The sequence below is a fragment of the Heptranchias perlo genome, chromosome 9 (genome assembly GCF_035084215.1).
Source record: "Heptranchias perlo isolate sHepPer1 chromosome 9, sHepPer1.hap1, whole genome shotgun sequence".
NCBI lineage: Eukaryota > Metazoa > Chordata > Chondrichthyes > Hexanchiformes > Hexanchidae > Heptranchias > Heptranchias perlo.
The window spans coordinates 21,979,274-22,099,700 of NC_090333.1; the positions used below are offsets into that span (position 1 = coordinate 21,979,274).

Genomic DNA, 120,427 nt, shown 5'->3' on the forward strand with positions numbered 1-120,427 from the left:
GTGGTAAACTCCAAAGATTCATCTGGTTCCTTGGCATATATTCGTGAGATGCCGCAAACTCTTGTTTGTGTGGAGGATATAACCAACACAGACTGGTTGGGGTTGAATGGCCTGTTTCCATGTTGTAATTCTATGCAGTGTTACTTGCTGCAGAATAAAGCCTCAGCTCATTTTGACCTTCACCAACTAAGGTTACTTGCATGATGTTATAACAGTGACATCACAGTAGATTGAGCCACAGACAGAGGGGGAGCTGCATCAAAAAAAAATACAGCATTTGACTTGAAAGATGTCAAAATGTAGGCAATGGAAAATAGCTCAGTACATGGGACGGAGGTGCGCAATATGTAAAGTAATGCTGCACTGAGCTACAAGGATCCTTCCGTTGACCAAGCCGCTCCTGACCTGAGGGAGGTAAGGATAAAATTCTGCCCCTCAGAATCATGGCGTCGATGGGTCTGACTAGGCCGGGCCGGGGCGGGGCGGAACAACCAGTTCCTTACACTATTACAGTCACCCGACCAACAAGAGCTCGGCGACAGCGGTCTGAGCACAAATCTAACGGCGTTTCTGCGTGAACCCAGAACGGCCTCTAACAACACGACCCCGGCCTGACATTCAGTGCCCCCTCCTCCTCCCACTGTTGCTAGGGGTGACATCTTCCGCTCGGGGGTGAAAGGTCAGAGTCGGGGTCGGGGGGGGGAGGTGCTGCTGGGTCTTTCGGAGCGGGAGGCGGGGAGATTGTAAATAATCCGGCGGGGACGGGGGGGGGGGGACCTGGGACAGGAGTGTGGGGAGGTCCGAGCCGAGCGCTCCGCGACCTTGAGTGGGGAGGGAGGCGGCCAGTCGCTCGCTCGTCTGCCTTTGGTGAGAGGGGAATGTGCATAGAGAGGAGGTGAGGAGCCTGACTAGCCGGCGGCCTACCCGGTGCTCCAGAGTCCCCGGGGCTGGGGCTGGGGCTTGGGGGGGGGGGGGGGGCTTGGGGGGGGGGGGGGGGGGCTTGGGGGGGGGGGCTTGGGGGGGGGGGGGGGGGGCTTGGGGGGCTGGGGCTTGGGGGGGGGGGGCTTGGGCTGGGGCTTGGGGGGGGGGGGCTGGGGGGCTGGGGCTTGGGGGGGGGGGGGGGCTTGGGGGGCTGGGGCTTGGGGGGGGGGGGGGCTTGGGGGGCTGGGGCTTGGGGGGGGGGGGCTGGGGCTGGGGCTTGGGGGGGGGGGCTGGGGCTGGGGCTTGGGGGGGGGGGCTGGGGCTGGGGCTTGGGGGGGGGGGGCTGGGGCTGGGGCTTGGGGGGGGGGGGCTGGGGCTGGGGCTTGGGGGGGGGGGGCTGGGGCTGGGGCTTGGGGGGGGGGGGCTGGGGCTGGGGCTTGGGGGGGGCTGAGCAACGGTTCAATCGGCAGATGTAAAATCAGCTCCAGGATCCCGTCCAGCGACGAGAAATAACCGGGAAAAAACCCCCTCCCCCCAATCTACACGGAATGGCCTCACTTGTGCCGAATAACGGCGGTAGAGCAGAAGCGTAGATTGCAGCCCTAAAGCCCCGGTCCTGAGTGATGATGATCGGAGCATTGTTACGGCACTTGCATCAGCAATGAGTTATTTCTGAGCACCGCTCCTCCAGCCGCGTCCTTCACTATTGCTGTCATCTAACGCGTCTCTTGTCTGCTTGTTGGGTCTTCTCACCTTGTGGGAGGAAATTAAGATCGTAGCTGCTTGTTTGGGGGGGGGGGGCTCCTGCAGTTCAGTGTTGCTGTTATTATCATTGTTTTTGTTTTCTTCTTGCCCCCTCCCCTCCATCTTCTGTTGGTTGGTAGAGAAACGTACACTGGTAGCGTGCACTAGTCGATTAACGTTTGCTGACTTGATCTCTTGTCTAATTGTGTACACTTTTTAGGGGTTGCCGATTTCACCACCTTTTACTTTCTGCGGGGGAAGATTTTAAACACGCGTTTAATTTTTTTTTTAAATGGAGCAACATAAACAAGTTCGAGTTCTGTACCTAAATGATTTGGACAAGCTTGAAAGAACACTTTTTCGACTCAAACAAGGTTGGTGTTTATTTAATCTGCACTGCTCTTCTGTACACATCTGTTGCAAGTTCAAATAGTTGCAATAAAGAAGTGCCGGAATCAGCAGTATATGTGGGATAAAGTGCATTTTGACCAGCCTTTAATACGACCATATGCTGTAAGAAAGGTTGTTTCAAAGTTTGTGTACAGAGTTGGTTACTTTCTGGTTATACTGTAATTTTGACTTTTTTGACATCTGCATTTAAAACTTTTGAACATATGTGTGTGAGCAGATGTATGTTTTCTTTTGGCAAATTTTAGATGACATATAACTGGTAGTTGGCCTCAATCTAATTTGGGAGCAGTATCTATGACCAGTAGTAAAGCTGCTGTCACAGAATTTCACTATCATATCAAATAGTGTACTTATAATATCTTGAGTGCTGTTGAATGTTTTTTTAAGTTGCTTTTAGCAAAAGCTGCTGTATTCTATTGTCCCTGCATGTTATATGTTACAGTAATTCTTCCTTCCTGCAATACCCACTGTGTTGAAATCAAGATTTTATTGAATCTAATTCTATCCCAAGATCTTGAAATTGCAGAAATTATTTTCCTGCTACAATCTACATGATTTTTAAATGCTAAGCTTGGCTATTGTCAATCACCACTTACTGTCTTCTCTCCCCATGCTCTTGGTGGTGTGCTGCACTATGGAGCTTACCCTTCATTTAGGTTTCTCGATACAGTAAATTACTGTTCTACATGTGATCTCTTGAGCTGGAAATTATATGCTTTTAATGTATGGTTGTCTATACGGCTACTAAACTTTTCAGTGGTATCATTTGATACACTGTAACCCAAAATGTAATTGTGATATTTGCTGTAAGTACTTATTTGTGTTTGTATGTTGATCACAATTACTAGCAGTTCCCATTTTATTACGTATTCTGTATGGATGAGACATTTGAAATATGAATAATAAGGCAATGATATAAATCATAAGACCATTTAATAATTGTTTTGTATTAGCATTTGTTTTTCAGTTGGGGCGATCAAGAATAAAATGCTTTATTAAAATATGCTTTTAATTGCCATGGTATTGTAACTACTCCAGTGTTCATTTTTTTCCATAAAAGATTAGAGAATTTCCTGCAGCGTTGCACATGGGCTGACAGGCTGGAATATTTGTAGGGGAGCAGGTCTGGGTTGAAGGTGCAGGCTAGGGCTGGCGGTGAGGTTAGTCTGTGGGTTGAAGTGTGGAAGCTGGCATGGTGTGGAGTTAAGGCTGCTTGTGTTTGTGAGGACAGTAAGTGGTGATTGACAGAAGCCAAGCTTAGTGTTTCAAAAATCATGTGGTGTGGGATTTTGGTTCAGGTGGGGCCAGACTTGGTGAGGCTGGGTTCTGAGTCAGGATTGAGGGGCACTAGATGTGGGCTGTCTGCCTTGGGTGGAGATTTTAAAGTAGGAGGAGATCGTGACTGAGGCCAAGCTGTGAGTCTGATGGGATTAGGCATAGTTTCTAATGGAGGATGTATGGCAGGGGTGAAGTTAAGTTCTAGCAAGTGTGAGACGAGGATGGCATGTAGGAATGCAGGGAACAGATGTTGCAGAGTGGCTTTGAAGGTAAAGGTGTAGGTTGGTGTGGAGGGAAGGTCAAGGTGATTTGGGTTCAGGTTGAGGTGTTGGATTCTAGTAGGTAGGTAGGTGGTATTGGTGCTGTGTGGGTAGAAAATATGGTGTAAAACTGATTTATGACCTAAGCTTTCTGCCACTCCTTAATGATTTTTCAGTGGATTTGGGGCAGGCTGAGATGGAAAGGTGCTCAGGTTTTGCCATGCCCCCAACTCTCAATGTCTCCCCCACCCCTCATTTCCCAGTGCTTGAGATGGTGGCAGAGGGCACACTGGCCCATATATGGGTGGGTGTATGCCAATGATATGCAAATTGGGGAACTGCATCCTCTGATGTGTGTCCTGCAAGTGCATTCTTTGAACGCAGGAGTTACCGGTTAAGCCCAGGCATCCGGCGTTATTTTAGTGGTTGTGGTGGCCCTAGATTTTTTTTCCAGAATCTGTGCCTGTGCATGTGTTCAGAGAGCATGGCTTTTCAGAGGCCAATGAGGAGGCCCCATAATTTGTAGGGTTTTTTAAATTAGTTTTGGCAGGCAGAACATAGGCTGCATCTGCACCTGTGCCAGACCTCAACGGCCTACTGCAGCTAAACTTAGCCCCAATTTTGGCAGATCTCCCTGACGGAGGCTCGGGACCTTGCCGTCTACATTTCAACGACCCTAAGGCAGGATCAGGTGCAGAAGTCCCCCGCCCCCCAGTAGAGCTATGCCCCAATCAACAGTACTTGAAGAAAGGCTAGGGCTTTATATTTCTAGCAGAGAGTTGGTTGGGAGGAAGGTCAGGGGTGTTGAGATGTCATTGTGGGTGTTGGTCAGGGAAGAATTGCTTATGTGTTGAGGCATAGAGGGGTGATGATGTAAACCCCTCTTGCTTCACCCATACGACAAACCAGAGGTACAAGGAGCTTGTGGAGTTTTTTTATTCAGACCATCTATTTAGCTGCCTCTGCTGCTTCCCCCTCTTTCTCTTGCCCATCAAGCCAAACCTCCGCCCGCTGTGGCCCTGAACCCGCCTCTCCAGCTTCTCTCATACTTTCCCCCCTCTATGCCCTCTCCGAGCTCATCTTGTCCATTGAGATCTGTCTCTTGCTCCCGTGACCCCATTCCCGATAAGCTAGCAACCACCCAACTTACCTCCCTGGCATCCATGTTAACTGACATTATAAATTGTCTCCTTCCTTTTTAACGCTGCATTAACCACCTCCACTCCCCGCTCCCCCCCCCCCCCCATCAAAAAAACCCACGCTCGACCCCATAGCCCTTGCAAACTACTATCCCATCTCTAACTTCCCTTTCTTCTCAAGTCCTTGAGTGTGTTGTCACCTCCCACATCCACGCCCATCTTTTTGAATCTTTCCAATCCGCCCTAGCCACAGCCCAAGCCAGAGTCACAAGCGACATTCTCTGTGATTGTGACCATGGTGCATTATCCATCCTCGACCTCTGAGCAGTCTGTGACACAGTCAGCCACGCCATCCTCCTCCATTGTCTGTCCTCCGTTGTTCAGCTCTTGTTTAGTTCCACTCGTACTGATCTGATTGTAGCCAGAGCGTCTCCAGCAATGGCTTCTCTTCTCATTCCCACATCTCTGGCATCTCCCCATCCTTGGCCCGCTCCTACATGCTGCCCTTTGGCAACATCATTCACAGACATGGGATCAGCTTTTGCGTGTACGATGACACCAGCTCTACCCCTCTCATTTCCCCCACTGCTTTTGTGTTGCCAGACTCCTCCTTCAGCATATTCTTCGATGAGCTGTAATTTCCTCCAGCTAAACATTGGGAAGACTGTAGCCATTGTCTTCAGTCCCCCTCCACCCCCCCCCCCCCCAAACTCCATATCCATGCCATCAACCCAATCCCTCTCCCTGATCACTGTCTCAGGCTGAGCCAGTCTGTTTGCAACCTCGGTGCCCTATTTGACTTTGAGCTGAGTTTCCGATCTCCATATCCTCTCCATCACTTCCACCGTAGTAACATTGCTCGTTTCCACCCCTACCCTGCCCATCTGCCACGAAAACCCTTGTCACCTCCGAGGCCCTCCTAGCCAGCCTCTCAATCTCTACCCTCTTCCTTTGTAAACTTCAGCTCATCCAAAACCCTGTTGCCTGTATAATATCCTGCACCAAGTCCTGTTCACCCATCACACCTGTCCTTACTGACCTACGTTAGCTCCTGGTCCCCTGTGTCTCAAACTTAAAATTCTCATCCTCATGTTTAAATCCCTTCATGGTCTTGCCTATTTCTGTAACCTCCACCAGCCCTACAACACCAGAAATCTCTGTTCCTCTGGCATCGTGCAACCCCCTCCTTCACCCCACCATTGTTAGCTGTGCCTTCAGCCACCTAGGCCCAATGCTCTGGAATTATCTCCGTATACCCCTCTGTCTCTCCACCTGCTCTCCTCCTTTAAAACTGTCCTTAAAATGGACCTCTTTGACCAAGCTTTTGGTTACCCCTTCTAATGTCTCCTCCTTTGGCTTGGCAACTATTTTGTGATAACACCTCTGTGAAGCACTGTGGGATGCTTTTCTACGTTACAGGTGCTATATAAATGTAAGTTGTAAATGCATCCAGTATTCACTTACATGGGAGTAAAAAAAAAAGTCAATAAAAGTCTGAAGGGGAAATTCAAATGTTGATTATTGGTGCATTTCTTGTGAGGGGGGCCTACAGAGGAGCATGCTTCTCTAGAAAATGTTGAAGTTGTACATTAAAAATAATGCATAAAAGATTAATTTTAATTATTTTTACACTTCAAATTGATACTTTTTCCTTTTTTTTAACATTAAAATAACATTTGAATTTTCAGTGAACTCAATTAGATCATCATATCCCCAAAATGTTCCTCGGGTCATTATCCGGCATCCAACCCCAGCCCCAGTTCTCTTCCAGACAATTCAGAGACACTGTAGTCTAACACCCCAGCCTTTCACAGAGACACACTCTCCACTTTCCCAGTTTATTCTCGCACTCTTCACGTCCCCCCACTTCTATGTTCAAGCTGATGCTCTTCGCCTCCTCCAACCAAGTTTGCTCTTTTATTTTTTTTTCCACCCTTCCATTTAACCTGGCACTATTTTCTTTTTCCCCCTTCATTCCATGCTGGCATACTCCTTCATCTCTTCCCCTAGTTCTTGCTGGTGCTTTTATTTTTTGCACCATCAGTTAATGTGTCTGCCTTGGCTTAGTAGTAGCACATAATAAAGGAAGTTTTAAATGTGTCAGTGTTTGAGTCAGAAGGTGGTGGGTTTAAGCTCCACAGATTTAAGCAATTGATGTAGACTGCCACTTCAGTGCCGTTCTGAGGGAGTACTGTATTTTTGGAGGTGCTGTTTTTCAAATGAGATGCTAAATTGAGGGTGTAGATGTAAAAGTTCTTATGGAACTATTCAAATGAGTTCTCCCAGTATCCCAGCCAATATTTATCCCTCAATTAACATCACTAAAATAGATTATCTGGTTATTTATTTCATTGTTCTTTGTGGGATCTTACTGCGTGCAAATTGACTGCTGTGTTTCCCTAAATTTCAAGTGACTACACTTCAAAAGTACTTAATTGGTTAAATAATTGGCTGAAGCGCTTAGTACATCCTGAGGTCATGAAAGGCGCTATATAAATGTAAGCTCTTTCTTTCAATCTTCATTTTCCCCTCTTCCCAGAGTGCCACTCCCAAGCTTCTCTTGTTTTCCACTGCTCTCAGCTTCTGTCCCCTTCCCTGTACACTTCACTGCCATCCATTTCCCCCTTTAAAATGAAGGATATTGGATCAAATCAGCAAGTAAACAAATGTGCATACAGGCATACAAACGCAGAAAGGTACTACAGACAGATCTGCAGTATATTTATTCTGCTAAATTTTAGCATATCATTGTGAATAGCAAAACTGTCAGCTTGGTAGCGCTCTTGCCCCTGGGCCAGAAGGCTGAAGTCCAGCTCCAAGACTTGAGCATGTTATCTGCTTGACACTCCACTGCAATCCTACATTTTTATAAGTGCCTTGCAGTGGATAAGCTTTTAAACTGACATCCCCCCAACTGTTTGGTTCAGGTGAATGTTAAAGGTCCAAAGGCACTGTTTGAAAAGCAAGGTGTTTTCCTGATGTCCCGATCACCAGCAAAAAACAGAATAACTGGTTTATCATGTCTTGTTGTTTGTGGGGTCTGACTGTGCACAAAATGGTTGAACTTCGAAGCAATTCAATGTATGTGAGCTGCTTTAAAGTGTTGATGGAAAAACATGATAAGGCGCTATATAAATGTGAGTCTTCAATTCTCCATTCTAGTTAGGATTTACTTTGTTATCTTGAATTTTAAAAAAATTCCTGTCTACTCATTTGATGCATAGCAGCTAAAATTTAATGTACTTTTTCTATGAAGCTTTCAAAGCAATATTTTTGTTTTAAAATTGGTGCAATTTTTACATTCAAGTGTGAGAAGGAGAATAACATAGTCATTCAGCCGATGTGACAGATCAGTTACAACTAAAATAAGATGGGTTACACTTTAATTTTCTTTTCTCGTCTTCAGGATACGAACTGCAGTTTCGCCTTGGTCCATCTTTACAAGGGAAGGATGTCCAAGTGCACACCAACTATCCAGTTGCTACAGAAAGTTTTGACCGCCATCACTTTCAGTTACTGAAGTGGCAGAACACAATAGGAAGAGATGACTCTGATAAATACTGTACAATTGATCTGCAGATATCTGGATCATTTTATTTTTATTTTGGCCTTGGGTGAGCTTAAATGAGGATTTATTTTCCTAAGCTTAAGGAATCAAGTACTCTGTTAAAATGCTTTCACTTTTGCCTCTCCAATTTTCTCTCATGAAGATGCTGAACTATTCTGGGATATGGTTCAAAGGCCATCAGCCACTTTCTGGAATCCTGTCCATTTTTCATGTGTGAATCCAGGCTGTGAGTGATTACAGACTAATTTACTGGAAAGCATCACAGATGAGCCTGATCTGTCCTCATTTGACGTCCACAAGCATGCACTTTCCACCAGGAGTTGCTGGACAGCAAAGGACCAAGAACCCTAGCTAGTTTTCTTGTCCCTTCCCTTGGTTCTTAGGGTCAATTATAACAACCTTACCACCACATCGGTGGAATTCATCTGTCTCAACATATCAAACCTGGGACCTTTGTGGCCTGTGTGGCTCCGCTCTACACGAGGTAGCAAATTTTCCAACTAAACCAGCAAAATCCATTTCTGTTAAGTGAATAGGCAGAGTAAAGTTACAAAATTTTCACTTGAACATCTCTTTTTACCAGCAACTCCCCACTTCTGCCCTGAACTTTGCTAAACACAACTAGATGCAAAATTCTTACTGCTTTTTTTAAATTAGAGCATTTTTAGACCTTTGTTTTCAAATAGGCTGTACGTTTACACCAAAAGTAATTAACTCCCTGAAATGCCTAGGTATGAAATGTTTGGTAACATTAAAGATAGCAGTGCTCGATCGATTTGCTATTTCTCCAAGTTTTTAAAAAAAAATTCCCCTTTCTAACATTGACCTATTCCACTTTTGGGCAGGATATCTCCACAGCCACCAAGTCTTAATATAACCTCTTCTCTTCTTCCCCCACCCCCCCCAAACCCCCTGTGTTTCTGGTAGACTCATTCCCAGGGAGGCTATGGTGTGAATATCATTTGATGTTAACTTTGGTCTCTTGTTTGAAAGTCAAATGCTATAAAAATTAATGCCAATCACTTTTCTGTAAATTTTCTCCTCTTTGGGGAAAAATAATGTTACATTAGGCTCTTTCATGATCTTTCAATTGAGATAACCTAAGTGGGCTCCAGCCAGAAGGTTATTTCACTTTGACTCTCCTTTGAACCCGTTTTCTGCCTATTACCAGTTCTGGTACATGAAGAGCCTTAACCATAGGCCGGGGAAGATGCCCTAAATCCCTGAATCACTCTATCTGCAGTCTTTGTTGTCAGGAAATCGCATTGAGAACTGCAGAGGATAAGAGGAAAAGAGAACAAAAAACATTTTTAATATAATGGAAACCATCACAAAGTAGCTTTAAGTACATGGTCTTCAATATCATTTATGGAATAATTGTAGTGACATGGTGATGTATCCATATGCGTCAATGTCAAATGCGTTTTTCATAAATAGCATTATATTCCAAATAATGTGTGCGACATGAGGTGAATGTGTAATCTGGCGGGAGGGGCGGCGTGGAGAAGGAGGGCATGGAAAGAAAATGCATATTCATTTGACTTTAAGTAGAACACATTTTCACGGTAATTCGAACAAACAATTAACCTTTAAGTTCCAATCTTCAATATATGGCAATGGAGGAAAACGGAATGACTCACTGCATAACTTTTGTGTTTTTTTTAAAAAGTGATCAAAAGCGTGGTGGGGGCTTTATAGTCGTAGATCCTATTCTACGTGTCGGACTTGACAATCAAGTTCTGCCACTGGATTGTGTATGCGCACAGACGTACTTGTCCAAATGTTTGGGACCGTTAAATGAATGGGAAGACCGGCTAAAAGTTTCCAAGCAATCAGGTAATGAAGATCAATGCATGTGCTAATTATAAATCTCTTGAATTGTGAGCTGCTCTCAGTCTCCCCAGTATCACTATACTTGGATGCTGTTAAAACCTGTGCATGTTCTTCAGCCTGTTACTCATTTATTTTAAAATCAGAGGCCTGGTAGTTATTTTTAAACTTGGAGGCCTGTTCTTGGCTGTTCTCTTTCTCCGCCCCTCCCCTCTCCCCTCACTCACTCTGCCCTCCTTCTCCCCTTGACCTGTAATTCTTTTCTATCTTCCACTTTATCCCCTTGCCCCTGACTTCTAACCTTCTGCCTTCTCCCATTAGGCATTAACCTTGCTCTCCCACTTATTTTGATTCACAACCTAACCATTATTTTCTCTGATGCGTAAAAATGTCCCCACTACCAAGCCAAAGTAGTGTGAACATGTTAGAATATTCCGTCACCTACATTTCCAGAACCTAGTGTCCCGTCTCCATTTTAAACAAATCGATAATTTTCCAGAAGTTTACAACTTTATTTTCCCTTTTTATTTTAATGTCTCTTTCCTCCTCTTTGGAATCTCCCAGACATCATGCTGAAAGGAGAGGCAGCTAACCACAGATATCTCTAGTCCCTCCACTAATACAACTTTGTGGCCTGCCCCTACACCAGGTGCTGAAGTTCAACCTAAGGCGGAACTGCCACACTATTATTTGTACCCTGATCATGGTTCTCACCAGACAATCTGGCCTCAATCAGTGACTCTACTTGAGCAAAGTCAGACTACAAATGTCAGCCAACACTATGAATTTGTCACAGTTCATCCTTTTCAAGTATGCCCTACACTATTATACTGTGCTTGATACATTTGCTTAAGAACTTTTGGTATCTGTAAACAATATGAAATTTATAGAAAAGATTTTAGGATTGCTATGACCATCTTGGTAATATAGGTCATCACATAGCCAGAGGACTTGTACAATGTAAAATTGGGAAAGGCTGAGTTCATCCATAACTAATGATGAGTCCCTTGTTCCCTTTCATCCATGCTGTAATCTGAGTAAGAGATAGGGCCTATTATTGCATCCAAAGAAGCTAACACTTGAGAATAGGACAAGTCATATTAGTGGAGAGTCAGTGTTTATTGCTATATGGCCATTTAGATAGACAAGCTATAGAATTACACCTCCTGTAAAAATGATATGGCTGTCATATGATGAAACATTTAACAGTGTCAAATCCTGTTAACGTAGTAACAACAATCTAATAGATTGCTCAGCTGTATGGCATGTCAAGATTCAGCATAGTTTGAAATTGTGAGGTGCTGACAGTCATTATGAAGGAATCAAATGCTAGGGATGCCCTGGTAGATTGGAATTGACCATCAGTAATACAATTGTAGCCAAAATGGGTTCTGAAGAGGGATATCTTGCTGAACCATCCTCCTTGACTTTTTTTTTGAAGAAAGGACATGCCGAGTAACATGTGGAAAGGCCTGTGTGTACTTAACATCCAAAGAGCATTTGACAAAGTTCCAACGAAAAGCTACTATTTAAACTGAAGTGTTGGGGATTCAAGGTAAAATATGGTAGTGGATAAGAAATTGACCGAAGGGTAGGGAGAGGGGCGATGATAAATACTTTGTGGGGGTCCCAGGGATTAATGTTGGGACCCCTACAATTTCTAATTGAACAATTTGGATTCATAAGCTCCCAAATGTCATCCTTTGTCTTTTAGTACTTGGGAATAAATGCCATTCATCCTTGGGGATTTATTTGTTCTGACCTCCTTCAATTCTATTTGAATTATTGCTCTTTAGGAAAGATACGTTGCACAAGTCTTCCCTAATGAATACTTGAAGGAACTAATGATTTAGTATATTAACTGTTATTTTCATCTTCTGTTTTAGCCCCATTAACATCTATTGAGGTTTTCACCTTTTTCTCTAATGATTGTAATAGTACTGAAAGAATTTCTTGTGGTTGTGTTTTGTGTCTGCAAGTATTTAGATTCCTAAAAAAAACTATTTTAGATTCCTAACATGTTTCTGTATATTCCCAGTGGACTGTCACCTTTCTCCTTGCAGGATTTATAGATTGTTTTCCTCCTTATTTTGCTTCTGATTGATTTGTTCATTTACTTAGACTCTCACTTGTTTTGTTTTGTCTACGCTTACTAATCCTATGTATCTATTTATCCTGATTGCTGAGAATTATGCCTTTAAAGGAATTCTATTTTCCCATTGTTGAACAAACACTTCAGTCCCAATCAATTAAGCTATACCCTGATTTCCTTATAAAGCAGGATTTTGTTCCTCACTATACATCATGTGGAAGCTGATCATTTTGTGGTCACCATTTTCTAGGGGTGCCACAGCTTCCATTTCCTGTATCTGGTCGGTTTCAATTATGAAGTTGAGATGTGCACTTTCCCCAATGCACCAGGTCATGAAGCAGTCATTTATTACGTTTACTGACTTAGACTCTGAGCCACTTGCAAATTCTCAAATTATATTTAGTAGATTGGAGTCCCCATTAATATAACCTCCTGTTTTCACATACTCTTATCTATTTGTGGAACAAACTGTTTTTCTACTTCTTATGACCTGGCACTTTGTAACGTACTCCTAATGTTGCAGATGTGTAACCAGAGTAGTTCATTGTGTAGCTTTCCACTTCTTACAGAATGAACTTATTTAAACTGCCAGATGTCCCTGACACACAAGACTACACGGTATCCTTTCCTGTCTATATTTTTCCGTAACACTCTGTACCCTGTATGTTGTTATATGTCACCATCCTCTGTGGTCAGCCATCTTTTTGGTGTTGCTACGACATTGCAAGTTCCCCACTGCCACAACAGCTTCACATTCATGCATCCTACTGCTAACCTTATTTCTGATGCATCTAGCTTTCATCTGTAGATTTGCCACCTGTTTATTCCCCAGACTGGTATCTGTATACGTCTGAGCTTCTGTGTTCTTATCCTCCTTTTGGCTACCTTCCATTTTTTTCGATCAATTAATCAAAATGTAAATCTTTTCCAAGATAATCTATAATGGTCAAGCAAGAAAGTGGATACAGGTGACTTTTTTTAAAAAAGGGAAGATGTATATAAATTGTCCTCCATTCCTGATAATGATATATACAACTTTGGCCAACTTTATAACTTATTGTTCTAATGGAATTTAACACCATAAAACATTTATGTACCAAATAATGGAATGCTAATAGGCAAAGGCAACATCAGTCAAAAAGCATATTTTTTGTAAAATTGACATAAAAGGTTGGAAAGTCCATTACATAGCAGTTTATAGATTTTTTAAAAAAGAAATTACTAAACAACGTGGTTTTGTTTTTATTTTACAATTATGCTGACTGCATAAAATTGCATTTTTCATGACTTATGCAGTACATAGACTCACAGAATCACACAAAACACAGAAACTCCTGCTTGACTTAAAACTACTGTAATAATTTCATTCTTGCATAAGCAGAACAAACACAATCTGGTTTAGTTAACATAACCAGAAACAGCTAGGATTCACACTTTGCAGCATTTCTGTTTCCCGAGAGCATTGGTACACAATATCTGGTGTCCTTCAACTGGACAATCGATAGATCAACTGAAATACTTTTAAAAGACAAATTTGAGGCAGATTAATTATTAGTTTACCTACCTTTACAAACCAAGCAAGATGAGATTTCTAACCTAGCACATTTAGTTACTGTCATCAATAGGATGCTGTTTCAACTCATTTTTTCATGCCTCCTGCAGCTTTCAAAAAATATTATATTAACCCCTGCAAGCTCTTGCTATAAAGTTAGAACAAAGCAAAGATAGTTGAAACTTGTGTGGAACTTTGAGGCAGCTATCAAACATCTTTAATTTAAATTAGATAAGCAAGAAGGAAACCAGATCCCAAACATAATTGATATTAACAGGTCGGTACTGCACTTGCTCTGAAGTATGATTCAAACCATGTGTCCATGTAAGCAGAATTTTGTCACTAAGCTAATAAACAATCTAATATTTCTACTTAAAAACATTTACTGAACTCTTTGGTTAACAAGGTGTTGGCTTCACTCAGTTGAGGGCATTTAGGCCAAAATTTTCACTCCGAGATGGGGAAACCCGGAAGTCCGTACGATTTTGACATGAGGATCTCTTTTATTTTGCTGGTTTCCCACCCGACAGGCCAGCCTGATTCACAGATCGTTGGGGGTGGGGGGAGCCGGAGATCATGTGGGGGGGATGGGTACCGGAGATCGTGGGCAGGGTCGCTGCAGTTAAGCTTGTCGTGCTTGGGATAAGCTCTTCTATTCCTCTGGGCCCACAAGCTGTGCTATAAAGACGCTTACCTGCTGTTTTGGGCCTTCTCGCCTCCTCTCCCGTGGCGTGAAGGAGAAGGCGCGAGAATCCCGGCCCCCGGGGTTAAAAACAAAAAAGCTGTAAAAATGGAGGCCAGCAGCCTCCTTTGAAAGATTTTAGTGACTGACCCGCCTCTTAAGCAGGTTGGTCGCCCCTCGTCCCGCCTCCGTTAAAACTGAAAATGGGCGGGTTTTAGAATTTTAAATTTTTACTGCCCCTCTCCCGGCCCTAACCCACTGTTTTTTCGAGTTAAAATTTAGGCCTTATACTTTAAATCAGAGGTTGTATGTTCAAATCCCAATCCAGCATATAATCTAGGGTGACAGTTCAATGCAGTACAAAGGGAGAGCTGCATTGCCAGATATGCCGTCTTTCGTGTGAGACATTAAATCGAGCCTCCATCTGCCTATTCAGGTGGAACTAGAGGGTCTTATGGCACTTATTCGAAGAAAACTATGGAGCTCTTGGCCAACATTCATCCTTCAATAACAGCACCACCAAAACAAATTAACTAGTCATATCTCCTATGCTGTTTGTGGGACTTGGCTGTCAAGGTTGCCTACAACAACATTGACTACACTTTCAAAAGAAAAGTAATGAATTGAATAGTGCTTCTCCTGCACTATGTGGGAAGTCATGGACACTACCAGTGTCCCTGGCGACCATGTGTGCAGGAAGTGTGTCCAACTGCAGCTATTGGCTAACCGTATTTTGGAGCTGGAGCTGCGGGTGGATTCACTGTGGAGCATCCGCGATGCTGAGACTATCGTGGATAGCACTTTCAGTGAGGTGGTCATACCGCAGGTAAAGATTACGCAGGCAGAAAGGAAATGGGTGACCGCCAGGCAGAGTAAAAGGACTAGGCAGGTAGAGCAGGAGTCCGCTGGAGCCATCTCCCTCTCAAACAGTTATTCTGCTTTAGATACTGTTGGGGGAGATGGCTTATCAGGGGAAAGCAGCAATAGCCAAGTTCGTGGCACCATGGGTGGCTGTACTGCACAGGAGGGGAGGAAGAAGAGTGGCAGGGCTATAGTGATAGGGAATTCAATTGTAAGGGGAACAGATAGGCGTTTCTGTGGCCGCAAACGTGACTCCAGGATGGTATGTTGCCTCCCTGGTGCTAGGGTCAAGGGTGTCACAGAGCGGCTGCAGGGCATTCTGCAGGGTGAGGGTGAACAGCCTGTAGTCGTGGTCCATATTGGTACCAACGACATAGGTAAAAAAAGGGGTGAGGTCCTGCAAGGTGAATTTAAGGAGTTAGGAGATAAATTAAAAAGCAGGACTTCAAAGGTAGTGATCTCAGGATTACTACCAGTGCCACGTGCTAGTGAGTATAGGAACAGGAGAATAGACCGGATGAATGAATGTGTGGCTGCAGGGATGGTGTAGGAGGGAGGGATTTAGATTCCTGGGTCATTGGGACCGGTTCTGGGGAAGGTGGGACGTGTACAAGCGGGACAGGTTACACCCGAGCAGGACCAGGACCAATGTCCTTGCGGGGTTATTTGCTAGTGCTGTTGGGGAAGGTTTAAACTAGAGTAGCAGGGGGATGGGAACCTGAGCGGGGAGTCAGAAGGGAGTAAAGTTGAGAGCAGCAAGAGAGGGGAAGACCCAGGGGAAATTTACAATACAAATAGTACAAACAGTTGTTCAAGAACAAGTGAAAGGGAAAAGTGTAGAGGATATTAAGGGCAACAGATAGGGTGGATAGAGAGAAACTATTTCTGCTGGTTGGAGATTTTAGGAATAGGGGGCACGGTCTAAAAATTAGAGCCAGACCTTTCAGGAGTGAGTTTAGAAAGCATTTCTATACACAAAGGGTGGTAGAAGTTTGGAACTCTCTTCCGCAAATGGCAATTGATACAAGCTCAATTGCTAAATTTAAATCTGAGATAGATAGCTTTTTGGCAACCAAAGGTATTAAGGGATATGGGCCAAAGTCAGGTATATGGAGTTAGATCACAGATCAGACATGATCTTATCAAATGGCGGAGCAGGCATGAGGGGCTGAATGGCCTACTCCTGTTCCTCAGTTCTCATGACGATGAAGCATTTTAGGTTGTCCTGAGGACATGGAAGGTGCTAAATAAATGCAAGTTATTTCTTCGCTGTATAAAGAAAGCCAAATTTATACAATTGAGAAAACATTGTTCAAAAGCAAGTTTAGGTTATAGTTATGAAATTAATATTGCTGATCTAAGTGCTACATTAATTTATTTGAATATATTATAAATGAGTAATAACTTCAATGTTTCTTTTTTAACAGGCTATAATATGATTCATTTTACCCCATTACAAACTCTTGGATTGTCCAGATCATGCTATTCACTAGCTGACCAGTTGGAACTAAACCCTGATTTTTCTCAGCCTGATAAAACTTACAACTGGAATGATGTTGCACGGCTAGTGGAGAAGTTAAAGAAGGAATGGAATGTACTCTGCATTACAGATGTGGTCTACAATCATACAGGTACTGAATTAATGGAAAAATTCTAGCAATATTATAAAATCCACATGTGGGGGGTTGGTGGTCGGAAAGGAAGAACATAAGAAATAGGAGCAGGAGTAGGCCAATCGGCCCCTCGAGCCTGCTCCGCCATTCAATAAGATCATGGCTGATCTGTTAAAGAGAACCAATCTAATAAGATCAGCTACAGGTATGAGTTTTATAAATCAGTTTGCCCCTATATCTATCTCTCTTGTTTTAATATCTTCTAAATGGTACAACTGCCCACATGTAGATGTTACTTTGTTACAGCTGAGAAATAAATGTCAAGCTTACCCATAAAGTCAGCCATTTTATGGTAAAAGGGATCAAAGATGTTTTCCCCCTACACAGACCAGTCACTCTCTGGCCTGGGGCTTGCGTTATGCTGCATTTCCATAGATTGCATTGTGTTCCTGGGCATTGCCTGAGAGGCTTAACCAAGTTGTGGGTTACAGCTCTCAGAATGCACCACTGTATATAACTTTGGGCTAAAACTCACAGAATGCAGCTTTATGCATCTACTGAGTCTTCATTCTTGACAGGGGCACAGGCCTTACAGACAGGAAGCTGGAGCATGCTCTGTGAATGGGCAGCGTTGTTATCAATTAGAAAATAATTATTATAGTGCTTGAAAGATTCATCCCAATTTTCTGATTAGACAGATAAAACATTTTCCTGGATAGGGCCTTCTGATTCAAATCAGATCTAGGAAAAATGTTTTTTTTCTACCATCACAGTTCCTTGTGTTCTTTGTGCTAATAATCTCAAGATCCAGTGATAATGTTAAAGTTCTCTATCCTGCTCCTAGGCTTCCAGTTGTGCTCCATTTCTGGGCCTGGAATATGACCACATAAACAATACAACCTTGTCCCAAATCCTAGGTAACTTGTGAACCATACCATGGGAGATCAGCTAGTGTATTTTGTATGGAGGGAAAGGTTTATAGTGCATGCTGTAGATAATTTCAAGATTGTGAGCAGTCTTACAAAATAAGCCTGTTGAAAATTTACCTTGACGAAGGAGCAAAGCTCCGAAAGCTTGTGATTTCAAATAAAGCTGTTGGACTATAACCTGGTGTTGTGCGACTCCTTACATTTGTCCACCCCAGTCCATCACCGGCATCTCCACATCATTATTTAAATGGAGAGAGATTACAGAACTCTGAGGTACAGAGGGATCTGGGTGACCTAATACATGAATCACAAAAAGTTAGTATGCAGGTACAGCAAGTGATTAGGAAGGCAAATGGAATGTTGTCATTTATTGCAAGGGGAATGGAATATAAAAGTAGAGATGTTTTGCTACAGTTGTACAGGGCATTGGTGAGACCACATCTAGAATACTGTGTGCAGTTTTGGTCTCGTTATTTAAGAAAGGACATAATTGCTTTGGAGGCAGTTCAGCGAAGGTTCACTCGACTGATTCCTGGGATGAGGTGGTTATCTTTTGAGGAAAGGTTGGATAAGTTGGGCCTGTATACACTGGAGTTTAGAAGAATGAGAGGTGATCTTATTGAAACATGTAAGATCCTGAGGGGACTGGAAGGGGTAGATGCTGGGGGCATGTTTCCCCTGTGGGAGAGACTAGAAGTGGGGCCACAGTTTGAAAATAAGGGATTTCCTATTTAAGACGGAGATGAGGTGAAATTTTTTCTCTGAGGGTCGTGAGTCTGTGGAACTCCCTTCCCCAGAGAGTGGTGGAGGCAGGGTCATTGAATATTTTTAAGGCTGAGTTAGATAGATTCCTGATTAACAAGGGAGTCAAAGGTTATAGTAGGTAGACTGGTGTAGCAATGCATAAAGAGTTACTTGACCATATTAAAGAAGAAATGCATGATGGATATTTGACCATGTTAACTCTTTGACTCACATAATGGGGTAGCTACAGCACACACACAGAAAATCACAATTGTGTAATTACATTTAAGCCTTGGTATGTTGATAATTAAGTTAGCTGAGCAGGTGCTTAGTACCGTCTGGCCCTCCTAGCAGATAAGGGTATTGCTGACTATAAAATATAATGAGAATACAGTTTCTTGAGAGGCCATGTGGCCTTGAGACTGACTTCAGCCCTACTGATAACCAGCTCAGGAATGTGGGGAGGATAGTGTGCTCAGGCCTACGTGCCAAAATAGGAATGAGCTATGGACGTCCAGAGGGGGCAGGCTCACTACTTGATTGACCAACTACCTGAACCAATAAAGAATGTACGTGTACGCCCATATTCTACACAGGTGGGCGTACACAATTAACTGTATAAACCTAAGCTGTCTCAATGACTCGAGGAAGTTGTGCCTTCAATCATGGCTTGAGGGCGCACTTCCCTTGTATACAAGTCAATTAAAGTAAAACTTTTCCCTTTGTGATACTGGTCTGAGTGTGTTAGTGCATTGGTATAGTGTTAAGTTTCGACACTGGAAAGTAGGGTTGAGGTCACATTCAGATCAGCCACAGTTTTATCAAATGGCAGAGCAGGCGAGGGATCAAATGGCAGAGCAGGCGAGGGACCGAATGGCCGACTCCTGCTCTTAATTTGTATGTTCGAACGTATGTATATGATTAGGCAGAGTCAACACGGTTTTATGAAAGGGAAATCGTGTTTGACAAATCTGTTAGAGTTTTTTTGAGGGTGTAACTAGTGGGGCGGATAAGGGGGAAACCAATGGATGTAGTATATTTCAATTTTTCAAAAAGGTGCCACACAAGAGGTTGTTACACAAGATTAGGGCTCATGGGATTTTGGGTAAGATATTAGCATGGATTGAAGATTGGTTAACAGACAGAAAACAGAGTAGGAATAAACGGGTCATTTTCAAGTTGGTAGGTTGCAACAAGTGGGGTGCTGCAGGGATCAGAGTTTGGGCCTCAGCTATTTACAATCTATATTAATGACTTGGATGAAGGGACCGAGTGTAATGTATCCAAGTTTGCTGACGATACAAAGCTAGATGGGAAAGTAAACTGAGGAGAATGGAAAGAGTCTGCAAAAGGATATCGACTTTGGTAGCAAAAATTTAAAAAAAACTGCATTTTTAAAAAAATGGTGAGAAACTATTAAATGTTGGTGTTCGGAGGGATTTGGGTGTCCTAGTACACGAAACACAAAGTTAACATGAAATTACAGCAAGCAATTAGAAAAGCAAATGGTATATTGGCCTTTATTGCAAATGGGTTAGAGTATAAGAGTAAGGAAGTCTTGCTGCAACTGTACAGGGCTTTGGTGAGACCTCACCTGGAGTACTGTGTGCAGTTTTGGTCTCCTTACCTAAGGAAGGATATACTTGCCTTAGAGGCGGAGCAACAAAGGTTCACTAGGTTGATTCCTGGGTTGAGGATGAGCGTTGTCCTATGAGGAGAGATTGAGTAGAATGGGCCTATACTCTCTATAGTGTTTAGAAGAATGAGAGGTGATCTGATTGAAACATATAAGATTCGAAGAGGGCTTGACAGGGTCGATGCTGAGAGGATGTTTCCCTTAGCTGGAGAGACTAGCACCAGGTGACAGTCTCAGGATAAGCACATCTGAGCCAAGGCTGACACTTCTACAAGCAATAGATAGTCTTCTACCATAATATCCCAGGCTGCTAAATAACTAACTCACTATTCCTTCACTATCTCACAGCATTATTGTGAAGGGAGAGTGGAAAGTACTAGAAATGTTCAAGCTTTTCTTGAATGACTTGTGATCTCATCCAATCCATATGACCATAAGGGATAGGAGCAGGAGTAGGCCACTTGGCCACTTGAGCCTGCTCCGCCATTCAATGAGATCATGGCTGATCTGATTTTTACCTCAACTCCACTCTCCCACCCTTTCCCCATATCCTTTGACTCCCTTGCTGATCAAAAATTTGTCTAACTCAGCCTTGTACAGCTGAGGAGGCTCCAAAGATTCACGACCCTCTGGGAGAAGAAATTCCTCCTCATTTCCGTCTTAAATGGGCGACCTCTTATTCTGAGACTATGCCCCCTAGTTTTAGATTCCCCCATGAGGGGTAACATCCTCTCAGCATCTACCCTATCGAGTCCCCTCAGAATCTTGTATGTCTTTTTGAATCCTTTTGAATGCCGTAACATATTGATCATTTACAAAGGTATACCCACTTGCAATGTATCTCCTTGAATCTTGTTAAGTCTACTCAACTTTTACAATTCAATTACATTAACTGATTTATTCTGTTTATACTTTCAGCCTGAGATTGTAATTTTTGGTCATTTGAATACAATAAACAATATTATTCAAAAGCAAAATACTGCAGATGCTGGAAATTTGAAATAAAAACAGAAAATGCTGGAAATACTCAGCATATCAGGCAACATCTGTGGAGAAAGAAACAGTTAATGTTTCAGGTCTGACCTTTCGTCAGAACTGAAAGAAGTTGAAGATTTAACAGTTTTTAAGCAAGTACAGAGTCAGGGAAAGTGGGGGAGGAGGAAGGGGAGGAAAGAACAAAAGAGAAGGTCTATGATAGCATGGAGGGCAGGAATGATTAAATGACAAAAGGGATGATGGTGCAAGGCAAGGAGGGTGGTAATGGGACAGGTAAAGAAACAAAAGATGGGTCTAAAGGAGCTATAAATGGCAATAGCAGAACCATTACCAAGACCTGCTGTTCGAAAGAATGGGAGCAGTGGTTATGATCTGAAGTTATTGAAATCAGTGTTGAGACCAGAAGGTTGTAAATCGCTGTTTCACTTGGAAGGAGTCTTTGGGGCCTTGGACGACGGGAAGGGAGGAGGTGAAAGAGCAGGTATTGCATCTCCTGCGCTCGCACAGGAAGGTGCCGTGGGGAGGACCGCAGTTGTTGGGGATGATAGAAGAGTGGACCAGGGTGTCACTGAGGGATCAGTCCCTTTGGAATGCTGAAAAGGGAGGGGAGGGAAAGATTTGTTTGGAGGTGGCGGAAATGGCGGAGGACGATGTGTTGAATGTGGAAGCTGGTGGGGTGGAAGGTGAGGACAAGGGGGACCATATCTTGGTTCTGGGAGGGAGGGAAAGGGGTGAGGGCAGAATTGCAGGAAATGGGATGGACACGGTCGAGGGTGCTAAAACTACAGTAGAGGGGAATCCTTGGTTGAGGAAAAAGGAAGACATGTCAGAAGGACTGGTGAGGAAGGTGGCATCGTCAACAGATGCAACGGAGAAACTGGGAGAAGGGAATAGAGTCCTTACAGGAAGTGAGATGGGAGGAAGTGTAATCAAGGTAGCTGTAGGAGTTGATGGGCTTATAGTAGATATTGGTTGACAGCCTATCCCCAGAAATGGAGAAAGAGAAGTCGAGGAAGGGAAGAGTCGGAGATGGACCATGTGAGGGCGAGGGAAGGGATGAAATTACAAGTAAAATTGATTACATTTTCCAGTTCAGGGCAAAAGCAGGAAACAGCTCCAATACAATCATCAATGTACTGGAAAAAGAGGAGGTGACCTGAGTAGGACTGGAACAAAGAATGTTCCACATGTCCCACAAAAAGGCAGGCATAGCTAGGACTCATATGGGTTCCCATAGCGACACCTTTTATTTGGAGGAAGTGAATGGAGTCAAAGGAGAAGTTGTTCAACATAAGAACAAGTTCAGCCAGGAGGAGGAGGGTGATGGCGGAGGGGACTGGTTGCGTCTCCATTCAAGGAAGAAGTGGAGAGCCCGTAGGCTGTCCTGGTGGGGGATGGAGGTGTAGAGGGACTGGATGTCCATGGTGAAAAGGAGACAGTACGGGCTGGGGAGCTGGAAACTGTTAAAGTGGCGGAGGGCATCAGAAGAATTGCGGATGTAGGTTGGAAGAGACTGGACAAGGAGAAAAAAGGAGTTAAGATAGGAAGAAATAAGTACCGTGGGGCAGGAACAGGCTAAAACGATGGGTCTACTGGGGCAGTCCTGTTTGTTGATCTTGGGTAGGAGGAAGAAGCGGGGTTAGGGGACTATGAAGTTGGAGGTCGTGGGGGGAGGATCGCCAGAGGAGATGAGGTCAGTGACAGTCTGGGAAACTATGACTTGATGTTTGGCGATGGGGTCATGGTCATTGGAGAGTTGGCGTTCAGCCTCTGCAAGGTAGAGGTCTGTTCGCCACACAATAACAGCGCCGCCCTTGTCAGCAGGTTTAATGACGATGTCAGGGTTGGACCTGAGAGAACAGAGTGCTGCAAGTTCAGAGGGAGGTGGGTTAGAGTGAGTGAGGGGAGTAGAGAAATTGAGATGGCCGATGGGAACTGCCAGCGTGACAATGAAGCGATCGAGAGAGTAAGAGGCCAGAGGGAGGGGTCCAGGTGGAACGAGAATTCTGAAGGCGGGAGAAAGGCTCTGATGTGCAGGGAGAAGACTCCTGGCCAAAGTGGGTGCGAAGGCGACAGAAGAAGAGCTCATCATCGTATCAAGCTGGAAATTCATTGGGTGGGGTGGGGGGGGGAGGGGGGGAAGGGGATGAAGCTGCGGCCTTTGCTGAGGACTGATCGTTCGGGGGTCAGAGGGGATAGTGAAAACATAACAAAGGCTGAGATTGGAGGGAGGATGGTGTCAGAGGAAAGTGAAGGGGAAGAAGGATCAGGAGGGGCGTTGGTATCTAAGAAGAGTTGTTAAGCTTGTGGTCCTGAAAGAAAGAAAGAAAGTCTTTTGTTAAAGCGCCGAATGAGGCGAAGGATGAAATGGAACTGCGGACCAGGACAATTCTGAAAAAGTGAGTCGGTGCTACTGAAGAGAGAGGTTGAGAGCGAGTATGTGGCGGCGCATGGCGTTGAGCGTGGATCTCAGGAAGTGGCAAGACCAGTGGTTCGAGGAACGCTGAATGTAATGAAGATATCTGTAATCATGGGTGGATCCAAAACATGAAGGGTAGAATTTAAGTTGGAATAAGTCAGAGCCTGAGACAGTTGCTGAGAAGAGATGTGGCTGTGAAAGCGAGTTTTAGTAGATATCTGATCAAACACTGGAAGGGAAACAGAAAGCGATGAAGCTGAACAAGGTAAAAGAGACAAACGGATGTCCCATCGGAGAGAAGAGCAGAACTTCTTCAAGGCGGGCATTCCTGGAAGAGACGTGGCCGTGAATTAAACACGAAGTGAAAAGCAACATACTGCGGATGCTGGAAATCTGAAATAAAAACAGAAAATGCTTGAAATACTCAGCAAGTCAGGCAGCATCTGTGGAGAAAGATTCAGAGTTAATGTTTCAGATCGATGATTCAGAACTGGAAGAAGTTGAAGATTTAACAGTTTTTAAGCAAGTACAGATCCAGCCAATATTATAATGCTAGGGCTGGTTATTTCTGAGTTAATTTATCACGACTTGAATCATGACAGTTTTTCTTGCTTAAAATTATTTGGAGATTTGTATCACTCTTGCCTGATACAAATCTTTTGGGGTTTTTTGTTTCAGCTCAAGTCTACTCAAAGCCTAGGGTGAGGGAGCTTGAACATTGGAGTAAATAACATCACTATTTAATTTCTGAAATGAACTTGCAAAACAAATGCAACTTTACAGTTGTATTATAAAATGGAACTTCAGACTTTCATTTAATAATTGGATTTGAAGTGGTCTTGCGCAGGAGATAACTTAAAAATGTCAAAGTTGGAATGTCATCTATTTAAAGAGTAATGACTGAGTAGCTGTACACTGGGAGATGTTTCCGACTGCCTATACTTGAGGTGATTGACCTTGTTTTATTTTTGTAAAGGTCAGGGTGTAGCATTAATTTGAGACTCTGCTTTTTAAATGCCAACTTAGAACTGATCTTCAGATGCCCAAGAATAATTTAGTCGTGTAATGATGCAGGTTTTTTCCCAACTGAATTAGTATTCTCAGTAATTCTTGTTTCTTCTAGTGAACTGCACAGCAATCTTTTTTTTAAACTTGATGTTCAAGGAAATATTTTCAGTTTGATTTTTGAGTCTTATGTTTCACTTTCTTGTTAATATAATTGGCCACTGCTAAGATCTGAAAGGTCAATTCATTTGTAATATTGTAAACTTGATGATAAAGATTAGGCAACATTCATACAGTATTCAGCAGTTGCGCTTTAAGAATATAACTTAATTATTTGAGAGCTCTGCCTGGTAGTTAACCTAATATCTTTCTAGTTTGGTCCATCTAAAGATTTTGTAATGTGCATTTTATTTTAAAATTGCTATTAATTATTACATTAAACAAAATAGAATATTTTTGTCATACCCACACCAGAAGGGGAAGGGAAAATATAAAGTCAAAGTAAAATTGGCAGCAAATTGTGTTGTCTTTTTTCTGTAGAAAAGTGAGATATACTGGTCTCCCCTGTAACTTATTCTATAAGTCAGGTGTCTCCTTTTCCCTATAACTGATAAATTTATTAGCCTAAAGTTTCCAAATATGTGTTCACCCTTTTTTTAGATTATGGGGGTATGTTGGCTACTTTCCAGCTGGTAGGAATTTCTCCAAACTTCAGCAAACTTAAAAATTGCATTTGAGTAATTACTTCATGCTTATGGAAGCTGATCCCCCTCAATCAGCTGTCCTGCTTTTTCACAATATAACTCTAAATCTGCATAATGAATTCCCACCATTAAGTATGCAGTTATACAGCCGCTTTATGCTGATACAGAAAGGTTTTAGACACAATGGTAGCAGTATAACTTGAGAGTCAGATCCCCAATCTGACTAATGAACTCACTAATGCCAAAAGGTGTGAGAGCCCCTCCAGAGAGTTTTTGTCATGCTGGTTTGAATCATATAAAGTGTAGTATAAATCTAGTATGATACCAAACCACATTTTAATAGTACTCAGGCCATTAGTTGGAACACCTGGACTCTAGATACTTAATGCTTTTAATGTTAGAGAGTGCAGGGTACCATCTGTGTTATAAATTATCTGCTCTTTGATCTCAGTGCTATCCAAAGTCATTGGTATAACTCAGGTTTACCAATTGCAGGTCACATTCCACAGATACTGTTCAGAATCCAGAAGCTGCAGTATAACTATCGCATTAAAAATACTCATTCGATCGCAATTTCTAGCAATGCAAATCTCCTAAATTGATTGACGTGACCATTAATCTAATCTTCCATATTAAAACCCTTTAACCTGCGCAAACTTCCTGTGTGTAAAACTTTCTGTAACTGTTACACTTTTGCAATTCTACTGTTTTGATTGGCTCAAAGTAAAACAACAGCAAATCACAAATGAAGGGGTAGGGAACATACAAATCAAAAGTCGGTAAAGTGTCTAAAATACTACAAGGACTTCTTTTTAAAACAACTAACCTTGAGTGACCAATTAGCAAAACCTACCAATAAGTATCGGTTTGGCTCACTGGCAGCATTCGCTCAGAGTCGGAAGGCTGTAGATTCAAGCTGCACTGCAGGATTTAAGTACATAATCGTGCATTGCTGAGGGAGTGCGGTATTGTCGGAATGCTGTCTTTCGGATGAGATGGACCATTTCCCTACTAATGCCAATAGCCACCACCACCTGCTGCTAAACGCGCGCACACACACACACACACCCATTAACCCTCCTCACGGCACTGCTAAACATTAAGTACGTAACTCTAATCCGGTACATTTTGCATATCATCTTTCTGTGTACCCCGTTTTAAAAAGGTTAAGGATAAACATTAAATATGTAGATAAAGATATATATATATAATATATATAAAATAAAGGCACCTCATTAGAATAATCAAGCTGCTGATTTACCGTTTTCACACTAGAATGTACAGTTGTTGAATTTAATTCAGAAAACACATTAAAATCATTGAGCACCATTTAATAGAAATAGAATTTGATTGTTGAGTCACTGTAATGTTGGCCGGATATACATCACTCATTACATGACATAACACCCCTATTGTTATAAAACTGCATGTCCTCTGACTCGCCATGGGAGGTCTACAAGTATCCATCTAAAAACGGTACATTCACACGCACCTGGTCAGTCAGGTTGCTTCCTGGTGTCACCCTTGATCGTAGTGTGTATATGTATTTCTATTTCTATTTCTTGGAGCTGATTGGTTCAAATTACAGCATTCATAAAATGCCCATCTCCCCCATTGTGTGCACATTTATGTAACTGGTATGTGAGGGGGAACAAATTTACTTACCTAGTTGCAGTGATCAAGGAAAACCTAACTAACCAGGAAACAAACGCTTGCTTCAATGTTTCTGAACACCTCACTCACAAACGACTTTCCAGCTCCTTTCAGCAAAACTGTGCATCTCTTCTGCCCTCTTCCTCCTGCCCCCCCCCCACCCCTGCCCCACACACCTTTTCAACAATATAACGCAAAACTCAATGTGTCTTTTAAAATACTGACCGGACATCTGCTAGTGTTTTCAAAGATAGAGATCTCTTTGTCATAAGATGAAACCATGCTAATGTGTATCTTAGATACCCAGAAATTTAAATACACAACAAAGTTTTAAAAAAATATTGTGTTGTGAAGGTTCTGTAAAACAAAACTGATCATCCTAAAATTGACATTTGAGGCAGCTAGTTATTCCTTTCCATATTTTAAATCAGCTAAATATGGAGGAAAGTAAACTTGCTGGGCTCAAAATGCTCTTTAAAAATAGTAGTTAGATGTGTTGGAATATCTCAACATGGGGAACAAGTTGTGGTTGAATTCATTTTCTATTTGTAATTGGTAATATCTAGATTAATTTGCAAAACTTTAGAATATCTTGTATGTCATAAAATAGTGCTTATAAGAATTAGGAAAAGTGTATTATGAAAGAAAAGTATAGTTGGTGATGTACACCTTTTTGTCTCCATCTAATTTTTATAAGAAATGGTGAATATTTGGTTGTACTTTTCTCTCTCTCTTCCTCACTAGCTGCTAACAGTAACTGGCTGCAGAAACACCCAGAATGTTCATACAACATTTTAAATTCCCCTCATTTGAGACCTGCCTGGCTTTTAGACCGAGCCTTATACCATTTGTCTTGTGATGTGGCTGAAGGAAAATATGAGGATAGAGGACTGCCTGCTCTTATTGAAAATGAAAAGCATCTAAATGTAAGTACAAGATAATGGGAAAATGTTTCTTTGCTGCACCTTTCTTTTGCTCCTTCACCCCCTTCTCCCATAAAATTTAAAAAAAAATAATTGACCTGAAGCCAGTTAAGAGATTCCATTTACAAAATAAAATTCAACATAAACTTATGCCTCTTTTTCTCTTCAGTTTTCTTTCTTCCTCTTCCAAATATTTTGACTTTTTCTTGCTGGTTCCTCACCCAAATGGCTATTGTTTGTGTGAGCTTCAACAATGTGTGCGGGCAGGCTATTAAATGAGGAGGATGTTGGATTTGATCCTGTTGTCACCTTGCATCCCCCACACACTTCCAGTAGGATGGACTGCATAACAATTTGGGGGGAGGGAGCCCTGGCTGATTTTCTGTTCCCTAACCCAGGAGTGCTGCAGCCAGTTTTAGCATCCTTACCATGGTTGAGATTAGTTAATGCAGCACAGCCTAGGATTAAATTTGGGACCTTCCAGATCCGTGGCTCAGATGAAGATTTTACATCAGAGCCATCAGAAGAACCCTGACATATATTGTTTTTTTTCTTAATTATGTAAATTGAGTGCAGCAGAGAATTTACTTGATTATCAGTGGTTGAATATGTGACATGTTGATTACAGGTTGAGACGGCATGAAAGATGATGGTTAAATTATGAAAAACATTTTATGTAAAGCAGGGGGTTGATTTAAAAATAAACAGTTAGTGTGTATCAGTGTTCACCTTTATATAGTTGTAATATTTGCATATCAGAACATAGGAATATAGGAACAGGAGTAGGCCATTCAGCCCCTCGAGCCTGCTCCGCCATTTGATAAGATCATGGCTGATCTGTGATCTAAATGTAGAGAAGATGTTTCCACTTATGGGGGAGTCCAAAACTAGGGGCCATAAATATAAGAGAGCCACTAATAAATGCAATGAAGAATTCAGGCGAAACTTCTTTACCCAGAGAGTAGTAAGAATGTGAAACTTGCTACCGTATGGAGTAATTGAGGCAAATGGCACAGATGCATTTAAGGGGAAGCTAGATAAGTACATCAAGGAGAAAGGAATAGAAGGATATGCAGATAGGGTGAGATGAAGTAGGGTGGGAGGAGGCTCGTGTGGAGCATAAACACTGGCACAGACCAGTTGGGCGGAATGGCCTGTTTTTGTGCTGTAAATTCTATGTCAGATGATGTAACTATGTTTTATTCTTTTGACAGTCTATTCGCACAATCATGTGGGAGGAAATCTACCCTAAACTGCGGTTATGGGAATTCTTTCAAGTGAATGTTAACAAAGTTGTTGATGACTTCCGGAACATACTCCTACATGGTACACTACAACAAAGATTATTATGTACAGTAAATTGTTTTCTTTTGAGACCTGATTGGATCAGACACCAAGAATGTTTGCACTTATAAGAATTTGCACACATTTTGGTTATTTCACAGGTTTTTTTAAACCTTAAAGTTTATAAAGCTAACAATTGAAAAGACTCTTGTTTCTGTTTAAGGTGAGAAGAAAAAGTGTGACACCAAACAGCCATTTAAGATTATCCAGGACCCTGAATTTAAGAGATTTGGCTGCGTTGTCAATATGAGCATAGCACTGAAAGTGTTTGTACCTCACGGGTAAATTATACAAAATACACTTCTTTAGTAGAAAAATAGTACTGCTCTAGGAGGAAATAGAGTACAGGCCACACCTGTTAAAAGTTGGTTTTTGTTCAAAAAATGTAAAACTATCCACTGGTTTCAATTATGCAGTTTAAATAAACGGCACAGGAGGTTCTCGTTTGCTCTGAAAAAAAATTATTTAGCAGATAATTCAAAATCAGTAACTTCAAATTAAATGTAGATTGTATCGTTCTTTTTCAAATGGAGTGTTAATTACTCCATTCCTGCCCAGGCATTTGCAAATCCTCCGATCCATACGTTTCTCTTGTCAGTAGGATATCGAGCTGCTCTTTTCTTATTATCTGCTGACCTAGTTAAATGGTGTTACTGCCAATTTTCCAAGATTTATATCAAATGCTTATTAAAACTGTATTCCATTCAGCATGTGTGCTGTTATAATTTCATATATGTGTGGTATGTAAAATGTACTTGTTTAATTTTTAAGCCAAATCTCTGAGTATCTTTTAATATGACTTACATTTATGCAAAGAAAGTTTAGTACATAAGATTGAAATGAATAGAATGGTGTATAATGTACGCTCATTGACAATGAGTTTAGATAAATTCAATAAAATCTTTATTTTATATAAACATTTCTCTAAACTCCCACAACATATAATTGATCACATGCTAGTTTCTTCTGTGGTAAATGGTTTAAAAGCAGAAAATACAAAATCAAATTGTAATTGCAAAGATTTTATACTGGATTGCAGGTATTTTTATCTTTCCATCCTCCATTTCATTTTTACACCCATTCCAACAGATTGGACAATAACAAACAAGCTAACCGAACAAGCAAGTTGTAAATTCCAGATGAAATGGAGTTCTATTCCTTTTTAATAACTTGATTTTGTGATTGCTGTAATTCAATTCTTAATGCTAAACATGATCAAATTAATAACCAGTCCCTTATTGTATAAAAAATTTGGCCTGAGATGAGAGATGTTATAATAAATAAAAGGAAAGTTTAAGAGAAGCTGGTTAAGCTAAAGGAGAGCAAGGTGCTAGGACCAAAGTGGATCCATCTGCCCTCTCTGGTGGACGTAAAAGATCCAATAGTACTATTCGAAAAAGAGCAGAAGAGTTCTTTCGGTATCCTGGCCAATATTTATCCCTCAACTAACAGTACTAAAAACATCTAGTCGTTGTCTCGTTGCTGTTCGTAGGACCTTGCTGTGCGCAATTTGGCTGCCGCATTTCCCTACATTCCAATAGTGACTACACTTCAAAGTACTTCATTGGCTGAAAAGCTCTTTGCGATGTCCTGAGGTCATGAAAGGGACTATATAAATGCAAGTTCCCTGTTTACCAAATGTGAGGATTACTCTGGAAATTTTTCATATTTTCTTTTTAAAGTAATAGTCCTGATGAGATAGAAGAATGCTGCAACTGGCTCCGTACAAGATTGGAAGAGTTAAACATGGAACGTTATCAGGAAATGCAATATCATCAGGAGCAGGTAGGTTTTACTTGATTTTTGCCCCTGTCCTGCATCCCCTGTGTGAACTTTAATATATTTTTCAAAACAGCTAATGTGTATTTTTTTATCATCATCAAGCAATTTAATACAGTTATGTACTTTCAGGCTGTGAACTGCACAGTGGGGACTGTAACTTATGAACGCCTGGCAGACCATGGCCCCAAACTTGGACCTGTAACAACAACACATCCTTTAGTAACCAGGTACAGTGAACAGGTCACTAGAAACCACTAAACACAAGCTCATTTAATATGTAAAGTTCTTTTGAAGAATGAGACAATTTTTTCCTATTGGAAAATTTCCATCACTGAAATTGTGGTTCATTACTAGATCTGAACTATAGATGAGCTTGAAAGGTCACTCACTAGCACTGACATTGTACTTAACCTGTGAGTGAGATGCCTGAATGCTCAAATATCTTCTCAAAGGGGACTTAGTACAGTGGGTTGAACATTGGACTTACAATTCTGGAACCTGGGATTAACAGGATAGAAGTTTTTGTCTGCTGGCCATAAAGATTGTACACAAAATGAATTTGGGCCGTCTCCACTCAGTTCCCAATGGGGAGGTCTGCATAAAACTGGCCCAAATGTCAGTAAATGTAACTAATGCCAGAATTTAGTAAGAATAATAAAATGCACTTATATTCTGGCTTGCTGTCAGATGAGCACATTGCATGCTTTGCCTGCTCCAGCAACAGAAAAGTTAGTGAATTTTTATTTTGGAAAGAAATTGGCATCAAATGTTATTAAAGGTGCAGTGTGTTAAGTCCTACATGCAATGCCTGCTTTTATAGATATTCAGTCTGTTCAGATTACTCAAGTGGGGCCTGTTAACTTTAAAAAAAATTATATGCTTTATGTACAGATACTTCACATACGATTTTGGAGAGATGTCTTTGGAGCAGGAGGAGTCACTGATGTATCATCCAGAAAAGGCTGTGTATTTTATGGCCCATAATGGCTGGGTGATGGGTGATGACCCTTTAAGAAACTTTGCTGAGCCAGGTGAATTATTAGTATTTGCATTAGGATGGACAATATTTTCATAGTACTAAAGCAAAAGTATTATGTGGAAAGAAAAAGCAATTGGGGAAATGAGGTAAAAACAAATGGGGAATTTGGGCACGAGGTAAATATGCACAAGGAATGTCATTTGGCCTGTTACATAGGTTTTTCTGGATGCATAAACTAAAAGTGTCCCACAAAGGCACCAAAGGTTTTTGCCTTCAGGACTCTGCTGTGTTGATCACTCTGTGCAGTGAAGAACTGCCAGACACCATTCTTGACTCAGTACGAAGGAGGACTTCTGCACATAGGTCCTAAATTTGCCGTTTACCGGTTTAAACCTGTGTTCCTTTGCCCTACTCTTTCAAGGTCACTTTGCTATCCCTGACTACACATTTTTAAATCATCTCTACATGATAACTGTGCATTGTGTCTTGATTTCTGTTGTATCAAAGTTCTGCTTTAGTTATGAAGGACAAAATGAAATTTTAGCACACTAGCTGTCACAATGCTTTCCACATAAATTTGAAACTCTATTTTTATTGCCTGGGATTGCCAAAGTACTAAAAAAATTGAACTCCCTGAAGCTGCTGAAGAAATTTGCCTTAAGTTGACCAGACCTGCTTCAGTAGATGGTATTTCTGCCTTTGCAGATTATTATTCCTATATAATTAAGGCAGGTTTTCAAATCTTTAAACTTTGTTTTAATAAATAATTGGTTAACTTTAATTTGAATTCATACAGTAATCTAATTGAAGATGGGTAGTCTAAATTAAAAGGCCATCTATTTACCCATCAGCTTAGTCCTGTTTCCGGGAGAAGGTGATTGCTTAAGTAGGACGTGGTATAAAACCTAATTATCCAAATTAGTCTTTATTAATCCATTTTCATTAAGAAATTATTCATGTGAATGAAAATCAGTAAAATGGTTGCTTTTGGAAATGTCATTTTAAAAAAATTGTCACTTCATTGTGTCAGCAATGTTATTAAATCCTGCAGATTTAGTTTAATACATGAACCTCCTGAAGGATATAATGAGATGATGTGATGGACATAGCCTAATGGCCTTTTCCTGTTTCACGTTCTTAAAGTTCTTATATTACATTATCAAGTGATTGCCACTGCAATATTTCTTATGCCATTATCATAAGTTCTGTAATTATTTTCAAGGTGCTTACAAATGGATCTAATTACTATTGGCTTGTCAATTAAATTGAAGCCCACAAAATAAAAGGGGCAGTGGCAACATGGATACAAAATTGGCTAAGTAATAGGAAACAGAGGGTAATGGTGAACGGTTGTTTTTCAGACTGGAGGAAGGTATGCAGCGGTGGTCCCCTGGGGTCAGTACTGGGACCACTGCTTTTCTTGATATATATTAATGACTTGGACTTGGGTGTACAGGGCACAATTTCAAAATTTGCAGATGACATAAAACTTGGAAGTGTAGTGAACAGTGAGGATAGTGATAGACTTCAAGAGGATGTAGACAGGCTGGAATGGGTGGACACACGGCAGATGAAATTTAATGCTGAGAAGTATGAGGTGCTACATTTTGGTAGGAGAGGCTGTATAAACTAAATGGTACAACTCTAAAGGAGGTGCAGGAACAGAGAGACCTGGAGGTATATGTACACAGGTTGTTGAAGGTAGCAGGACAGATTGAGAAAGTGGTTAAGAAAGTATATGGGATCCTGGGCTTTATAAATAGAGGCATAGAGTACAAAAGCGAGGATGTTATGTTGAACCTTTATAAAACACTGGTTCGGCCACAATTGGAGTATTGTGTCCAATCCTGGACATTGCACTTTAGGAAGAATGTGAAGTCCTTAGAGAGGGTGCAGAAAAGATTTACTAGAATGGTTCCAGGGATGAGGGACCTCAGTTACGTGAATAGACTGGAAAAACTGGGATTGTTCTCCTTAGATCAGAGAAGGTTGAGAGGAGATTTGATAGAGGTGTTCAAAATCATGAAGGGTCTAGACAAAGTAAATAAAGAAAAACTGTTCCCACTGGCGGAAGGGTCACGAACCAGAGGACACAAGGTTAAGGTGATTGATAAAAGAACCAAAGGTGACCTGAGGAAAAACTTTTTTAATGCAGCGAGTCGTTAGGATCTGGAATGCCACTGCCTGAAAAGGTGGTGGAAGCAGAGTCAATTGTGGCTTTCAAAAAGGAATTAGATAGATACCTGAAGCAGAAAAATTTGCAGGGCTGCAGGGAAAGAGCAGGCGAGTGGGACTAGCTGGATTGCTCATGCAGAGAGCCGGTGCAGGCCCGATGGTCCGAGTGGCCTCCTTCTGTGCCGTAACCATTCTCTGATTCTACTATATATTTTAACAAATTGTGTTTCATTATCATAGGTTCAAATGTTTACCTAAGAAGAGAATTGATTTGCTGGGGTGACAGTGTTAAACTGCGGTATGGAAAGAAGCCGGAAGACTGCCCTTATCTTTGGGCTCACATGCAGAAGTATACAGAAATAACAGCCAAAATCTTCCATGGGGTGCGGTTAGACAACTGTCATTCAACACCTCTGCGTGTCGCTGAGGTACAGATAAAGCTTTCTCCTGTCCATTAGGTCTTTTTGGAAGTGTTCCAACGTGCATGTTAGGAATAATAGATCTCGTTTAAAGATGTTTCAAGCTTTAATTTAGAATAGAATTTATTTTCAATTGCCAATGTGCACATACCATTGCTGGCCCTGTATTGTATGTCTGTCTTCACTGAGTCCCTTATTAGTCAGGACATGCTCCAGAATTTCCACAAGGTGGCTTTCCAACTCCAAAACTAGCCAATTCTGCACAATCAGAACAATTTCACCTGCATTGTGCTATGATGGCCAATTTATTTGGCTTCTAAGGTTTCTTTAAAGCAAGGGTGTCCAAGCTTTTGTCCTCGTTGGCTGCATAGGTGACTACCATGTTGTGTCCCATAGATGCGCAACATCGACCCTTAGGGGCCACTTATAAAGTTTAAATCCATGTTCTCATTAATTTGCATATATCTGAAGTTGCTGAAACCAATGGATAATGATGTTCCGATTGAGGATTTATCCACCAATGGGACAACAGTGCTTAAAACAGCCTTGTCTTAGGCTCCAGACCCACTAAATAAGGCATATAAATGCACATAGGACAGAGTCTCCGTGGATGTCAATGGTCGGCTTACCATGGCTTGGAGGTTGTACATGGCTTTACAGCCGCAGGTTGGAGCTCCTGCCTTAAAGATTTTTTTTCAATTAAGTAACTGCAGTGACCTGACCAGATTATACAGTACTTTAGTGGTTTCCATTGTACAACTGGGGATTATAATGTACTCTTGATTGACTTACTCAGTTAGATCCACTCATTGTATATCCTATCCAATATTATTCCATTTATTAATTATTGTGTGGGGAAAAAATTAATGTCTTTTCTTTAAAGTTGTCATACAGCAGGTGCAAACATGATGACATTGAAAGCCTTAATTTGGATTAGCAATTTACTGTTGCTGTGCAAAATTTTAATTTAGACGTATAAAAGGAAACTGCTGCGAATATTGACCAGAGCTTAACTGAGATCATCTCAAGTAAATTATCTTATGGCAGAGTAAGCACTAGGCAAGTATTCTCATTCATACTGCAAAAACAAAATATCTGGGAATGAATTTATTAGTTTTCACCCTGATAAATGTGAGCACAATTTGGTTGATGACTTAGCATGCTCACCCTTGTTCAATTTCTGTACTGAAGTAAAACCCTATTCAGGCTAGAGTGTGTGCTGCCATCCATTCAAAAGGTAATTGATTTTGAGAAATTTGCAGGGCTATGGGGAAAGAGCAGGGGAGTGGGAATAATTGGACAATTCTTTCAAAGAATCGGCATAGTCACGAGGGGCCAAATGGTCGCCTTCTGTGCTGTATGATTCTTTTGTCTTAAAGTTAACACTGATTGGAGTTTCCGAGCCTCACTATGTAAGGAAGGCAAATTTAGGAAAGTTTTTAACCATTAATGGAGGATACCATTAAATACCAGTGGAATTGGAACTGTGCATTTTATAATCCAGTTCTCTCTCATTGTCCGGTTTAGTGACCACTGTAAACCAGTTCCGTCATTCGTCCGAGCCAAATTGATCACTGATTTTTGGGAAACTGATCACAATTCTTTGTAACCATTTCATTTTTAAACTGAGATAACAATGATGACACTTCAAACAAACGCTGCTAAAAGAGTAGTATTTCTTTACCACACCTTCAATATTATTGATTTGCAATAACTATGCACCATTTCAAAATTTTAATCACTATTTTTGCCTAAATTTAAAAAAAAATGTTACTAGTGTTAAACTTTCAAAGAGCAGGCATGATGGGCCGCATGATGGGCCAAATGGTGGCCTTCTGTGCTGTATCATTTTATGAAACAGCAAATTAAAGAGAGATTATTTTGTATTTTCCTTGGGTTCCTAATATAGTCATTTGTTTGGCTATGGAGTACTATCTTTAACTTTGGTGTTCATGGTTATAGGAAGCAGTGTTTTTGCAGAAAAGATTATTGAGATATATTATCTGTGGGAGATGCTAGCAGTGGCTAGATCAGTCAGGCCAAATGTATACGTGACAGCAGAGCTCTTCACAGGCAGTGAGTACATTGACAATATCTTTGTCAACTGTGAGGGAATCACCAGTCTCATTTGAGATACTTGAAGAGACCTGACTTCACAAAATGTGACATAACCTTAAAGAACTTGTAACTAAAATTGTTCTTTCTCTCTTTCTTCCCCTAATTCTATTGCTGATTTACAAATTCTTTTACTTTACCTTTTGCATGCGGGATTTATTTAATTTTCCCATTGGTTCTCTTCTAACACTTTGCTTTCCATTTCTCCAACATCCCACTAACGTGGCAAAAATTCTTCTCTTTTCCCATTTTGCTGATTATTTCATTTTTCTGCATGGCTTTCATCTTGATCTCACCTTTTGCCCAGTCTGGGTCTTTGATTTTTGCCTTGCTTCCTATTTCTTTATCCCCTTTCCTTGGCTCTTGCTTTCTCATCTGCAGTATATGCTGGACACTGCCAGAAAAATGCGACCTAATTTGTATGTAGTGGCTGAACTGTTCACCGGAAGTGAGGAGATGGATAATGTCTTTGTGACTAAACTGGGCATAAGTTCCTTAATACGAGGTAGGTATGACAGTTTTCTGAACACAGTGTACTAATACAGTGATGGATTATTATTTTTTTAAGCAATGTGTGCTTGAGGTGTGTAATGCATTTATTAGAGCAACAGGAATCTTTTGAACACTACTGAATGTTCAGTATAATAACTCACATTCTTCCTAAAAGGAGATTTTTGCATTATATATGCATGTCAATTTGCTATTTACAAGATTGTCTCCTGTGGTTTTGCACACAGGGAGTCAAGACAAAGTGAACTATTCAGGTCAAACAGAACTAGAGGGGTACAATTGGACTTAGGTAAGGGTGAAGGTAGGACAGGAGTGAGGAGAGGGAGGAAGGAAGGGTTGGAAGAGAGAGGAGAAAGATACCCGGATGGGGAAGGGACAGGGAGGTGGAAGAGAAGAGGGCCGGGTGAAGTGAGCGACTGGGCCGAGGATCAGGACCCGAACCAAAAAAAACCACCAAGTGGTGTTTGCCGCTGTGGGAGGATAATCTGCAAGGTCAACTGGGTAGAGGGATGCTGGGGATTGGGCCCAGGGTCCCAAAAGACCGAAGTGGTTGCAGCTGCCAGAGGGTGAGGTTGGCATAGGAGTTCTCTGTGGGGTGAAAAATCACAGGGGGGTCTGTAAAGCTGAGGAGAAAGGGTAGCTTGTGGGGTTGCCAAGGAATGAACGGCACAGGGGGCTGTCAGGCCAATGATGTAGAAGTATTCAGAGGCTGGGTGGGGCCACAAGGCTCAGGGAGGACATGAAACCTGAGGAGCTACCGTGAGCATGGAAGGAAACTACTCAAACAGGAGGCTTTAAATGACTTCTACAGCGAGCCAAGTTTTACAAAATTGATTTAAATTTACTGTTACAAATACATAAATGCAAGTTGTTGTTAGCTAGGGAATGGGAAGGAAAGAAAACTCAACAGATGTTGCTCAAGGAAGAGATTTATATAATTGGCTGGATTTTGGATCCCAGGTTAGGGTTAGATGCAGGTGGCAGTTGCGTATATAAGTGGATCCCTGCTCTACTGAAGTGCACATTGGGACTGGTACCAGTCCGATAGAACAAAAACTCTGTTATGTTGTAGCAAATGTATGCAAAGACTGCCCAACAGCCTCGGTCACAATGCCCCGTGGACTTTTCTCATCTGTTTCTCCACCAACTAGCACTTCACTTTTAATCAGGAACATGAAAAAGGTTCCAATGCTCTTTGCCTGCCCATGGAGGAAGTTACTAGCTGGTACAGTAAACAGCTGGTCTTACAATCAAAATGTACTTTACTCACTGGCGCTTTTGTTCAGAATCTAACTTTAAACAGTGCCATGATGTAGAGCATGTTTTCGCTAAGACTGGCTGGTTATTGTTCCAGCTGGTATCTCCCTCCGGAGTCAGGTGGGTAGCAAGGCAGGGCACCATCGTATTGCTGATCACAGTTAAAGCGCTGATGAGTGAGAAGCCTTTGGGAACATGTGTTCAAGGTAGCTGGGTAGCATGTCAAGGACCTCCTAATATATCTGGCAGCTTAGTTTAGTGGGGTTCATTAGGTAGTTTTGAGATGCCTTAACACATTGCCTTGGAGTTAATAATGAGATATTCTGGGTTTGTATATTATGCTAGCTGTGTGGGTGATTTAAGGTGAACCAAAATGAGTTATGAAACCTCAGCTAATTCACTCAACCTTAAAATACATTGGATTCTGTGCATGGACACCCTTGGCTTTCTTTATTTTGGTGTCACTTACCATCAGTAGAGTGGAGAGCTATGGACTATTGATTTCAGTGTTGGGGACGCAATTTAATCAGTGAGTTGGTTTGTATAGTTGCACTAGTATTTCATCCCTCTTCCCCTGACCCCACCCAGCCAAATTTACTAAACCAGATTTAATTTTTGTTTTGGGAACTTTGTTCATTCCATTTGGAACTGCATAAAATTTGTGCATAATGTCTTCCTGTTAAATTAGCCTAATACCAATATTTATAGTTTCCTCCCAATGACTGTACTCTGATTTTCACAGGTTTGCAGTAAATTTCCACTCTAAGATTTAGTGAACCTCATGAAAAGAAGATAATGTGCTCAAATTTTTTTAGAACATTTTTGCGAAACATTTCTCATGTACTGTATAATGATGAAACTTCACACTTTTTATGTGTGTTGTGTACTACAGAGGCAATGAGTGCAGGTGACAGCCATGAGGAAGGGAGGCTGGTTTACCGTTTTGGAGGAGAGCCTGTTGGATCTTTTGCACAGCCATCTCTAAGGCCTCTCGTACCCAGCATTGCTCATGCTTTGTTTATGGATGTTACCCATGATAATGAATCCTTGATTCAGGTACAAAATATCATTAACATTTATCGTTAATGTTTATCAACAAACATTATGTTTGGAAAACAAAAAGTTGTTCTTATAGCTTTCCTGTCCCCAGATTATAAAGAGCTGAATATTTTGTATATTTTGTCCATTAAAACTCCTGTATACTACTAATGTGAGCAAGTGGTATATCTCTCCCATCAGTCACACACATGTTTTATAACACGTGCAGATTAGTATAAAGTAGTATCTGAATGTTTAAATTCCTCTGTTTTAGCTGGTGAATTTAGAAATCTTTAATGTTGTCCATTTTTACCCAATAACTATTTCACTATGCTTCCATATTCCTGTAACTGAGCAGGGCACCTGGACTGCAGGCATCAGCCCTGCTGTCTGACCAGTGTTTATGTGTAATTGTGTGTCTTTTGAAATAATGTGAGTCCTTTAATTTTTCTTCCCCAAAGATGGCATGCATCACTGTTATTAACCATTTAATCTTATATCTGGGTAAGAACTAATGGAGCTCATTAAGTATTGATGAGTTGAGATTGGGGTCAAACTTGCTGTTCTAATATGGCGTTCACTATGTTGCTAAAACTACTAGGACATTCCTTTTAATGTTGGAGAGAATTGCTTTTTAAAAATGCTCAATTTATCTTTTCATTTTAACATGCAAACTACATGTATGAATTTCCACTCAAATCAAAATGCCTATTAATCTTGATTATGCATCATTTCTTTCCTTTGTTTTCACAGCATCGCTCTGCTCAAGATGCTCTTCCAAGTTCAACTATTGTTTCTATGGCATGCTGTGCCTCAGGAAGCACAGTGGGTTATGATCACCTAGTACCCCATCAGGTTTGCTTGAAGGATATTATTTTGTGTAAAATGTTTTGAATATTTGCAGTTTTTAATGTTGCGGTAGAACATTAATTTTCTGTGGTCTTCTGTTAATCAGAACACCCCACAAAAAGCAAAGTGTTCTTCATTCAGTTATTCCTATTATGGGATAATAGCATTGTGGGGAAATAAACAAGTACATATTTTATATCTTTCCAGTAATGGGGCTTATTATCCTTCTTCTATCCTCTTCTCTCCTGAAGTCCAAGGGACACAGACTTGAACATTTATGACGGACAACTAGTTTAGTCATTCATCACCAAGTCTGGTTGGACCACATAAAGCACTATCGGGTCCTGCTATCCTCTGCCAAGACTACTCACTCCCCATGATTATCCTGGAATGCAAAGATAATCCCCGGCTTCTCTTCTCTACCATTCGTCTTCTTAAACCCCTCTCCCCTGCCTCCTCCACCTTCACCTCCAACAAGTGCGAGGAGCTCATGGACTTTTTTATCACTATGATTGAGACCATCTGTTCAGCTGCCTCTTCCCCATCCCTCCCTTCCCCTTGTCCACCAAGCCAAACTTGCCCCAAGGTTTCCCTCCGCCCTAGCCCTGAACTTGTATCTTTCTCTAGTTTCTCTCCTAACTCGCCTCATGCCCTCTCCGAGTTCATCTTGTCCATGAGACCAACCTCCTGCTCTCTCGACCCTATTCCCACTAAATTGCTGACCATGCAACTTCCTTTCCTAGCCCCAGTGCTAGCTGATATTGTAAACAGTTCCTTCTCCTCTGGTACTGCCCACCTTCCTTTCAAATCTGCCATCATCACCCCCATTTTCAAAAATACCCACTCTTGACCTTTTTGTCCTGGCAAACCATCACCCTATCTCCAACTTCCCTTTCCTCTCCAAAGTTCTTGAACATGTTGTTGCCTCCCAAATCCATGCCTATCTTTCCCACAACTCTATGTTTGAACCTCTCCAATCAGGTTTCCGCCCTGTCACAGCATTGAGACGGCCCTTATCAAAGTGACTGGTGCACTATCCCTCCTCATTCTTCTCAACCTGTCTGCAGCCTTTGACACGGTTGACCACACCATCCTCCTCCAACGCCTCTCCGTTGTCCAGCTGAGTTGGGACTGCCCTTGTCTGGTTCCATTCCTATCTCTCCAGTCGTAGCCAGAGAATCTTCCGCAATGGCTTCTCTCCCTGCTTCCACACCGCTACCTCTGGAGTCCCCCAAGGATCCACCCTTGGGCCCCTCCTATTTCTCATCTACATGCTACCCCTCAGCGACATCATCTGAAAACATGACATCGGATTCCACGTGTGCGCTGACGACACCCAGCTGTACCTCACCGCCACCTCCCTCTCGACCCTTCCATTGATTTTTTTTTTCTGATTTGTCTTGCTGCTGCTGTTGAGGTATTCAGATCTTAAAATCCCACTTTGTTGTGTGACTTAGCAATTACTACCTGCCTTCCTCTTTCCTGCCTGATCCCAGCAATATCATCATTAAAGTCCTAAATTAGATTGTGGCATTTAAAATATAATGCACATATTTTGTGTATTTTAAATTGCTTTCGATACTTTCTGGTCAACTGTATCTGTTCTCTACTCTTGTACGTTAATAGATATCTGTGGTTTCAGAAGAGAGGCTGTACCCTAAATATGATTCTAATGCACATCCAGATAATCCAGGAAAGGTCAATCAACAAAGTGGAATCATTGCAGGAAAACATGCAATTAACAGACTTCACCGTGAGCTAGGGGCTAATTTCTTCAATCAGGTATGGAAAAGTCCAATTTTCTGTTCTTTAAATTTAGAAACAGGATTCTAAATCAGATCTCTTCATTATGTGCTTTGAATGAATTAAAAAGCTGTTGCACCAAGTTTTTGAGACCCATATTCAAACGTAGTTGATCTACATTTTAGGTGTATGTGGATCAAGTTGATGAAGACATAGTGGCAGTAACACGACATTGCCCAAGAACCCACCGCTCAGTAGTGGCTGTGTCACGCACTGCATTTAGAGACCCAGCAACATCTTTCTATAAGTCTGATCTACCTTCAATGTGTATCCCAGGTAGTGTTTCTGCTTTTTAAATACATTTTTAAGGTGATGGCTAACGGTATCTTACATGTCTTTAATAATTTAATATTAGTTCTTTGACAGCATGATAACTGGGGCAATTTTTAATCTTCATTTTAAAAGGCAAAAAGGCTTCCTGTCTTTTGAAGAAAAAAGATATATCCTACTTTTATTAAATGAGCTTGGTGCTTTTTTAAAAAAAATGTTTGTGTAATTATTTACTAAATACACAAAGTGAATAATGTTTACAGTAGAATCCATCCCTTTCCCTCATGTAAAATACCTCTTCCTAAGAGGAGATCTTCCTATTTGGGTCTTTGGGCTGGACAGCAGAACCTCGTGTGACCTCTCCAGCCAGCTTGCTGCTAGTATAAATTTGGGTGTGCTTTCAGCAACACCTTAACGTATAGTGGGATTTGGATCTTAAGCTGAAAGTGAAACTTTTTGTGTTGTAGTCCTGCTGGAATTGGCATCTAGGACTAATGTAATGTAATCATGACAGACCTGCTTCATACATCACACAAGGGATATCGAAACTGTTGGAGTAGGGGCCAGATTGATGTTCCACAATTAGTGTAAAGGGCACATATGTTAGTGTTACAAGTTTAAGGTCTTGCTATGGATATTCTGTTAGGTACAACGGTGCCAGTCACTACCGTTAGCAGTCTTGAGTGCTTTACATTTACTGGTATGCCCGTACTGCCCAAAATCTAACTGCAGCGGCTTCTCTTCCTGCTCCCACACAACTTTGTAGTTTTAACTTTGGAGTCCCCCAAGGATCTGTCCTTAGTCCCCTCCTATTTCTCATCTGCATGCTGCCTCTCGGAGCCATCTTCCGAAAACACAATGTCAGATTCCACATGTATGCTGATGACACCCAGCTCTTCCACATCACCACCTGCCTCTTGAATCCTCCACTGATTTTTTTTCTGATTTGTCAGGCTGCTGTCCCAACATCCAGCATTGGATGAGCAGAAATTTCCTCCAACTAAATGTTGGGAAGAACAAAGCCATTGTCTTCAGTCCCCACCACAAACTCCATTCCCTAGCCATCGACTCCATTCACCTCCCTGGGCACTGTGAGGGTGAACCGAACTGATCGCAACCTCAACGTCCTATTTGACCCTGAGCTTCCATACCCTCTCCATCACCAAGACCGCCTAATTCCACCTCCATAATATTGTCTGCCTCAGCTCATCTGCTGAAACCCTCATTCATGCATTTGTAACCTCCAAACACGACTATTCCAATGCTCTCCTAGCCGGCCTCCTATCTTGCACCCTCTGTAAACTTGAGCTCATCCAGAACTCTGCTGCCCATATCCTAACTCTCACCAAGTCCTCTCCCAATACCCCTGTGTTCACTGACCTACATTGGCTCCCACTTTGGCAACACCTCAAATTTAAAATTCTCATCCTCCTTTTCAAATCCCTCCATGACCTCGCCCCTCCCTAATCTCCGTAACCTCCTCCAGGCCTACAACCCTCTGAGATCTCTGCTCTCCTCCAATTCTGGCCTCTTGCGAATCCCTGATTTTCATCGCTCCACCGTTGGTGGTTGTGCCTTCAGCTGCCTAGGCAGGCCCTAAGCTTTGCAATTCCCTCCCTTAATCTCTCCCCCTTTAAGTCACTCCTTAAAACCTACCTCTTTGGCTCGGTGTCAAATTTTGTTAGAAAACGCTGCTGTGAAGCGCCTTGAGATTTTTTTACTACGTTGAAGGTGCTGTATAAATGCAAATTGTTGTTATTTCACTTAAGATGATCTCCACAACTGTTTGTTCTGTTGTGGTATCTGGCATTTCCTCACAAGTAGAACAAGTTGGTTCTTCCACTGTCCCTTGTGGAATATACTTTCACTTGACTTATCTATACCTTCCCCATGTTGATGAGTTATTATTTGGAAACTGTAACTTAATTTTATTAAACATCAATTCACCACCTTTTTGTTTTTGGAGAAAATCAAAATCTAACAATTTTGTTTCCTTCATTTGATGTCAACATAAGAGAAAGTTCAATATTTTCCTGAATAGAACAACAATTTTGAGGTATTCAGATCTTAAAATCCCACTTAGTTGTATTACTTAGAGCCTGATCTGCATATTTAAAGAGGACCTCGCCAGCTTGGTGTAGGTAAATTGCAGGCGGTTCAGGAAAGAAGTGGTTTCTGCCAGGCAGCGGAATTAAAATCAGGATCGATGTAATTCTATGTCATTGATTTATCCATATTGCATTGATCTGTAATCAAAACAAAACATAGTACATTTATAAAGAGAGAAGCAAGAAAGAACCTCCATTTATATAGCACCTTTTCCACCCTCGGTATGTCCCAAAGTGCTTCAAAGCAAATGAAGTACTTCTAAAGTTAATTCACTGTTGTAATGAAGACAAACACAGCATCCAATTTGCATGCAGCAAGGTCCTGCAAACAGCAATGAGATAAATGATCAGATAAACTGTTTTCGGTGGTGTTGATTGAGAGATAAATGTTGGCCACGACACTAGGAGAATTCTCCTACTCTTTAAGTAGTGCCATGGGATCTTTTACATTCACCCGAGGTGGTAGACGGGGTCGGGTCTCGGTTTAATGACTCATCCAAATGACAGCACCTTCAACAGTGCAGCACTGCCTCAGTATTGCACTGAAATAGCAATCTAAATTATGTGCTCACGGGGCTTGAACCTATGATCTTGTGACTCAGAGGTGAGAGTGCTCTCAGTGAGCTCAGGCTGACACCTAATGTTATACTTTCTGATATTATTGTAAAATTTTATTCTCGGCGTCAAAATAATCCTGGCTGTAGCATAATAGTGTACGGTTTGCTCCTAATAAGAATATACCTACTTGTCTTGTACTCATTTTCTTCTTATGTTTTGACTAAATGTACTGAGAAAATTCTATACGAACCACCTTTATTACAGGTAAAATAGAAGAGATTGTGATGGAGGCCAAGACAGTGCAGAGGAAAACCGATCCATACAAAAGAGATGAGCATTACATTAATGGATTGCCTCAATATACGGTGGATATCGAGGAACATCTTCAGGTAAAGAGCACATCCTTTTTTATAGCATTATGTAGATCTATAAATTGTTGTGGCAACGGCAGATCAGAACACTTGTGTTTTTCAGTAAGTTACTAACATAAACAGTATAAGAATGTTTTATGAAAAGCTAATTCCATGTTCATTTTCCAGTTAAATGACAGCAAAATAATTAGAGCAGAGGTAACGTCTAAAGATCGCAGTGACTATGTCTATGAAATTAAGTTTGAAAACTTTCCTCCTGGAAGCATCATTATCTTCAGGTAAGTGACAAATTATGTTTATGCATATTTCAATTAAATTTATGATGAGTTTCTGTAAAGCATTCTATATTTCATAATCATACTCTTTGTAGGGTGAGCCTGGATCCAAATGCCCAGAAATCAGTTGGAATACTCCGCCATCATCTCTCTCAGTTTAATCCTCATTATAAAGCTGGCAGTATACCTGATGAGAATACTTCGACAGTGCTGAGTACTTCATTTGCATCGTAAGTAGCAGATTTTCTTTGGTGCAGTAGTAGTGTAGATGTACATGACTCAATTTCAAAAATTAAAAAAACTCTTTGAAAACACAACTTAGAACATTATTTACCAGAAAGAAAGAAAATAGTTGAACTTGGAAACCATTTTCAGGATAGCTGCAGTTGGCACTTTAAAAATACTATATTATAAATAGGAAAATGATAGAGATAATATAGAACTGGAGTTAAGATGAGGTTCTCCACCTGAAACAATTTTCTGATGCTGACAGATCTGTTTTTGTTTTGGATTTGCCATTTGTTTTTTTTTTTGAACCCTTAAAAATACAATTTCCTGATATTTTGCTCACCGACTATGTGCATATGAGTGTGTCTTTCTCTGTCTCTCTCACTCAGATGTCGCGCTTTAGACAATTTTTAAAAAATAGTTTGTCTACTGCTTTTTCTCAGCTTGGCAAGCTGGCCCCTCTCCAGGGCTTGAGCCATGAATTCAGAGGCAGCTGCCAGTTCCCCTTCGACTTCTGGGTGTGCCTATTTAACATGCAGTTAGGAAGGCAAATGGTATGATAGCCTTTATTGCAAGGGAGTTGGAGTATAAGAATAAGGAGGTCTTGCTGCAATTATATAGGACTCTGGTGAGACCGCACCTGGAGTACTGTGTACAGTTTTGGTCTCCTTACCTAAGGAAGGATAACCTTGCCTTAGAGGGGGTGCAACGAAGGTTCACTAGATTGATTCCTGGGATGAGAGGGTTGTCCTATGAGGAGAGATTGAGTAGAATGGGCCTATATTCTCTGGAGTTCAGAAGAATGAGAGGTGATCTCATTGAAATGTATAAAATTCTTAGAGGGCTTGACAAGGTAGATGCTGAGAGGCTGTTCCCCTGGCTGAGTCTTTGAATATATTCAAGGCTGAGTTGGACAAATTTTTGATCAGCAAGGGAGTCAAAGGATATGGGGAACAGGCGGGAAAATGGAGTTGAGGCCAGAATCAGATCAGCCACGATCTCATTGAATGGCGGAGCAGGCTCAAAGGGCCAACTGGCCTACTCATGCTCCTATCTTTTACATTCTTATGTTCTTATCCCTTATAACGTAGTTTCCCTAGACTTGGAATCATCCCGTTCCTCTTCTCTAAACCTTTTCTAATGCATCAAGTAGCTTCTATTTATATGAGTGTAGCTCAACAATTGTACATTAAAGTTTAACCAATTTAACAGCATTTCTTTGAATGGAGATTACTTCGTTTTTCCTCATAAGCACCAAAGTAAAAGTAAAATGGACCCTCACTTATAGTAGGACTTCAATTCTGCAGGATGTTATAAAATATAATCAGAAATCACATTTCTGCTTTAGAGTTTAGCAGACTGCTTCTGTAGGCCTCAGTGAACTACTGGACCCATACAGCAATGTATTAAGAATCTGGGTTCTTCCCAAAGGGAAGCATATGGTGTATACTTTTATTTAAACAAATATTTACTTAGTCTTTTAGTGTTACATGGCAGTTGTAACTGAGTACTGTTGAGATATATGTATAAGAAAATACAACTACTGATCAAAAGATGTGAATTATGCCTCGTTTTGAAGCCAATGTGCTCTTACTATAATTGCAGTATATTCATGTGTCTCCTGTGATTTTGTTTTTTAAAAACCTACAGCGTTGCTGCCGATCTTACATTGGCTGACCTTAACCTGTTGCTTTACCGATGTGACTTTGAGGAACAGGAGGATGGAGGAGGCTGCTACAGTATTGCAAATTTGGGACCCTTGAAATATGCTGGCTTGCAAGGTACGTGGATCCTTGGTTGCATTTATACAAATAGTCAGACCAATTGTGAATTAATATATGGAAACATTTAAATATTGCATCAGATTTTGTGAAATATTTATTTTATGGTTTTTGGGTTTAGTTTTAAAAATGATGGCAGAGCCATTCATAGATGAGCTGGATTAGAACATTTAAAAACTAGTACTTGCATTTTCAGGAGGGAACTTAATTACAGGGAGGGTTGGTGGTGGTGGTGGTGGGTAATGCCACAGCTGGTAAAATGGACACTTTAAAACTTGGGATACTGGAACTTCCCAGGAGGCTCAGCTGGTTAAGCTCGTGAGTAACTGAGCCATACAGCGCAGGAAGATTCCAGGTTCAATCCCTGGTCATGCTGAGTTGGCTGATCTCAGCCAGGGCAGCAGTTAGAGGTTGTAATTGACTTCGCTGTCCTTACGTTACAGAAGGGAAAATCAGCTAAAGTTTCTGCTCCTGAATGCCGTCTCGCTGCCCAATTTCCACATGTGTGGATGAGGCTGTAAAGTGATGCACCTCACCATTGATTAGCCAACTAAACACTCACTGTTCAGGCTTACACTGAAGAATGATCATTGGGTGAGGTATTAAAGGGCACGTAACGACTGTATTTCAGCAAAGTGTCCATGTCTTGAGACGCAACAGTAGATAATTGGTGGAAAAAGGAAGACAAGATACTGACCTGCTGTAATATCTGTTGGAAACACTGGATGGCACCAGTGAACTGCATTGTGTTCTTCATAGATCAAGTCCCAAACAAATTAAACTTGTACTTTATATCACAACCTTATTATGTCTTAGGAGGTTTACCATAAATCTATATAAAAATAAACTGGCCCTCAAAATTTAATTAATGTTTTCTGGGTGTTATAATTCTCAAGTTCAATCAGTACATCATAGGTTTTTTTGATGCAGTTAAGGAATTACCTTTCTGAAAACCTTTCTATAGCATATGTGACTGAGACTGTTGTGCTTTACTTAGGGTTTGTGTCAGTACTCGCAGATATTAGACCTAGGAATGACCTGGGACATCCTTTCTGTGAAAATTTGAGGGCTGGAGACTGGATGATGGACTACATCAGTAACCGTTTGATTGCACGTGGTGGCACTCTTGCAAAGGTATAAGCTGAAGTGTTGTTTTGTCTATATGTAGTGGCCATGCCTTCAGCCGCTTATGCCCCCCGCTCTGGAATTTCCTTCCTTTTAAAACCCTCCAACTCTCCACCTCCCTTTTCTCCCTTAAAACCATCCTTAAAAAGCACCTCTTTGACTAAACTTTTGGACACCCCTCCTAATATCATCTTTTGCTCGGTATCCATTTTTGTCTAATTATGCCTGCGAAGTGCCTTGTGATGTTTTTCTACACTAAAGGCACTATATAAATGGAAGTTGTTATTAAACAGTAGAAAATAAAAGCTCTTGCATCATTTTAATAAAGTGTGGGCCTTTGTAACTAAATTGTTGGGCATACACTGCAATCCTTCTAAGGACTTAATATTTTTCTCCTAAGGGCCTAGCACTGAATATTGAATTAAAAGTGCAGAAAAACAAGAGCACTTAAGTTCAGGCACTGCTTGTGTCTTTGCAGAAATTCTACTGCAGTGTTCAAAGATTTAATCTGACAGTGTCAGCTGTGGCTCTGTTGTAGGACTCTCATCTCTGAGTCAGAAGGTTATGGGTTGAAGTCCCACTCCAGAGACTTGAGCACATAATCTAGGCTGACACTTGAGGGAGTACTGCACTGTCAGAGGTGCCGTCTTTCGCATGAGATGTTAAACCGAGATGTTAAACCAAGATGTCTGCCCTCCCAGGTGGACATAAAAGATCCCATGGCACTACTTCAAAGAAGAGCAGGGGAGTTCTCCCCAGTGTCATGGCTAGTGTTTATCCCTCAACCCACATCACTGAAAAAAACAGATTATCAGGTCATTATCACCCTGCTGTTTGTGGGACTTTGCTGTGTGCAAATTGGCTGCCATGTTTCCTACATTACAACAGTGACTACACTTCAAAAGTAGTTTTAGCTTTAAAGCGCTTTAGGATGTCCTGAGGTCATGAAAGGCATTATATAAATGCAAGTCTTTTTTTCTCTGATCAGAAAAAAATGTCTTGAACTTGTAAATCAAGGCAATTTTACAATCAAAATTAGAAATTGGATCTCTAATATTTTTTTAAAAAACCTATGTCAATTTAGTGAAAAGTAAAGATTTTAAACCGAGTGATTGATTACATTTTGAGGTAGATCTAAGAATATGTTTTAATGGTTCATTATGTTCTAGAAACCCTTGTGTTATTGTAAGTGCAGATTTCTGTTCGTGGCTTGTGATTAGAAAAAGTAAATCAGCTTTTGAGTAACACTACATATTGTACTAGAAATCGAGCGCACTGTATAATTAATTTCTCTTTTCTACCAGGTTGGTAACTGGTTTGAAGCAATATTTGCTTATCTCAAATGCCTTCCCCGCTACCTTATCCCATGCTACTTCGATGCAATCCTTGTCGGGGCCTACACAACTCTTATGAATATAACATGGGAGCGAATGTCAAGGTGAGTCTGATGTTAAAGCTAGAGCACAAATATATTAATGGGTGAAGTGTTATGATAGAATCTTTTACCCCTAAAACCTGCATAGGAATCTAGCCCAGCTAATGGTCTCTACTAGCCATACTGGATTCAATGATGAGTAATGAACCAGAATTAGTTAACTACTTAGAATTACATAGAATGTACAGCATAGAAACAGGCCATTTGGCCCAACAGGTTCATGCCGGTGTTTATTCTCCACATGAGCTTCCTCCCACCCTTCCTCATCTAACCCCATCAGCATATCCTTCTATTCTTTTCTCCCTCATGTGTTTATCTAGCTTCCCCTTAAATGCATCTATGCTAATTGCCTCAACTACTCCTTGTGGTAGCGAGTTCCACATTCTAACCACTCTCTGGGTAAAGAAGTTTCTCCTGAATTCCCTATTGGATTTATTAGTGACTATCTCATATTTATGGCCCCTAGTTCTGGTCTCTCCCGCAAGTGGAAACAACATCTCTGCGTCTATCCTATCGAACCCTTTCATAATCTTAAGGACCTCTATCAGGTCAACCCTCAGTCTTCTCTTTTATAGAGAAAAGCGCACCAGCCTGTTCAATCTTTCCTGATAGGTATAACCTCTCAGTTCTGGTATCATGCTAGTAAATCATTTTTGCACCTTCTCCTGTGCCTCTATATCTTTTTTATAATATGGAGACCAGAACTGTTCACAGTATTCCAAGGGTGGTCTCACCAAGGTTCTGTACAGTTTAACATAACTTCCTTCCTTTTCAATTCTATCCCTTTAGAAATTAACCTGGTGCTTTGTTTACTTTTTTTTAATGGCCTTATTAACCTGCGTCACTGCGTTTAATGATTTGTATATCTGTACCCCCAGATCGCTCTGCTCCTCTACCCCATTTAGACTCTTATTATCCAAGGGATATGTGGCCTCATTATTCTTCCTACCAAAATATACCACCTCATTCTTATCTATATTGAAATTAATTTGCCAATTACACGCCCATTCTGAAAGTCTTGCTGTATTTTATCGCAGTCCTCCTCTGTATTAACTATAATCCCCAATTTGGTGGTGTTAACAATCTGATAAGAGACATCTTGCCAATAGTGACCATTATATGATTGAGTTTTTGCATTAGGTTTGAGAGGGAAAGTCACAAACCAAGATTTTAAATTAAAGTAAAGCAAACTTTGAAAGGATGAAAAATGAATTGACCACAGTAAATTGGGCTGAACTCTTAATGGGTAAACCTACAGACAAACTGGGAAATATTCAAAAGTTTTTGGTACGATACAAAACCAGCCTCAAAACCTTTTTGGGGAAGAGAGTTCCAGACTTCTACCCTTCCCATGAAGGAGCGCTTCCTGACTTCTTCCCTGAACGACCTAGCTCTAATCTTAAGGTTACGTCCCCCTTGTTCTGGACTTCACCCCCACCAGAGGAAATAGTTTCTCTCTATCTACCCTATAGAAACATAGAAAATAGGAGCAGGAGTAGACCATTCAGCCCTTTGAGTCTGCTCCACCATTCAATATGATCATGGCTGATCCTCTATCTCAGTACCATATTCCCGCTCTTTCCCCATACCCCTTGATGCCTTTCGTGTCTAGAAATCTATATAGCTCCTTCTTAAATATATTCAGTGACTTGGCCTCCACAGCCTCTGTGGTAGAGAATTCCACAGGTTCACCATCCTCTGAGTAAAGATATTTCTCCTCATCTCAGTCCTAGATGTCCTACCCCCGTATCCTGAGACTGTGACCCCTCATTCTGGACCCCCCCAGCCAGGGAAACATCCTTCCTGCATCCAGTCTGTCTAGCCCTGTCAGAATTTTATATGTTTCAATGAGATCCCCTCTCATTCTTCTAAACTCGAGTGAATACAGGCCGAGTCGACCCAATCTCTCCTCATATGACAGTCCTGCCATCCCAAGGATCAGTCTGGTGAACTTTCGCTGCACTCCCTCTATGGCAAGTATATCCTTAGGTAAGGAGACCAAAACGGCACACAATATTCCAGGTGTGGTCTCACCAAGGCCCTGTATAACTGCAGTAAGACATCCTTGCTCCTGTACTCAAATCCTCTTGCAATGAAGGCCAACATACCATTTGCTTTCCTAACTGCTTGCTGCACCTGCATGTTTGCTTTCAGTGACTGGTGTACAAGGCCACCCAGGTCCCTTTGTACATCAACATTCCCCAGTCTATCACCATTTATATAATACTCTGCCTTTCTGTTTTTCCTTCTGAAGTGGATAACTTCACATTTATTCACATTATACTGCATCTGCCATGTATTTGCCCACTCTTGTCTAAATCACCTTGAAGCCTCTTTGCATCCTCCTCACAACTCACGATCCCACCTAGTTTTGTGTCGTCAGCAAACTTGGAAATATTACATTTGGTTCCCTCAGCCAAATCATTGATATATATTGTGAATAGCTGGGGCCCAAGCACTGATCCCTGCGGTACCCCAGTAGTCACTGCCTGCAACCCCGAAAAAGACCCATTTATTCCTACTCTCTGTTTCCTGTCTTTAAACCAATTTTCAATCCATGCCAGTATATTACCACCAATCCCGCGTGCTTTAATTTTGCATACTAACCTCTTATGTGGGACTTTATCAAAGGCCTTCTGAAAATCCAAATAAACCACATCCACTTGTTCTCCCTTATCTATTCTGCCAGTTACATCCTCAAAAAACTCCAGTAGGTTTATCAAACATGATTTCCCTTTCATAAATCCGTGTTGACTTTGTCTAATCCTGTTGCTATTTTCTAAGTGTCGTGTTATCGCATCCTTTAAAATAGATGCTAGCATTTTCCCTACTACTGATATTAGGCTAACCGGTCTGTAGTTTCCTGTTTTCTCTCCCTTTTTTTTAAATAGTGGGGTTACATTTGCCACCCTCCAAACTGCAGGAAATGTTCCATAATCTATACATTGCTATCAAATCCTTTAATCATTTTAAACACCTCAATTCGATCACCACTTAATCTTACTCTAGGGAACATAAGCCTAGTCAATGCAACCTATCCTCATAATTTCACCTTTTAGCCCTGGTATCATTCTAGTAAATCTGTGCTGCACCCCCTCCAAGGCCGATATATCCTTCCTGAGATGCAGTGCCCAGAACTGACTAGAGCTTTACACAACTGTAACATAATATCCAACTCTTAGCCTTTATCTCAAGCGAGCTGGAATATAAACATTCCATTAGCCTTTTTGATTACATTTGTTCTTTAGCAGATTTATGTATATTTGAGGTTTTACTGGGATGATCCAGTTGTTTAGCTGGTTGAGTGTTTGATTACCTGTCATAACTTTGCTGGTTGTTCCTCAAATATACTTAACGTTTTTAATTTTGGGGTGGGGGGGTGCAGAAGGGTAGGATTGATGGGAGTGAACATATTTGCAAGAGGGAAAATTTTGATTATGGTGTCTACTGATTTTATATTTCTTCCTGTAGCTTTGTGCAGAATGGCTCAACATTTGTGAAGCAGCTTGCTATGGGTTCGCTGCAGATGTGTGCAGTGGGAAGATTTCCCGGTCTTCCGCAACTGTCTCCTTCCCTGGAAAATGTTCCATATAGACTGAATTACATTACTGGCGAGAAGGAACAGTGCTGTGTTTCCTTAGCAGCTGGTAAGTGAACGTTGCTTCCCATCAAATTATTTGATTTTAAACTTTTTTGGAGATATAATTGCAGTGTTTTTGCACGAAACTGAAATTCAGGAATTTCAGTAAAACTGAAAACTCCAAACTTCCTTGTTCTTTTATAACTAGCTTCAACAAAAAAAAATCAAATACTGTAAAAGAAGCAAGACTGTATCATGAGAAACAATTTTGTAGATGATCTTAACTTTACAGGATTTGCCTAGTTTTGTATTCTCTATACCAAACTGATTCTGAGCTTTTCAATATGATTTGGTCACTCAGTGTGAAGGGCAAGTATCATTCAGCATTATGACTGTATAGCAGACTTGTAATGAAAACAGTGGGTTCCACTCATGTGCTTTTTGTAGAAATTTACATTGCCCCCTCTTTTATATAACATGCAATATTTGTAATTTACCTGTGAACAGGAAGCCTCTCTGAATGCCCCTGTATAATGTTCTCTTACGATATTTTGCTAAAAAGCTATTGTGCCTTTTTATTTTTCCATTCCATCTCTTCTAATTAGGATTTTCAAATTTCCTATTAAGGGCTGCCACATTTTTCTGCTGGTTTATTCCGCTGTTGGGGTAGAGATACATTCATTTCTCTAAGAGGTCTACTACTGGTTACAGGACGCCAACTAGAGGCCAGGTAAGAAGTGATCCTAGAAATGTCAGCACGGAAGGAGGCTATTCATTCCATCGTCCTGTGCCAGTACTATCTCCACAACGGAACAATTTACACTAAACCCATTTCCTGCTCTTTTCTGTACCTTTTTAATATTTTTCCTTATCATGCCTGTCTCATTTCCTCCTAAATTTTGTTGTTTTCTGAAAATGAGCTGAGATTCCACTTTGCAACCAGGTTACTCCATACTGTTCTTTTTACCAGTACTTGTTGATTGAGTCTGCAAAGGGCAGAGGAGTGATTAAATGTTACTAGAATCTATTAACTAGAATCAATTTTCTGTTGCTCGTGAATTTAGAAAAAGGATCCTAAACTTCTGTAATGTGAAGACAGATCGATAAGATTTTTGGACTTTAAAGAAATCGAGGGATATGGGGATCGGGTGAGAAAGTGGAGTTGATGTCGAAGATCAGCCATGATCTTATTGAATTGCAGAGCAGGCTCGAGGAGCTGTATGGCCTACTCCTGCTCCTATTTCTTATGTTCTTATGAAATGAGTGCTCATATTTATCATTTTGGCCTGATTGCACTTGTACAATTTGTACAACTTATACAACCTAATTCTGAAACCCAAGAAACATGACACATTAAAACAAAAACAGAAAATTCTGGTAACGTTCACCAGGTCAGGCAGCATTTGTCAAGAGAACATTTGAGGTGTAGACCTCGTCGGAACTGGAAGAAATTGTAGATGAGCAGCATTTTTAAAAATTGCACCAAAGAGAGAAACAGATCTTTGGTAAGCATTCCGAGATGAGAGGTGGCAGTGAATTAAACAACATAAACATGACACACTAGTTAAGTGGAAGACATTTTTAAAAAAAAACCTCAGGTTATCTTAGGATGTCTACAATTTGGAAGTAGATTTGACTAAAAGTCTATTTAGCCACCAACAAAGTGATCTGTTGTAGAAACTGAGGAAGCAACCTTGAAGCAAGATACAATAAAAGAAGGGGCCCATTGCCCTGGAGACATAAGAACCGGTGGTAGCAACACTGGATTCTAATTGTCACATGCCTAATCTCTTACCAGAGGTGTATCCATGCAGGATTATTGAGCCATACTATTTAATACTTTGGGTCTCTTTGATTAAAAATGACCCAGTGACAAAACTCCTCCCCGGGTTTGAGATTTCCGTTCGATTTCACAGTAGAGGAATTCCTAAGGATTGCATCTTTTTATACACCGGTTCATGCAAGGAATATCAACCCACCTCCCCTCCCCCCCCCCTCCCCCCCCTCAACTAAACGTGCAATCGTAGTGTAAAATCTCTGTCCCAATATGCCCTGTCTGATGAAGGCTCTCCAAGTCTTACTTTCTCTGTACCTTACACTTCTACTATTTGTCTTTTTTCAGGCAAGCAAATTTACGTTATCAGGTTCTGATGAAAGGTCATCGACCTGAAATGTTAACTTTGTTCCTCCCTCCTCAGATGGTGTCTGATGTGCTGAGTATTTTCCAGCATTTTCTGTGTTTATTTCCGATTTTCAGTATCCACAGTCTGTTGCTTTTTTTTCAATCTGTTATCAGGCTTTATTTATCAAAGCCATTTGGTGTGAGTCCATTGTTTGATCCCAAATTCTTCATTAAACAGGTATCGGAGTTTCGCATGATCCAAGTGCTAAAGACAAGTCAGCCTTGGGTGACCTACATTTGAGACTTCGGATGTTTTGCAATTGTGTTTTGCATTAATGTAAATTTGTCTTAATTTTAAAACAAAAATCTGCAGTGCTGCTATTGTCATTTCAGCTCTCATTATTTAATTTGATTACAGGAATGTAATCCTTGCATTTGCTAGCACTCTACGACATGGCTTAATTCCAAATCTACTTGGTCAAGGAATATGTGCACGATACAATTGTAGAGATGCTGTCTGGTGGTGGCTTCAGTGTATTCAGGATTACTGTAACATAGTTGACAATGGAGTGGAAATTCTCAAATGTCCTGTATCTCGACTGTACCCTACTGACCAGTCTCCAGCTCTTCCTCCAGGCACTAAGGTAACTGTTTAGTTTGTCCCAGTAATTTGCACTAATGTATAACTATGGCACAAGTGACTTTCTTTCTACAGTGACAAATCCTTGTAATTACAAAAGGGTTTTTTTCATCTCAGCTGGTGAGGAATCATTACTTCAGGATTTTTAGTTTACTGTTTTAGATCTTCATCTTTCGTATTCGAATTCAGCTCCAGTAGGAGGAAATGAGCATTAATCAAAGGTCATAACCTTTTTTCTTTCACACAAGATGATGAATGAATAGAACAGTACAAAATCTCTCCCTTTTTCTTTTCTGTTCAGGAGCCTGGGAATAATTACCCATTCAAGAAACTGACTTGTGTGCCTGTGGTGATCTGGTATTTTTTTTATTTTTTTTTATTCGTTCACGGGATGTGGGCGTCGCTGGCAAGGCCGGCATTTATCGCCCATCCCTAATTGCCCTCGAGAAGGTGGTGGTGAGCCGCCTTCTTGAACCGCTGCAGTCCGTGTGGTGACGGTTCTCCCACAGTGCTGTTAGGAAGGGAGTTCCAGGATTTTGACCCAGCGACAATGAAGGAACGGCGATATATTTCCAAGTCGGGATGGTGTGTGACTTGGAGGGGAACGTGCAGGTGGTGTTGTTCCCATGCGCCTGCTGCCCTTGTCCTTCTAGGTGGTAGAGGTCGCGGGTTTGGGAGGTGCTGTCGAAGAAGCCTTGGCGAGTTGCTGCAGTGCATCCTGTGGATGGTGCACACTGCAACCACAGTGCGCCGGTGGTGAAGGGAGTGAATGTTTAGGGTGGTGGATGGGGTGCCAATCAAGCGGGCTGCTTTATCTTGGATGGTGTCGAGCTTCTTGAGTGTTGTTGGAGCTGCACTCATCCAGGCAAGTGGAGAGTATTCCATCACACTCCTGACTTGTGCCTTGCAGATGGTGGAAAGGCTTTGGGGAGTCAGGAGGTGAGTCACTCGCCGCAGAATACCCAGCCTCTGACCTGCTCTCGTAGCCACAGTATTTATATGGCTGGTCCAGTTAAGTTTCTGGTCAATGGTGACCCCCAGGATGTTGATGGTGGGGGATTCGGCGATGGTAATGCCGTTGAATGTCAAGGGGAGGTGGTTAGACTCTCTCTTGTTGGAGATGGTCATTGCCTGGCACTTATCTGGCGCGAATGTTACTTGCCACTTATCAGCCCAAGCCTGGATGTTGTCCAGGTCTTGCTGCATGCAGGCTCGGACTGCTTCATTATCTGAGGGGTTGCGAATGGAACTGAACACTATGCAGTCATCAGCGAACATCCCCATTTCTGACCTTATGATGGAGGGAAGGTCATTGATGAAGCAGCTGAAGATGGTTGGGCCGAGGACACTGCCCTGAGGAACTCCTGCAGCAATGCCCTGGGGCTGAGATGATTGGCCTCCAACAACCACTACCATCTTCCTTTGTGCTAGGTATGACTCCAGCCACTGGAGAGTTTTCCCCCTGATTCCCATTGACTTCAATTTTACTAGGGCTCCTTGGTGCCACACTCGGTCAAATGCTGCCTTGATGTCCAGGGCATTCACTCTCACCTCACCTCTGGAATTCAGCTCTTTTGTCCATGTTTGGACCAAGGCTGTAATGAGGTCTGGAGCTGAGTGGTCCTGGCGGAACCCAAACTGAGCATCGGTGAGCAGGTTATTGGTGAGTAAGTGCCGCTTGATAGCACTGTCGACGACACCTTCCATCACTTTGCTGATGATTGAGAGTAGACTGATGGGGCGGTAATTGGCCGGATTAGATTTGTCCTGCTTTTTGTGGACAGGACATACCTGGGCAATTTTCCACATTGTCGGGTGGATGCCAGTGTTGTAGCTGTACTGGAACAGCTTGGCTAGAGGCGCAGCTAGTTCTGGAGCACAAGTCTTCAGTACGACAGCTGGGATGTTGTCAGGGCCCATAGCCTTTGCTGTATCCAGTGCACTCAGCCGTTTCTTGATATCACGTGGAGTGAATCGAATTGGCCGAAGACTGGCTTCCGTGATGGTGGGGATATCGGGAGGAGGCTGAGATGGATTATCCACTCGGCACTTCTGACTGAAGATGGTTGCAAACGCTTCAGCCTTGTCTTTTGCACTCACGTGCTGGACTCCGCCATCATTGAGAATGGGGATGTTTGCAGAGCCTCCTCCTCCCGTTAGTTGTTTAATTGTCCACCACCATTCACGACTGGATGTGGCAGGACTGCAGAGCTTTGATCTGATCCGTTGGTTGTGGAATCGCTTAGCTCTGTCTATAGCATGTTGCTTCCGCTGTTTAGCATGCATGTAGTCCTGAGTTGTAGCTTCACCAGGTTGGCACCTCATTTTTAGGTACGCCTGGTGCTGCTCCTGGCATGCTCTTCTACACTCCTCATTGAACCAGGGTTGATCCCCTGGCTTGTTGGTAATGGTAGAGTGAGGAATATGCCGGGCCATGAGGTTACAGATTGTGCTGGAATACAATTCTGCTGCTGCTGATGGCCCACAGCGCCTCATGGATGCCCAGTTTTGAGCTGCTAGATCTGTTCTGAATCTATCCCATTTAGCACGGTGGTAGTGCCACACAACACGTTGGATGGTGTCCTCAGTGCGAAGACGGGATTTCATCTCCACGAGGACTGTGCGGTGGTCACTCCTACCAATACTGTCATGGACAGATGCATTTGTGACAGGTAGATTGGTGAGGACGAGGTCAAGTAAGTTTTTCCCTCGTGTTGGTTCGCTCACCACCTGCCGCAGGCCCAGTCTGGCAGCTGTGTCCTTCAGGACTCGGCCAGCTCGGTCAGTAGTGGTGCTGCCGAGCCACTCTTGGTGATGGACATTGAAGTCCCCCACCCAGAGTACATTTTGTGCCCTTGCTACCCTCCGTGCTTCCTCCAAGTGGTGTTCAACATGGAGGAGGACTGATTCATCAGCTGAGGGAGGACGGTAGGTGGTAATCAGCAGGAGGTTTCCTTGCCCATGTTTGACCTGATGCCATGAGATTTCATGGGGTCCAGAGTCAATGTTGAGGACTCCCAGGGCCACTCCCTCCTGACTGTATATCACTGTACCGCCACCTCTGGTGGGTCTGTCCTGCCGGTGGGACAGGACATCCCCAGGGATGGTGATGGAAGAGTCTGGGACGTTGGCTGAAAGATATGATTCCGTGAGTAGGGATGCTTGACTAGTCTGTGGGACAGCTCTCCCAATTTTGGCACAAGTCCCCAGATGTTAGTAAGGAGGACCTTGCAGGGTCGACTGGGCTTGGTGTTTTGCCGTTGTCGTGTCCGGTGCCTAGTGGTCCGATGCCGGGTGGTCCGTCCGGTTTTATTGTTATTATGACTTTTCGTAGCGAGATTTTACAACTGAGTGGCTTGCTGGGCCATTTCAGAGGGCAATTAAGAATCAACCACATTGCTGTGGGTCTGGAGTTACATATCGGCCAGACCGGGTAAGGGCGGCAGGCTTCCTTCCCTAAAGGACATTAGTGAACCAGATGGGTTTTTACGACAATCCGGTAGTTTCATGGCCATCATTACTGATACTAGTATTTTAATTCCAGATTTTTTTATTTAATTAATTGAATTTAATTAATTGAATTTAAATTCGCCAGCTGCCGTGGCGGGATTTGAACTCATGACTCTGGATTTTAGTCCAGGCCTCTGGATTACTAGCCCAGTAACATAACCACTATGCTACCGTACCGTAGCTGTTACTATGAGAAAAGCTTGAATTGTTTGCCTGTTTAATGCCCCTCTCGCTTTCCTTCTCCCCCTACCGAAATCAAAAACATTGAGAAGGAAAGCTTGAAGCCTGAGGCAATCTTTTATTCGGAATAGGAATTTCTGGCTTTCTGTATCCATCAAACAATAAGGGTGGCAAGAACTATTGAATGCTGCATAATGAATAGCATCAATGCTGCACTTAAGGCACTTTTATATCTTTTTGAAAAACTTCAGGTGACGGCAAATGTGTGTTTGTCATCGTCTGAAGTTAAAATATCAAGCAGGAGAGATCCACTTTCCTGCATCTTGCGAGTGGCTTCTGGATTCACCACCTTGGTTCCTTCCTGGTGTGTGATGGACGATGGCACTGAGTAGAAATGTATTTATTTAGCATGTACAGACTCGGTATATGATTCACTATCAGTGATCTGACCAGCAGACCCAATCAGATAATCTTCTGATCCCAGTCAATCGGCCAATAATGAAAATGATAAACCTTCCAGTCAGACTGAGTAGAAATGTAAACGGGCCAGAAACTCCAGAAAGTCAGTATTGCATTGTAACTTAAAAGATCCTTTTGATTTGATGTGGTGCCTGTCAGCCTCAGCTACCTTACAGCTGTGCTAAAGTTCTTGCTTTGAAAGTTTGAACACAAGAAAGTAGTAATTTTTAGGAGCAAGAATACACCATTAGGCCCAACAAGCCTGTCTGATTTTTCACCGATCATGCTTTTTAGTTGTCTTTGTGCTTCTTTTCTGGGTATTGGCATCAGTAATGACCATTATTGTGGATCTTGCTGTAGTCAAGCCTGTCATATGCTGGATCAAGGAAAATGTGTTGCTTAGTTTTACAGGTTGTATTTATGCACACTTGTATTTTTGCTCCTAGAAAGTGTTTGTAGGAATTATTCTCAGAAACAAATGCCGCGAAATAAACATAGACAATGGCGGGAATATTTTAGCCAAGAAAGATTGATTGTGATAGTCTCACTAGTGGGCTGATGATGGGATGCCTTCTTAAACATGCCATTGAGCAAATTCCACTGTAGCCTTTCTGTTTGTGTGTCAGTCTTTCTTTGTCTTGAGACAATGCAATGCAAGAAGTAACAAAATACCCCTTCAATGGAAAGTGCTAGCTCTAAGACCAACTAATGCTCTTGTAATTGTTACTGATTCTAGTAATGGTTCTGGTCTAGGATGAGATCAGGTTTTAAAAAAAAAGGGCAATCTGTATGAGTAAAGTAGGTCCGCATGTTTGTCCCAAAAGTGTAATGGTCTCCTGTTCTGCAATGATATATTTTGATGGGGATTTATTTAATCTGGGGTCAAGAGTAGGAAGTTTAAATAAATAAGGTTTCCTTTCTATGTGGAAGGTTTTAATTTAACATAATGTAATATTTTGTTTTCTATATTTTTCTTTTTCAAAAATAATATTGTAAATATTCCAATACATTTTGGGACATCTTTCTGACCAGGATCAGCCCCTACATGATGTCATTCAGGAGACCATGCAGCGCCATATGGAAGGTGTACAGTACAGAGAAAGAAATGCTGGACCTCATCAGGACCCACACATGAGAGATGAAGGTATTTAAGCTACATCTCCAATGCCTGCACACTACTGTAAGAACATAAGAAATAGGAGTAGGCCATAAGGCCCCTTGAGCCTGCTCTGCCATTCAATAAGATGATGGCTGATCTTCTACCTCAACTCCACTTTCTTCCCATCTCCCTTGATTCCCTTAGTGTCCAAATAACCATCGATCTCAGTCTTGAATATACTCTCCGACTGAGCATCCACAGCCCTCTGGGGTAGAGAATTCCAAAGATTCACAACCCTCTGAGTGAAGAAATTTTTCCTCATCTCAGCCCTAAATGGCCGACCCCTTATCTTGAGACTATGACCTCTAGTTCTAGACTCTCCAGCCAGGGTAAACAGCCTCTCAGCATCTACCTGCATGTTAACTTTCTGTGATTCATGTACAAGGACACCCAAATCCTTCTGATTACCAATATTTCTTAGCCTTTCACCTTTTAAAAAAAATATATTCTGCTTTTATATTCTTCCTAACAAAGTGGATAATTTCACATTTCCCCACACTATACTACATCTGCCACCTTCTCGCCTACTCACTTAACCCGTCTATATCCCTTTGCAGCCTCTTTGTGTTCTCCACACAGCTTACTTTCCCACCTGGCTTTGTAACATCAGCAAATTTGGATACATTACACTCTGTCCCCTCATCTATGTCATTGATATAGATTGTAAACAGCTGAGGCTCAAGCACTGATCCTTTCAGCACCCCACTAGTTACAACCTCCCAACCCGAAAATGACAGGTTTATTCCTACTCTCTGTTTTCTGTCCGTTAACCAATCCTCAGTCCACGCTAATAAATTACCCCGAATCCCATGAGCCCTAATATTTAGTAATAACCTTTTGTGCGGCACCTTATCAAATGCCTTTTGAAAATCCAAATATATTACATCCACTGGTTCCCCCTTACCTACTCTGCTAGTTACACCTTCAAAAAACTCATAGATTTGTCAAACACTATTTCCATTTCGTAAAATCGTGTTGACTCTGCCTAATCATGTTATGATTTTCTAAGTGCCTTGTTACTACATCCTTAATAAGAGAGTCTAGCATTTTCCCTACTTCTGATGTCAGGCTAACTGGCCTGTAGTTCCCTGTTTTCACTCTCCCTCCTTTCTTGAATAGTGGGGTTACATTTGCTACCTTCCAATCCACGGGGACCGTTCTAGAATCTAGGGAATTCTAGGAGATCATAACCAATGCATCCAGTATCTCTGCAGCCACTTTTTTTTTAAAACCCTAGGATGTAGGCCATGAGGTCCAGGGGATTTGTCAGCTTTTAGTTCCATTCATTTCTCCATATAATCATAGAAAGATACGGTACAGAAGGAGGCTATTCGGCCCATCGTGTCCTTGCTGGCCGATAAAGAGCTATCCAGTTTAATCCCACTTTCCAGCACTTGGTCCGTAACCCTGTAGGTTATGGCATTTCAAGCGCACATCCAAGTACTATTTAAATGAGCTGAGGGTTTCTGCCTCTACCACCCTTTCAGGCGGTGAGTTCCAGACCCCACCACCCTCTGAGTGAAAAGATTTCTCCTCATCTCCCCTCAAATCGTTTTACCAATTAATTTAAATCTATGCCCCCTGGACACAGACCCCTCCGCTGAGAGAAATAGGTCCTCCCTATCCACTCTATCTAGTCCTGTCATAATTTTATATACCTCAATTAAATCTCTCCTCGGCCTCCTTTGTTCCAAAGAAAACATCCCCAGCCTATCCAACCTTTTCTCTTAGCTAAAATTCTCCAGTCCTGGCAACATCCACGTAAATCTCCTCTGCACCCTCTCTAGTGCAATCACATCTTTCCTGTGATGTGGTGACCAGAATTGTATGCAGTACTCAAGCTGTGGCCTAACCAGTGTTTTATACAGTTCTAGCATGGCCTCCCTGCTCTTATATTCTATGCCTCCGCTAATAAAGGAAAGTATTCCATATGCTTTCTTAACCACTTTAATCTATCTGTTCTGCTACCTTCAGGGATCTGTGGACATGCACTCCAAGGTCCCTCACTTCTTCTACACTTTTCAGTATCCTCCCATTTATTGTGTACTCCCTTGCCTTGTTTGCCCTCCCCAAATGCATTACCTCACACTTCTCCGGATTGAATTCCATTTGCCACTTTTCTGCCCACCTTACCACTCCATTGATATCTTCTTGCAGACTACAGCTTTCCTCCTCGCTATCAACCACACGGCCAATTTTTGTATCATCTGCAAACTTCTTGATCAAGCCCCCCACATTCAAGTCCAAATCATTAATACATACCACAAAAAGCAAGGGACCTAGTACTGAGCCTTGCGGAACCCCACTGGAAACAGCCTTCCAGTCGCAAAAACACCCGCCAACCATTACCCTTTGCTTCCTGGGACCAAGTCAATTTTGGATCCAACTAGCCACTTTCCCTTGGATGCCATGGGCTTTTACTTTTTTGACCAGTCTGCCATGTAGGACCTTGTCAAAAGCTAAAATCCATATACACACAATCAAACGTGTTACCCTCATCGACCTTCCTTGTTACCTCCTCAAAAAATTCGATCAAGTTAGTCAGACACGACCTTCCCTTAACAATCCATGCTGACTGTCCTTGATTAACCTGTGCCTTTCTAAATGACGATTTATGTTGTCCCTCAGAATTGATTCCAATAATTTGCCCACCACTGAGGTTAGACTGACTGGCCTATAATTACTCTGTCTATCCCTTTCTCCCTTTTTAAACAATGGTACAACGTTAGCAGTCCTCCAATCCTCCGGCACTACGCCTGTAGCCAGGGAGGATCGTTCCAGTACTTTTTCTTTACTAATCTTAATTGCTTTAAGTTCCTCACTCTCATTAGACCCTTGGTTCCCCACTATTTTAGGTATATTTTTTGTGTCTTCTACTGTGAAGACAGATACAAAATATTTGTTTAACGTCTCTGCCGTTTCCTTATTCCCCATTATAGTTTCTCCTGTCTTTGCCACTAAGGGACCCATGTTTACTTTTGCCAAATAATGCAATAAGTAATTTTTAAATAAATGGTCAGTGATGAGGCACTATATGTAACGTGATTGGGTTTATTTTCCTTGTAGGTTTCAATGTTGCTGTCGGGGTGGACCCAGAGACAGGCTTTGTGTTTGGAGGACATCGGTACAACTGTGGCACCTGGATGGACAAAATGGGAGAAAGTGAGAGAGCTCAAAACAAAGGAATTCCAGCTACACCAAGGTAAAAGTCTCAGTAAAATGAGATTGAAAATATTGAGCTTCAAACAACAGACCCAGTTCTTTTTTTAAATTGTATATTTTGTTTCCAGCAACCCTTTTTGTGAACTTACTAAAACAATATTATAAATGTTATTAAAAATTAATTTTACCTTTGCATTTCTTGAAATTCAAAATTTGGTTTTCACAATAGTTAAGGTAAGAGTGACAATGATGTTACTCTCTACTATAATTTGTTTGTGATGTTACTAGTCAAGGACCAATCAATCCACTGTGGGAGAAGGTCCCATGACCTGCATGACCCTCTCGTTGCCTAGATCGACTCAATTACATTTGCTTTCCACAGAGGCTATTACAATAGATGGACATGTTGGGTAAGCACTTGACTCCAAACGCGAGTTACTATAAAGGACAGAAGAACAGACTATGACACCAAATTGGGGGTTAAAGTTAAGGAGGACTGTGACAAAATACAGGAAGACAATAAACTTGCAGAATGGGCCTGTAATTGGCAAATGAATTTCAATATAGATAGGTGTGAGGTATTACATTTTGGTAGGAAGAATAAGAGGGCCACATACCGCTTGGATAATAAGAGTCTAAATAAGGTAGAGGAGCAGAGGGATCTGTGGGTACGGATACACAAATCATTAAAAGTAGCGAAACAGGTTAGTAAGACCATTTTTTTTTTTAAAAAGCAAATCAAGCACTGGGATTCATTTCTAGAGGGATAGAATTGAAAAGCAGAGAAGTCCTACTAATTTTGTATAGAACCTTGGTGAGACCACCCTTGGAGTACTGTGAACAGTTCTGGTCACCACATTATAAAAAGGATATAGAGGCACTGGAGAAGGTGTAAAAAATATTTACTAGGATGATATCAAAACTGAGAGGTTATACCTATCAGGAAAGATTGAGAAGGCTAGGGCTCTTTTCTCTCAAAGAGAAAACTGAGGGGTGACCTGATAGAGGTCTTTAAGATTCTGAAAGGATTTGATAGGGTAGACGTGGAGATGATGTTTCCACTTGCAGGGGAGACCAGAACTAGGGGCCATAAATATAAGATAGTCACTAATAAATCTAGTAGGGAAGTCAGGAGATACTACTTTACCCGGTGAGTGGTTAGAATGTGGAACTCGCTACCACAAGGAGTAGTTGAGGCGATTAACATAGACACATTTAAGGGGAAGCTAGATAAACACATGAGGGAGAACGGAATAGAAATATATGCTGATAGGGTTAGATGAAGTAGGGAGGAAGGTGGCTTGTGTGGAGCATAAACATCAGCATGGACCTGTTGGGCCGAATGGCCTGTTTCTGTGCTGTATGTTCTATGTGTACTATATCTTTAGTTTCTTTCCTATGTCCCCTCATGCCTTCTTCGACCTCATCTTGTCCATGAGATCCACCTCCTGCTCGCTCGACTCTATTACCACTAAACTGCTGACCATCCAACTTCCCTCCCTGGCCCCCAAGCTAGCTGATATTGTAAACAGTTTCCCCTCCTTTGGTACTGTTGTCCCCCTCTTTCAAATCTGCCGTCAACACCCCCTTCCTCAAAAAACCCAACCTTGACCCCTGTGTCCTTGCAAATTACCACTCCTCTTCTAACCTCCCTTCCCTCATCCAAGGTTTTGAACGGGTTGTCGCCTCCCAAATCTGTGCCCACCTTTCCATGTTTGAACTATCCAATCAGGTTTTCACTCCTGCCACAGCACTGAAACGGCCCTTAGCAAAATCACAAATGGCATCCTATGTGACTGTGACCATGGTGCACTATACCTCCTCATCTTTCTCAACCTGTCTACAGCCCTTGACGCGGTTTACCACACCATCCTCCTCCTTTGACTCCCCTCCTCTGTTGTCCAGCTGAACGAGACTGCCCTTGCTGGTCCCACTCTTACCTTTCCAATTGTAGCTAGAGAATCTCATGCAATGGCTTCTCTTCCTGCCTCTGCACCGTTACCTCTGGAGCCCCCAAGGATCTATCCTTGGCCTCCTATTTCTCATCTACATGCTACCCCTCGATGATATCACCCGAAAACACGTAGTCAGTTTCCATGTTTAAGCTGACGCCACCCAGATTTACCTCACCACCACCACCTCTCCTGACCACTCCACTGCCTTGGTGCTGTCAGACTACTTGGCTCATCCAGGACTGGATGTCAGACATTTCCTCCAGTTAAACATTGGGTGTTGAGGGATTATCCACCACACATGTTAGGGTTGCTGGGTAGCCATCAGGATGGGAGCCCTGGTTGATTTTTTTTTTCTCCATTTATAGCTCAGCAAAATAAATTAGTTGATTAGCAGAAAATGCGATGGCAGGTGCATTTTGTGGGTGGGGTGAGTTTTTGAGTCTATGCTGCCACCAGGGAACCTAGCCCATCACAGTGCAAATCAGAAAGTCGAACACTCACATTCTGATCGGGAAATTGTGGACGATGCCTGCTAAACGTCTGCTTTGTACCGCAGACAAGCGAGACCTCTGCCAACGGCACACACTCGTGGAATCGTTCCCTAAATGTGCATGATGGATCACTAAGCTAGTAAAATACAATGTGAGCTAGCAACAGAAAAAAATGCCCATAAAAGTTGCTGGATGGTTGTTAAAACCCAACTGATTTACTAATGTTTTTCAGGGACGGGAACCTGACACCTCTACCCGATCTAGCCTTCCCATGACTCCAGTCACTATGCAGTTGGCTCAAATGCCAAGAGCAAATAAGGATGGGCAATAAATACTACCATGACACATAGCCAACATGCCAACAACATTTTTTTTAAAAAAAGCTTCCTTTGCCCCATCGTTAGCAGCTGTCCTTTCAGTCACCTAGGCCCCACATTCTGGAATTTCTTCCCCAAACCCATCTGCCTCTCCACTGTTCTCTGCTCCTTTAAGACCCCTTTAAAACCCACCTCTTTGACCAGACTTTTAATTATCCCTCATAATCGTCCCAATTCCTTTGGCTTGGAGTTTGTTTTTCTATATTCCTTTTGTGAAGTATTTGGAATGTTTTTCTATATTGAAGGCACGTCATCAGTTTCCACATTTAAGCTGACGCCACCCAGATTTACCTCACCACCACCTCTCTTGACCACTCCACTGCCTTGGTGCTGTCAGATTACTTGTCTGACATCCAGTCCTGGATGAGCCAACATTTCCTCCAGTTAAACATTGGGTGTTGAGGGATTATCCACCACACATGTTAGGATTGCTGGGCAGCCGTCAGGATGGTATAAATTCAAGCTGTTATATTCTCCCCAACAAATATCAAGTCTCTTAGTGACCATTTGAAATATATTTACTTTTCAGAGATGGATCTGCAGTTGAAATTGTTGGCCTCAGTAAATCAGCTGTTCGCTGGCTGATGGACCTACACAAAAAATCTTTGTTCCCTTACAATGGAGTCAAAGCACATAAAGATGGTGAGAATGTTATCTCTCTGCATAATTTGCTATGTTTCAATTAGACTGTATCAAGGGTGTCCTGTTGCACAACCACCAGTATTCATTCTCTATTTGACAAGGTTCCACACGAGAGATTATTAGCAAAAATGAAAGTGCACGGAATTGGAGGTAACATTAGGACATGGTTGGTGATTGGCTGAGAGGTAGGAGACAGAGAGTAGGGATAAAGGAATTTGCTCTGATTGGCGGGATGTGACAGGTGGTGTTCCCCAGGGATCTGTACTGGGGTCTCAGCTTTTCACCGTATGTATCTCTGACTTGGATGAAGGAATAGAAAGTTGTATAGTTGTGTTTGTAGATGGCACTTAAGATAGGACGCACAGTAAGTTGTGTAGATGGGAGCAGGGGTGTAGGCTGACTAAGTGCGTGGGTAAAACTATGGCAGATGGAGTTCTTTGTGGGGAAGTTTGAGGTTATTCACTGGATCTGTGAAAGATTAATTTCTTAATGGTGAAAGGCTAGGAGCTGTGGAGGGGTAAAGGAATTTAGGTGTGTGTACACAAATCACTAAAAGCTAGTGCACAGTTTTTTTTTTAAAAAGAAGTGTAATCAAAAGGCTAATGGAATATTGGCCTTTATCTAGAGAGTTGGAATTCAAAAGTGAGGAAGAAATGTTTCAGTTGTACAGACCCTTTGTCAGACTCCATGTAGAGTACTTTGTTCACTTTTGGGCATTGTACCTCAGGAAGGATAGATTGGCCTTGGAGGGGATGCAGTGCAGATTCACTAGAATGATACCAAGGCTGAAAGGGTTAAATTGAGGATCGTTTGCATAAATTTGGCTTGTATACCCTTGAGTTTCAATGGTTTGGGGTGATCTAATCAAGGTGTTTAAAATTATAAAGAGATTCAATAGGGTAGATACAGAGAAACTATTTCCACTGGTAGGGGAATCCAAAACAAGAGGGGACAATCTTAAAATTATAGCTAAACCATTTAGGAATTAAATCAGGAAGCACTTTTCACAAAGGGTTGTGGAAATATGGGAATCTCTTTCCCCCCCCCCCCCCAAAAGACTGTGGCTGCTGAGCCAGTTGAAATTTTGAAGATTGAGATCAATAGATTTTTGTGATGTAAATAGTATCAAGGGATATGGATCGAAGGCAGGTAAATGGAGTTGAGGTACAGATCAGCCATGATCTAATAAAATGGCAGAACAGGCTCGAGGGGCTGAGTGGCCTACTGCTGTTGTACTGTTCCTATGAGTTCTGTTGAACACCTGCAGTAGAATTTTATCACATCCTCATAAATATTTGCTGAATATCACTATAGGTCACAGTCCTTGAAATTTTGAATTGGTAATGTTTTTCTAATAACATTGATTAGTATCCTTGGCTGCTAGTCAATGCTTTAAAATTATTGCAGTCAATTTATTTGCAAGTACTAGAGCTACCATTCACAATATGGGCTCTATTTTAGCACCCGCTATCGGGTGCGTTCCTGGCGGGGGGGGGCTCCGAAAATCGGGGAATCCTGGAGCGGGTCGGGAGCCCGGCTCCAACCCGCCCACTTCCGGGTTCCCCACAGACGCGCCGACGTGCGCGCGCAGCCCCCGCATGTGGGACTCCCGCAGGCAATTAAAGCCGGCGGGGTGCCGCTTGAGAGTATTTATTCAGATCATTAACAGACCTGATTAAGGGAATATTTCAGGAAGGGTGGGATTTTAGAAACAACTTGGACTGTTTCCCATACTGGGGGAAACACTCCTAGTTGAAATGGACGTGTTGCAGCTATCAGCCTGTGGCAGCTGCAATGGTCCATTTAACAGGTGGGGGGGGTGGGGAGACCCTCACTCATTGCAGGAGGCCACTCTCTCACTTGGGACAAAGTTTGGCCTCCACCAGCCTCCTCCTGACAATCAAATTCACCAACTTGCACACTTACCCCCGGGTCCAGAGACATGTGCCTACCTTGCGGGCCCCCTCAGATGTACATCTTCCGGATGGGGGCCGCCGTAGCTGCAGTCATGACCTTGGAGGGCGAACAGCATCACCAGCCTCGCCGGCCAAGCCGTCCACCTCTGACACGTGGAGCTCCACAACACAGTGCTGTGATACATCCACCTGCACAGCAGGAGGGAGGGCAACCACAGAGAGAGATGCTTCACGGGGCACTACCCTCGCTACAGGGTCCACAGACCGAGGCTCAGCTTCCTGGACCTCTCTGAGCAGCAGTGCACACGGAGGCTCAGAGTCACTCAACATGTAGTCGTGGACATCTGCATCCTCCTTCATGCCGAGCTGCTCCCAGCTGGCCCGAGCACCATCTTCTTACCTGTTGCTGTCAAAGTCACCACTGCCCTCAACAACTTCTCCACATCCTTCCAGGGTGCCACCGGGGACATCGCCGACTTCTCTGTCGTCTGCACAAAAGAGCCCTGCAAATACACCTACACCCACTTTGCAGTGACACAATGGGTGGCATCAGGTGTGGGTCTTCATAGTGATCCTTAGGAAAGGGCATTATTGCACAAACCAGACAAGATTCGCAAAGATGTGGCAGTAGTGGTGACAATATAATATATGTGATGTGAGTTGATCAGAAATTAAATATAAGTAAAAACCATGACAAACCCTCAAACACCCTTGTGTATCCCCTTCATGCTCACGACACGTTTGCCTTACGCTTCCTACTGCACATATGTGATGCGTGCCCTGTGGCTGCAGCACAGGTAGTGGCAGGTTGAGTGAGGCTGACTGTGAAAGAGATGCATGAGATTGTATGAGGATTGGGTTGAGTGGTAGTGGCGGGATGAGTACTGGCGAGGTGAGTAGGTGAAGGTAAGATGAGGATGGGGTTTGAGTGGGTGTGAGGAGTGATGTGACAGAGTAGTGTTGGCAGTGCAGAAGGAAATGTGGGGTGGGGGTGGTGATGTGGCAGATGGAGTGTAGGGGAATGAGTAAGTGTACTCACTTTGGCTGACCTACTTAGGTCATTGCAGCGCCTCCTGCACTGTATGCAGGTGGGCGATATGTTGGTGGTGTAGCTGACCTCCTCGGCCACCTCGAGCCAGGCCTTCCTGTTGGCAGAGGCAGGCCGCTTCCTCCCGCCTGCCGGGGGGAAGATCTCTGTCCTCCCCCTCCTCCTCACCCCATCTAATGATACCTGGAGTTGAGGCATCATTAAACCTGGGAGCAGCCTTCCCCCTGGGCTGCTCCATGCTGTATTTTTTCCTATTTGTTGTAGCATCTGTCAGTGGAGGACTACCCCTTTAAATAGAGCTCCTCCATCTGACAGACCTTACTGCGCATGCGCAGTCTGCCCGAGGTGCAGATCAGCAGCGGGGAACCCGGAAGACCAGGTAAGTGGATCCAATTAGGCAGCGATCGCGCGCGGGGCAGACTGATTTCGCCGGGCGCGTTACCCACGCGCCCAATAGCCCCCCCGCCGCGAACCTGCAGCCCTGGCAATATCGAGCCCTATGTCTTCTCTGCAGATTGTTTCTTTACAAAATTTGCATCATTCTCCACAGAAGTAGTGACTGTGCTAAATAAACACTGCTGGAGCTTAAATAAATTGAATATAAAACTGAGAGATTAAACTGGCTCATACCATGTCAGTAGTTCTCTTCATTCACATTCTAATTCGTGCATACATTACAACAGGCAACATTTAGAGTAGCACGTTCCAGAGCCAACCGGAGAGCAGGTTTTCTAGATCTGGTAATGTGTAATGAGACAAGATTAATTAATGACCTCATTGTAAAGGAGCCTCTAGGTAGCAGTGATCACAATATGATTGAATTTCACATTCAGTTTGAGGGAGAGAAGAGTAAGTCTAAGACTAGTGTTTTAAACTTAAGTAAGGGCAATTACGAGGGCATGAAGACAGAGTTGGCTAAAGTGAACTGGGCACTTACGTTAAGGTATATGTCAGTAGAGATGCAGTGGCAGACATTTAATGCGATATTTCCATAACACTCAGCAAAGATACATTCCAGTGAAAAAGAAAGACTCTAGGGGAAGGACGTACCATCCATGGCTAACTAAGGAAATTAAAGATAGTATCAAATTGAAAGAAAAAGCATACAATTCCACGAAGATTAGTGGCAGGTCAGAAGATTGGTCAGAATATAAAAAACAGCAAAGAATGATAAGGAGAGAGAAATTAGAGTACGAGAGAAGGCTAGCTAGAAATATAAAAACAGAGAGTAAGTAAAGTGAGCGTTGGTCCTCTAGAGAATGTGTCTGGAGAATAAGGAAATGGCGGATGAATTGAACAGATTTTGCATCCGTCTTCACTGTAGAGGTTGCGAATAATATGCCAGAAATAATTGTGAATCAAGAGGTGAAAGGAAGGGAGGAACGTAAAACATTTACAATCACTGGGAAAAGGGTTCTGAAAAAAATATTAGAACTAAAAGCTGACAAGTCCCCAGGTCCTGACTGACTTCATCCTAGGGTCTTAAAAGAAGTGTCTGCAGAATTAGTAGATGCATTGGTATTAATTTTCCAAAATTCCCTAGATTCTGGAAGGGTCCCATTGGATTGGAAAATAGCGAATATAACTCCTCTATTCAAGAAAGGAGGGAGACAGGAAACTACAAGCCAGTTAGCTTTAACATCTGTCAATGGGAAAATGCTAGAATCTATTATTAAGGAGGTTATAGCAGGGCACTTAGAAAATCTCAATGCAATCAGGCAGAGTCAACATGGCTTTGTGAAAGGGAAATTGTGTTTGACTAATTTATTAGAGTTCTTTGAGGAAGTAACAAGTAACAAGCAACATGGATGAAGGGGATCCTGTGGATGTAGTGTACTTGGATTTCCAGAAGGCTTTTGACAAGGTTGCCACATTAAAGGCTACTACACAAAATAAGAGCTCATGGTGTAGGGGGTAACATATTAGCATGGATAAAGGATTTGTTAGCTAACAGGAAACAGAGTAGATATAAATGGGTCATTTTCAGGTTGGCAAGATGTAATGAGTGGAGTGCCACAGGGATCAGTGCTTGGGCCTCAACTATTTACAATCTATATCAATGACTTGGATGAAGGGACCGAATATATGGTTGCTAAATTTGCTGATGACAAAAGTAGGTAGGAAAGTAAGTTGTGAAGAGGACATAAGGAGTCCACAAAGGGATATAGATAGGTTAAGTGAGTGGGCAAAAATTTGGCAGATGGAGTATAATCTGGGAAAATGTGAACTTGTCCACTTTGGCAGGAGGAATACAAAAGCAGTATATTATTTAAATGGAGAGAGATTTCAGAACTCTGAGGTACAGAGGTATCTGGGTGTCCTAGTACATGAATCACAAAAAGTTAGTATGCAGGTACAGCAAGTGATTAGGAAGGCAAATGGAATGTTATCATTTATTGCAAGTGAATGGAATATAAAGGTAGAGATGTTTTGCTACAGTTATACAGGGCATTGGTGAGACCACATCTAGAATACTGTATGCAGTTTCGGTCTCCTTATTTAAGAAAGGACATAATTGCTTTGGAGGGGGTTCAGAGAAGGTTCTCTCGACTGATTCCTGGGATGAGGGGGTTATCTTATGAGGAAAGGTTGGACAAGTTGGGCCTGTGTACACTGGAGTTTAGAAGAATGAGAAGTGATCTTATTGAAACATGTAAGATTCTGAAGGGACTAGAAGGGGTAGATGCTGAGAGGATGTTTCCCCTTGTGGGAGAGACTAGAACTAGGGGCCACAGTTTAAAAATAAGGGGTCTCCCATTTAATACGGAGATGAGGAGAATTTTTTTTCTCTGAGGGTCATGAAGACTGCGGAACTTCCTTCCCCAGAGAGTGGTGGAGGCAGGGTCATTTAATATTTTTATGGCTGAGTTAGATAGATTCCTGATTAACAAAGGAGTCAAAGGTTATCGTAGGTATATGGGAAAGTAGTATTGAGGTCACAATCAGATCAGCCATGATCTCATCAAATGGCAGAGCAGGCTCGAGGGGCCGAATGGCCTACTCCTGCTCTTAATTATTATGTTTGTTTGTATTTCAAATAAGCTAGGTTAACATCACAGGAAGTTGTTCATTTGGATTTGCTGATGCATATCACACTTATGTTCTTGTCTTTAGTCTCCACCACAAACTTTGTTCTCTTGGAATTGATTCCATCTCTTCTCCTCCTCCTCCTTCTCCCCCCCCCCCCCCCCAACCGTGGTCACTGGCTGAGTCAGACTGTTTACAACCTTTGGTGTCATGTTCGAATCCGAGCTGAGTTTCAGTCCCCATATGCTTTCGGTCACTAAGATTATCTGCTTTCACCTCTGCAATATTGGATGCCTCCACCCATACCTGTGCCCCTTCGCTGCTGAAATTCTCATACATGACTGTCAGCTCTAGACCTGACTACAGAAACTCTATCCTTGCCGGCCTCACATCATCCACCCTCCATAAACTACAACTTGTCCAATACTCTGCTGCACACATCTTGTCCCACTCAACTATCAGTCCTGTCCAAGCTGACCAATATTGCCTCCCTGTCACCAATATCTTAAATCTAAAATTCTCACTTTTGTCTTTAAATCCTTCCAAAGCCTTGCCGCACACTACCCTACAACCTGCTCTAACCTCGTATTCCCTCAAACACTCCGTTCTGCTGATTCCCACTGTTTTTCCCTTTTTACCACCCGTTGGTGGCTGGGCTTTCAGCCTCCCAGGTCCTATTCTCTGGAATTCCCTGCCTAAATCCCTCAAACTACCTCTCTTTATATATTAAAAAAAAATCTCCTCTTAAACCCCTCTCCAACCAAACTTTTGGTCATCCCTCTCGATCTTTCATTTCCTGCCTTGGTGCCCATTTTCTATACGCTTATTCTATGAAGTGCCTTTTACGTTAAAGGCACTATATAAATACAATTTTTTTCTGTTAAGTATTTATCGTGTTATTTAAGAGATTGCTTTGTAGTCTGTACCCATCAAACTTTATAGAGCATAAAAGGAGCGCATCTTTAATTATGCTCACTTGTAAATGGACTTTCTTTGGGTTTAAAAAGAAACGACCAGAAATCTGAAATAAAAATAGAAATACACAGCAGGTCTGTCCGAAAAGAAAAAAAAGCTAGGTTGAGGTTTCAGATGTAGACCCTTGCCAGAACTAAAACAGACCTGTGTATTTCCAGCAGTTTCTATTTTTGGGCTACTGTTAGTTTAAACAAACACCTGGTGAGTCTGTGGTTGTACAAAGAAGGTGTGAAAGGTGCTTGATCGATTAAGCACTTCAAGTTAAAGATTATGGGGGTAATTTTCCACTTCGCCACCTGAGTGGTAACCTGGTGGAGTGAATCATCCGCCTGTTGTGAAACCCACACAATTTATGTTCCTTTGCAATCTGCTCTGCCTGTTTACAGCTCAGGTGGCAAAATTGAAAATTATTCTATTCATAATTATTTTAACAGCCTGTTTCATCTTAATGTTAGTCAAACCCAGCTAAAAGTTCTAATCGAAAGTTTGCAGCAACTCTATGGGTGTCTGTGTAATACGGTTTTATTTCATAAGTGTTACTATAATTTCTGCGTAACAATTTTGTTTTTCTTTATTCATTCATGAGATGTGGGCGTTGCTGGCAAGGCCAGCATTTATTGCCCATCCCTAAGCTAGTCTCATGGCTGGAAATTTAACGTCATGTGATGCAGGCTTCATTAAATTAAGGGGTTTATAAAATAAGTTTAGAATTTGATTTTAAATTATTTTTCTAAACCTGCAAAATTGGATGGTGAAATATATATTCTACTGTACAGGAAACGAACTATTGATTACATATGAGGAATGGAACACAAAAATACAACAGAACTTTCATGAGAAGTTCTTCGTTTCTGAAGATCCACTTGATCCCCATGAAAAGTTTCCCAACCTTGTTCACAAAAGGAACATTTACAAAGACAGTTATGGTGCTTCCAGCCCATGGTGTGACTATCAACTGAGACCAAATTTCACCATAGCTATGGTTGTGGTAAGTGATAAGAATTGTCAGAACAAATGTTTACTGCTTTTATTCAACAATTTAAAGGAATAATGTTATCAGTAAAGATGCCACAATTTAAATATTATTGACTGTGAGACTGGCTAACATTTGAATTACATAGGTAAGGGACTGATCTCTCATCACTTATGTGGTTTTTCTAAAATTCTGATTTTGGTGCCATTTACATTGCTATTCCAATCTCTTGCCTCTCACCCTGGTATGAGTTATACAAAATGACATGAATGCTTAAATAAAGCTTTAATTACAGCAATAATATCAATAACTTGTGTTTTCAGGCCCCTGAGCTATTCGTGCCAGAAAAAGCATGGAAAGCTTTAAAAGTTGTAGAGGAGAAGCTGCTTGGACCCCTGGGATTGAAAACTTTAGACCCAGAGTAAGTTAAATTGTTGCTGATCCTAATATTCCGTTTCTGATCGAATGACCGTTGTTAATGAAGACAAACTACTGGTGGAATATAGAATAGTGATTTTTAATGCCCGAGTTTTAAAATTAACAAACTTACATAATTCTTGACTCTAAGGTGTCTCTTTTGCTAGCCTGTTCACGGGTCACCATTTTATGTGGTTACCCACAGTAGACTCCCTCGCTAATGTATGCTAACAGAGTTAGTAATGGTTGGTTTCTCCTTTTTGATTAGTGACCAGGTTTACTGTGGTGTATATGATAACTCCATAGAAAATGACAACTTCAACATATCTAGAGGCTATAATTACCACCAAGGACCGGTAATTATTTGTACCAAATTTCACCAAGTTTAGCTATGATGCTTTTTGTATATAATGTCACGATAGACTTGCATATTGTTTCTTTGGTTCTAGGAATGGCTGTGGCCTGTTGGATATTTCCTACGTGCAAAATTGCATTTTTCGAAAGTGATGGAAGAGAAATTGTATGAAGACACTATATATTTAGTGAAGAATGTTCTTTCTCATCATTATGCTTACTTGGAAAAGTAAGTCAATAACTTAAAGAACTAAAGAAATGGTTATATAATGCAAGTTTCCTTTGCAGAATTTTTATTCTTAAACAACGTTGCTCTAGAATCCAGCTTCACATCAAATCACTACAGTAACTTGATTTGTATCTGTAGCTTGTTGTGTTTCAAAAGACTTTTTTGTATTAATTGAAGTAATGTTCCAGATGAATGTCACTACATTTGTTAAGTTTCTATATAATTCCCACCCAGATGATGATTCGTTATTGTAGTAAAAAAACATAAATCAGCTGATATATAATTTTTGACTACCCTAGATGGATGCGATAGTAGATCAGAATTTAAAAACTCTCATGGCAAGATGCAAAGGCCCCACCCAGCAGAAAGTTCACCTTTTAAAGAAAGTAAATCTTACTTTAGTTCATAAATATAACCAGAAGTAGCTTTTAAATATGTGCTTATCCAAGTCAGGTTATAGGTGTCATCAAACCCAGTTTAATGTTTTCTTAACTTTTTTTTTATATATATATATATATATATATATGGAAATTACCTCAAGTAAAACATCCGGATAGTACTCTCATCGCTTGATTTGAGTCTTGTGGTTCTACTAAATACCTGGGATATGAGACCCCTTAATCACTCCCTTAGGTGGTCTGAGCCTCTACTATAAATGGAAGTTGACTCCCACTGTCATGTATCTATTTGCACAGTAGCAGGACCCAGGACTGTCACAGTGAAATTCCCTGGACCAGATTTCCATGTCTTACATGGGCACTCCTTCAATTTCTCCGAAGGCAGACCGAGTTAATACTGATTGTATCAAGCAACTCTTGATACAATCAGTACGACTTGTTTGCGTATGGTTACAAAAATGTAGAACACATGAAAGCTAATCCCACTCGGTAGGTTGTCTAGCTCAAAAGCACAGTCTCTCTGTATCCTGTCCTACCACTCAACATAGCAGTTTGATCCCTTTGTAACCGTCAGCTGATCAACTACCGTTCTGGTGTTGTATTCTGATTTTTAAAAGCCTCTCTCCCTAGCCCACAGAGATGAAAAGAGTTCTTCAACACTAGGAAATGAAAGTCAGCACAGATTTGCTAAAGGAAAATAGTGTTGATAACTTGATTGAGTTCTTCGAAGTAACGGAGAGGGTTGATGAGGGTCGCGCAGTTGATGTTGTGTCTATGGACTTTCAAAAGGCATTTGATAAAGTACCACATAATAGATTTGTAAGCAAAATTAAATCCCATGGGATTAAAGGGAAAATGGCAGTGTGGATACAAAATTGGCTAAGGGACAGAAAGTGGAGAGTAGTGGTGAATGGTTGTTTTTCAGACTGGAGGGAAGTATATAGTGGTCCCCAGGACCACTGCTCTTTTTGATATATATTAACAACCTGGACTTGGGAGAACAGGGAATAATTTCAAAGTTTGCAGATGACACGAAACTCGGGACTGTAGTAAAAAATGTGGAGGATAATAACAGACTTCAGGAGAACATAAGCAGACTGGTGAAATGAGCAGACATGGCAGATGAAATTTAATGCAGAGAAGTGTGAAGTGATACATTTTGGTAGGAAGAATGAGGATAGGCAATATAAACTAAATGGTACAATTTTAAAGGGGGTACAGGAACAGGGAGACCTGGGGGTGTATGTACACAAATCTTTGAAGATGGCAGGACAAGTTGAGAAGGCTTTTTTAAAAAAAGCATATGGAATCCTGGGCTTTATTAATAGAGACATGGAGTACAAAATCAAGGAAGTTATGCTAAACCTTTTTTTAAAAAAACACTGGTTAGGCCTCAACTGGAATATTGTGTTCAATTCTGGGCACCACATTTTTTTAGGAAGGATGTCAAAGCCTTAGAGAGGATGGAGAGGAGATTTATTAGAATGGTGCCAGGGATGAGGGCCTTCAGTTATGTGGAGAGACTGGAGAAGCTGGGGTTGTTCTCCTTAGAGCAGAGAAGGTTAAGGAGAGATTTGATAGAGGTGTTCAAAATCATGACAGAGTAAATAAGGAGAAACTGTTTCCAGTGGCAGAAGGGTCAGTAACCAGAGGACACAGATTTAAGATGATCGGCAAAAAAACCAGAGGCAACATGAGGAAACATTTTTTTACGCAGAGAGTTGTTATGTTCTGGAATGCACTGCCTGAAAGGGTGGTGGAAGCAGATTCAATAGTAACTTTCAAAAGGGAATTGGATAAATACATGGGAAAAAATTTACAGGGCTATGGGGAAAGAGCTGGGGAGTGGGACTAATTGGATAGCTCTTTCAAATTGCCAACACAGGCCGAATGGCCTCCTTCTGTGCTGTAACGTACCATGAAATGATACTAAGGTGCTAAATGGGGGTTAAATTGGATGAGGCCTGAAACCGGGCATGGGTATCATGATCCGCAATTAACCCATGCCTGGTGCATCCGTCGCAGGCAAGACGAGACACTCGTCCTGCCTGCTGTCTCTCTGACAGCCTCTTAAAGGTAGCCAGTACCTGTTATTTACTAAAAAAAAACGTCTGCTGTCTGCTGTCTGCATGGAGCTTGAACAGAGATCAAACATTGTACACGTAAAACACAGATGCAGGTCCCATCCTTATGTTTACAAACTGATGAGTTATATTAAAACATTGAATAAAGGTTGCGCACTACTAAATCCCACATCCTCCAATCTACACACATTCTATATCCGTGGGACGGGGCAAGAGGCCCTCCAAACATATGCTCAAAAGGCAGTGGGAGGCACCAGTGGATGCAGTCAATGCCAGGCGTATAGCACCATGAACATGGATGCAGTGCAGGAAGAAGTTCAATGCTTTGACACGAGCGGTCAAGGTGAATGAGGTCAACTGTCAAGTGGCATCTCCTACCAACTGCACCACACACTACACCCTCATCCCCACATACCAACAAACTCTTTCCATCAGTACTCAACTCTTCCAATCAGATGTTTTCCTCTCACCATTACACGTTACCACTGTTGCAAGCCGCCCACCCACAACTCACAGGCTTAACACACTGGCAGCTATTCAACCATGACAGGCACATCACCCAGACACACCACGCTTTCTTGCAGGAGAAGGTGGCATGTAACAGGAGGCGGCAAGTGGCAGTGGCATTTAGTCCCTTGAACCTGTTCCGCCGTTCAGTGAGATCATGGTTGATCTGTGACCTAACTCCATATACCCACCTTAGCCCCATATCCTTTAATACCCTTGGTTCACAGAAATATATCAATCTCAGATTTTAAAATTCACAAGTGAGCTAGCATCAACTGTCATTTGCAGAAGAACATTCCAAACTTCTCCCACCCTTTGCGTTTCCTCACTTCACTCCTGCACCTCCTGGTTCTAAATGTTGGGCTATGATCTCTCGTCCTTGTATTCAAGTATAGGGGACCTCCAAAAACAGTTACAAATGCATCAGCAACCAGAAGCAATAATCCAGCAACTAACCTGTAAATCCTGCATGGTCCCTTTAAATAGCGCTGGTGGGGGGGGTCCTCCAGGCACTCTAAGACACATTCAGATGGTCGGGGTTAAAACAACACTCCACTCAGCGCACTAAGTGCCAAAATGGTGTTTATCACTTTAAATCAGCGTTGCACACTGATCAAATGCATGTTGTCCCTACTTTACATAATACTGGCACTTGTTTTTTGTGCACGCACTAAACCCTTTACCAAGATGGTGTCCAAGACATCTTGCTTACAGATTGATAAACCAGCATGGGGCTATCTTGAGAAGCTGACCCTTTTTAGGCACGCTTTTGCTAAAAAGAAAGTCTTAACATAGCTGGTGTCCAAGTCCTTTTCAGGAAAAATGGTCAAAGAATCCCAAACAGTGACAGGTGCCAAGTAAAATGAAATGCGGTCTTTTTACTTACTATTTTGTGTGTTATTTTTATTTTGCAGATCTCCCTGGAAAGGTCTTCCAGAGCTTACAAATGAAAATGGGCAGTACTGTCCATTTAGCTGTGAAACCCAGGCCTGGTCAATAGCCACCATTCTAGAAGTCCTTTATGAGCTTTGAAGTGCAGTATTTTCCTGTTGCCAATTGCAATACATCAGTTCAACTGAAGATGGTCCTTTTAGTGTCCCTCCATAGTATTAAATGCCATTTGCCATTTGACCGCCGTACTGTTTTTGTGATGCAATTAAAAACATCAGATCACATCACCGGGACAGGATAAAGTTGTGACCTAAAGTGATATGTAATCTCTTGTCCCTTATTGTGCTAAGGTGATTAGTATAAAAGGAACTTTTTAAATTAGTGATTATAAAGTGGTTGTGATATTAACTGATGTAATCTTATCTGCTTCTTGTCCGGCTGTTAGCAATGTTGCACTGATCTGATTTAAATTGCTTACCCACAATGTGTAAGTCTGAATCGAGAGCTTGAAGTTTGAAAGGCTCATGACTGTTTATTTAAAATGGGTGCACTGTGCAAATCACAATTTGAGCCTCACTGTAGCTGTCACCATTAGCGTGCTTGTTGGCCAAGATAAATATAATTTTAATTAACACATGTTTAGCACAGATTAGAAAATTAGAATTTTACGGCAATATTGAAGCACTTTCAAAAATATTTTGGAAGAGTAGCAATAGTGAGGTAATGTAGCAGGCAAGCCTTATCTTGCATACTACTGAATACAAGCTTATTTTAAGCCCAATGGAATGAAAATGATTTTAAGTACTTGCATGAAATTTGCACATTTAGAATTGTACTATTAGAAATGTAATGTTTGTGTATGTTTAATGGAGGGAGAGTTGGAGACATGATATATTCAAAGTTCTGAACCCAGAGTGTAGCTGCTCTCATTATCTTATGGCACTGTTAATCTTAACCTCACTGATTGTATTGCAGTTGTCATAGAATATAGGCAAAGAACCATACAATATGCACGTATTTTTGTATCTGATTTAGGAAAAACAAAATCAACAAAACATTAATTCCTGTGATTTATCTGTAGCTAATTTCAGCAAGTAAGATTATAGAGTTTTCATCTGTTTTTGAAAGCTTCTATAAAAGTGTTCCATGCTGTTCATCTCTCAAGTGCTGTTGTCAAAAAAATACAGGATTGACCATTTCAGTGTGTTACAACATGCCTCTTGGAATTAATAAGCACCTGTACTGGACCAGGCAAAGGAAGACATGTAAACTGATTGGAGGACAATACCTCTAATCAACTTTTCTATCTTCATTCCCAAGCTCAGTACATAATGTACATTATTCAGCCAAGCCTTCCAGATAGTGAAGAAACTAGCCATACCTTCGTTTAAAAATGGTGCCACTTTTTACTTAGAATTGGGGGAAGGTTAAATATGAAATACAGCAGCAATTTCTGCGGCTACTAGTGTGAGGAAGGATGGCTACGAACCAAACAGTATATGACATTATCTACAGATATGATTGAACTAATATTACTGCATTAAATCACTCAAAGACTATGCTCTTTGTGCCTGTGTGGTTTGTCACTAATGTGTAGTCCTTCAATCTATTTGTAAGTTTGAGTAATATATAGCTACATTTTCTCAATTATGCTTCATTATTTAGATTAAAAAATTATAATTTTGAAGCGTAATATTTATTGTCCAATATCTGGAAACAATACAAATTTACTGAGGGATGGGGTTATTGCATTTTGAATTAATTTTAGCAACGAAATGGTGAAGAAAAAGCTTGCTGCAGTGTATTCTTGTCAACATATGTCCAATATTATAACATCTTTGATCCTGCATTCAATGTTGGCTTTTTTGCTGGTTATTTCTTAGTTATGAAATATATCCTGTCTATAACAGCCATTGTAACTGTAAAATAAAAGCTAGACTTGCACTGTCCTAGGCCCAACCACCTTCAGCTGCTTCATCAATGACCTTCCCTCCATCATAAGGTCAGAAATGGGGATGTTTGCTGATAATTGCAGAGTGTTCAGTTCCATTCGCAACCCTTCAGATAATTAAGCAGACCGTGCTCGCATGCAGCAAGGCCTGGACAACATCCAGACTTGGGCTGATGTCTGGTGCGAATGTTACTTGCCACTTAAGTGCCAGGCAATGACTATCTCCAACAAGAGAGAGTCTAACCACCTCCCTTGACATTCAGTGGCATTACCATCGTCGAATCCCCCACCATCAACATCCTGGGGGTCACCATTGACCAAAACTTAACTGGACCAGCCACATAAATACTGTGGCTACAAGAACAGGTCAGAGGCTGGGTATTCTGCGGCAAGTGACTCACCTCCTGACTCCCCAAAGCCTTTCCACCATCTACAAGGCACAGGTCAGGAGTGTGATGGAATACTCTCCACTTGCCTGGATGAATGCAGTTCCAACACTCAACAAGCTCAACACCATCCAGGACAAAGCAGCCCGCTTGATTGGCATCCCATCCACCACCCTAAACACTCACTCCCTTCACCACCGGCGCACAGTGGCTGCAGTGTGTACCAGCCACAGGATGCACTGCAGCAACTCGCCAAGGCTTCTTCAACAGCACCTCCCAAACCCGTGACCTCTACCATCTAGAAGGACAAGGGCAGTAGGCACATGGGAACAACACCACCTGCACATTCCCCTCCGATTCACACACCATCCCGACTTGGAAATATATCGCAGTTCCTTCATCGTCGCTGGGTCAAAATCCTGGAACTCCCACCTAACAGTACTGTGGGAGAGCCTTCACACGGACTGCAGTGGTTCAAGAATGCGGCTCACCACCACATTCTCAAGGGCACTTAGGGATGGGCAATAAATCATGGCCTTGCCAGCGACGCCCAGATCCCATGAACGAATAAAAAGAAACTTGCCCATAGACTTTCTATGAGCTTTTGTAGGGTATGTTACTGGCAACGGGACAGCTAAACAACATGGTGCCCTGTTTGAACAGGGCAAGCAACTATGTATCTCCTTAACCTATCCAAATGAAGAATCATTAATAACAGCACAGAGTCAGAATCAGGAAGTGTAAGTTAGAATAGTGAATCCAATGTCAAATCAGGTACAGAGAGCGAAATAAAGAGACAGATTGAATTAAGAGACAGAAAAAGTTTTTTTAAAAATTACATTTTTAAAAAATATCTGACAACAATCAAAATCTGAAGGAATGAGACTCCACACTTGTAAAAGTTAATTTTCAGTGCCAGAGAGGTTGTTAGGCAGTAATTAAGACGTTAAAATGGTAACTTGGCTTAACTTTCTATGGCGAGTTTAGTCCAGATCTATGACGTAAGTGCAGGAAAGTCATGCCGTTTAATGTATTTGAACAGTGAGTCAGCCGGCGAGATGCCATTTTTGTACAGCTTTTGAAGGAACATCACATCTCAAGCAGCAACTTCCCGATTTCCGTGTTTAACTGCACACAAGCGCTCCACAAAATTGTAGGGTGATGTTATTAGACTTGACACCCCAGCTTACAAATCTCTTCTCTGATGTAACTGATGTGAGAGTAGAACAATTGGGAAATAGCAAGGATAACAAAGGTTCAATGTGAAAATGGAAAAGTGTAAGAATAGTCAAAGATAATGCTGGACCTGAAAAAGTTGAGTTCAATAAGAGGGATTTGTCCCAAATTAACTAGGAAGGAAAGTTAACAAACAGGACAACTGATCAACAGTAGAGAATTTTCAAATACGTGATTGAGTATAAAGTTAATATATTCCCATAACGGAAAGGGGGAAAGATATATAAACGGTTAGAGTTTTGTGGACAGATTGAGAGATTAGAACTAAGATTTAATTTAGAAAGGAGATATATGATAAAACTAAGTTTTTAAAAATATTTTTTAAAAAATCATGAATATAGCAATTAGTGTAAATGAAAAAAGAAAGGACTGAATGAGAATATGAAAAAAGTCAGCAAGTAATATAAAAGGAAATGGTGAGGATTTTATAATATTAAAAATAAAAGAATAATGAGAGGATAAGACAGAGAATGAAAGGGGAAATCTACTTTGTGGATGATGAATCTAAATAATTTGTGTTGGTTTTTATAAATGTTAGTGAAGTGAGAATGTAGATGTATTAGAGGAGAATGTGGAAAAGTTATTGAGATAAGAATTGGGTACTGGAAAATTTAGCAGAACTCAAGGCACTAGGTCCTAAGCAGACTGTGGTTTGTGAAAATCAGAGAAAACTATTAAACTTAAAGGCTCCCTACAGGAGTGAATCTAAGCTGGTTTAAAAATAAACTTTTATTTGCAGGGGTCCTTTGTAGAGTCCTGAATTCAACTAAGACAAAGACCTGAAAATTCCACCTTGATACTTCCCTTCTTGACTGCAAACATTAGATAGCATATCACTGGAGAAAGTATAGGTATCCATACAAATACTGCCTGTGGACTATAAGTGTTGCCGTAACTATGCATCTGTGGGAAACCATGAGGCAAACCTATTTGAACCCTTATTTATAATTGGAACAAATTATCCCAAATTATGGCCTAGAGGATAGTTCCTCTGAGCTGTTAGGCATATTCTGCACGGGATGTTAATAGTTGTGTTTTGTATTGGACAATGAATAGCATAATGAAGTGTAAATCAATTTCCGAAGTTTTAGGGCCCTAGGGACGTGGGGAGTGGATGGTGGCAGCCATCTAGGCTCCAAATAAGTAGTCACAGCTGCCCCTGATTAAACGAACAAAAAAGGTTATATGAACCAACTGTTTTAAATTAGGAGCAGACTCACAGGATAGAAAGACATAGTTTTGTGTAAGTATATTTTGTTTGGTGAATCTAACAATTAAAGTGCTCAGGAGCTATGAACTGCCTTCGGTTGACTGAACTGAATTGGTATCAAGAACACAAAAGGATGATACAAGTGCTGGCCATCCTGAGACAAGGGGCACTTGATCACAACAGACAAGAGCCTTCGGATGCTGAACAACTTACATTAATCGAGAAGTCTTGAACATCCCAGCTTTGATTTCTGGATAAAAAAGCTGGGGCGCTAAATTGGGCCGTGTAGCGCCCATTGTTTCGGTGCTACACGGCCCCTCCGACATCCAAGATGGCGTCTTGGATGCGCACGCACGTTTCCCGTGTGACATGCGCCAGACGCCATCTTGGTATAGGAGTTAGTGCATGCACTAACCCCGAATGCTGGAAGCATATAAAGTAGGGACAAAATGGCTGCAATCAGTGTGCAACGTTGATTTAAAGTGATACACACAATTTTGGACCTTAACGTTCAACTCAACGCACAGTCTTATCCCCAACCATCTAAACGTTTCTAACAGTGCCTGAAGGACCCCCCCCCCCCCCCCCCCCCACCGTTGCCATTTAAAGGGCCATGCAGGTGTTGCAGGTTAGTTGCTGGATTATTGCTTCTGGCTGCTGGAGGAGTAGGAAGTATTTTTTGAAGCTTGCTATTCTTATTCAGAGTTCCTACACTACTTTTGAGAGTGCTTTGGCTGGTATTGCCTTACAGGTCGGGAAACTACAACCCTGGTGGAACAACATTCCTGGCAACTATGGGCGGTCTGCTAGGGCTCCCGTTGGGCATTGAGCATGACTGGGAGCATGCAGAGAGGCCACACCTAGCGGGTCAAGCTGCGAGGAGACAGAGGACGAGGAGGCGCAGGGCACTGAGCAGGAAGCTGTATCCAATGAGGGCCTTCAGGGATCAATTCTCTTATCTCAACATGACCGAGCAGGATTGCATCCGACGCCTGAGGTTCACCAAGGAAGTCATCACTGAGATCTGTCAACTGGTGCGGCCACAACCGCAGCCTCAGAGCAGGGCGAGGACAGCATTGCCTGTGGCCGTGAAGGTCACCGTGGCACTGAATTTCTAGGGCTCAGGAGCATTTGAGGCCTCTGCTGGCGCCATGTGCAACATCTCACAGTATGCAGTGCACTGTTGCATAAGGGAGGTCACAGACGCACTGTACCACATGAGGAACAGGTTCATCACCTTTCCTCTCGACAGAGACAAGCAGAACGAGCGAGCACGGGGGTTCGCCCACATTGCTGGCTTCCCCATGGTGCAGGGTGCTACCAACTGCACACATATTGCCCTGCATGCCCCGCACGTCAACTCAGCCGTCTTCGTCAACCGAAAGGGCTTCCACTCCCTCAACATGCAGCTGGTATGCGACCACAGGCATTGGATCTTGGAGGTCGATGCCCGCTACCCTGGGAGCAGTCACGACGCCTTCGTCATGCGGCAGTCCAACGTGCCAGCTGTCTTTCATCTGATTCGGCAAGTCAAAGGCTGGCTACTGGGTAACAAGGGCTATCCCCTCATGCCGTGGCTCATGACACCGGTCAGGAGCCCACGCACATGTACACAGCAGGCCTATAATGAAAGCCATGCTGCCACACACAACATCGTGGAGCACACCATAGGCCTCCTCAAACAACGCTTCCGCTGCCTGGACCGGTCTGGAGGAGCCCTGCAGTCCTCCCCTGAGCGGGTGGGCAGATTTGTGGTGGTCTGCTGCATGCTGCACAACCTCGCCATCATGAGGGACCAGCCTTTGCCACCAATGACTGCAGAAGATCCTGAGCCAGGGGTGGAGGAGGAGGAGGAAGAGGCGGAGGAGCAGGAGGAGGGGGTGGAGCAGGAGGAGGGGGTGGAGCCGGAAGAGGAAGTGGAGGAGGGCGCAAGGGTGCAGCAGGAGCCACATGCCTTGTCTGCAAGGGCTCTGCGTGCTCACCTGATCCGTGCCCACTATCAATATTTGGAACTACATCCCCCAACTCACCAACAGTCCTACATTCCCCACCTTTCCCCTCCCACAAGACAATCAAATCGCCCTCCATCACATTACACATTGGTGTCCCTCTCAGCTCACTGCATGAATAAAAACCACCACCAAATGCCAAATCAAACTCTCATTTATGGATTAATAAATGAAAATATGCAAACATAACAGAACTATTCACCCTTGTGCATTCCCTTAGTGACTTTTGTTCATGTGCATTTACCTAGCCTACTGCTCCTTCGAGGTGCTTCCCTAGTGACTGAAGCACGGGTGGTGGAAGGCTGCTGGCTTTCAATGGAGGAACGTCCAGATGGCCTTGGAGGACGACCTCGAGCAGCTCTGGGCCTGGAGGGCCCGGCTTCAGACTGCATCATCTCAGCATAGGCTGCAGCAGTCTGGCCTGGCTGGCTGACAGGCAACAACAGGGGCACTGGCGAAGTGGCAGGGGTGGGAGCAGTAATGCTGTCGTCCTGAGACAAGACAGCAGGTCCGACTGCCATGGCGCCACTGCCACTCTCCCGGGGTGGCACCTCAGCACTCCTGGTGATCGGCTGGAGAACGGATTGCTGGAGTGCTGTGATGACCTGGATGCCCCGTTCCACATTGCCCCAGAGCCATGATAGCAGCAGTCCGAGCTTCAAATGCAGCAGTCAGACCTTGGATGGCAGATGTTTGTGCTGTAATGGATGCTGTGACATCAGTCATCAGACGCTGCATCATGGTGGGTTCCACAGGTGTGCTGATGGAGGTGACCACCCGTTCCATGTTGGAAAGGATGGGCTCCAAGCTCTGCGCAAAGCCCTGTGCCTAGTTGGAGCTGAACTCCTCCATGGCCCTTCTCATTATGCACAGGCTTTCTGGCAGGCTTTCCAGTGCCCCAAGCACTTGTTGGTGCACACCCATCAGCCGTCTTCTGTAGCCTGGCCCATCGAAGTCATCATCTGACTCCTCTGCAGCAGAACTAGTGAGCGACCTCGCCCTCCGGCGAGCTGGCACCTGTGGTATCCGTTCCCCCCGCCCCGGCTCCTGCACACTTGTGCTCGGTGTCTCACCACGTGTAGATCCCTCCTCTAACCTAAAAGGACGCGCAGTGTCAGTCTCTGAGCTGGTGGAAGCAAGTGTCAGATCGAGTGACGGTGCGGCTTCAGGGTCCTCCTCCTCCTCCCCCTCCTCCTCCTCCTCCTCCCCCTCCTCCTCCTCCTCCTCCCCCTCCTCCTCCTCCTCCTCCTCCCCCTCCTCCTCCTCCTCCTCCTCCCCCTCCTCCTCCTCCTCCTCCTCCCCCTCCTCCTCCTCCTCCTCCCCCTCCTCCTCCTCCTCCCCCTCCTCCTCCTCCTCCTCCTCCTCCTCCGGTGCCGCCAGGTGTTCTTGGGTATCTGCAATGACAAAGGGAAATAGGTTGAGTTGTGGAGTGGGGAGAGAAGCAAGAGGTGTGTGCTGACAGCATGTGCAGCACGTGAGTCAGAAAAGATTACGGGAGGAGGGAGATGTGGAAAAGGAGAAGGATCATTAGATATGCAGAGACCCCCTTGACTGGGACGTCCAGCGTGGCATGTTGTCACGGCTGCAGAGACGGCCCGCCCAATGATCCTGAGCACCGTCTCCTCCAGGGGGGCGAGGACATGTAGACATGCCCGTCCAGCCTCAGGTCCCTCCTGCTGGCGGGTGTTATACGCCACCTTCTCCTGCAAGACAGAGGACAGTGTGTCAGTGAATGTCCTGCAAGGTGTGTGGGTGATGTGCCTGTCATGGTCGAATAGCTGCCAGTTTGTGTGACTTGAGTGGTGGTTGTGTGGCCTGCAAGTGTGGTATTATGTGCGTGTGAGATGCAGCATTGCGTATGGATGGCAGTGTTTGTTGGTGGGTGGGTGGGTGACGGGAGGTGTCGTGCATGGACTATTGGTGCAGTTGGTAGGATGTGCCACTTGACACTTGCACTCACTCACCTTGACCACTCATGTCAAATCATTAAATTTCTTGCAGCACCCACGTGTGTGCTGCAATGCTCCTCGCATTCATCTCCTGTGTCACGGCCTGCCAATGCCTACGCAGCTGTAGTCTAGACGGTCTCCAGCCATCCTGCGGGTACATGGCTGCCCTCCTCTGGTCCACACCTTCCTCCAGAGCATCATCCGAGAATCATGGTGCTCGCTCTCTTGCTGGTGCAGCTACTTGTGATGCCATTCTCCCTTCTCCTCCTTGGCTGTGTATCTGCCATTAGAAATGTGCCTGCACCTTTAAGTAGTGCAATTGTAAACAATTTTACAACACCAAGTTATAGTCCAGCAATTTTATTTTAAATTCACAAGCTTTCGGAGATTTTCTCCTTCCTCAGGCAAATGTTTCAAGAGCTCCTTGAAGCCTACGCATTTATAAGTGTAGTCACTCTCATCAGGAAATGTTGTGGAGATGCCGGTGATGGACTGGGGTTAATAATTGTAAACAATTTTACAACACCAAGTTATAGTCCAACGATTTTATTTTTAATCCCACAAGCTTTCGGGGGCTTTCCCCTTCCTCAGGCGAAGGGGAAAGCCCCCGAAAGCTTGTGGGATTAAAAATAAAATCGTTGGACTATAACTTGGTGTTGTAAAATTGTTTACAATTATTAACCCCAGTCCATCACCGGCATCTCCACAACATTTCCTGATGAGAGTGACTACACTTCAAAATACTTCATTGGCTGTGAAGGATTTTGGGATGTCCAGAGATTGTAATAAGAGCTATAAAAATGCAAGTGTTTTCTTTTCAGCCTTAGTCTCTTTTTCTCTCTAATCTAGACTTTCTCATTAGTCTAACTGGCTTCCTCCTCTAACTAATTTCTCAGTGTTCCTTTGTCTAACTGCTGTTTAGCAAAAGTTATCTTCCTTTTTGACATCTGAATGTCAAAACTATCCAGGGAAATATTTATCATATGGTCCACATTTCAAGATATGGTCTGGCTTATACTCTTAACTTGTAAATCTTTGGGTTTGGTAAGCCAAGTTCAACAGCTAGGCTTCTGCCAGCACCAAACTATAAGACTTAACAATTTTTACGGCCTTTGTTCCGAAGCTTAACATAGGTTGCCCTCTGCTGGCCATTCGTAAAATGCTTCACAGGAAGGGCTTGCTTGTAAGGAATGAGTCTGGTCGTTGATCTCAGAGAGGGTCAAACCATTTGTCTTCCAAGGGGCACCAAGGTCATAAGTAGTTCCAATTACAAGAAAAACAAGTCTATTTTGTCCTTTTTTTATTATTCGTTCATGGGACGTGGGCGCGCAGGCAAGGCCGGCATTTATTGCCCATCCCTAATTGCCCTTGAGAAGGTGGTGGTGAGCTGCCTTCTTTAATGGTTGCAGTCCGTCTGGTGAAGGTTCTCCCACAGTGCTGTTAGGTACGGAGTTCCAGGATTTTGACCCAGTGACAATGAAGGAACGGCGATATATTTCCAAGTCGGGATGGTGTGTGACTTGGAGGGGAACGTGCAGGTGGTGGTGTTCCCATGAGCCTGCTGCCCTTCTCCTTCTGGGTGGTAGAGGTCACAGATTTAGGAGGAGCTGTCGAAGAAGCCTTGGCGAGTTGCTGCAGCGCATCCTGTAGATGGTACACACTGCAGCCACGGTGCGCCGGTGGTGAAGGGAGTGAATGTTTAGGGTGGTGGATGTGGTGCCAATCAAGCGGGCTGCTTTATCTTGGATGGTGTCGAGCTTCTTGAGTGTTGTTGGAGCTGCACTCATCCAGGCAAGTGGAGAGTATTCCATCACACTCCTGACTTGTGCCTTGTAGATGGTGGAAAGGCTTTGGGGAGTCAGGAGAAGGGCCACTCGCCGCAGAATACCCAGCCTCTGACCTGCTCTTGTAGCCACAGTATTTAGGTGGCTGGTCCAGTTAAGTTTCTGGTCAATGGTGACCCCCAGGATGTTGATGGTGGGGGATTCGGCGATGGTAATGCCGTTGAATGTCAAGGGGAGGTGTTAGACTCTCTCTTGTTGGAAATGGTCATTGCCTGGCACTTGTCTGGCACGAATGTTACTTGCCACTTATCAGCCCAAGCCTGGATGTTGTCCAGATCTTGCTGCATGCAGGCTCGGACTGCTTCATTATCTGAGGGGTTGCGAATGGAACTGAACACTGTGTAATCATCAGCGAACATCCCCATTTCTGACCTTATGATGGAGGGAAGGTCATTGATGAAGCAGCTGAAGATGGTTGGGCCTAGGACACTACCCTGAGGACCTCCTGCAGCAATGTCCTGGGGCTGAGATAATTGGCCTCCAACAACCACTACCATCTTCCTTTGTGCTCGGTATGACTCCAGCCACTGGAGAGTTTTCCCCCTGATTCTCATTGACTGCAATTTTACTAGAGTTCCTTGGTGCCACACTCGGTCAAATGCTGCCTTGATGTGAGGGGCAGTCACTCTCAACTCACCTCTGGAATTCAGCTCTTTTGTCCATGTTGGACCAAGGCTGTAATGAGGTCTGGAACCGAGTGGTCCTGGTGGAACCCAAACTGAGCATCGGTGAGCGGGTTATTGCCAGAAACCCCTGCAGCAAGAGCAGGATGCGGGCTCGCTCTTTGACGAGCTGGTTCCTGGGCCGTCCTATCATCCCCCTGCTCTTGCTCCTGCACACATGCTAGGTGAATCTACCAGTGTGAACCCCTCTAAACCACCCTAGACAGGGTGTCAGTTTCTAAGCTGTTCAAGGCATAGTCAAGTGACTGCATGTGCTCAATGGGGCTGTCCTCTTCCTCTGCTGCAGCTGGGCCTGCGACTTGTGATGGACCTGGAAAGGGAAGAGAGGATGTTAGCTGTTAGTGAGATGCGTGGCAGTTTAAGGCAGCACCATTTTGTCAAGCAGAGTGTATTTAGGAAGTGTTGATGGTGAGAACAGATAACGAGGGTAATATGGCCAAACGCCCTCCAGCCTCGCCATTTGTTACGCTCCTGATGCACTTCATGCCCACGATCTCCATTCTAGCCTCTTCAAATGGGTGGACAGTGGCCCTCCTCCTCTCTATACCCGCTCCCTTAGATTGTGCATCAGCTTGTCCTGCCAGAAGAAGGGAGGTGTGTTGATATGTGTCCTGGTGAAAAGTTTATGAAGATGTGCATGTGAGGATAGAATAGTGTTCCTGGTGCGTGAAAAATAGCGAGGGTGGGGAAATGAGGGAAATAATTATGAGGACAGTAGCAGGTGCAGAATGTACCAGTTGCAGCAGAAGGAAGTTGAGTGCTGCCGTGATTGGAGGAAAGTGAAGGGATGCGGGGAAGGGAAGGCTTGTCAGTGCTGGGGCTACAGGTGCTGCAAAGCTAAGGAGAAAGTAAAAGAGTCGTGGGTATGAGTCTAGCCTTAGCAGCTCTGGTGAAATCATTGAATTTCTTAACACGTTGCAGCCAGGTTCTGGGTGCAGTGCTTCTTGCATTGTCCTGCTTCGACATTTCTGTCCATTGGTAATGGGCAACTTGCCTTGACACCCTTCTGCCATCTGAAGAGGAGAACAGTTCCCAACTTCTTTATCAACACCTCCAAAGCAATTAGAAAAGAGGGGGCCTTCCTGCAGCACCTCAGTCTGTTATTTTGTCTACTCAACTTTAATTCAGATGACAGCAGCCAAAGTGCACCTCCTCTTTATGAGGTGCAGGCTGCCTTTAAATGACAGCACGAATGCCCAATTTCCTGTCCCCCAATTGGCAAGCTGGCAATAAACGACGTGAGTAGCACTGGCAGCTCCCCAATCACAATCAAATGAGGCACACACTCCAATTCCATGCATCTCTCGCTGACGGAGACTGGCGCAAGTTGAATCCTTCCCCCATTGTTTTTTTGGTAGTCCCCATGAGCACGTATTTTGAAGACACAATTTCCAACAGGTCTTGAATCCCTTTTGTCATATAGCAAGGTTAGTTCAATTTCCCTTCGAGTCTGCAAATTGAGTTGGAAAGCTGTTATTTTGTCAGTGCCCAACAAAGATATTGATACCATGAACTGACAATGTACATGGCCTTTTTCAAAACATCCTGATGGCATTCCCGTGTGTAACCAATGGGAATCAGGGGGAAACCTCTCCAGTGGCTGGAGTCATACCTAGCACAAAGGAAGATGGTAGTGGTTGTTGGAGGCCAATCATCACAGCCCCAAGGCATTGCTGCAGGAGTTCCTCAGGGCAGTGTCCTAGGCCCAACCATCTTCAGCTGCTTCATCAATGACCGTCCCTCCATCATAAGGTCTGAAATGGAAATGTTCGCTGATGACTGCACAGTGTTCAGTTCCATTTGCAACCCCTCAAATAATGAGGCAGTCCGAGCCCGCATGCAGCAAGACCTGGACAACATCCAGGCTTGAGCTCATGAGTGGCAAGTAACATTTGGGCCAGACAAGTGCCAGGCAATGACCATCTCCAACAAGAGACAGTCTAACCACCTCCCCTTGACATTCAACGGCATTACCATCGCCGAATCCCCCACCATCAACATCCTGGGGGTCACCATTGACCAGAAACTTAACTGGATCAGCCATATAAATACTGTGGCTACAAGAGCAGGTCAGAGGCTGGGTATTCTGGGGTGAGTGACTCACCTCCTGACTCCCCAAAGCCTTTCCACCATATACAAGGCACAAGTCAGGAGTGTGATGGAATACTCTCCACTTGCCTGGATGAGTGCAGCTCCAACAACACTCAAGAAGCTCGACACCATCCAGGACAAAGAAGCCCGTTTGATTGGCGCCCCATCCACCACCCTAAACATTCACTCCCTTCACCACCGGCGCACTGTGGCTGCAGTGTGCACCATCCACAGGATGCACTGCAGCAACTCGCCAAGGCTTCTTCGACAGCACCTCCCAAACCCGCGACCTCTACCACCTAGAAGGACAAGAGCAGCAGGCGCATGGGAACAACACCACCTGCACTTTCCCCTCCAAGTCACACACCATCCCGACTTGGAAATATATCGCCGTTCCTTCATCGTCGCTGGGTCAAACTCCTGGAACTCCCTTCCTAACAGCACTGTGGGAGAACCGTCACCACACGGACTGCAGCGGTTCAAGAAGGCGGCTCACCACCACCTTCTCAAGGGCAATTAGGGATGGGCAATAAATGCTGGCCTCGCCAGTGACACCCACATCCCATGAATGAATAAAAAAAAACCTGCTAAACCACTGCATTCCGAGTGACACAGCGATTTGTCTCTCATCACATAATTTCAAAGGATATTTTTGTTATGGAATTAAGGAACAAAGGTAATATTATAGTGGCTTGATGTAGTCATGGAAACACCCCTTGCCTTTCCTTCCTCCACCACATATATTGTGCAGAGCCCCCGGTGTGTTCTTAAGAGGTGTATTAGAACTCCAATTATTAGCCTGGTTTAGGTAAACAATTCAGTTTACTCCAGTTGCTGCATGTGTTGCTAATTTTGCCATTTCATTTTTAAAAGTGAACATATGAAATGCATATAGATGATACAAAACTGCACATAAAGAAGACATTTAAATAATAGTATGAACAGCATTAGATAAATATGCAAACCTATTACACACCGCCCCCATAGATATATTTGGGCTTATAGGTGAGCTGAAGCAGAGTTTGAATACAGGAGCAAGGATGTCTTACTGCAGTTATACAGGGCCTTGGTGAGACCACACCTGGAGTATTGTGTGCAGTTTTGGTCTCCTTACCTAACAAAGGATATACTTACCATAGAGGGAGTGCAGCGAAGGTTCACCAGACTGATCCCTGAGATGGCAGGACTGTCGTATGAGGAGAGATTGGGTCGACTCGGCCTGTATTCACTCGAGTTTAGAAGAATGAGAGGGGATCTCATTGAAACATATAAAATTCTGACAGGGCTGGACAGACTGGATGCAAGGAGGATGTTTCCCCTGGCTGGGGGGGTCCAGAACGAGGGGTCACAGTCTCAGGATACGGGGTAGGATGATTAGGACTGAGATGAGGAGAAATTTCTTTACTCAGAGGGTGGTGAACCTGTGGAATTCTCTACCACAGAAGGCTATGGAGGCCAAGTCACTGAATATATTTAAGAAGGAGCCAGATAGATTTCTAGACACAAGGCATCAAGGGGTATGGGGAGAGAGCGGGAATATGGTATTGAGATAGAGGATCAGCCATGATCTTATTGAATGGCGAAGCAGGCTCGAAGGGCCGAATGGCCTACGCCTGCTCCTATTTTCTATGTTTCTATGTTACTGTAAGCAGGTATTTAAATATATGTGGACATTATTTAGGCCCTATTCAATCAGTGCTGATTAGAATGCAATTTTTATTCATTCATTATTAGGATATGCCCAAGTTTCCAACAGAGAGAATTATAGAGGGAGAATGAGAAACTTGTTTTCAGAACATAACGCTAATAATAAAGCTATTGCCCCTCAAATTCCTGAGGAAGCTTTGTGGGGTGGATTAGAATGAAGCAGAACTTCCACCTGCCCCTTGCCCACAACTCTAATCCCTTCCAAAATCCTGGCATCAGATTCATTTGTTTTCAGCGAGCACCCACGCCATTCCCTTCACCTAGGGATCCCACCTAAGCAGAGAAAAGGGAAGGGATTTTGCTGTGGCACCCTGCTGCATCATAAGAGGGCCTGCAGGACCTTAGGAGGCAGCCCAAAGATTTTATTTAAATGGTCAGTTTGTTTCTTCTGCTGGTTTTATCAATATAATGGATTGCACAGCCAAAGCTGGCTTTTAAATTTTTTAATTCCCAGCCCTGATAAAGGGTGTAAATGAGTAAAATACATCGTTTAATGTAGTTCCTTCATTTACATTACATTATTATACCTCGCTTGAAAGTACAGGACTTCCGCTGGGGCTGTAAAGGGGTGGAACCATGGCAGATCCAGGATTCCTCCCCCCCACCCCCGCCCACCTTCCAACCCCCAGGTGCCAATGCTCTCAAAAATCAGCCCTATCCCAGGCCCCAGTAATTTTGGGGCCATTGAAGTCCGAGATTTTTTTTTAAATTACTCAAATAACCAAATTGAATAACTTCCACAGCATGTAAATTGGCTAAGAAGAGCAATGTTTGCATTCATGACTATTTTTTTTCTGAAGAAGTAAGTTAACCCTTTGACTTCAAGTTTTCTCTCTTCCAATCGCTCCAAACTAGAACACAAAGGGAGAGGATGTTTCTGTAACCCCAGCAGTAAAGTACGCGCCTTCCAAACATCCTGAGTTCAATAATACTCAAAATTGGATTCGAATCCATGGACCTAGATTCACTGGCCATTAGGCACTGTACTGAGTTTTTTTTTATTCATTCATGGGATGTGGGATTCGCTGGCGAGGCCAGCATTTATTGCCCATCCCTAATTGCCCTTGAGAAGGTGATGGTGAGCCGCCTTCTTGAACCGCTGCAGTCTGTGTGGTGAAGGTTCTCCCACAAGAATGGATGCATCTGTGTATAGATTATTGTCAAAAACTACTTGCATAAGTTGAATTTAAAAGCTAGTCCACTCCACTTCATGGAATGGTCTTATGTATTTTTCTGTACTACTAAGAATCTTTAATGAATAAGTATGTAAAAGACTGAAATGTGTTATTTTTAAATTGCATGATATTGTGTACTTCACAGAACCTGCTATGCCTGGGATGTTTGAGACCCACTTGATTAACATATTTACAGTGGGGCAGAGCCCTTTGTTCCTGCCTTTCAAATCAAATGACTAATGAAGGATATTTCTGAAACAGAATGGAAATCACCAGTCACATTGAAGAACATCAATAACACAATGGGGTAGGAATTTGTCTCTGGCGATAGTGTGAAGTGGGCAGTATCGCATCAGCCGCTTGTTATACACCCTCCGCCCCATATTCAGTGTTCGATTGAAGCCAATGGGACTAAATATCGGGAGGGGGAGGAGTAACAGGCCGCCAACGCAATACCGCCCACTTCGTCACTACCGCCCAGGACAAATTCCTACCCCGCTTAGTCTAATCATTACAGTGGGATATATCATCAATACATTCAGACTGAATGTGATTGATCTTGGTGTAGTTCTATAGTTAACTGTGATATTTCGTCAGCTCACCTTGTCACACCCCATCTCATAGTTCCCACAAGATACCATTTTATGCAACTTCCATTACCAAACTATGACAGAGCACAGTTGATATGGAAGGGCAATGTGGCTAAAGCACCAATGAACTCCACCCATAGAGTGGCGAGATATACCCTGCAATCCCTATGCACTGCTGTGCTCTTAGGTGTGCTTTAGTGTGGGGAGGTCCTGAACAGAGGTCAGCTATTCCCTCATCAGGATGAACTGGGGAATGAGGGGGCATGTATCGAAGTGCCATCCCATCCCATCCCTAAGCCATTCCCCATATCTGTTAGCCAATTAGCCTAACACCTGTTGTTGATAAATTAATAGCGTCTATAATTAAGGATAGAGTGACTGAACACCTTGAAAATTTTCAGCTGATCAGAGAGAGCCAGCATGGATTTGTAAAGGGTAGGTCATGCCTGACGAACCTGATTGAATTTTTTGAAGAGGTGACTAAAGTAGTGGACAGGGGAATGTCTATGGATGTTGTTTATATGGACTTCCAGAAAGCATTCAAAAAAGTCCCTCATAAAAGACTGTTAGCTAAAGTTGAAGTTCATGGAATTGAGGGCAAATTATTGACCTGGTTAGGAAATTGGCTGAGCGGCAGGAGACAGAGAGTACAGATAATGGGCAGGTACTCAAATTGCAGGATGTGACTAGTGGTGTCCTACAGGGATCTGCGTTGGGGCCTCAACTATTTACTGTATTCATTAATGACTTGGATGACGGAACTTAGATGTCTGTGGAATTTGCTGCCCCAGGAAGCTGTGGAAGCTACATCATTAAATAAATTTAAAACAGAAATAGACAGTTTCCTAGAAGTAAAGGGAATTAGGGGTTACAGGGAGTGGGCAGGAGATTGGACATGAATTTAGATTTGAGGTTAGGATCAGATCAGCCATGATCTTATTGAATGGCGGAGCAGGCTCGAGGGGCCGATTGGCCTACTCCTGCTCCTATTTCTTATGTTCTTATCATACAGAGCCACATATCCAAGTTTGCCAATGACACAAAGATAGGCAACATTGTAAGCAGTGTAGATGGAAGCATAAAATTACAGAGAGATATTAATAGATTAAGTGAATGGGCAAAACTGTGGCAAATGGATTTCAATGTGAGCAAATGTGAGGTCATCCACTTTGGACCTAAAAAGGATAGATCAGAGTACTTTCTAAATGGTGAAAAGCTCAAAACAGTGAAGGTCCAAAGAGACTTAAGGGTCCATGTACATAGATCATTAAAATGTCATGGACAGGTACAGAAAATAATCAAAAGGACTAATGAATCCTGGCCTTTATAGTTAGAGGACTAGAATACAAGGGGGTTAGGCTGCAGCTATAAAAAGCCCTGGTTATTGTGTTCAGCTCTGGGCACCACACCTTAGGAAGGATATATTGGCCTTAGAGAGGGGGCAGTGTAGATTTACTAGAATGATTCCTGGACTCCAAGGGTTAAATTACAAGGAGAGATTACACAAACTAGGGTTGTATTCCCTGGAATTTAGAAGATTAAGGGGTGATTCGATCGCAGTTTTCAAGATATTCAGGGGAACTGATAGGGTAGATAGAAAGAAACTATTTCTGCTGGTTGGGGAGTCCAGGACTAGGGGACATAGCCTAAAAATTAGAGCCAGGACTTTCAGCAGTGAAGTTAGGAAACACTTCTACACACAAAGGGTGGTAGAAGTTTGAACAGATTTTTGTTAACCAAAGGTATTAAGGGACATGGGGCTAAGGTGGGTATGTGGAGTTAAATCACGGATCAGCCATAATCTCATTGAATGGTGGAACAGGCTCAAGGGGCTAATGGTTTAAGCCTGTTCCTATGTTCCTATGTTAGGGCTCTGCTGCCAGGTCTCCACCAATGCTACCATGAATTGGCCACAGTTGGTCAGCTATAAACTGGTGGATGGTGCAAGGATACTTGGGAAAAGGGAAAAATAACTTCCATATGAAAGGGTCTCTATACACAAAAAAATGAAAAATATAGTTGTATATTTATTCCAGTGAATTACTAGAAATCTAGTAATTACTAGAGATGGTAAATTGCTTTGTTTTCTGTACAAGGAAGCCATTCAATGTATACACTGTGAGAAAGGTCTCGTCACTATAGCAACAACTGCACCTTGCTAAACGCCCAAAATAAATCAAAGAATGTAAAGAATTGTGAGGGTTTTGACATCTTCCAGTTCAAATTGCAGTCTATGATACCTGTTTCAAATTAATCTGGGAGGGCTGGACCCAGGTTTTTAATTTAATTAGATCAAAATGATTTCAGAAGACGCAAACTAGTACAGAAATGAAAATGAGAAACTGTGCAAGCTAATAAGGTACTGCAGTGAATTTCAGAAGATCTTTATTATAGGATGAAGAATCCTCAGACAGGAGCAGGTAGGTAATGGTTCTTAATTTTAATTCCATCTAACTTATATAAAGATATTCTTCAAAACAAAACGTCAGCATAAATAGTAGACTAACATGACCTGATGTTAAAGCAGCACGTATATAATTACAGGTAAAGGTTAATTAGGATGCATCACTTTCATAGTAATTGATTCCAAATATGGCTTTGGATCTTGGAGTTGACCCTCTTTATAGAAATACCTTCCTGATTGTAATGAATTGTTCTAGTTTTAATTCTAGTAGAGAACCCGACTTTTCTACCTCCATTTCTGGGGATAGACTATCCACCAAATCTACTATAAGTCCACCTACTCCCACAGCCACCATGATTACATTTCCTCCCACCCTGCTTCCTGTAAGGTCTCTATTCCATTCTCCCAGTTTCTCTGTCTCCGCTGCATCTTCTACACCAGTGCTTCCGATAAGTCTTCATTTTTCCTTAACTGAGGATTCCCCTCCGCTGTAGTTGACAGGGCCCTTGACTGTGTCCGTCCCATTTCCTGCACTTCTGCCCTCACCCCTTCCCCTCCCTCCCAGAACCATGGCTGGGTCCCCCTTGTCCTCACCTTCCACCCCACCAGCCTCCATATTCAACGTATCATCCTCCACCATTTCCGCCACCTCCAGCGCGATCTCACCACCAAACACATCTTCCCCTCCCCCTCCCTTTTCAGCATTCCAAAGGGACTGTTCCCTCCGTGACATCCTGGTTCACTCTTCCATCACCCCCAATACTCGCTCCGCTCCCCACGGCACCTTCCCGTGCGAGCGCAGCAAATGCAACACCTGCCCTTTCACCTCCTCCCTTCCCACCATCCAGGGCCCCAAACACTCCTTCCAGGTGAAACTGCGATTTAATTGTACTTCTTTCAATTTAGTATACTGTATTCGCTGCTCACCATGCGGTCTCCTGTACACTGGGGAGACCAAACGCAAATTGGGTGACCGCTTTGCTGAACACCTCCGCTCAGTCTACAAACATGACCCTGACCTTCTGGTCGCTTGCCATTTAAATTCTCCGTCCCTCTCCCACTCTGACCTCGGCCTCCTACACTGTTCCAATGAAGCTCAATGGAAGCTCGAGGAATAGCACCTCATGCGGCATTTTACAACCTTCCGGACTCAACATTGATTTCAATAACTGCAGATCATTACCACAGTCCTATTTTTTCAGACAGCAGGTGCTGGTAATGGTTCTACTGTTGCCATTTACAGCTCCTCTAGACCCATCTTTAGTTTTTTTACTTGTCCCATTACCACCCTCTTTGCCTTGCACCATCATCCCTCTGATCATTTAATCACTCCTGCCCTCCACCCCATCACAGACCTTCCCTTTTGTTCTTTCCTCCCTGACCACCCCCCCACCCCAACTTTCCCTGGCCCTGTACTTGCTTATAAACTGTTAAATCTCTATCTCCTTCCAGTTCTGATGAAAGGTCATCGACCTGAAACATTTCTCTCTCCACAGATACTGCCTGATCTGTGGAATGTTTCCAAACAATGACAACACAGGTCAATGAAAACTGACAAGCCTACCAGTCATTCTGCATTCCTATCTCAGGCTTTGTGTAAATCATGGTGTAAATCATGCAATGATCGACTGGGACGGTTGGCTGTGGTGTGGAGTCTCTGATTTCGTTTCCTTCCGCCCTTGACCTCATCCTCTACATCAACTCTCACACCCGCACATGTGGCCATCTTATTGACCTTATTAATCTGAAGATTGTGCCTGTAAGAATTACATCTCAAACAAAGCCTGTGCAAACCATGAGGGTTGAGGTGGGGAATAATTATTTCAATCTGAAAGGGCTTGCTCCTGTAGTTCCCATGTTGTTACACTACTGACAGTGGGAATTCTCTGATCTTTATTTACACTGTAACCTGGTGTTATAATATGGATTCAGCATTCATATTTAAGTTGGAGGAGCACAATTTATACAGGCAGTCTCACTTATAAACAGTTATCTGTGAATGTTAGTGGGTACGGTAATGTTCTGGTTATGTTACTGGACTAATAATCCAAAGGCCTGGACTAAAAATTAGAGAACATGGGCATGAGTTTAACATGGAAAAACAGGTGGATTGGAGGCTGGGGGAGAGGAGGGGGCAGTAAAAATTTTAAAAGCCTAAAACCCGCCTCCAACCCGCCCATTTCCGGTTTTAACAGAGGTGAGACGAGGAGTGGGTGACCGTCCGGCTCTCAGGAGGCAGGTTGGTCACTAAAGGCTTTCAAGGAGGCTGCGGGCCTCCATTTTAACAGGTTTTTTGTTTTTAATCCCTGGGGGCTGGGATTCCCAGGCCTTCTACTTCATGCCACGTGTGAGGAAGCGAGAAGGCCCGAAACAGCAGATAACTGCCTTTGTAGCACAGCTTGTGGGCCAAGAGGAGCAGGTGTGCTTCCCCCAAGCCCAACAAGCCTACCTACAGTGACCACCCCCACAATCTCTGACCCTCTCCTCACGGTCTCCGACACCCACTCCCCCCCCCCCCCCACCACGATCTACAACCCCCCCACAACGATCTACGGCTCCCCGATGACTCCCAACCTCCAATGACTCTCGACCCCGACCCCCCAATGACCCCCTCGGTGACCCCCAATCCCTTCCCCGACGACCCCCAACCCTGACTCCGCCCATCCAAGACTTACCTTCTCGCATCCTCTTCCTTCCTCTTCTGCCGTCTGACTGAGACCTGCCTGTCAATCAGGCTGGCCTGTTGGGCGGGAAACAGTCAAAAAAAAGGACGTCCTCACATCAAAATCATAAAGACCCGTACTTCTGGGTTTCATGGCAGAAAATCCGTGTTCCCCCCACTCCCCACCACAACCCCCCCCCCCCACCCCCCGCCGTCTTCCCGTCTCCGGATTAAAATTTAGGAAGAACTCCCCAGCTCTTCTTCGAATAGTGCCATGGGATCTTTTAAATCCACCTGAAAGGTCATGTGAATTCAGTGAGCTAATTATAGTAATGAGAGTTTCTGTTCAACCCATAGACAATGCTACTTGGTGTATAAACATAGAAACATAGGAATATAGGAACAGGAGTAGGCCATTCAGCCCCTCGTGCCTGCTCCACCATTTGATAAGATCATGGCTGATCTGTGATCTAACTCCATATACCTGCCTTTGGCCCATATCCCTTAATACCTTTGGTTGCCAAAAAGCTATCTATCTCAGATTTAAATTTAGCAATTGAGCTAGTATCAATTGTCGTTTGCGGAAGAGAGTTCCAAACTTCTACCACCCTTTGTGTGTAGAAATGTTTTCTAATCTCGCTCCTGAAAGGTCTGGCTCTAATTTTTAGACTGTGCCCCCTACTCCTAAAATCCCCAACCAGCGGAAATAGTTTCTCTATCCACCCTATCTGTTCCCCTTAATATCTTATAAACTTCGATCAGATCACCCCTTAACCTTCAAAACCCAATTTGTGTAATCTCTCCTCGTAACTCAACCCTTGAAGTCCGGGTATCATTCTAGTAAACCTACGCTGCACTCACTCCAAGGCCAATATGTCCTTCCGAAGGTGCGGTGCCCAGAACTGCTCACAGTACTCCAGGTGCGGTCTAACCAGGGTTTTGTATAGCTGCAGCATAACTTCTGCCCCCTTGTACTCCAGTCCTCTAGATATAAAGGCCAGCATTCCATTTGCCTTCTTGATTATTTTCTGCACCTGTTCATGACACTTCAATGATCTATGTACCTGAACCCCTAAATCCCTTTGGACATCCACTGTTTTTAACTTTTTACCATTTAGAAAGTACCCCGTTCTATCCTTTTTTGATCCAAAGTGGATGACCTCACATTTGTCTACATTGAATTCCATTTGCCACAGTTTTGCCCATTCACCTGAAGTCCAACTTTGTTTCATGTGGCACAAGAGTGGTCTTACAGGAGTGATCTATGGCAGAAAGCACAAGAGAGAAACTAAGTAAAGCCTAAAAATTGTAACAGATTCTTCCTCATCACTGCACAGATCTTTCTGACAAGTATCCTTCCAGTTAATCGGGAATAATCCAAAATAAAAATGAATAGTGTTGCCTCTTTCCTGCCTCCTTTTTTCTCTCTTTAATCTAATAAACTCTGAACTGACACTCCCTATGCCAAAAGTCCAGAATTGTAAGCTATACCAGAAGTGTAAGCTAAAATTACACACTCCCTTCAGCTTGGACCAAATCCCTTGGGCTCGATTTTCGCACCCCCGAGCGGGGGCGTTCGTGGCGGGGGAGCTGCGAAAATCGGGGATTCCCGGGGTGGGTCCGGAGCCCGGCTCCAACCCACCCACTTCCGGGTTCCCCAGTGACGCGCTGACATGCGCGTGCAGCCCCCGCATGTGGGACTCCCGCTGGCAATTAAAGCTGGTGGGGTGCCACTTAAAGTACTCGTTAAGGTATTTCAGGTCGTTTAGAGACCTGATCAACATAACATTTTAGGAGGGGTGGGATTTTGCAAACAACTGGGACTGTTTCCCATACTGGGGGAAACACTCCTAGTTGAAATGGACGTGTTGCAGCTATCAGCCTGTGGCAGCTGCAAAGGTCCATTTAACAGGTTGGGGGGGGGTGGGGAGACCCTCACTCATTGCAGGAGGCCACTCTGTCACTTGGGACAAAGTTTGGCCTCCACCACCCTCCTCCTGACAATAAAATTCACCAACTTGCACACTTAGCCCGGGGTCCAGAGACAGGTACATACCTTGCGGACACCCTCTGATGTACATCTTCTGGATGGGGGCTGCAGTAGCTGCAATCATGACCTCCTCAGAGGACGAACAGCATCACCAGCCTCGCCGGCCACGCCGTCCACCTCCGACACGTGGAGCTCCACAACACAGTGCTGTGACACATCCACTTGCACAGCAGGAGGGAGGGCAACCACAGAGAGAGATGCGTCGCAGAGGGCACTACCCTCGCCACAGGGTCCACAGACCGAGGCTCAGCTTCCTGGACCTCTCTGAGCAGCAGTGCACACGGAGGCTCAGAGTCACTCAACATGTAGTCGTGGACATCTGCAGCCTCCTTCATGCCGAGCTGCTCCCGGCTGGCCCAAGCACCATCTTCTTACCTGTCGCTGTCAAAGTCACCACTGCCCTCAACAACCTCTCCTCCACATTCTTCCAGGGTGCCACCGGGGACATCGCCGACGTCTCTCAGTCGTCTGCACAAAAGAGCCCTGCAAATACACCTACACCCACTCTGCAGTGACACAATGGGTGGCATCAGTTATGGGTCTTCATAGTGATCCTCAGGAAAGGGCATTATTGCACAAACCAGACAAGATTCGCAAAGATGTGGCAGTAGTGGTGACAATATAATATGTGATGTGAGTTGATCAGAAATCAAATATAGGTAAACACCATGACAAACCCTCAAACACCCTTGTGCATCCCCTTCATGCTCATGACACGTTTGTCTTATGCTTCCTACTGCACATATGTGATGCATGCCCTGTGGCTGCAGCACAGGTATTGGCAGGTTGAGTGAGGCTGACCATGAAAGAGATGCATGAGAGGGTGAGTATGAGATAGAGCCATGAGATTGTATGAGGATTAGGTTGAGTGGTAGTGGCGGGATGAGTACTGGCGAGGTGAGTAAGTGCAGGTAAGATGAGGATGAGCTTTGAGTGGGTGTGAGGGGTGATGTGACAGAGTAGTGTTGGCAGTGCAGAAGGAGATGTGGGGTGGGGGCGGTGATGTGGCAGACGGAGTGTAGGGGAATGAATAAGTGTACTCACTTCGGCTGACCTACTTAGGTCATTGAAGCGCCTCCCGCACTGTATGCAGGTGCGCAATATGTTGGTGGTGCAGGTGACCTCCTCTGCCACCTCGAATCAGGCCTTCTTGGTGGCAGAGGCAGGCCGCTTCCTCCCTCCTGCCGGAGGGAAGATCTCTGTCCTCTCCCTCCTCCTCACCCCATCCAATAATACCTGGAGTGAGGCATCATTAAACCTGGAAGCAGCCTCCCCCTGGGCTGCTCCATGCTGTAATTTTTCCTATTTCCTGCAGCATCAGTCAGTGGAGGACTGCCCCTTTAAATAGAGCTCCTCCAGCTGACAGTCTATGCTGCACATGCGCAGTCCGCCCGCTGCGCAGCTTTCCAGCGCGAAACCCAGAAGCGCAGGTAAGTGGCTCCAATTATCCTGCGATTGCGTGCGGAACACCCCGATTTCACTGGGTGCGTTACCCACGCGCCCGGTCGACCCCCCTCTGCGAACCCACCGCCCTCCTAATATCGGGCCCATGGACTCTCACTTGGCAGATGAAGTTGTTACCCTGCTCCACCCCCTTGGCATTCATCCTCTAGCTGACTGAGGTCTAATCAAAAGCGTCCCCATATCAAAGTTTAATATCCACCTCAAGTGAATTACATCACCTATAAATGTCAGCTTGGGGAGCTCAGAGACTTCAGCCTATGTTCTGATTGTGATTCTAGATGCTCTGTTTACATTAGTTTCAGTGGAAGCCTCTGATTATTTTTTGTTTTCTTTCCACAACAAAGTAAAATAAAATAGGTGGCATGCAATATTAACGGTCCAGCAAGTATAGCCTGTAATGGATTCCTACGTCCCTGGGAATCTTCTTCAGCTGGTCAAAAATAGCCTACTTTTATGGCAGCACATGGATGGATCTGGGTACCTGCTGTTCCTTTTGACCAGATTCTTCTAGTTTCTCTTCTGCTCATCTTTCATGAATCTTTCAGGGCGGTTTCTTGGTCTGCAAAATAATGGAGCATGAATGTTCCCTGGCTTTAGGCCTGGGCCTCAGCACAGAGTGCATGTAATTTGCTCCATGATGGAAGCTAGAATGACAGTTTCAGCATCAGAAACTCTGCGATATTTGGTGCCTCCAAACCTCCAATCAACTCGAGATTATTTCTTCTCAATCTAGTCTTGAAATCCTATGTTTTGAGTCAGTGATTCAGTATGTGCCCTTAGCACTGTGATTTTCTTAAAGGTATCATTTTTAAATCACCCAGACAACTCCTTTCATTAGTCCAGCAAAGTCACCCAGTTTATAAATCATTATGTTTACATGGTCACGTCCCCCAGAAGGACAACAGCCAGGTCAATGGCTAAGTGGCTGCTGCCAAGTAATGGTATTGGTGACATAGGAGGTCAAAGGATCCTATTGTTTCTAACAGATTATTTAATGTATTTGTTTTCCCCCAACTTAAATCCTAAATCTGGGTGGAAGGTTTGTTTTTGCAGACCCTGACTTTGAGCTAACAGTCTATACTGATTTTTTTTTTAGGATTCAGCTATGTAAAAACACATTGAGAGTCAAAGTACTGCAATCATTATAGAAACATCACACGAACTCAGATAAATTTCTTAACGTCAAATTAAGTGCACAGTCTTTATTTGTTCAGACTCTTCTCAGTAATTATCCCTGTGTTGTAATTCAATATGAATCACCACAGAATCTGCTTGAACAACACTATAAGAACAACACTGGTTTCAGTCTGGGCATTTTGTAATGTTGTACAAGAAGATAACTATTGCACGCACTAATGAACTGCAGTCATTAAGATTTAGGTGCAACCACTAACTAGATTAAAAGATATTTATTTTTAGAGAGTTATTTCTACTTTATCCCTTTCCCTTTTTTTAGGTCTCCTTGCACTACTCACCTTTATCCAACTGTTACGGTGGATTAACTACCTCTTTCCAAGCCTCTACTAAGATGCCACATAATCTGGCAGTCGGAGACACACAAAGCAGTCTGGGTGAGTCTAAACTCTCCCACCTCATGGGAAATACCTCCAACAGTGACACAGCTGGGATCAGAAAATTGGCACAGGGAAAACCCCAGGCAGAAACCTGCACCTTCCCATTCCCTTCCACAGCATGCCAAAGCACTAACACAGGGCATCACTGAACCAAACTGATTTTTTTTAAACTTCTGCTGCTTAGGGATTTTTTAAAGCAAAGCTACAGGAGTAATAAACTCTTACTTCACACACGGAGCATTCCTCCAATATCTAGATCTGGCAGTAATTCATTTTTTTTTTATCAGTTCTGCATATTTTTCCACTTACTGTGAGAATCTAATGATTTCTATGGAGCAGTCGCTGATATATTGCCAGCATCATGCATTAAGCAAGTGGGTTTACAAGATACTGTTAGTTGATGTGAAATGTCTTGTCCACAAGTATCGCTGAGCTGAGTGCTCTTCATTAATAAGAGCCAGGCCTTGTTTAAATATTGAAATTAATTAATTTTTAATGATATAATATAGGTAAGGATTATTTTTACACTTCTACATGAATAATAACTACTCGGCAATAAAATGAGTGACTAATGTTTGATAAATCTTTGGAATCTTACAACACCAGGTTATAGTCCAAACAGTTTTATTTGAAAATCACAAGCTTTCGGAGGCTTTCTCCTTCGTCAGGTGAGTGTGTGATTCCTTGAAGGTTACTGCATATATAGTCAGAGAACAATGCCTGGTGATTACAGATAATCTTTCCAACTGCCCGTTGTCAAGGTAATCAGACAGAGAGACAGTACATACAGGACTACTGAATATACAAACGGTCCGAACCCAAAGACAGAGAGAGAGAGAAACATCCGAAAGGAAGAGAGAGAGAATGACCAGTTGTATTAAAAACAGATAACCTTTATTCGCTGGTGGGGTTATGTGTAGCGTGACATGAACCCAAGATCCCGGTTGAGGCCGTCCTCACGGGTGCGGAACTTGGCTATCAATTTCTGCTCGATGATTTTGCGTTGTCGTGTGTCTCGAAGGCCGCCTTGGAGAACGCTTACTCGAAGATCGGTGGCTGAATGTCCTTCACTGCTGAAGTGTTCCCCGACTGGGAGGGAACCCTCCTGTCTGGCAATAGTTGCGCGGTGTCTGTTCATCCGTTGTCGCAGTGTCTCCATGGTCTCGCCAATGTACCATGCTCTGGGGCAGCCTTTCCTGCAACATATGAGGTAGACAACGTTGGCCGAGTCACAGGAGTATGAACCATGTACCTGGTGGGTGGTGTCCTCTCGTGTGATGGTGGTATCTGTGTCGATGAACTGGCATGTCTTGCAGAGGTTGCCGTGGCAGGGTTATGTGGTGTCGTGGACGCTGTTCTCCTGAAAGCTGGGTAATTTGCTGCGAACGATGGTCTGTTTGAGGTTGGGTGGCTGTTTGAAGGCGAGTAGTGGAGGCGTGGGGATGGCCTTAACGAGGTGTTTGTCGTCATCAATGACATGTTGAAGGCTGCGGAGAACATGGCGCAGTTTCTCCGCTCCGGGGAAGTACTGGACAACGAAGGGTACTCTGTTGGTTGCGTCCCGTGTTTGTCTTCTCAGTTGGAAAGATTATCTGTAATCACCAGGTATTGTTCTCTGACTATATATGCGGTAACCTTCAAGGAATCACACACTCATCTGATGAAGGAGAAAGCCTCCGAAAGCTTGTGATTTCCAAATAAAACTGTTGGACTATAACCTGGCATTGTAAGATTCCTTACTTTTGTCCACCCCAGTCCATCACCGGCATCTCCACATCATGATAAATCTTTGACCTCATCTTTGTAGCCCAGTTGACCTTTTGCAGTTTGGTACAATGTACAACTTACATAAAGATTGGACAGACTTTTATTTTTGCAAGTTGGAGATTTCAGGGAGCAACTTTAAAGGTCAAAGGAACAGGAGTAAGCCATTTAGCCCCTCGAGCCTGTTCCACCATTCAATGAGATCATGGCTGATCTGTGACCTAACTCCTTATACCCACCTTATCCCCATATCCCTTAATACCTTTGGTTAACAAAAATCTATCAATCTCAGATTTAAAATTAACAATTGAGCTAGCATCAACTGCCGTTTGCGGAAGAGAGTTCCAAATTTGGTTAACAAAAATCTATTCAAACTTCTACCACCCTTTGCATGTACAAGTGTTTCCTAACTTCACTCCTGAAAGTCCTGGCTCTAATTTAGGCTATGTCCCCTAGTCCTAGACTCCCCAACCAGCGGAAATAGTTTCTCTTAATCTACCCCATCAGTTCCCCTTAATATCTTAAAAATTTCGATCAAATCACCCCTTTATCTCCTAAATTCCAAGGACTACAACCCTAGTTTGTGTAACCTCGTCTCGTAATTTAACCCTTGGAGTCCAGGTATCATTCTAGTAAATCTATGCTGCACTCCCTCCAAGGCCAATATATCCTTCCTAAGGTGCGGTGCCCAGAATTGAACACAGTTCTCTGGTGTGGTCTAACCAGGGCTTTGTATAGCTGTAGTATAACTTCTAAACCCTTGTATTCTAGTCCTCTAGATATAAAGGCCTGCATTCCATTAGCTTTTTTGATTATTTTCTGTACCTGTCTATGACATTTTAATGATCTATGTACATGGACCCCCTAAGTCGCTTTGGATCTCCACTGTTTTGAACTTTTCACCATTTAGAAAGTACTCTGATCTATCCTTTTTAAATCCGAAGCTAAAAAATTTAAATAAATACAAAGGAAAAAAATAAGTTAGTAAACATCATATTATGAATTCTTATGGATTATTAAAGCCCTCAGAAAGTCTTAAAGAGGAAGTGTCTTCATGAAAATTTGTTTTGACAAACCCAATCTTTTTTTTCAGAACCAAGAGCAAAAATATCCATGAATCACTCACCTGACGAAGGGGATTATCTCCGAAAGCTTGTGATTTTAAAATAAAACTGTTGGACTATAACCTGGTGTTGTAAGATTCCTTAGTATAGTTATAGACATTTTGGCCCTCTCTCTTTCTGTGGGGGAGATATAGGAAGTGTCTAGTCATGATTCTCCAGGCCACATGAGTATGGGGCAGGCTTGATGGACCAGCTGGTCTTTCCCTGCCCGTCATTTTCATATGTTCGTATTCTAAAGGCCTGAATTAATCTGAATTATTGTACCTAGTCTGGGTTTCGAAAGTGTTTCTCAGTTATGTTATGGTGGAAAAGCTGGTACTATGCACGTATGTAACTATGAAACAGTGAAACTATTAACATATTTATCTCTTAATGTTTTGCATGTGGCGGGTGCCCATCACACCAAAAAATGACAATTGACTTGTGTTTGCTAGCAACCAATCAAGAGCAAGTCTACACTTACTTCACTGGCTCTGAGCACATTTCTGGAACAGTTTTTCTCCTCCCAAGCTCTCGTCAGTGGCCATGGTTGGTTTGTCATTCATTGCTTTTCTTTTCAACCGTTAGTATCCTATATATTTGTTCCCGCTCATGGCTTGATTTATTTCCTGCTGGTCTGTCCCTACTGCATTTTATTTATTTCCAGCTGGGGCCCATATTTATTTATTTATTTGCAGCTATTCTTTAACATCAGCGTGTCCCAATCCATGACCATCATCACATGAGATCCACTATATTTCATAGAAGAAGGAGGACTTGCATTTAAAAAGCACCTTCCACTACCTCAGGTTGTCCCAACGCGCTTCACAGTCAATGAAGTACTTTTGAGGTGTAGTCACTGTTGTAATGTAGGAAACGCGGCAGCCAATTTTGCGCACAGCAAGGACCCACAAACAGCAATGCGATAATGATCAGATAATCTGTTTGAGTGATATTGGTTGAGATATAAATGTTGGCCAGGACACCGGGGAGAACTACCCTGCTCTTCTTCAAAATAATGCAATGGGATCTTTTATGTCTATCTGTTTAACGTCTCCACCAAAAGCCAGATATGCAATACATTGTAGGACCTCCTGTTGTTATATAACAGCATGCCCACTGACTCACTGTCAGCAATGATATGTGAGGTCCACCAGTTTTGATTTTTATTCTATGTAGTCATAAGATCATATCATCATGTCATAGCCACTTTTTTTACATGTACTAGGTGGGGTAACAAGGGGGCATAATCAAAACGTTGCAGTAAAGAGAACAGGTGTCACAAAATTGTCCCTAATGGATAAGAGCACTAAAAGCCAAGAAAAGGAATAGTCCAAGTTCCCTATTCACGATTAATCTGCCTGCAAGTTCAAGACCAACCAGAACAGGCTTCTTATTCTAGGAAGCCATATGGAACCTTGATACATATTAAGCAATGATTCACAGCCTACATGTGGGCTCAGGATTAATGGTTTATTTGTGATGCTTTGGTTTGCTTTCTCCATTGTTTTCCAGCACTTAGTTGCCACCATTTATCAAAGGCAGGTTCTCAAGTTTCATCCTGGTTACTGAGCAACTTATCAAGGAATGAGGAAGATGAATGAGGGATTCAAACACTATTGTACAAATTCATGCTTAAAGCATGAGCAGTGTGTCTCTCGTTCTCCACTTTTTCATCCATTCTATTTTTAATGATCTGTGACTGATAATTCCTTTCCATTTGGACCATTGTTCTACTGTCCTCTCTATTTTACTCTTGCCATTTCTCTCCTTTAGAGTATTTTTCTCCTTTCCCTGCAGTTTCTCCCTTTCTGTTCTCTGGATCTTCATCAAAGGTTCCAGTAATCATTACCTCCGACAACTATATTGATAGCAATGTCCCACTAGGCAAAAACAGACTGTGGCTAATATTAATCTGACCAGCAGTGACCCATCTCATAGAATTCTACTGATCAGTAATATGTCCAATCTTTGCATTCTTGTGCAACTTAAGTCTGTATACTCTTCAATCTAACTTACTTTAACTATTTTTTTTACACAATTTTAAAAACATTTCAATACAAATAAAATACATGTTGGGCCTTGGTGCTGGTCTTTTCTCATATTTCAGTTCATTCATTTTACACCATCAGCTAAATAAAACAAGTAGCTGCATAATGTGTGCAGCCTCTAGACAATATGTGCGACCGCCTATTTTTTTTGTGACACATGAGTATCATGGAATAATGCACATCACCAAGTGCATCAAAAGCAGTGAGAAAACATCAGCCACATAGGTATCAGCTTATTTATGACTCTACAGCTAAACTGGAAATGCAGCCCAAAATAATGATCAGCTGCTTTTAAAAATCCTTCAAAAGTGTTTAAATAGTGTATAAATATAATGGTGGTAGTTCTTCGTACTTGAAGGCTGTACTCTTGACTATTAAGATCAATATGTCTCACAGACCCAAACAGCCATCTGGATCGATAGGATGCTTTTGTTCATGTTTCCACATCTTCTCCACGCACTGGCACTTGTACAGGCTGACATCACCATTTATTGATGCTAACCAGCTTGGGCAATCAGCTGCAATATTTTCGAACCTGTCAACATTCATACTGCATATTTTGAAGTTGTGTTTGAGTGTGTCCTTCTATCTCTTTTGCTGCTCAGCCTACATCCACTTGCCCTGCTCCAGCTCACTTTACAGGATCCTTTTTGACATTCTGGAATCTCCCATATCGACACAGGCCCTGACCAATGCAGCTGTGCCTTTATCAGTTTGGCCTCAATGACGGTGATCTTAGCACACTTCAGCATCTTGTAGTTAACGATTTTGTTCTGCCACTTGATGTGCATGATGAATCTCAGAGGTTGGAGGTGGAACTTATCAAACTGCCAAACGTGACAGAACTAACATGTGCAGGACTTTCAACCATGTGGAACGATCATGATGACAATGGCCCTAAACACCTGCGGCTTTGATGAGAATTTGATTATATGCTGATTCCACATACCCCTTTTTAGTATTCTGAATGCAAAGCAGGTTTTCCAGATATGAGAGAGCATTTCATCCTCTAGCCTTTGTCACCTCCAAACTCGGCTATTCCAATACTCTCCTGGGTGGCCTCCCATTCTCCACCCTCCATAAGCTTCAACTCATCTAAAACTCTGCTGCCCGTATCCTATCCCACATCAAGTTCTGCTCGTGCATCACCCCTGTTGGCTCCCAGTTTAATATTCTCATTCTTGTGTTTAAATCACTTCCTGGCGTTTCCCTCCCTATCTCTGTCACTTCTCTAGCGCTGCAATCCTCTGAGAAATCTGTGTTCCTCGAACTCCAGCCTCTTGTGCATCCCCCACTCCCATTGCACTACGATTGGCAGATAGGGCTTCAGCTGACTAGGTCCTACGCTCTGGAATTCTCTCCCTTAAACCTCTCCGCCTCCCTCACCTCTAAGTCAGATCTTAAAACCCAACTTTTTTAACCATTCATTTAGTTTCCCCTCCTAATACCTCCCTCTTTAGCTCAGTGTCCATTTTTTGTATAATTATGCTTCTGTGAAGTGCCTTTAGCCATTTTTCCAAGTTATATAAAAGCAAGTTATTGTTGTAACACTTTTGACAACACACCTGCTCAGTTAATTGAACTGGTTGACATTTAGTTTAGTATTACCAGTGGTTTGGCATAGCACTTTCCTGGGGCTGGCTGTTTCTTTCAGGCTTATACCAGGACAAAGTTATTTACTGCTGTGGCAAACTGGTTGGTAATGAGTGGCAGATCCACCTAAGTGTGCATCTCCAGAGCACAGTCATCTGTAAACAAAAGTGCGCATGACCTCCTCTTTGATCTTTGAGGCTTGTAGTGCCAGGTGGATGAGCTTTCTGGAAGTGCGGAAGCATACGCAAACACCCACTCTTGTTGCATAGTCGAGAATAGCCACAAAGAATCCAAAGAAGCTAGCTGCAGGCACATACCGTGTTCAACTACTGGTGATGCCAAAAAGCTTTGACAACACTCCAACAGTGTGCATTCTACCAAGCATTCCACCATGGATCTGATGCACAATCTGGGCAAATCTCTCTGAGCACAGACCTGGTTGGCTGACCATGTTAACTGCCTTGAGTTGATCGGGTGGCGGTTCTCATGCTATTCCAAGCACCTCTCCTGAAGCTACTGAGCAATAAAAACTATGCCAATGATGCTGCAATTTGCTTTGAAGCCAGACTGAACCTCTGAGAGGAATGATGACCCTTGCAAACAGGTGATTGAGAAGTATTCTTGCAAGTATTTTCACATTTCACAAAAGTTGCAAAAGTCCATGATAGTTGGTGCAGTTGCTTTACTTTCCCTTCTGTTTCTATATGCTAACAATTGTCATATCCTTCAGGGCCTGTGGGATGGTGCCACCTCTCCAGATGGTTTCAAAGAATCTGTGCAGCTGGTCACTGAGATTCCCACAGCCCCACTTGTAATTCTCTGCAGGGATACTTAAAAGTACTTAAAATAGTGTTTCAATGCTGTATAAATAGAATACACACTGGAGACTGGTGCCTTATGGAAAGTAAAGCATTCATAGCACGTCTAAAATAACTCAGTCATGCCTGTGGCAATCCATAAACTTTCCATAAACTATTGAAAGATGAATTTCATTATTATTAAATAACACTCTGCATGTGAAGAATAAACCCACCTCCTCAGTACTATATAATAGGATTACTTGTATTAGATATATAATTAATTTAAGGATATTTTTCTAAGCACAATTAGGTAAGGGTTCATGGAAAGCATCATTACCATAGACTAAAAACAATTTTTCATCAGTCCTGATAAAAAGGAGAAAAAAAGGAATTACTGAAAACAGAAACAAATAAAAAGTGCTGGAAACACACAGCAGATCCATCAGGTTCTGTAAAGAGAAAAGACAAGGTAACATTCGGGGCTTGGTGGGTGGCGTGGTGGGGGGGTAATCAGTGGCTGGCAATCAGGAGGGAGAGAGGGAGGGAGTGATTGGGGCTTGCTCGGGGGACGGGGGGGGGCAGAACCCTGCAATTGGGAGGGAGGGAGAGATCGGGGTTTGGGATCAGGGCTTTGGGGCCTGGGGGAAGAGCCCGATAGAAGCTTGAGATCAGGGCTTGGTGGGGGGGTCAGGGCCTAGCAGGAGGCTCGAGATCAGAGCTTGATGGGGAGCTGGTGGCCGGGGGGCGGGGGGCGGGGGGGGTCGCTGATCGCAGTAACGAGGAGAGGCTGCGATCGGCAGAAGGGATTCCGAAGTTTGCTTGAGGGGCAAGGGGAAACACTCCTGCTCCTCCTGGCCCACAAGGAGTGCTCCAATAAGCACTTACCTTCTTGACCCGGCTGCTCCCATCTCCATTTCACTGCTGGGTTTCCCAAGCCCTGGGAAACCCGGCCAGCACCTGCTAAATTTAAATCAGGCTCCCAATTGCACTAGTTTAAATATGATAATGAAATGTCCCGCCTCTCCAAGATGGGACATTTGCACGCCTCGCAACCCACCGTAGTAAAAACAACAACGGATTGGGGGCATGTTACCCGATTTTTCATTTTTAACCCCCGACGTTCTCCCACCCGTCGTGGGCAGGTTAATATTGAGGCCAAGGGGATTGTACTTGGAAAAGTCCAGTGTGACTGTGATCATAGCTTTCTGTTTCTTCTTGTCTTCCTCAACCTCTCTGCTGCTTTCAACATTGTTGATGGCCCCATTGTCCTCCATCACCTTTCCTTCCTTATTCACTTTTGTGGAACTGCTCTCTTGTGATTCCTCTCCTACCTGTTGCAAAGCAGTCACTACATCTCCTCGAGTGGCTTTTACTTATGTGCTCATAAGGTCATCTTTGATGTGCTCCAGTATTCCATTCCTACTCCCTTCTATTCATCATCTGCATGCGATTGTGAAGGTAGTATCAATCATTAACAATGTTGATGAGACCCAATGTTGCATCTCCACTATTGACTCAATTTGATCTACTATCTAGACGCCTTTGTGACATCAAGTCCTCGATGAGTGTAATTTCTAACAGCTTGATGTTGTCAAAATTCAGCTCTTGCCAACAACTGTGTGTCTCTGGTGCTGATTCCATCAACCTCCTTGGCTGTTCACTCAGGCTGAGCATAGTCATATGCAACCTTGGTGTCCTGGTTGTTGCTAAACTGAGCTTCTTACCCCATATGTGGCCCATTGCCAAGGCATCTTCTTCCACTTCCAGAACATTGACAGCTATACTCCTATCTCTTCCCCAACCCTGCCGAACACTTCCTCCATACCCTCATCACCTCAGGGCTAAATGCTCTTTGCTGGATCCCCCTACATATGTTTCAGCTAATCCAGACCCTTGTGGCCTGAGTCATCTCCCACACAAAGTCTTGTACACCCATCAGCCCTGTCTTCACCCAATTCTACTACCTTCCAATAGCCCCATGAATTAACTTCAAGGTCCTCATTTTCATATCCTTCCTCAGCATACCCCATTATATTTGGGACAATTTCTCCAACCATATGTTCTCTGCCCCCCGATTGCAGACCACTGCTTATTTGCCACCTCCTACACTCCATCGTCAGAAGTCGATCTTTCACTCAGTTCCAGAGGTCAGGGGAGCAATCTTCCAAAACCACTTCACCTTTCCTAACGCTGCTTCTGCCTTTAAAGCCTCCTAAAAATCAAACTCTTCAACCGTGCCTTCAGTCTCTTCCTTACCCCCCCTCCCCGCCCTCCCACTGCACCCCCTCCCCCCAATTCCTTGACTCCTTGCTCCAAGTCCATCTTTACCTCTTTTGAAGAACTCCAAGACATTCTCTTATGTAACCGGGGCTATATAAAATTTGTTGTTCCTATTAGAACAAATGGACTAAAAACACCAACTAGATCAATTATTAGAGACAGATCCAATCACTGTAGCAATATTGCATATTCTGATATTACTGAGCCTTTACTATAAATGCTATAAATCGCACTTGCACCAAGCTTTGATATCACTTAAAGACTCACGTCAATATATTTCAAGTTAATTTTTGATATAATAGATAACATTTCCAATGTATAATGAGTGCTTGTTCATACATTGCCGAAGCCTCATCAAATAATATAAATAAATATTATTAATATTGCTGGTTTGTGCTATATGTCTAGTAAAAGTATTTGTATTGCATTGTACCTCCTTAGCGTTGACACTGAAGGAACATTAGCATTAGCAGTATGCTGACATGGCACAAGGCTAATCACCCTCTGCGTGAATACATCTATGAAAGCAGGACTAAAGAACTAACAGGATATAAGTGTGTCACATATGGCAAGATCTTCCAGAAGTTACCAGACTTCATTGTGGAGGAGAAGAGCCACCAAGCTAAAAAATTTCTAATCTCCATATGGATTCAGAATGGCAGATAAAGGACACTGGTTGCAAAAGTAATCATAGTTGGTTATTTAAATAATTACTTTCCACACATACCACAAACATAACATATAGCTGGCTACACCGCACATAATTTATTTACACACGGAAAGCTAATAAAAATCCGTGAACCACCACAAACATCAGGGCTGCCAACAAGATAGCTTCTTAAGGAGCACAACCTCCTCTGTGGTGCAAAAATGAACAAAAGGCAAGGTAATCCCTTCCTTCTTGGTACGATTCGTGTCACTGCGTTAACTCTGAAGATAAATTACCAGTCCGATTTGTTTTTTCCCCACTCTCTGCCATCCATGCTTAGCAAATTCGACCAATAAAATCTCCCCAGCAATCGCTCTCTTTCGAGACTGACAGTTAAAGGCACCGAGCAGCCTATCGTCATAACCTTAAGTTTTAATTCCTGCAATCCACCTTAATAAACCTTCTCTGGATGCTTTCCACATGCTGACCTCCTTGGGTAGCACGCCTAAAATTAAAACAAATACAGAGCAATAAAATACAAAACATTTCAGAATGGTCCAATTCTATTCAAATACACAAGAAACGACAACAAGATATTCTCAATTATGTTTAATTGAATTTCTGATAAGGAAAATAAAGAACTTGTATTTATATAATGCCTTATCACACCCTCAGGATATCCCAAAGTGTTTTGCAGCAAATGGATTATTTTTGAAGTGCAGTCCTTGTTATTATGTAGACAAAACTGGCAGCCAATTTGCACACAGCAAAGTCCCACAAATAGCAAATGAATAAACGACCAAGTATTCTGTTTGGCAATTGGATGAATTGTCACTTAATGGAGCAGAAATTACTCACCTAACAACGGCATTCCTCAATGGCGTCCTCTGTCTCCAACGGCGAATCAAAGGAGCGAGTTCACGCATTCGCACATGCACACTAAAACCCAGAAATCGTGAACTAGCTCCTATTGGTTCGCCGCCGATCTGACAGCTGCGAATTAAAGGGGCACTGCATGCTACAATCATTGAAATCAATGAAAAATTGCAAACTTGCCCAGCTGGAACGTGACTACTTTCACCACCAAAAGGTATGCTGAAAAATACTAGGTCTACACTATTTTTAAAAGCGCGATGAATCTTAATGACTGCTAAACAACTAAAAATTAAACTTTAAAAATGTGGAATGTCATTTACTCCTTATTGTTATATTTTTTGATTATTAAAAAAAATTTAAAAACTAAAAAGTTCAATTTTTAAAAAAATTTTCACTTCTGTCTCTTTAATTTAATTCAATTATTTGCTTGGCTTTTTATTTAAAAAATATTAATTTTTTATTTACAATGACATACAGAATAGTAACTTTAAATGAATGATGTCTGCTTGCCTGCTTGTGGGTGTGACTTCTCTTCCTGACAGATTCTCTGGGTGTGTCTTCCATTCCCACAGACTGTTCCATGCGAATCAGCTTATGTTGAATTGACAGCGCACAACTTCTCAAAACTTCAAGGTCAACCAAGTGGACATCGTGGAGCCCGCAGTAAGTACATTCATTCTTTTCATTTGCAGGAGCTGCGGAGAGCCTTGCTACGCTGCTCTGCACGATTTCTGGCTCAATGTGTTTTTGGTGGTGTTGGTCGAAAGAGTGTTGACCAGGACACAAGGAAAACTCCCTGCCCTTTTAAATAATGCCATGAAATCTTTTCACATCCACCTAAGCAAATA

At 42.8% G+C, this 120,427-nt stretch overlaps 1 protein-coding gene across 3 annotated transcripts; it reads left to right on the forward strand.

Moving 5' to 3' along the window:
• The first annotated feature begins 287 nt into the window (after nucleotides 1–287).
• Nucleotides 288–83,037, forward strand: agla (amylo-alpha-1, 6-glucosidase, 4-alpha-glucanotransferase a). Of its 3 annotated transcripts, none has more exons than XM_067989993.1 (34): nucleotides 288–414; nucleotides 1,886–2,039; nucleotides 8,160–8,367; nucleotides 9,991–10,157; nucleotides 16,766–16,969; nucleotides 27,782–27,963; nucleotides 29,175–29,286; nucleotides 29,468–29,585; nucleotides 30,987–31,089; nucleotides 31,216–31,313; nucleotides 31,978–32,117; nucleotides 34,481–34,668; nucleotides 37,156–37,279; nucleotides 39,434–39,597; nucleotides 40,333–40,434; nucleotides 42,055–42,210; nucleotides 42,357–42,507; nucleotides 45,432–45,556; nucleotides 45,707–45,816; nucleotides 45,909–46,043; nucleotides 47,692–47,822; nucleotides 48,820–48,956; nucleotides 50,252–50,385; nucleotides 53,854–54,029; nucleotides 54,590–54,692; nucleotides 56,503–56,728; nucleotides 61,906–62,017; nucleotides 65,099–65,234; nucleotides 68,547–68,659; nucleotides 76,402–76,613; nucleotides 76,922–77,019; nucleotides 77,284–77,371; nucleotides 77,465–77,598; nucleotides 81,502–83,037. In XM_067989993.1, exons 2-34 carry the CDS (start codon nucleotides 1,958–1,960, stop codon nucleotides 81,617–81,619), a joined length of 4,587 nt encoding a protein of 1,528 aa, XP_067846094.1. In that variant the 5' UTR covers nucleotides 288–414; nucleotides 1,886–1,957; the 3' UTR covers nucleotides 81,620–83,037. The 3 variants fall into 3 exon arrangements, with proteins under 3 accessions (XP_067846094.1, XP_067846095.1, XP_067846093.1); XM_067989994.1 differs by lacking the exon at nucleotides 288–414 and adding an exon at nucleotides 548–679; XM_067989992.1 differs by lacking the exon at nucleotides 288–414 and adding an exon at nucleotides 784–895.
• Nucleotides 83,038–120,427: the final 37,390 nt, after the last annotated feature.

Excerpts from the sequence above, each read along its gene's own strand:
- agla (XM_067989993.1), top strand. The coding sequence starts at position 1,958 with ATGGAGCAACATAAACAAGTTCGAGTTCTGTACCTAAATGATTTGGAC. Across the intron at positions 8,368-9,990 it reads TATTTTTATTTTGGCCTTGG|TGATCAAAAGCGTGGTGGGG; the intron begins GTGAGCTTAAAT and ends TTTTTTAAAAAG. Across the intron at positions 34,669-37,155 it reads CACCTCTGCGTGTCGCTGAG|TATATGCTGGACACTGCCAG; the intron begins GTACAGATAAAG and ends TCTCATCTGCAG.